General features: G+C 33.1%; 5 protein-coding genes across 9 annotated transcripts; 3 read left to right on the top strand and 2 right to left on the bottom strand.

Annotated features, from left to right (window-relative positions):
- Positions 1 to 8,155: 8,155 nt before the first annotated feature.
- Positions 8,156 to 19,719, bottom strand: LOC125051269. Its single transcript, XM_047651481.1, has 8 exons — positions 19,582 to 19,719; positions 18,866 to 18,993; positions 18,247 to 18,374; positions 14,350 to 14,447; positions 13,746 to 13,809; positions 10,892 to 11,028; positions 8,647 to 8,736; positions 8,156 to 8,308 (listed from the first exon to the last, which is right to left on the bottom strand). The coding sequence occupies exons 1-8, from the start codon at positions 19,717 to 19,719 to the stop codon at positions 8,156 to 8,158; spliced, it is 936 nt and encodes a 311-aa protein (XP_047507437.1).
- Positions 19,720 to 33,388: 13,669 nt separating this feature from the next.
- Positions 33,389 to 54,426, top strand: LOC125051414 (inactive ubiquitin carboxyl-terminal hydrolase MINDY-4B). 5 transcript variants are annotated; one of them, XM_047651706.1, is made up of 13 exons: positions 33,389 to 33,408; positions 36,004 to 36,101; positions 39,981 to 40,069; positions 41,077 to 41,173; positions 41,704 to 41,836; positions 44,085 to 44,265; positions 44,741 to 44,806; positions 49,934 to 50,004; positions 50,590 to 50,737; positions 51,244 to 51,381; positions 51,741 to 51,820; positions 52,156 to 52,290; positions 54,310 to 54,426. In XM_047651706.1, exons 2-13 carry the CDS (start codon positions 36,005 to 36,007, stop codon positions 54,371 to 54,373), a joined length of 1,299 nt encoding a protein of 432 aa, XP_047507662.1. In that variant the 5' UTR covers positions 33,389 to 33,408; position 36,004; the 3' UTR covers positions 54,374 to 54,426. The 5 variants fall into 5 exon arrangements, with proteins under 5 accessions (XP_047507662.1, XP_047507661.1, XP_047507664.1 ...); XM_047651705.1 differs by lacking the exon at positions 33,389 to 33,408 and having other exon boundaries at positions 35,937 to 36,101; XM_047651709.1 differs by lacking the exons at positions 33,389 to 33,408; positions 36,004 to 36,101 and adding an exon at positions 37,941 to 38,009.
- A 20,878-nt stretch (positions 54,427 to 75,304) lies between these two features.
- Positions 75,305 to 77,287, top strand: LOC125051420. Its single transcript, XM_047651716.1, has 3 exons — positions 75,305 to 76,101; positions 76,215 to 76,400; positions 76,679 to 77,287. Exons 1-3 carry the CDS (start codon positions 76,027 to 76,029, stop codon positions 77,267 to 77,269), a joined length of 852 nt encoding a protein of 283 aa, XP_047507672.1. The 5' UTR covers positions 75,305 to 76,026; the 3' UTR covers positions 77,270 to 77,287.
- Positions 77,288 to 77,353: 66 nt separating this feature from the next.
- LOC125051094 (putative nuclease HARBI1) lies at positions 77,354 to 79,419 on the bottom strand. The gene is made up of 6 exons (XM_047651246.1): positions 79,101 to 79,419; positions 78,797 to 79,033; positions 78,533 to 78,729; positions 78,175 to 78,307; positions 77,964 to 78,096; positions 77,354 to 77,841 (listed from the first exon to the last, which is right to left on the bottom strand). The coding sequence occupies exons 2-6, from the start codon at positions 79,031 to 79,033 to the stop codon at positions 77,432 to 77,434; spliced, it is 1,110 nt and encodes a 369-aa protein (XP_047507202.1). The 5' UTR covers positions 79,101 to 79,419; the 3' UTR covers positions 77,354 to 77,431.
- Positions 79,420 to 82,188: 2,769 nt separating this feature from the next.
- LOC125051191 (neuroligin-4, Y-linked-like) lies at positions 82,189 to 136,454 on the top strand. Its single transcript, XM_047651395.1, has 11 exons — positions 82,189 to 82,377; positions 116,466 to 117,034; positions 117,626 to 117,843; positions 119,707 to 119,856; positions 121,084 to 121,284; positions 121,641 to 122,130; positions 122,548 to 122,638; positions 126,877 to 127,071; positions 133,862 to 134,013; positions 134,338 to 134,456; positions 135,504 to 136,454. Exons 2-11 carry the CDS (start codon positions 116,538 to 116,540, stop codon positions 136,382 to 136,384), a joined length of 2,994 nt encoding a protein of 997 aa, XP_047507351.1. The 5' UTR covers positions 82,189 to 82,377; positions 116,466 to 116,537; the 3' UTR covers positions 136,385 to 136,454.
- Positions 136,455 to 144,179: the final 7,725 nt, after the last annotated feature.

Below are 144,179 nucleotides of genomic sequence, written 5' to 3'. Positions count from 1 at the left end.
ATTTATGAACTTTGTGATATATAATTACACTAGTGGACCCGACAGACGTTGTCCTGCATGATATTTCAAGCAATTAGTAAAGCAAAGTATGAAAGTACCGACTGCAGAGCCATCTGGCGAGCTGATTTGTGAATCTAGACCATTCCCAGATCCCCTTGAACACACACAAAAAATTTCATCAAAATCGGTCCAGTCGTTTGAGAGAAGTTCAGTGACATACACACTCACAGAAGAATTATATATATATAAAGATTGGCAACTGACAGTATTGCCATTGGCCCAACATACAACGTACCATTTCTGAATTCCAATCAAAACGGTTACGTAGACATGAAAAAACAGCAGAACGGAAAACATGGTACAGCAGGTAAAATGTTAGTGTTAAATTGTGAATTATTTCAGATCGCACATTTTCATTTCGAAGTGCAGATAAATCGGTTGCATATTTTAGTATCAGAAAAAGATTTTTCCATTTTGTACGTAACCTGAGTACCGTGAAAAGATTACATTTTGGAGGAAGTCCAAAGTTTCCTCTATTTTATTACGGACTTAGGGATTCGCAATGAAATAGAAAAGTGACTTTTTTTATGTTTAAACTAACAATGCCTAGCGCTTTTACATGCGGTGATAATATTATTTAGTAAAACTACATCAGTCCATTTACACTGCTATAGAAAAAGTAATTGATGTATTATTTTTTCAATAATATTTTTATTATGTACTTATTATGAACAGTGAATTTATGTTAACAATAAAAAACTTGATAAACCTTTAAAGCTAAACAGTATGTTTATTCATTTGAAACTGTTAATCGTAGGAACTGCTGAATAAATTGAAAAAAAAAAATGGTTTTTGTTGGACAAACAATTTACTGAGGAAGGTTTTATGCTATCCGACACACAAAAATAGACACAAGTGCTAATCGGAGCCAAGAATGAATTAAAAATGTAGCATAACCGGGAAAATTATTCCTTTTTGAGAGCCTTCCAGTTACGTTTCGGAAACGTTGATGCTTTTTAAACTTTATAAAACATCTGCGACAGTATATTTATTTTTAATTAATAAATAATTTAGTATTAAATTAATGTTATCCTCAAAATAAAAGATAAGAATATGAAACCGGAGACCAGACACCGACAGGAAATTTGATAATATTGCAGCGATCAAAAGAAAATTTAACTCTCAACTTCTTATCGTGAAATTAAACTCTACCTCAAGGCCCCTCGAGGTTGATTAACTCCTTTTATAATTATTAACTTTTTCAGCTTTCATTATAATTACTTGTACTACGAGCCTACGAGTTTCTGTTTACAGCTGAAATATTTCTTACACATTTTTTCAACAAAGGGAAACACGCAAAAGTCTTAACTAATGTTAAGCCATACCGAGGCTCATGGACACTCTCAATTCTAGAGCGAGTACGTTGCCAGCCTATTAAGAATTGGTAAGCTCTTTTCTTGAAGGACTCTAAGTCGAATTGGTTCGGAAATACTTCAGTGGGCAGCTGGTTGCACAAACGCTTAGTTATGGAACGATAGACGGCGAGGTGATACGGGTGGAATTTCATATTCTGCCTCGACGTCCGATGATGAAACTCAGCTGCTGGTATTAATTCGAACTCCGCCTATTAACAATATAATATTTATCTTACTCCTTGTGTTCTGACTGTTGTGGTTTTATGTAATGCAAAAATATCCCTCTTACATCATCAACCAAACACGGTGCAACCACACGAGGAAGCACTTTGGGTGCAAAAGGAAAATCATAATTCAACGCGTTCAAGCTAAGTTATTTTGTTAATAGATATTATGACTTATTCTTTTACACTTAGTTTCTATAAATAAAGTAATAATTGTAGTTAAAATAAAATCAGTAGCACTACAACCTCTTTAGGTCTTGGCCTCAGATTTCTGAATCTGTTGTATGATCATATTTAAATCTAATAGGCACGTAGGTGATCAGCCTCCAGTTCCTGACACACGCCGTCGACTTTTTGGGTCTAACACATGTCGGTTTCCCCACGATGTTTTCCTTCACCGTTCGAGTAAATGTTAAATGCGCACATAGAAAGAACGTCCCTTCCATTGGTGCACAGCCGGGGATCGAACCTTCGACCTCAGGTCTGAGAGTCGCACGCTGAAGCCACTAGGCCAACACTGCTTGAATAATTGTAGCTGACAATAGTTTTTTCTTTACGCGAGTCTATTTTATGTTAATAATATATGTCGGAGAAATATATCGTCACTCCATCGATATGGACATCGTCATTAGCGGGCTTAGTGGGCGTCGTGTGGGTACAGTGCGAGCACAAAAGACAGGAATAATTATCACATAGCAAATAAATTTAGATTGATTACTTTTAACATACAAATAACACTTTTAGCTTACATTATAACGAGCAACGGGTTCAAGGCACCGTTCTCACTGAATCACAATCACTCAACCACAAATTACCTAGACCCAACTCGGTCCAACGTCTCATCACCACAGTTTTCCACTGAATACTTAATCAGTACCCTGCGTTCCCTGGACGCACTGTCCAGTGTCCATAGTCAAGATGGCGCCTCGACCTCGCTCGAGGCATTTGCTTGGCTCTGATTTGTCGTAACAATATTCGTACTTCTATTCGTTAAGTAATTTAAATTATGAAACAATTAAATAATAACAAAACAAATCGAATCAAAAGAAATTATGATTCTTAAAAGAAATAGAAGGAATCTCAAGCAACAATTAAAATCAACAGTCAATATTGACTCGATCAGAACATTTCCCGATAATCGGAGCATTACCTGACCCATATATATATATATATATATATATATTACACGTAATCTGTGTCACATAGTATGAAAAATAAGAGTTAATAATAGAAACCTATTTATTTTATAACTTATGTGGTTATTAGGTAACGTATTTTTTATATTAATTGTCTAATATACCGGATAATAATTGATGTGACTTCTTATTTATAACGCAGAGTTTTGATGAGGTTTGAGCAAATTGGAATTTCTCGGTGTGTGGTAGAACAATAGTTTGAAGCTATGAAAATAACTTTATCAGGAAAAAACACAAAGGAGAAAGTAATCAGAGGAAGCGCCTTCATAAAAGATCGCATACTTAGTTTGAAAATAAGGCAGCCGTCGGAAATTAAAAAACTTATTTACGACCAAACCACTTTAGCGGAGAGTATAAATTTAGCCGACTGTGTGAAGTTCCTTTTTACACGCTTTATATTAGCTTCACCTGTATGTATGTATGTATGTATGTATGCATGTAACCGACTCCTTCGGACTCGATTTTGACCCACTTTAAACAGACAGATTTTATTCAAATTTTGCGCACCTGTCAAAGATGACAATGCAATAATCCGAAAAAAATATAAAAATTAAATAATAGTTTAAAAAAACTAAAAAACACGCTTTTAAAGCACATCAAACTAAAAAGAACAAAAAATACTGGTTTTATTGTGAAAAAGCGTGGGTTGCTCGATAGACGAAAAATATGGCACAGAGCGCCCCACGCTTTTTCACAATAATACCAGTATTTTTTGTTCATTACCATTTTCAGCCTAAATTAGGAATTATTTTTCACTTTTTAGTTTGATGTTCTTTAAGAGCGTGTTTTTTAGTTTATATAAACTATTATTTATTTTTTTATAGGTTAACTATTAAATTTTTCATTTGACTGGAGATGATAGGGTTTTCGGATTAAATATCGAGTAAAGCCGCAGAAAAATAAAATACTTTTGCTAATTTTCAAACAAAATGTATAATAGTACCAGTAGCCACTAATAAGTACGCAAAGCTCTAGGTTTTGCACCTGATCTCCCTATACTTCGGTCCCTTCGTGCATTAGCACCATTGGAGGATTATAGTTAAGGATGGTATACTTGTTTCTTCGGACACGCTGTTTCCTGCGTAAACGCCGGTGAAAAAAAAATAGTTTAGCAATCCACAACCTTGTAACAATGTGAAATTTTGTGGTTTTTCTCTGAGTGAATGAGTCTAGATATCAAAACCTGCACAGTTGAGTGAGTTCTTTTGAAAAAAAAATTGGCGATGAAAATATAAGAATTATAAAAAAAAAATTTTTTTTATCTTATATTTCATTCAAATCTGTTATTCAAAATTCAAAAATATTGCATACGTGGCCACAAACAAAAAATATTATGTATTTTTTCGTTATACTATCAATTTTTTTCAGTAATAAACTAATAGACAAATCTTAAAACAGATGATATAAACTTCCATCGTTAAACCGCTTCTCCCTAAGGACGTTTCGCCTGACTTGTTACAACGCCTCAGTGGACTTCTTATGATAGACAATTTCACAGTAGCTGCTATTTTTAATTGCTATTTTTAACTGCCCGAGAAATTATAAATTTATTGCTCCGATTATTTCTAAAGAATTTGAGGATTCAATGGTATTTATTACAATAGTTAATACATAAACATTTATACACAATGAGTATTCCTTTTTTCATTAGCTATACGCGACGCCTTTCGAAGTTATTACATTTATTTATTTATTCCCTCAAACTTAATAACAAACAAAATATGGAAGTGATTATTCAAACCTTGAAAACACGTTCATTGTGGCTTGCAGTTCTTACATTTTTCATTCAGGTTACATTAAATTAAATGCAGCTCCTTACAAACGTTATTTAAAAAAAAACATGACGATTAAAAAGGGTGGCGGAGAGTTTATTGCCAGTTCTTCTCTTCCGTTGATCTTACGCCCTTGATTTGAAAACTGGCACTAAGTGTGAAGTTAGAAGCATTTCATATACTTTTATTGTTTTTGACGATCATAAGTGTACATTGTGTTACCTATATGATTAAATGATTTTTGAATTTGAATTTAATAGTTTGGCCGCCTGTCGTACTAACTTACATCTTTGAAAATTATGTATTAATCGGTTCTAACTAATATAAATGCATAATTTGTTTATTTGCTTAGCTGATTGCGCTAAATTCAGGAGCGACTAGTTTGAATTGATAAACTTGTCTTGTAATGTTTCCTTAAATCAATTATCGTTCGTAAAATTGTATTGTAACTCTTCTATCTTAAAAATACCTACCATACAATCATTTATTTTACTCGTATTTAGTAATGAAATAAAATTCCATATATATATTTATTATAAGTAATATTTAGATATAACCACATGTAAAGCATATAAAACGATAGAAGTAAAGGAATACAACACACGAGGTAAGCTCCTCAATCTTGCCGGAACATAATCCCATCGTTCCCATTAGTTCTGCTTAGAACTAACTAGTATAAATTCGAATTACGCGACCGCGGCGCCTTAGTATAAACACTGGTGATTTTTTACACGTTTCCAGCATTTACTGAGTAACTTTGTTATTGTGGTATATTTATTTTATGGGCGATACAACGTATAAACAGGATGTATGGTAACTACACGTGAACGTAGCATGACGGAACTTTTAACTACACTTAGCGACGTTTCAGTACGTACTAAGCTTTAATTGGTTTCAAATCGTTCTCTTATTTTCAACGTGCCATAAGGGTGATAAAGATAATCATTCAGTAGGTATTTAAGGCTAGTACTAACAAAAATGGAGGTATGGATTTTAGGATATTATTTACAAGTAAAATCGTAGAACGATTGTCAGTATATAATAAAAATAAAAAGTTGTATTCGTATAACCCAAAGACACAAGTACTATATTTAGACGTTAGTACGTATTAGTGATTATAACTAATAATACGAATCCAATGGCGCTATAACACAATAGAGTTTTGGCCACAGATTGTATATGATTGTTTCTATAAAAAAATTGTATGAGCAGCCTGTGTCTGAATCATTTGAATATTGTCTTAATACCGGTAACCTCACGATATTTGCCTTCACAGTATGCTAGTGTTAAAATGTATGTGTAAGTCTAGAATTTATGTTCTCAGGGTTGCATAGGCTAACACTGCTGGGTGTGTTGGCATACTATGCTTTTCTTTTTCTTTTTTTTATGATTGGACAATTCACACCAAAAGAACTAGTCCTATGCTAAGCTGGTGAAGCTTGTATTATGGGTACTAGGCAACGGATATACATACATACTATAGATAGATAGACATATAAATACATATTTAAACACCCAAGACCGAAGCAAAACACCAAATGCTCATAACATCGATGTTAGTCTCAGCCGGGGATCGAACCCGGGACTCATGGATTTGCAGTCAGGGGTACTAACCACTAGACCAATGAGCCGTCTTGCTTAAAACCAATTTTTAAACAAAGTGCACAGTGTAGTTCAATAACGCGAAATATATTTTTCTTATAGATCTACTAGGCCAATCAATTTTGACCATATGTATTATTCTGAAAGCATTGTTCCACCATATAAAATCTGTTCATCTCATTCCTTGATTACATCGTTTACTCTGCTGTGAATTTTTAAAACACAATTTTCTCAGTGCTCAAGTTTATGATCTGTGCTATAGGGAATTCTGAAAGTAGTGAATGGATTTTACATGAAGATACGCGCATTATATGGCAAATAATACGATAAAGATTAGTTTAATTCAAATGGTAAAATTCACTAGGAGCAGTGTTGGCCTAGTGGCTTCAGCGACTCTCATCCCTGATGTCGTAGGTTCGATCCACGGCTGTGCACCAATCTACTTTCTTGTGCGCATTTAACATTGAAACATCGTGAGGAAACCGGCATGCCTTAGTCCCAAAAAGTCGGTATTAGATTAACAAATGATCATGAAACACAACAACAAACATACAAAAATTTGAGGCCAAGACCTAAAAAGGTTATAGCGCTACTGATTTATTTTATTTTTAAATATATATTCAAATTCTAAGTTTAATTTAACGGTACAAAAACAAGACTATCATATTATTTATATTATAATCGTAGAAAGGTTGTCTACGATTATATAAATAATATAATACAGTCAATATTGTATTTAGTTTATGCGAGTACTTTACAGATAGAAGCACATTTATTGTTATTTGCACCATTGGCGTTTTAGCTCCACATCAGCAATGGTGGCTAGCGAGAAGAATTTTATTTGTGTAGTTGTTTTGAAGGACTGCTAATATTTTGGATTTTTTGACTTCCAAAGATATTCGCGTTCGATATTCGCAAGAAAAGTGCGTACGAATTCTTAAAAAGCCGACAACGTACTATCGAGACCTTTTCATAATTGGCATTGAGAGTGTCCATGGGCGGCGAAATCGCTTAACATCTGTTCTATAGAACAAAAAATTCCCATAATCATCCATAATAATTTTCAAATTTAGTTTCTATACTTGCATTCACGTCTAATATAACATTAAAGTTATACAAAACCACACAAATCCGAAATATAGGGTGTAGTCACGTGCAAAAATATCACCTCCGGCGAAATTCTAGTAATTTTCAGCTCTGTATTTGCAGAGAAGTAATATTAGTTCGCGCGTTTATTTACACGCGTGGATATGCACTCGGTTCTACTTTTGATGAAGATTTTGGGTATTACTTTGAAGTTGTACGAAAATAGTAATTATTACTATGTAAACGTTAACATGGTGTATATGATGGCGATATTAACAACCCTTATATACTGGTTTTCAAAAAATTTAATCAAGTGAAGTTTTCTGCTCAATTGTCTCTTTCTGACATTTTATATTTGGATAAATATTCTAAGGACAGGCTTAGGCTTTAGTTATAATAATGTTACGGCTGCAATTCGTACCTGGACTCTATGATACTTTTGTATTATCTATAAATATAACAATGAATTGCTGCTCGTTAGTCTCGCTAAAACTCGAAAACGGCTGGACCGATTTGGCTAATTTTGGTCTTGAATTATTTGTGGAAGTCCAGAGAAGGTTTAAACAGTGGAAAATATAAATAATAAGTATAGAAAAATACTAAAAACGACAATTAAATTTTCCAATAAAATCATGTCTATCCTATGTCTTTTCAGAAATAAAGAAGTATCTCTTGGATGTCATATATAGGTGTAGTGTGGTTGTCTTTGGTCTGTTTTAAAAATGTTTTATTAATTTTGACACAAATATATGTAGGTGGTACGAAGTTCACGAGTTCATCTAGTCTAAAATAAAACCTTAGCCAAATTCGAACTTTAACATATATTAGAAATATTTATTTATATTAAAGATAAGTTTAAATTATTTATTTTTCTCAACCTCTAAGTTAATTGCAGGTTTCAGACTTGGTCGTCGTGAAAGACTCTCATATTGGACATCCAACTTGTACTCGTTTAGTTCCGATTTCTCTATCAGGTAACGGCTTAGCTCTCTTGACGTTTGCGATGTTATAAACTATGATAGAGTCACATAAAATAGTTAAAATATTTGTAAATAACGTATTAATAAAAGCTACAAAAATCACTATGATATCGATAGACCTAAAAGACTTTGTAAGCGATCCCAAGCAGCGCTACGGATATTGCAACAACATTGGGTGCAAAAACTCAATATTGAAACTTGAATAATTATATATATGAAATGAAAAACTACCGCGAAGATATGCCTTTATTAGACTAAAACTTCTTTAAAATGACGCTAAACCAAAAAGATATGGTAACTTTTCGAAATATATATGCAAAGTATAAATAGTATTTTAATAAAAAAAATATATACTATCAAATCGTACTTACAAAACGCGAGTCGTATCTCTTTCTCAATTGCCTTAGTGTATAATCTTTTGGCCCCCAATTTGGTAGTGGTTTAAACAATTGTATCCAACCCTGAAATTGCGTTTAACAGCGTTTGCCATACACGTTCATTGAACCAAAAACAGCAAATTGTGTCAATTTAGCTAAGGTCTGGTTTGAAAAATGTATCTCAAGTCAGTAGAGCAAATATAAATTTGATTAACATATCCTGAAACTAGATTTAAGTGGAGGAGTGGCGGCTCGCGCTTATTAATTTTTTCATTTAACATTTTGCCCAAAGTAACACTTTCTTTTTTCTTTGTATCATACATGGACTGGATTAGATCTGTCTCCTTCAATATCAAGTCTCCTGAGAAAACTTGACGTTGGACATTTTTGTATATGGGGAACCATTTAATAGAAAATAATGAAGTTTAAGTGATGGTCTAAAATATTCTAATATATAGGCCTAAGGGTATGCTTCTGTGCCAGATACAGCTCAGAATTTCAATAATGTGCTCAGTTAATACATGAGCAAGTACAGTTATGAAAAGCATCGTGAGGAAACATGAGACCTAAAGAGATTGAACCGGTTTCGATATTTCCTCCAGTTACGCATTGCTAAGGACGTGTTTTCTATAATCTATATATTTATTTATTTCTTTACAGTCAAGGCCAAACAATAATTACAAACATATTACTTCCTCATTTAATTTGACGATTGATTTGATTCAAAATGTAGGCTTGTATATAAAACTATATTTAAAGAGAACAAGTATGAATTTCCCATAAAGGTGATGATCTACGTGGAGATAAATTTAATGCTTTGTCTCGTAAAGTCTTTTCAGTCTAAAAAGGCTTCCATTAGCGTTCTTTCTCTAAAATGACTCATCATCAAATTCTCACTTTGATATAGCGACTGGGAAAGTAAGTTTGTTAGACTTACAACCCGAAACTGCAGTAGTTTTTTTTTAAGATCGATTCTAATGATGTTTCTAGCTAAAAATTGCCCTTTATTTTACATTTTTTTTATCAAATATTCAATAATTGCAGTCTCAGTACCAGTTGTAATTGAAATATCTACGAGTCCCGTTTGTCGAAAATGTATTTAATACGAGTATATTGGAGTCATAGTTCGCGCTGTATCTTTTCTGAGTCTTACCCTAAGATAACTTATACAACGGTAATAAAACTTAAATCTAGTTTCATGAGAAAAAATAACGACGGGTTGCACTCCGGGAGTGCCGGCAGAAGTGAAAACTTGAATATTAACGATGTGCATTTTTGATATTTTGGAATGGTTAGGGAATAATTTTGCACGAATTAGTTTAATTATAATTATTTATTGCGCTATGGTACACAAACATGACAATTTATATTACATTAAATACGCCGCGCCAGCTGACTACTCTCCATCCGTCTTACGAATTTTCGATCAGGTCACGTGTCCTGACGCGAGTTTAAAAATTTTTACCCATTCCAAAAAAAGTGTACAACGCCGCTAAAGAAGTTTTCACTTCAAAAACTTATACACCGAGTTGTACATATTCGACAGTGTTACTAGATGAGATATTGCATGAGATACAAATAAGAGCACGGGCCATGCAAGACGTTCAAGAACACCCGCAAATCCCAAACATATGGCTATACTGAAAATTTAAATAGATTCATATTTTGATGATTATTATTTACCATTTTCTTTACTATGACGTATTTAAAAAAAGCAAACAGAGCCCCGAAAAACATCGGTACAGCCGGTATGTAGATATATTGGTACAAGTATTTTTTAGGTAAAGTCGTCAATGCCACTATTTTGAAAAGTCCAGTTATCATATAATAGATCTTTAGCTGAAAATAAAATTATTAGTATAATAAAGTTGTTAATAGTATTGCATTTCGTTTTCCATAAAGATTATATTTAAATAATAAATCAGTGGCGCTACAACCTCTTTAGGTCTTGGCCTCAGATTTCTGAATCTGTTTCATGATCATATTTAAATCAAATAGGCAAGTAGGTGATCAGCCTCCAGTTCCTGACACACGCCGTCGACTTTTTGGGTCTAAGACATGTTGGTTTCCTCACGATGTTTTCCTTCACCGTTTGAGAAAATGTTAAATGTGCACATAGAAAGAAAGTCCATTGGTGCACAGCCGGGGATCGAACCTACGACCTCAGGTATGAGAGTAGCACGCTGAAGCCACTAGGCCAACACTGCTCTATTATATTTCGAAAGATTATTATATTTACCATATAAAAAACAGGTGCCGCCCAAAAAGTGAAAATCCTTAACTTCGTAGGACGAACTCCGTTGAAAAATGTCATGTCATCGACTAAACGACCCAAAGGATACAAGTAGAATATTATTATAAGTTCCATAAGAGTCATCAATGCTGTACATAATATGTACATTATTTCAATAAGCTAAAAATTATAATTGGATAAGTATTACGTAAAATTTTACGCTTAATTCTACAGCAGAAGTCTAAAGTGATTACCAGAGAATAATATTATACTGAAATGATTGTACTATATTTGAAAAAAATTATCTAGGAGCAGATAAATGGAGCAAAATAATTGTAACACTATGGCAACCAAAAGGCTATAAAACAAACAGAGGTATTCAATCTAAAAGGTGGGCCGATGAAATCATGGAAATGGCTGGAAAGACTAAGACCTGGACGAGATTGGTATGCAATAAGGAAAAATGGAGGACAATGGGGAGGCCTATACCCGTAGGCACACAGAATCGGTTATCATAGATTAAGAAAAACAATAGTTATAATGTATATATTTTGTATTTCTGAGGCTATAAATAAATCAATTATCTAGCACAAGCCTCCACCGCAAATTAATGGATTTCTAGTCAACACGACGCCCTATACGACAAACTAGGAAGAGTTTCATTAATAATTAAACAGAGTTGTTGAGCAGAGCAGGTCTTTAAGAAAATATTTAAGAAGAATGTTTAATAGGCGGGTGCCACCTAACAGACAAGGATGCTCTTGTTTCAACTTCCCGATTAATGTAATCAAATGATTAATATTTTTAATAAAATAAATGTACACAAACACCGCTACCACTGCCGATGTATGATATATTTTGATCCCACGTAGTACGTTGTACCCACTTAGCAGAGTTGTAAAATTATAATGAATACACTATAATGAGATTTTTATCTACCTCTGTAGGAATAAAGTGGAAAGTCGCCACTCCAAGAACACTTAAACTGACAATAAGAATCCAGGTGTTTAACCAACGCCACTCACACAGAATAGCTTCTATCAAACAATGGACCGTTATCACCTGAAAAGATAAGTGTAAAGGATTTTTCATTGTGTAGAACTTAATTTCTATCACTGTAAAGTAAAGTAAAGAAAAAAATCATTTAATCATATAGGTAACATAATGTACACTTATGACTTGTCAGTAAATAAATACATATTCATGCTTCTAATTTTACATTTACTGCCAGTTCTCAAATCAAGGGCATAGGACGGAAGAGAAGAACTGGCAATAAACGTTCGACACTCTTTTTAATCGCCATTTTTTTTTACACAACGTTTGTAAGGAGCTGCAACCATTACACCATGTTCCACATGACATATCAAGTAATTAATAATAATAACATAAATTAAAAAAAAGGGTGCGTGTACTTATGTACGCGCGTAAGAAGTTATACTTCTTTGGCATTATTAAAAATAGTTTTTGATTGCATGCGAATAATTAATTACAATTAAATAATCAAAGACTGGAAAAGGAGTCATTATAGTCAATAAAGTTCAGTTTACATTTGAAAAATTAAATAAATATTTATTTATTATTATTCTCTTATATTAAGTGTAACATAAATTATATTATTATTAGAATGTTGTTTTTAAATTATGTCCAATGCCGTAGCATCTTCCGTGGGCAAATTCATTCTGTTAATTTTGGGTCACGGTGTGTGCGCATCGTTAAATTTCACTCTCATCAATTTTTCATAACGCGCCTAAAGAAGTATAACTTCAAAAACAAAGACTTGTCCTCTATCAGCAGGAGGCATGGTGACTGTATACATATGAAAGGAGAATTAAATAAAAAGTATAAATAGTCCATCGGTGCTACAACTTCTTATAGGTCTAAGATTTCGACGTTAATTTATTTATTTTCTATCACTTTTCAATCGTGATTTTAGATCTAAGCGAGTCGGAGTCTCCCTTACGATGTCTTATAGCTGCACGAACGTTATCAGCCTATGAAAATGTAAAATGAAAGGACGGCACATCATCTCTATTCAATATTGACACTCAACATGATGGATTTTAAATATTAAGCCTTGTTCAATCACAATCAGACGCGCTGTTTTGACCTTCATATGTTGTTTTACTTTCTCATCCTCTTGTTCTTATCATCCACCACAGTCAAACTCACTAATATATTGTTCGAATAAGATTTTTTCACACAACCTTGCTTAGTAATATAAAAAAATAAAGACATTATGTGTTGCAGTGTTGGCCTAGTGGCTTCAGCGTGCGACTCTCATACCTGAGGTCGTAGGTTCGATCCCCGGCTGTGCACCAATGGACTTTCTTTCTATGTGCGCATTTAACATTTGCTCGAACGGTGAAGGAAAAAGGTGATCATGAAACAGCAGAAATCTGAGGCCTAGACCTAAAGAGGTTGTAGCGCCACTGGTTTATTATTTATTTTATAGACATTATGTACTTACTATAACTAAATATTCGTTTACAAGATTCAATAAAAAGAAAACAATTGTAAACAAATTTCCCATATAGAACTGTGAAAAATATATCGGCCACAAGTAAAATAATGATTCGGAACCTGAAAATAATGTTTGAATAGCTTTAATTGATCAATTAAAATAACTATGTGCTGATAATTATAGCCCTTACACTAATTATAAAACTGAGGCCCGTAATTCAATATGTTACAGTACTTTGTCTTCACTCACTCATATCACTTTTGGATTGAATATACAATCTCATATAGATATAATGTTTTAGTTATAAATAATTATAAATGTATATACTAAAATATATTGCTTGCAGCGATGTATTTGCCAAATTGTCACAGTAAAGTTTCAGTAAATAAGTGACAAATCCACGAAATGTGTAATATACAGCATTTGACGTCACTATGAGAGCGCTGTCTTGTATCGGCTTCTTCTATGGAAAGAAATTAAGTCTTAATTAGAAATGACGTTAGATATAGTTTCACGATAGCTTTACGGCAGAGTTTTTAAGACACTTTCCGTGCACCACCACATTATGGAACCAGCTACTATTTCAGGTATTTCCGAGAGTATTTTCAAGAGAAGAGCGTACCACTATCTTAAAGGAATCAATCATTATCGCGAGGAAACTGGCTTGCCTTAGACTCAAAATGTCGACGGCCTACTTGCCTATTAGATTAACAAATGATCATGAAACAGACACAGAAATCTGAGGCCCAGACCTAAAAAGGTTGTGGCGCCATTGATTTATTTTATTTTTTTATAAGGTACCATACGATACCATATTGTAAAGCAAATTTGACTATAAAGTTATTAGGCAAGTTCAGATAAGGCTGTTTCAAATGTTTGATGACCATGACATCATGATGATTGTTAATGCCATTTATTTATGTTTCAATTTGTAAACTTCAGATACATTATGCAATTGAAAGGTTTTATTTTTATAAAGGAAATTAGGTAATAAAATTCATACATCAATATTACTTCTTGATGACAAAATATGAACAATAGGTGGCGTGGTCATCGATTCTGATAATAAGTCGAAATCGGAACTCTGCAAAACGATAAAGGCTGTATCAGAGAATATTATATATATATATAACTGATGTTCATATTAAAATGGGAGTTGGTGGTAGAAAAGTCAAAATTAAGGGTTTACTTTTTAAGCAAATCCGTAAAACAATACCAACTATCACTTAGTGGCATAAAATCAATTTTATGTGACACGAAAATTTTGTATATATATATATTAATTATATATTAATTTTGACTTTTCTACCACCAACTCCCATTTTAATATGAACATCAGTTCTATAATTTCCTTCAACTCTCACTGGAAATCATTATTTGGCAAAAAAATTATGTCCAGCTACCTAGTAATTCTAATAAAAAAAAAATATTTTTTAGGTTTATGAAGTATTAAAATATATACTATCTATGAACACTATTCATTATACCACTACTAAAGTATTTGCTTGAATAATGTAAGATAACCAACGATAACTAAGATGTTATGAAGTCATTATTTTTCTATTTATGAAATATTGGTTTCCTCAGTATATTATCATAGAGTACACACCTGCCTTGCGATTCTGAAAACTCACTTTATGAACTCTCACAGCACAACTCTCACAGTGGTTTTCGCAGCGGCCGCGGCGGTTGCGCTCAAATCGTATAGCAGTCATTTTACGATTTGGCATTCTGATAAACAATAAACTACAAGCTCCCTCCTTATCAGGATGCCAAATCGTAAAATGACTGCTTCACGACTGATTTGAGCGCGACCGCCGCTGCGAAAACCACTGTGAGAGTTCGAAAAGTGATTTACAGAATCACAAGGCTGGATTCGAACCGGATCTCAGTCAGGACTCAGAGTAAAACCTGAACTTACCCACCTTTTTAACATTGGCAATTTTTTACTAGTGTATATTATACTTACTTGCAATATATCCAACAATTCCTTACGGTGCACTGGGTACTTTTTATAACCCCTTTCAAAATTAATTATTGTCAAATGAACGAATACAATTATTAAAAACATATTGAGTCCCATCTGAGCAATATGTAGCGTCTAAAATATTGTACATTACACTGTGAATTAATTCATACCTGTTTGTTTTTGTTAAAAGAACAAACAACAACAAACAACAGAGCGTTGTCTAAGGCAGTTTTTGCCGCGCACCACCACTATGTGGAACCAGCTGCCCACAGAAGTATTTCCGAACCAATTCGACTTAGGGTCCTTCAAGAAAAGAGCGTACCAATTCTTAAAAGGCCGGCAACGCACTTGCGAGCCTTCTGGCATTGTGAGTGTCCATGGGCAGCGGTATAACTTAACATCAGGTGAGCCTCCTGCCCGTTTGCCTCCTATTACATAAAAAAAAAAATAACTTAACTAAAATTTATTGGCTATTCAAATAAGAAATAAAGTTTATACAGCCATTGAATATCCAATAAAAGCAGCGGTAATAAGTATCTTAAGATAACACGGATCCAAAATCTTTACAGTCAATGATAATAATTCTAAAGAAAACATATCATATTGTTACCTCATACCTTCCAAATAAATCTTTTGAAAAACATAGTGTATGTTATTGTAGCTCCAAGCCAAAGTATGACAAAATAAGAACAAGTCAGTACAACATTACAATTCTGAAAATATTTCATGCGGGACCTAAAACATAAAAACGATTGACTTGAAACGCTGACACAGCTTTGTGCATTAGATATATCGTTAACCTATATATTAATCTAATATATAAAATTCTCGTGTCGCGGTGTTTGTGGTTAAACTCCTCCGAAACGGCTTGACCGATTCTCATGAAATTTTGTGTGCATATTGGGTATGTCTGAGAATCGGATATCATCTATTTTTCATCCCCCTAAATGTCAAGGGTAGTCCACCCCTAAATTATTATTTTTTTAATTTTTAGATAAAAAAAATTAATGATACAGCATTCAAAAATACATACAACCCTAATTTTCACCCCTCTACGATCAACCCCTATTTTTTATTATAAATGATATACATGGCAGAACGACGTTTGCCGGATCAGCTAGTATTTATATACAAGCCTACAGTGGTGAAAACAGTTAAGGTAATACGATTTCCAAATAGTTTCTAGTCATTCTCTTTTGCGCTATCTCAAATAAAAGAGTGAGTGAGAGTTGGCCTAGTGGCTTTAGCAGGGTGAGAGCCCTGAGTTCGTATGTTCGAACCCCAGCTGCACATCTATGAACTTTCTGCAATTAACGTTTGCTCGTACTGTGCAGGGAAATATCGTGAGGAAATCGGCAGACCCAAAATTTCTGTAAAAGGCTGGTCATCAACTTGTCTATAAGAAAAAACAAATGATCACGAAACAGATATAATATTCTATAGCCCAGAGTAGACCAAAAAGCGGCACTGGTGTTTTATTTAAGTATAGGTTATAAATATACATGTAATAAAAATTTAAAAAGCTTTTGATATGGTTAATTGGTTAGTTGTATGACTTACAAGTAAAACAGCAATTGCGGTAGTTGAAAATGTTCGTTTGCTTCAGAAATGTAAACTATGTCGTCAAATATCACTGATTTATTTATAAACTGCTTGGCAAAATCTCGAATTTCATAGCACTTTAATGTGGTATTTTTATACGTTATATTCAAACTCTCCGAACATCTGATAAAGTATGAGGGATAAAATATTAAATATTTACAAATAATCACATTTCACAGGATACCATTTCAAAGAGTTTATTTTCTGATGTCCTAACTTCGATTTGTGGCAAAGCCGTACTAGGGATATTTTTGCTATTTATATTCAATTTGTTTTCGTCATGAATTCTATTAAAACGATTTATTTACTGCAAAGAAATGTCAAACAATAATTTTATTCGTACAATAAGTTTAAGAAATAACTCTCGCTCGTGCTTCTGATTACTTCCAAAAACACTCACCAGCATTCAGGTTTTCTATACAAACAATTGTTAATCAATTACGGAAAGGTATTTTACGTTTTTATACAATACAAAATATTACTGAAAGCTACTTTATATTACAGTTCTACTTGTCAAGTAATCAGTGAAAAGTTGCAGAAGCTTTGAATTTTCATAAACTATTATTTGCTGCATATTTAAGGATAATTTACTACGTACTAATAATTAATCACATTGTTCTTGCGTTGACAGTGAAAGCCGATAATGAATGAACTGAAATTTTTCTCATAAAAGGATTTAGTATTATTTTTAAGACTAACCTATTCCATGGGCTTTGATAACGAAATCCGAGGACCAGATAATCCAAGTACTTTGTGGTACTATAGGTTACCATAGTTAAATCTATAAACGCTGTTATTATGAAGGCTAAAGTTGAACCTAAAATGAAAATATATATGTATAACTCAGGTTAAGATCAAATATTACTCGTCTTATATAACTTTGGGTTTCTGTTTATTTAATAATAATACTAACTAATAAAGAATCTTCCAACACAACCGCTAATTGTAAATTAATTTTGATTATTTCACATAAAACAGTATATTAATTTAACTTTTTATTAACTTTAAAAGACCTTTTTATATCATTTTTAAGCTAGAATATGTCGATAGAGGGAAACATGGAAAGGATTTGCAACAAGATGAGCCGATTGCATTTTGTCTCTATAAGTTGTAAGTTGTTTTTACATAATATGTGTTAGGTCTTTTGTTTGTAAGGTGTGTTATATGGCAAATATGTCATGTAAAAACAGCTATTTTTTCTAATCTGTATTTATTTTTTAGGTTGCAATTGGAGTTTGGTGCTAATATTTATAAACTTTACTGATACTACTGAAGTGTAAAATGGTAGTCGATTGAGTAGACAAATGCAGTAGAAAGAACTGAACATACCATGAGCGATGGGGAATATCTTCGCAACAAAAAAATGTGTGTCCGGTACGTATGCACTTAAAAATGCGTACACATAAGTGGTCGGTAGGCTCTTGAAGAAAACATTTATAAGGTAATTCCAGAGATATCTGTAAGATTTCAATAGTTTACACACCCTGATTTATACCTGCAGCTGAGTTTCATCATCGGACGTCGAGGCAGAATACGAAATTCCACCCGTATTACCTCGACGTCCGCCGTTCCACAACTGAGCGTTTTTCAAGGCAATTTTTGCCGTGCACCACCACTATGTGGAACCAGCTGCCCACTGAAGTATTTCCGAACCAATTCGACTTCAAGAAAAGAGCGTACCAATTCTTAAAAGGCCGGCAACGCACTCGCGAGCCCTCTGGCATTGAGAGTGTCCATGGGCGGGCGGTATCACTTAACATCAGGTGAGTCTCCTGCCCGTTTGCCCCCCGTTATATAAAAAAAAAACCCGTTCATTTCATAAAGCCTTGGGGTAGATCTGTTTTATTTTTTAACTTAGGGAATTCGAAACAATTATAGTTATTGTTGATTAAAATCGTCCTTGCGATATCGTCACAATAGTTTTTTTAAGTACATATAAAATTCTAACACTCTAAAGTCTTCTTCTTGTACACAAAGAAACATAGTTCTAGTCTGACTCGTTGCATAACTCCTGAGGAAAGATAATCTTTCCCAATACGTTGCTGGTATTTGTGGTCTGTCCAGGAAAAAATCTTTCTGTAAATTAATACCAACAATGATGCATTATTAAATTTAAGACTGAATTATCGTTCTTTTTCTGAATACATGTTATTTATTTTTTTGTCATAATCAGAATTATTTATCAACGCAGAGTCAGTAAAAAGACAATTTTTAAATTTAATTTTCTATAAGAGTCGATTCATATTCAAGGTCATATTTTTTATAACGTAATAATAATCTAAAGGTGTGTACAGACTATATAACATAACATGTTATACAACATTGCTATACAACATGTTTCAGATAATGTGGACACTGAATGTTATAAAACATGTTATAATAACATGTTATTGATATGTATGCTAGGACGAACCAAGCATTTACGTTTTTTTGTTTTTCTTTTGTTATTTAAAATGGTTATATGACATTGTTATATTGCATTGCTATTCTAATGTGTACAGTATTGTTTTATGATATAATGTTTAATAACAAGGTTACATAATGTGGACGTGTTATAAAACACAAGTTATATAATATGTTACATAGTCTGTAAGCACCCTAAGATGTGGATTTTTGCATTTGTTGAAAGAGTGATATATGTAGATCTATATTATTTAAAAATACCTTTTCAAGTACTTGCAGGTCCTGATAATGAGGACAAATCTTTGATGTTACAGAGGAAACACTTTCCTCCGTGTCACCAAGATGCCAGTCATCTGACGGCTTCTTCTCTTGCTCACTAAACCCGAGAGTATCATCCATTTGTTGCTATTATAAAAATGTATGAACAGTTGTTGTATGACCTTTCAATAACTGAAGAATAATGCAATATAAACTTTAGAACCCTTCTTTCTAGTTTATTTAAGTTCGAATATGCTTTCTTCAAACAACACAATAATGAAAACAATACAATTACTTTTACCAATGTTTTTCTGTCATTATGATAATCTTGTCAAAAAGTGACATTGGATTGACAGAGCCTGAGAAATAAGAATAATTATAGAATAAAGATACAAGCTATGGTAAACATTTACGGAACGAAAAGTTTCCCTACTAAATGAGTACCCTTCTTAAAACACTGACCATTTTCATTACAGCGTAAATATAACTTAACAGAAATAAAGAGTACTTTACAAAACGGTGTTAAATGGGCACCGCTATATATGTAGGTAGGAACGGTTTTATCCAAAAGCCTACCCTCACTTTCATGCAATGCAATAGCTATCGACGCAATGGCTTGCCGCGTCTCGTGGTAAGGTCAACATGAGACAGGCCTTTATTATCGTCCGTGGCAGTTGCGGAGCCGTAGACCAGACATGGGAATCAAGAACAGTGTTTTTTTTCTTAACGGTGCCTTTCAGTATTTGTTATTTTTCTATTAATATTATCGATGATTATAAGAAGAATAAGAACTTTATTTTATAAATGTTCAAATTATCGACAGTGTAAGGTGACTTAGGTTTTTAAGAATACCGGTAATATGCTGGAATGGAGAAATAACGTAGTCCGCCAAAAACACATTTTTTTAATCAAAATCCCGTAGACGGACTATGGTATAGACCAGGCATCAGCGTACAGCGTGTGAGATAGCGAATGATTGACATTTGTCGTATGTACAGTTTTAATTCATTGAAGATTGCTTATTATTGACCAAAATACACATTTCGAATGAATAATTCTTGAACAAAGTTACTGAGTCGTGACAAAATAAGCTACTGACCGATGAAAGGTTATGTTTGGTTATTTACGTTCACTATAGCTTTTACAGCCAATTATGCAACAATTCACCATGACTGACACTTTAAATACATATCTTGTAAGGATAAAGTCTTAAAATATGGGTTTGACTTGGGTTTCACAGATTTATCAGTAAGAGGTGAATACTTGTTTACCACCAAGGGCTCGGTGGTAAACAAATAAAACCCGATACGCAAATAGAGACAGAAAAACTGATACTTTGTTTCGCTCGCACTTAAGTATATCACGTTAATGCCTTCTCTCTTTAGTTATTATTGTTATTTTAGAAGCTCATCTATTTCTATACTCTATCTACGCAAAATCCTAATAATAACATGACACTGTCAATATTTAATAGGCATATATTTTTAATACTTTTTACGACAGCGGTAGTCATAAAATAATTTTCTCGCATAATAAGATAAACCTTGTTCATGTATGTGGAAAAATCACTTTTCCCTCAGCTTTTCCTAATGAAATTATGTAAATGTTTATGTGCACACTGGCATTAGAGATGCCTCGGGGCTATGTGGAAATATATATAGTGCAGCTAACTAACAGTTGGATAGTTGGAATAATGAGCATTCCAAAATATGTATTAGTTGAAGCGTATTTGTCGGTCCGAATAAAACGTAGAAATGGTTTTAAGACATAATTGTTCATAGTTGTAGATATAAAAAAAAATAGAACTAGATGACCCGCCGAACTTCGTTCCGCCTAACAGTCTAATAATATAGTCTTAACTTTAGTTAAACTTAATTTGGAACTTTATTAAGGTAAATGACATTAATACAACTTTTTTTGCAAAAACAGAAATGTTTTATTGCTTGCCATTGCGAAAGAAGAATGGAAGTTTTTCACATTAGGTCTCTTCTCTCTAGCGCCAATATTGCGATACTGCATGTTATAGCACTTTCTGATATGGTAACACATGTCTTCGATCAAGATCAAAGCCTGCTTATGCCTCATTTGCCTCAAGATCGGAATTTCTTGAACTGACAGTAATTCGATGTAAAATGTTGCGTAGTTTTGTCAACAGATGGCACCACATGCTGTTTGCATTCGTAAAAATAATTTATTTATTGTTATTCGATAACTTATCCGATATTTTATTACTTATTATGTTAGAGCGGAGAAGAATCCACCAAAGAGATAACTAACATTGGTCCAGCCAATCGTGAGTGTATAAAAGTCGTCAAAAAGTAAGCGTAGTACGTTATATATATAACATGGGTAATTTTTCACATTAATATTTCGTAAATTCTACTTGTAGGTACATAAATTTATTTCAACGGTACATAAAGACATTCCACTTCACAAATCTTTTAAAAAGCATTTATAAAATCAGTAAAGTACAACAGGAACCTAAACAAAAATTAAATTACGCAGCAATCTCGTCGAAATTTGTAATAAAATTAAAATTTCACTTTCCTTGTAACGATTTTAATTCCCCCTTCAATAGGGGCTCGATCAATCATTACGAGTTGTCGAATTAAATTTGTATTTAACAGCTGTTTGGTTACAGCTTTACCGCCTCGGTTCATTTTATGGACGTTTATAGATTGAAAACAGGTTTTATTAATTCGTTGAATTAACATTGGATTCGCACCAGTACCCTATGTATAACTGTTACTCTATGGCGTGTGACATGTGAACGTACAGACTTTGGATAGTATCGTCAAGTATCCTATAAGTACTCGTAATAGTTTTTGGCTGCACCAAAACATGGTTATATATATATATATATATATGGATAGTGGATACCATTTAATTGTAAATGCATTTATAATATGCTTTCTATTCGACATAGAACGTCATAAATCATACTTCCTTTTACTTCTAAATACGCATACAACACAATACTTTAAGTTAATAATAAAATATTGCTATAACTTAAACCTGCTACGATATAGATAATACTTAAAAGTAATTGATAAATAATAATCCAGAGGGACTACAACCCTAAATAGATCTTAGCTTCTCCTAGATCTTTGCAGAATCGATGTCCTCGACGATTTTTTGTTTGAGACATGCCATCACCGTAGTAGCCAATTTTAAATGTGCATATTGAAAGAAAATTTCATTGGTACACACTGCGATACGAACACTACCTCAGGGATGAGGTTCGCTAGACGAGGTCGCTTAGTGCCCGAACCCAATAACCTATCTCAACCCATAATCCACCATCTGAGAATCTTAATCCAAATGTTGTAACAAATGTGCCAATAACCAATCGACGGATTTTAATAGCCATCTGTCGATACAAGCTATCCATGGGAGGTCGTATCGGTGTCTGTGGATAGACCTTTGTATGAAAATGACAGTTGACGAAAGCTCGATTTCAACAGTTAATTAGTTTAACAGATTAGAGAGTTAATTATTATTTTAACAGATTTTAACTTACACCAGTTTTTATATAATTAAAAAAACTGTTTGTTGTATTTTAAACATACAGATGTATATTTTAATGTTATTGGTACGGTTTTATTTACTATATTTTTCTATTATTCTATTGGTTTTATTTATTACATTGATTATCAAATTTGTGTGAAAACTCTTAAAATGGAACGACAAAGAGCATTTTATCCGTCGCCAAAAATGGTCTTCGTAGGGTTTGGTTACTGGGATGCAGATAGGATCGATCGACTGTCACGGTCTGATCTCAGATTGAAAACATTTTATTTATTAAAATACATAATAGATTTTACTAAACATTATTTTTATAGTTCACCATTCTATGTGGTCAGGATGATATGGATGATATCATTATTCATATAATAAGAGACTTAAATATTTATTAAAATGACTTAATCTCCAAAACTATGTATTCTCAAGGAGTTAAATCAAACTATATAATCCGTAACCTTCGCGTATGCGGAGCAAAAGTGCTCTCTGGGCGCCCACAACGAATCCAGGTGAAATATTATCTAGATTCTACAGGCGACAATTTAATATCTACTAAAAAAAATATTTAATTTTGCACTTGTCTCAGAGGAGTTATATTTCTCGACTGCGTTTACCTGAAGCATCTCTTATATAATATGGTTTGTGTAATTTGTGTAATATTATTTAATGCGTAGTAGCCTAAATAGAGAACAGTTGTATTTCAAAAAAAAATTTTTTAATAAAACTTGATCGATATAAAACGCGAATTTATTGCAGAGGTCATGTTGTTAAATGTATAGTAATCGTCTAAAGTAAAGAAAGTGCTTAGGTATAAACTTATTCAATTAGTACACTGGTTTTTTCAACTTGCCAGTCTACCTACCGCTGATTCGTGAATTCTACTGGTACTACTACTTTCTATCAAATTTTATTTACGCTATTATAAAAATAGACAGGTGAGTTCGCTAGTTAATACGGTATTTTCTATTCTTACAGTAACTTAATACTAATATAATAGAAAACTTAATAATACAAAATTTAAACCAAGAACTTATGTTCTTGGTTTATTATTATTACATATAAGCAAAACAATAAAACATAAAAGTAAACCTTTTTATAACAAATTATGAATAATGCAATCCTAGTGAATGCAGCAAGTGTGCAACTAAATATATCAATCTCACATGCAGTATTAATGGTGGGCAAGACGCGCGTAAATGGTGTTTCTCTAAGTAAATATGTTCGCGCTCGCGGCACTGCTACCAATTGCGACCGCTTACCACGCCGAGTGTGATTATTTGGCACTCGCAGCTTCAGTCTCTCCAGCTTTTCCTCATTATATACCCTCAGGGCCGAATTTAGAGGTCTGGAGGCCTCGAAACAACAAAGGAGTGTTGGGGCCAAGCCCAAATTATTTTCCAAACTAAATGAATTAAAATTCAGTCGAGTTTTCCAATCAATAATTTATTGTGAAACCAAGAAGATTATTTTAGTATTTAACAAACATAAAAATATTTATAACATTTTCTAATGTGCGCCTCTTTTGTGGGGGCCCCAGGCTGTGGCCCAGGTTGCCCCCCATTAGATACGGCCCTGTAGGGTTTATACCTCTGATATTTATACCTCTGATATTTATTTGTGTTTTGTTTCTTTATGTCTTTCTTACTTCAAATACTGTAAAAAAAATTATACTACTTGAAAAGATTTATTTTAAATAAATAACTAATATCATAATATATTATCTAAAAATATATTTTCACACGCTCCTTTGAACTAAAACCAATTTTCTCAACACCATAATACACAATATGTAATGAAGACATCTTACGTGTCCTTCAAAGTTGCCCCCCATTAGATACGGCCCTGTAGGGTGTATACCTCTGATATTTATTTGTGTTTTATTTCTTTGTCTCTTTCTTACTTCAAATACTGTAAATAAAATAATATACTACTTGAAAAGATTTATGTTAAATAAATATCTGAATATCATTGTTTATTATCCAATCATATTACCACACCTTCCTTTGAACTAAAACCAATTTTCTCAACACCATAATACACAATATGTAATGAAGACATCTTACGTGTCCTTCAAAGTTGCCCCCCATTAGATACGGCCCTGTAGGGTTTATACCTCTAAGATTTATTTATGTTTTGTTTCTTTATCTCTTTCTTACTTTAAATACTGTAAATAAAATAATATACTCCTTGAAAAGATTTATGTTAAATAAATATACGAATATCATTGTTTATTATCCAATCATATTATATTTCCACACCTTCCTTTGAACTAAAACCAATTTTCTCAACACCATAATACACAATATGTAATGAAGACATCTTACGTGTCCTTCAAATAAATAGCGGCGTATCGCGACCCTGCCAGTCAGTTATTGTCATGGGAATCGAAGCCTGGGTTATTAATGAGATCCCTTCATCAACTCGGTATAGTATTATGAGCTGACATCTAGTGGTCATAAGGGAGAAATTACGGTACATATTTTTGCTCTATTTCGTAGAGAATGTGACAAAATGTCAAGCTATAAATATTAATATACTTTGAAATTAAGTTATTATTTCGTAGTTTTGGTAAGTCTTTAATTATTGCGTTTAAATATTAGAGTGTGGCAAAAGCAGACGTAACGTTTAGATAAACGCCATTGCTACGTGGTCAGGAGTATAGTTTGCTTTTATATCTATTTTTTTTTTATAGAGCAAACGGGCAGGAGGCTCACCTGATGTTAAGTGATACCGCCGCCCATGGACACTCTCAATGCCAGAGGGCTAGTGCGTTGCCGGCCTTTTAATTAAAAAAAAATGATGTCCGATAGAAAATAAATGATTCTTCTAAAAAATAAATAGTAGGTAGCATATATTTAGACGTAATATTCTATTTTTTGTCCGTTCGTTGGCTTATCTTTAAAGCACACAAGATGTTTCGCAAAAAAATAAAATTTAGATAATGTATCTCTATTCATTATATCAATACTGTACTGAGTCCTACTCAGAATTTAAAGGTTTAGTTCTATCCTATTTATCTCCTACTACACAGTTTACATATTTTGTTTTTCTACACCGTACTAGGTATTCAACCTGTAATGTATTAAAGACAATTAATAACTCTGAATATTCTCTTGTTAAAACAATATGACAGCAATAGGCGTTTAGAGGCCCAGTTTGCACCCCACAGTAGGGGCGATAAAACAAAAACTCGGCTATGAAAACACACAAATTCCGGGGTGAGTCGTAAAGCAGTCAAAATTTGCAGCGATGTCACCTTAATTGTGCCATTAGGTAGACCTCGGTATCTCCGGTTACATTATACTAAGGTGTGCGCTGTATAAATAAATATCAGTGCTATAAAATATTAGTGACAATCATCAATAAAATGATGATGATAAATGATTTCAAGTAGTCGAAACAAAGTGCGACCATAAAAGAATCTACGCCTTGTATGAATGCAAAATTTGCAAAACATACATTCTTATACGAGTACATACTATAAAATGATGACCATCGATCGGCTGCCTGTGTGTACGAGATAACTTTGTTGTCCATCTTTGTTCTTCTTTCCATATATTGGATTCTGCGGTTTCTGAGGAAGGTGTTTAATTCATTATTGTTGAAGAGATCGCAAAAGTTCTTGCTAAAATACAGAGTTCTTGCTACAAATAACTAAGACAGCATTGAATTTTATATATTTATAAGGGAGTTAAACAAACAAAACTAAATGAACATTTATAAAAACGAAATAGATAATGTATAATCAAATTTAAGAAATATAATTATTTCTTTACATATTTACTAGCGGACCCCAGTCGTTGTCCTGCACGATATTTCAAGCGATTAGGATATTAAACCAAGTATGAAAGCACCGACTGCTGCGCCATCTGGCGGGCTTCAGTGTGAATCTCAACCATCAAGGGCAAAAATCATTCAAATCGGTCCAGCCGTTTAATAAGAGTTCAGTGACATATACACGTACAGTAGAATTATATATATTTGTAAGCTATCCTATCTTTTAAGTTAGACCAAACTGCACACGGTGTGCAAATTTTATTAAAATTGGTGTAGTAGTTTAGGAGTCCATAGCGAACAAACGTGACGCGTGTTATATATATATTAAGATTATCTTCAGTGTAATATCGCTTGCTATTATACATAGGTCTTAACTCGTAAAATGTATCATTTGTGAATGCTTTCCCGCTTTATTTGGAGTGTGAGTTTAAGACTTTGTGTTGTTATATGAATGTTGCGTAATTCTTTTGATGTAGTGTCTCTTTTAAGAATAACTGGCGAGATGAATCTCACTGGAGACAGCCATTTTTAACTGTGATATCTTCTGTGGCCTCGTGATTTAATGGGATTGTTGTATCAAATTATTTTTTAAGCAAAACAAAGAAACAGTACTAAACATATACATTCCATATTTGTCGAAGTATTTACGTGGTCCGTGTATTGAAATAAATATTTCCCAACCAATTTGGGCTCTTCAAGAAAAGTGCGTACTCATTTTAAAAAGGCCGGCAACGCTCTCGCGAGCCAGAGTTGGTGTCCATAGGCGTCGGTGTCACTTGACATTAGTATTTTATTAAAAAAAAAACAAGTTGTGAGATCCGTGTTATGTCTATCTATTAAATTAGATGGTTTAGTACGATTGCCAAGTCAATCTATATATATTTAAAACGATTTGTAACATTGATATGGTCAGTTTATAAGATGTTGTTAGGTTAGCTAAATATGTAATATCTTAAGACAGAAGGTTCCATAAGTAGGGACTGAATAAATTAACAGACTTGGTAGTACATGTATCAGAACTCTTTACGGTAGAAGAACTGAGTTGCGAGATATGGTTGTTCAGTCTTCTAATTTTATCCACAACGAAGTTATAAGCCGGTCGAAAATAGCCTGAACTGCTTTGAGAGAAGGATATTTTGGCCGTGCTCCCTGATAATATATATAAGCGCAACCAACATAAAATTCTCCTAAATTAAAAAAAAAAACATTTTGTTTGAATTCGTCTAGTATTAAATATTAGATAAAACACTGAACTTATGCACTGCCCTATCACGCTTAAATATTCATAAACTTCTTATACCAAAAAACTTATTTTATCTAAGTAAATAGTTATTTGAATTAAAATTATTGAGTAGTCTTAGAATGGTCTGTTTTACTAATGCCCGTCCATTGGCGTTGTGAAGTGGATTGGCACAATTTCCGAGTGTTTATAGATCGTAAAGCTTCCCGCTTGGTATTCTGAAAGCTTTATTAAGTTTAAGCTTCAAATAGTAATTTTGGTATGGGTATAGTAGTTTTAGATTAAAGTGAATTCTGATCGGATGAATAGAATATTTTTTGTTTACTTAGAAAATAAACATTGTTGGATTTTTGTCTTTAATAAGCGTAATAGTGCAAAACAAAAAGTCCGGCAACGCACTCGCTAGCCCTCTGATATTGAGAGGGTCCTTGGAGGGTCACTTAACGCCAGATGAGCCTCCTGCCCATTTATTCCAGTTCTATAAAAAAAACAGATAAATATCTGCATAATTTATTTATTTATAGATATAGATATAGAGGAAAGCCATTGACCGAAAATCCATAAAAAATAAATCAGTATTATTAAATATTTCTTGCTATCTCTTTTCATAACAGCGTAAATAGAAATAGACAGAAGGAGACAAATGTAAATAGAAACCACTATACTCTATGCGGAAATAGCAACATGCCAATTACGCAAACTATTATAATTATCATTTGGTAATTTGATATATTCACAATTATCTCTGAGTTACACGAAATAACCGAGTATGTATGTATTTTAAACATATAGAAATTGTCCGGATCATTAAAAAGGATTTTCGGAAGCGAAAAGTATAGTAAAAATTAAGTTAATTAACAGTTTCACAACTTCAAGTGGCTCTCTGAATAAAAGCCTCCCCAGATAATAACGATAAACACTTAGCGGGAATTGCTTAATAAATTAATAATTTAAATATAATGGGTCAAAATTTTATAGGCTTTTACGTTTTTATGATCAACATATTCTTTAGACGTCGTTCAAACTTTTGTACGAATAAAACGATTAATGGCTACGCGTGTGTGAACCAATTTGTAAAAAATAGACATAGAGATTACATTTATTACTAACGAATTCACCCACAGAAACACACAAAATAATAATAATAATCAAAAGAAAAATAACAAAAATTATGGAAAGAATAAAAGGAATAATACATTTTTAGTGTGTGCTGTGTGTGTGTTGTGGTTGTAACTGTCCCTGGCTCAGCATTATGCTGTGAAGGAGAAGTGTTCCACAGCGCTGGTAATTCTGCCAGAGACAACAGTTACTTTGCGCCTCAGACGCAAAAAAATAAAAATAATTTAATAATAATATTTAAAAAAAAGGAAAATTTAACAGTGTATCTTAAATACGAATTGCACTGCCGTAAATCAAACCTGAAACGTTCGATAAACGTATTAAATAGTTGAGCGACTTAGTTTATACTTTTTACATTATTTTAAGCCATTTTCCGCCAATTCCGATTCTTAGAGTACAGGTGTTTGCCGTGCCCGGTACTGTTCAGATATCCCAATATATATAATAATGGGTAATGGTTTTTAAACGTAATATAATTTTATATAGCAATTGAAGGAAAAATATTTACTTCGAGCGATGTTAAAAAAGGAAGTACGATTTTAAACTTTATAAAATGCTATGTATAAGACTTTACCAAGCATGTTTACAAAGCAGTTTTAAGGTTGTCAAACTTAACAATATAGTATTTTGTCTTTGGTTTGCGAGCACTACACGTTCAAATAAAACTTTCTTAGCAACTAAAGTCTTCAGCCGTTGGGATCCGATTCTTAAAAATTATAACCCCTCTTAAATTAAAACACAAGACATACCGAAACAAAAAACAGGAAGCTGTAAAATTCCACCAAATATCAAATACCAGCCAATAGTTTGCGTTTATATGGCAACCTTTAATTGGAATCTAACAATAGTATATAATTGTTATCTATCAGATTGACGTGTTGGCCTAGTGGCTTTAGAGTGCGACTCACATCTCGGCAGTGCACCAATGGACTTACTGTCTATGTATTCAACACTAGTAAATGAAAACGTCGTGAGCAAACCGGCATGCCTTACACCCAAAAGTTGACGGCGTGTGTCAGGCACTGACAGCTGATCTACGTGCCAATTAAACAAAAACTTATGATCACGAAACAGAGAAATCTTGAGTTCGTGTATGCGGCGATGTAAGTTATTTCGACTTGGTATTTGCGTGTTGTTCGAATGTAAGTGCGTGCTACTATTTCACCATACCAACTGCTGATAGAGGACAAATCCTTTTTATTAATTTATTTTATTATTATTAATTAACTATTAATTACTTAAAATGTCATGTGGAACATGATGTAATGATTGCAGCTCCTTAAAACCATTGTGTAAACCAAAAAACTTGGCGATTAAAACAGTGGCGGAGAGTTTATGGCCAGTTCTTCCCTTCCGTTCTATACCCTTGATTTGGGAACTGGCAGTAAATGTAAAATTAGAAGCATTTAATACTCGTATGTATTTCTTTTAGACGTTCATAAGTGTACATTGTGTTACCAAAATGGATAAATGATTTTGTGCCTATTTGAAATTGAAATTTGATGCCCAGACCTAAATGATTGCAGTGTCATTGGTTTTTTATCTGTAGTTATCTATAAGTAGTTGATTTAGCAGTCTCTAGCTGCCTGTGATTTCTGTAAGGCGTCGAGTTATGTAAATAATGTAATCAATTCGCATTTGTCTCTCAATTTAAAAATTACATAATTACTTTAGAACTATTCTAAGACTAAATGTAGTCGACTGATATTGTTTCATAAAATATCATTTTTACATTAATCTACAAATCTTTATAGGCCAACTTTATAGTCGCCGATTGTCGCTTGGTCGGTGTCGTTTTTGATGAATTTCATGAACAGTACGAGCTAGTGTTTATTGCACATATAGATAGAATAATTCATTAGTATACAGCGGGGATTGAACGTGAGGCGAAAAGGTGGAGATCGCAGGCTTAATGTCTAGGCTATCACTGTTCTTCATTTCATTTTAGGCGTATACATAGAAATATCACTTATATGTTATATTGAAATATCGACAGTGAAGCAGATCATTTTATCGACTTTATTAATATATCTAATATATAAAATTCTCGTATCGCGCGGTGTTTGTGGTTAAACTCCTCCGAAACGGCTCGACCGATTCTCATGAAATTTTGTGTGCATATTGGGTATGTCTGAGAATCGGACAACATCTATTTTTCATCCCCCTAAATGTTAAGGGTAGTCCACCCCTATTTTTTTTTTTAATTTTTAGATAATATTTTTAATTTTAATTTTTTTATGATACAGCATTAAAAAATACAAACAACCCCTAATTTTCACCCCTCTACGATCAACCCCTATTTTGTATTATAAATGATAAACTAGCTAGTTTTTTTATAAAATAACAAAGTAGTGACGTGACAACCCTGATTTCAAAGGCCGCTAATAAACAGCGACAGTGATCGAGCCGTCTCATTTATATACCTCGCTTGTATTCGGCACACGGAGTCTTTATTAGTTACCTGAAGAATTACACCTATTAAGTACTGTAGCGGCATTTCTTACATCTTCGATTCGGCTTATTTTCCTGTCTGCAATTCGGGTTTTATAAGGCATGTATAGGTTATTTTTCTTATAGTGGGAAGTAATGTTTAAATAAAATTATTACTAATCATACTTTTTTCTTATTTAATTGAAAGACTACTGTTTTTTTCCTGTTGTCCAAAGGCCGCTGCTTTAGGCGCTTTACATGTTTTATTTCCACCCCTTAGTTTAATCGCCGCTTATAAAAATTAATTGATATGTAAAGTAATTTTTGTTTTATAATATTTGATGTTGCGAACATCTATTTTATTTCTTATAATATAAGCAATATTTCGTCAGTACGACAATGGAGTAAATTTTGTATTTATTCGGTTGCATAAGATTTACTGTTGCACGTTCGTTCGCGTGAAATGTGTCCCTCTGGAATATTAAATATAATAGAGGTATAACAAATACGGTAGAACCTATTTTAAGCATTTTATTTTAAACCCAGACATGGCAAGTGTTATTACTATCGATATATCATGCATTAGTTTTTCTTCGAACAAATTTATTCAGGTCTATCTAATGATAGATATGTACATACGAGTTATTAAAATTAACAACGTATTTTATTTTTATTTATTACTGCATGAAGTTTATATGAGGTTATCTATATATAGCTAGTATCGTTTTACATAAAGGTAGAATTTCCTTTCTTTTTATTTAAGAATTTCGTTTATATAAATTGACTGTTTGATGAGCATTACAAAGATATTTATTCTTCCAAATCCTGAAATGTACTCTTAAAATGTACTTTTACCCAAACAATTATGTACATACATTATGAAACGAAAATATATATGTTAATCTTAAAATATAAGGCTTTCTTACTATTACTGGTATTCTTACTATAAATTCGTCCTACTCTAAAGTCAGTTCAAAATATACTTTATAGAAGAAATTAATAAAGTATACCTATATATAGCCTTTTCTTAGTATTCACCGCATAGAAAATCCAATTATAAAGCACTTGATGAGTCTTGATACTTTATGCCGAGGGTTTCATCCATCACCAAAACCTCAAAGCATTTGATTGAAGGTGACTAATGACTAGACACAATTCGGTCGTGATAATGGGAATTTGACCTTCAAGTGATCATAAACCGCTTATACGACACCTGGATCGATATTGGATTGTGTAGTTTTGATCATTGTACGAAATTTATAATAGTCTTTAGTTTAATAAATTTTATATGTCAATATATATATTGAAATAAAACTTTATATTTTTTGTAAATAAATAAATGTATCAAAAATATTAACTTGTTTGATAAAATTAGAAAAAATAATACTGTAAGAAACAATGATAAATAACCTCCAAAATTACTTTAATTACCTACAATTAACATGAATTTTACTTTATTTTTAGGAGTTAGTAGTTTAAATTTAAACAATTAAAAAACTTAATTAAATTTGTTTTTTTTTCATTATAGAAATAATAGAAAATTTATAACTCACCATCACGCATTCTTAAACTTGTCTATAGCACGTACATATATCACAGTACATAATTTATACATAGTATCACAACTAACCGGTCACAGTATTATAAAAAGAAAAGAAATTTTACACAGTGTAAAACTACATATAACAAGAACACTTTGCGATGTTCTCAGTTCGGCGTATTCACCTCAAACAGATACAACAGTACGTCAAAATGCTTTCACGCTTACTATGAGTAATCTGTGGAAAATTGTGGCGCAGAATGTTAATGATATACAGATAAATTCACTGGGTGATACCGTTATCAAAAAATCTACGGGTGAGTACACTATATCTGCACAAAAGTCGGTTTAGCTGTAAACATTGTCTATTATTTAGAGATGTCAAGTTAAACATTATTAAAAATATATTTGTGCCATGCTTTCTAAGCTCAGTCGGTAAATTGACGATTTTTTGTGTTCTAACTGTTCTTTAGGTGTACAATTATTAACTTACCAAAGGAAATAGTTAAATCGAACTATTCAAACTCAAAATACTTTTTTTAAAGAAAATATTTACTGTTGAGTAAAATTTAATGGACACTTTGGTGTCGCATTAATTTTTACTTCCATATTTAAAATTAATTTAATATCTGGTATTCAGATGTGTGTGCTTCCGTGGCTGTATAATTTGAGATAGTTCAGATCGTAACGGTAAAAATAACTTTATTATTAGTTTCAAGAGATTTCAGTACAATAAAAATATCAGAGCTTTCAATAACTTTATTTTAGCTTATGTAACATGGTGTAAGAATGTTTTGCGAAAATGACTTTTACAACAACTTTATTGTTGTACTATAAATAAACTTTACTTTATTGATACCTTAGTAAATTCTAAAGTAAACGACTTTCAGTCGCTCGATCATTTGATTTTGAAAATCAACAATGAACCTGATTCAATAGTGAATTTTCAGCAACCATTTTCTCCTTAATTTGGATATAATTAGGCATAACTAAATCAGTAAAAATTTTGAATTATCCTTTGCTTAAATGTCCTTTATATTACACAATTAATCTTTACTCTTTGCTTAAATAAGGTACTTGGCAAAATGGCCGTGATATATTTTTAAAATGCAAAATAAAAATCTTTTCTTAAAAAATTGACCATTGTTCTTTTTCTGAATTGAATCAAAGAATATAATGTGAAAACCGTTGATTTACATAACATTGTTGCAAAGAACAAAATGAAATATAATATTTTTCCCGAGCTAAAAGGCAGAAGGGTCGAAATAGACGCGATTATGGGGAATCCTTGTATTATCCTATGGTGAAATAAATAACTTGCGAACGGAGTATTTTTTGGAAGGAAAAGATTTCTTTCAGCGATAATTCCGTTGGCTTACTTTTATTAATAGAGTGGCAACATTCTTGTTATATTAAATTAGGAGCCCGTGGGCTTTGGCACGGTATCTAAGGTTGGGCTAAATTAACTTTATATCTTGGTATTCATAATCATCATCGTAAAAGTAAATAAAGGGAACAAACGTTTTTTTTGTTCATTACAAAAATTATTGCTTGACAGTCACAGAAGACTAATCACTTCCTCGTAAATAGTATTAGTTATGAATGTATACATTATAAATTAAAAACCAAATATTTTACGCAAAAAGGTTCTTTTTAGACTAAGTCAGACATTTATTGACGATTTTTTCTAAATTCCAATCAAGCATAAACGTGTTTTTAATATGCTTTATATCGATAACATAACATTCAAAAATAATTTATGCAAAGTTTTTCATAGCAAAGCTTTAAATGTTTCAAGGTTAATTTCGAATTGGTTTTTTTTAAAAACCTAAACTAAATTCTATTTATTCTGCGCCACAATAGTCACAGTCATACAGTTTAACATATATGTTATACGGTCATTATAAATAACATAAACATTGTATAAACAGACATTTTGTAATTTTGTTGTAGCAATGTGCGTTCACATGACTGCGTAGATGGGTCTACGTAACGTAGCAGAACTAGTGTACTCGTAGTATGTGCTACGAAACCATTTATTTGCTTGCTGCTTTTTCGAAAAGAGATCTTAAGATCTAAATATAACACTAGTATTCAATAGTAGTACTAGTAACCTACAAAAACAAAGGAGGAGGTTTATTATGTGTATGTTTTATTCGCTTAGTTTCTTCGGATACAATACTAAACAAGTCATAATTGCTATGAATCATAGACTGTAGATAAATTTAAATTAAATGTCAACATATGTGCATGTAACTTAAAAAAGTGTTAACATTAAGTGTTGTATAAATAGGATTTTATAAAAGAGATATCGAAAGAGACGTAGAAATATCTTGTGATACTATATTATGTTAAATGGCAAACCTCCTTCTTTGGCAGTTTTGAACCTAGTTAAAAATAGTTTCCAACTGTATTGGCGATATATACTACGACTCGTAGTACCGCGTATCTTGTATATAGAAACTCCACTCCACGTAATATATTTTTTATAATTACAAAATTATTAATACAATTAATCTTATTAAGAAGATCCCCTTAGTATTAGAATCAAACGATTGTATTAAATATACAATCGTTTGATTCTGGTAATGCAATGTTTTGAAACGCTTGTCATAATCACAGCATCTATTGTTTAAAGGATAACTAAATTTGATTAGACACTTATAATTAGCCACTCTCTGTATTTCAAATCAATATTCAATCACACTTGTAAATACATCATTTATAGATTTAGCTTTAAAATGGATCAAATAACAAACTTTCTTGTGTACAATAAAACACCAACTTCACGAAATAGTATGAAATATGAAGCATTAAGAACTAAACGAGGAAAGAGCTTGCAAGGGGATAAACAAGATCTTCTATTGTCACCACTTTTGGACAGGATGGCTGATGGTAAGTGATGGGTTTGATAAGAAATATTATTTTCTAATGTTTTCATTAATAATGTAATTTATGAGCAGATAGTTTTGTTGTGTAGAATGTTACTTAATTTTTTTAAACAGGTTTATTTGTTCATATTAATTTTAATTGATTTTTCCGAGTTGAATCAATTTTTAATTTTAATTCATATTATATATCTACTAATTAAGAATACAATAAGTTTGTTTAATTTCTTCAAATCCTTCTCCTATAATATCAACTAATATTATAGGAGATTATTCATAACAGTACATTAGAATGGACTTAGTTTTGCTAACAATATGTTGTGCTGTGAAACAATCCAAATGGACTTATAATAAACTAACTACATATTTCAGTCTATCTAAACATCCTAAAGGTATATTGAGTTCTCACGTGCATACCGGATGTAAGATCCAAACCACCTGTCGTCATGTGATCCCCACTGACCACTGCTGAGAGGCTGGCATTGTGCCAAACGGTACAATAGCGTTTGAATGGTTTAAAACCTTTGAGATGACCGTACTGTATACACTAACGGGTGAAACTATTCTAAATTGCCCAATAATTTATTTAACATTTTTATATCACATTTTTATTATTAACTATTTTTAATTTATTATTATGATAAAACATTTTTTTTATATTTTTTATATAGCTGCCAGTATCGGCTATGCAATGCAGGATTTATTTTTAAAAAATATTTTCTTAAAGTTTAAAGTATCAAAGTGAAAATTCCTATCCAATATCAGCGGGTTCCAACATATGACGCTATTACAAGAATCCAATTTGACTAGAAAATTGTTACATCGACTTCATCGTATCAACACCTTTATAGGAAATTATTCTTTTATTTATAGACACCCGCATTCGTGAGTACTTGCAATATAAACCGCAGACATATTTCAAAATGGCGGTATTCGATTTTTAAAAATGACGTTAGTTTTGGCGCGTGATTTATAGACGCAATGTCTGTGATTTGTATGGTTTCGTTTGTGATAACTGGTGATGAAATTTAGGCAGGTTTATTTAATACTAGCCCTATCTATTTTGCAATATCTATTCAAAATGGCTTTACGAAAAATATTACAACTATGACATAAGAAAATGTATGAAATAATATTATTAATATACTAGCTGACCCGGAAAACGTTTGTTTTGCCACGTATATTATTTTTTGTAAAAAAAAATTGTAGTTCAATAAAAATAACTATCTATAATAGTAAAAAAACGGTTGATCGTAGAAGAGTGAAAATAAGGGGTTGTGTGTATTTTTGTATGTTGTGTTTATTTTTTTATAAAAAAATAAAACCAAAAAAACATTCTAAAAAATTAAATTTGTGGTGGACACCCCTTATCACTTAGGGGTTTGAAACATAGATATTAGCAAATTTTCAGACTAACTGAATACGAATATAAAATTTCATGAGAATCGGTTGAGCCATTTCGGAGGAGTAAAAAAAACGAACATTGTGACACGAGAATTTTATATATTAGATGTTTTGGCAGTTGTGTGTATATATTAATATCCATTAACATAATTTATTTGTAGCATGTTAGTGTTATCCTTATGCCAGATATTGACTAATATTGATAATTAATATTAAAAAAACAGGTAAAGTTATTTCTATTTCTTATTATCTAGTTAAAATATCGCAATAAACTGTACTTAATTAAATAACCACAAAACTAAATTTCCAGGTGTTTATCAAAAATGTTCATTGCTATTCGGTGTTACCTATTTTCACCTCATAAATTAGCCCTAATCACGTTGCATTTCGCCCTTGAAACTGATTGCATACATGGAATCCCTCACTTGCCTCCAACGTAGTATAGTGTTCTGACGTTTTAAGTGCTGTGATTTCTTGGTAATTGCTAATCGTTTTCAAGGTCGAAGAATGGGTACGTGTTTTAATTAGTATCGTTTATGCTACTTAATTGGATGTTTGTTAAAAGAAGTCTTAAAAAATAATAAAATATAAAGCATTTTATATTTGGCTTGGCTTTTATTTTAGGTTTGGCTCCAGAATAATATTAATTTATGCAAATTTTTTTTAGATGTAATTGTGAGGTCCAGCTCTGAGTTTTTTTACTTTGAAAGCTATTTTCCATAGAAATATGTATGTATACCACTGAGCTATCTGTAGCATCCAGATCTCGACACAGAATGATTTATCAGAAAAATATGTAGAATTGGATGAACGCATTTTATTGTATTTGATTTGAAGTTATATCAATTTTTAGTTAGATAAAAATTCAAAGGCTAAACCAAGTGTTACAGTTAATAATCTTGTCTCTACAATACTTAAATATAGAGTGATATATTTCAACTAAAATGTATAAACTCCAATACTTAATAATAAATTTAAATGTACAATAATACAAAATTAAATCACCAGGTTTATTCGTGTAGAACTATTGTAAATTTTGTCGTTGTAATCCTAAAAATAAATTTATTTTAAACCATCCATAAATGACACCTAAAGGTTATTGCAGTACAATACATGGTGTTAAGAAAAACTGAGAATATTTCAATGTTAATCGTTTTATTTAAATTAAAAAAAAATCAGTGGCGCTACAACTTCTTTAGGTCTGGGCCTCAGATTTCTGAATCTGTTTCAAGATCTATTTTTTTCTATCTAATAGGCAAGCAGATAACAGCCTCCTGTGCCTGACGCACGCCGTCGACTTTTTGGGTCTAAGACATGTCGGTTTCCTCACGATGTTTTCTTTCACCGCTCGAGCGAATGTTAAATGGGCACATAGAAAGAAAGTCCATTGGTGCACAGCCGGGGATCGAACCTACGACCTCAGGGATGAGAGTCGCACGCTGAAGCCACTAGACCAACACTGCTCAGTATTATTTAAATAAAACAAATCGTTATTTATATATGGACTAGGGATAGTGAAAGAAACATAGTATCTTAATTAAGGTTGCCTGGAAAAGTTTTCTTCTTAGCGACAGTAAGGCTACTCTTCTAATTTATTAAGTCTCCGATGTGAATGTAAAACAAAGGACAAAACGATGGGTTCGATTGTGAGTAGTTTCTCAATTGCAATTATTGTCCAATAACAGATACGCGACATGATCCGTTTTCCGCGAAACGCGCCATAGTTTCGACTTTTTTTTAATTCTATTCCCTAGCGATATATATGCAATGTACAATAAACTGAACTAGGTGAGAAAACACGCCCTGTGTGGTGTTCAGATATCACCATCGCTTAAAATAAATCACTTACATGCAACTTGCACGAAAGCGTCAATTGGTTCTATTTCAAATCAATGTATCGTTCCAATTTCAATTGTTTCCTTGCAGTGAGTGGAGGGATTCTGAACTAGCCACAACACAGTTTTGTGATTCAAATTTAAACTTTATTTAATTTTAAAATATATTTCCTGATTCATAAAACTAAATCGATCTTATTATCGTATTAATTAAACTACATATCCCTACTATATATCCATATTCAGTAAAATAAAAATAATATTTTAATTGAAATTAAATATTTGGATATTGATGTTACGGTGATATGCTGATATTTTAAATTAAAAAATATTTGTTTTGTAATTGATAGCAATGCTTATGAACGTGTATACGGAGTATGTTATTCACGATACTCCAAAGAGAATGCTAAGAAAGTATATGTTGGGCACGCCTCAAGAAGAATTTTATGGTGTGTCTTATGTGGACTTTTTTTTTACATTTTTCTAATAGGCTTGCAAAATTATATTTTTTTTTAACTATTTAAAAAAAATGCGTTTGCAATTGAAATAATTAGATTTTAAATCCGGACGCAATGATAAATAATATAGTTCTTAGGTTTTTGGTGGTAATTACATTGTAACAAATAATTTTCTGGATATTCTTCTAGAACGTGTGTTATATGCTCGAAACCGGGTGCTGGTGGGAGCGAGGCCTGCTGTAGTAGGTGGTACTCCAATCACGGAAGCAATGGCTATGGTAAGCTATTTCTGTTACAATTTATGCAATAGACATCTTATAGATAATTTAAAAATCTCAATTTTTTAAATATATTTTGGATTTAAAAAATAAGTACTTTGAATGACAAATTTAAATAATTTTTATTTAAAAAAATATAATATTATTTATAAAATTTTACAGATGACTATGAATAATGAAACACTCACAACTTAATTAAGATTCTTGCTATTTTGAAGAAATTAGTTTCAATAGCTTTTTGCAAAATGAAGATTTTGTATTGTCAGGCTTTACCTAAGTTGCTGTAACAAAATTATATCAATGAATTAACTTCCTCTACCAAAAGTGAACTGGCAGCGTTGCAAGGTATTACTGCTACAACTGCAGGGGAATGACCGTGAGGGTTTATTGTGGCACTGTCTTGGTTTAAATTTAAGAATCAATAAAAGATTTAAGAAACGAACAAATAACTGAACTTTTTAAAATTTAATTTAATCTATTATTTTCCTTTTAATTTTTATCATAATAAAATTCATAAGGTTACGTTCGTACACTTCGGACCCAAACCACTCCCAACTTTTATTCAAAGGTTAAATAATTGCATACTGATAAAATCGTATTGCCTCAGTTTTTTGGCCATAATAACAGCCCAGTAACTCACTTTTCGAACTCACACAGCGGTTTTCGCATCGGCGGTCGCTCTCAAATCAGTCGTGAAGCAGTCATTTTATGATTTGGTATTCTGAAAAGGTGGGAGCTTGTAGTTTATTGTTTATTATGTCTGTGTAAGTTCGAAAAGTGAGTTACAGAATCGCAGGGATGTCCCAGACTGCTAACATCCATTCATTAAACCACATCCATTTAACAATGAAAGCAACCTTCATTAAACGAATAATACTTTAAACGGTTACAGTGGCTTGAATTCTGTTTATCTATGAAATAAATATTTAAATTAAGAAGTTAATTTTAGGTTAATAGGAAGAGGAACTTATTCTTACCAAAGTTATCTTTAAAACATTTATGTTCAGGAATTGCGGATTACAGCATTTGGCACTGCAGCATGTCCACCCCGTGGGGAGTGGATTCATACTCCGCTTGTAATGCGTCCGGCGGAGAATTGTTTAGGTATTTGACACTAAAAGTTAAGAATGAAATTAGTATAAGATAGTTTTAATAATGATAGAACTAATCTAATTCCGTGATAATTATCATACCAGGATAACAAAATAAGTAAAAAACTTTTTTCTTGGGTTGCCTTAATAAAGTGTTTGAACCATGAATAATTGTATTACAATTATTTACAATAAAAGAAAGCATAAAACTTTGTGGGAAATTATTATTTAGGTTTTTATTTGATAGCAGCTCTGCGATTCTGTAACTCACTTTTCGAACTCGCACAGCGGTTTTCGCAGCGGCTGTCGCGTTCAAATCAGTCGTGAAGCAGTAATTTTACGATTTGGCATTCTGATAAACAATAAACTACAAGCTTCCTCCTTATGTAAAAGTGAGTTACAGAATCGTAAGGATATTTATTGCTTACAAGTAAATAAAGATGTGTGTGTCATAAGGGGTGGTATTACTTAATTTTAATGAAGTGATCCTCTTGCGTGTTCTTTTTATGTAGAACACTTGTTCATAATTTAATTTGTCAATAGGTTATGGCCTGTCAGCGCAGCGAAATGGGACCAGATCTTTGCTCTCCGGTCTTCAAGCCCACATCATCAAATGGCTACTATTCGATTCCCGTCCCGTAACTAAAGACAACAAATCGACTGAGCATCCAGATAGGTAAAAATTTCAATCAGAACAAATCACTAACCAATGATTGTTTAAGATAATTAAATTTATTTTAATTGGTAGGACTTTAAAAGCACGAGTTATATCCATAAAAAGACAAATGCTAGTTACAGATAATAAGTATTTTTTGTTATTACAAAAAACTGTATTTTCTATTTAAAAGTCAATCGTGTTTTATTTTCTTTGATTAGTCAACAACATATTTATCTAGTTCAATTACATACACCCGACACGATACCTTTTCTCGGTTAGAGCAAATGGAAACAAATGAAACGCGCTACTGTTTCGTCTTTTGTTTCACGTTAAGTTTTAAAAACGCAGAGAAATTATTACACAAAACATTGACAACTAACGAGCAACATAAAACACCCCCGTTTATAAAAACTGTATGCTAAAACAAAAGTCTGAAGCGTCATTTACATTGACACCTACTAGCACATAAAAACCACAGTTTTTTTCCGAACAAAATCCACAAACTAGTATCAACATGCTAAAACATTTGCCCAAACAGAAAAGTGAATAACTTTTATTCGCACGTTTTAACGATGTTGCCAATATTTTACCGCGAGTGGCTGTAGCGATAGCCTGAGTGTTGTGACGGAATAAGCAGAAGCATTTGAAAATGTATTACGTCAAAATATAAAAAGCGGTAGAAATATGGTTGGAGTTTAAAAAATGGGTCGATTGATGTAAAGTTTTTTCGAATATATTTACTATAAAGATTATCTGTTAACTATCTTAAGGGTTAGATATTGGTTTTTAATGATACAGCGTACAAATAACCAAATAGAAAACTATAGAACAGTAATTGATATCCATTAATTTAAATATTATTTATATAAACCGTGTACTAGGATACCTGAATTTAATTGATCATATAGCTTATCACAGCTTTATTCAATGCAGCTAATAATATGAATCGTTGCATAGCAAAAATATATATGAAGAAGAGAGTAGAATAAGAGATTAAGGACTGACAAAGATAATCTACGAAAAAAATTTGGAAACTGATTTGACTTTGATGTTGTTAATTTTTTGCTCTGTAGTATATGTTCGTAGAAATTATGTCGTAATTTATGTACGTTGTTACCAAAAAGTAGAGACCTTAGATTGTAAAGTATAAACATTATATATATAAAATGTATATAATAGTTTCGTTTATATTTTTTGTACATTGTGTAGCTTTCGGGTTATCATTGCTCCACCATTCGTTTACCGTACACCATAATATTCACTGTACGAACGCCCTAATGCCTGTCATATTTCTCGTACATGCGGTGTTTCGGGGCATAAATCTACGGCGATACTACGTCTAGTCATTTTCATGCGTTCTATCTATCACGAGCTCTCTTGTACGAGATAACGATATTAACCATAGTTTGATCTAAGATATCAGATTGTTCCGAGACTTACCTTCTCCAAGGATTTTAATTTTAGTTTTTCATCTGTTCTATATAAATTCTTCCATATTAAATTAAGCATATTTGATAGACTTATGTCATGTAATCAGTTCAACATGAGATTGAGAGATTTACGAAATGATTTTTTGATAGTCAATTAACATATAAACTTTATTAAAGCAAGCATTACATGGCAAGGCAAATAATTTTTACATTAAATAATTACCGAGAACAAATTTTTTGCGTTTACTGAGGAGTCAGCTGTGAATTAATTAATTTATTTTGTTGATTTATATTAAATTTTTGCAAATTATATTATTTATTTTATCATTTGAAATACATTAAGTTTTAGATTTCCTAAACTGCAAAATTGCTTGTGATTGTGAAATATTGCTCTATCATTCTACTAACACGAACTACAATACAACTAAATTGTATTGGCTACTTGTCGTATTGGTTTGTCTTAATTTATAAAAATTAGTAGTGCAACAACCTTTTAGGTCTGGGCCTCAGATTTCTGTATCTATTTCATGATCATTTGTTAATCTAATAGGCAAGAAGTTGATCAGCCTCCTGTGCCTGACGCACGACGTCGAGTTTAGGGACTGAGGCAAGCCGGTTTCCCCACGATATTTTCCTTCACCGTACGAGCGAATGTTAAATGAGCACATAGAAAAAAGTCCATTGGTGCACAGCCGAGGATCGAACCTACGACCTCAGGGATGCGACTCGCACGCTGAAGCCATTATGCCAACACTGCTAAATTTATAGTAATATTAAAATGGAACTTATATGACAAAATATCCAAAGCAAAACTAACTAACAAAGCCTATTTTCAGCTATTTACGTCCCTCTGAAGAGAAGCAAGAAGAGGCCCTCTGGCGGGCGTGCAGTGAAGTTATATGGCGTTGTGCAGCTGGCGCCGGTGCTTCAGACCCCCAGGCCGTGGTTGCCTTGCCAACTGATAACACTTATGTCCAGCACAGCTCGAGTTATTATCAAGATGGCATCACTGAGAAGGTACTTTTAGGACAGAGCGGTAACTTGTCCCCGTATTAGAATTTATTTATTTCCTAATTTACTCTTCTAGATACGTAAACAATATACAATAAGAATAATTGTTGCATTAAAAATGAGAAAATTAAAAAAGCAATAAACAGAATACATACATTTTTCATGGTTTCGTTTTAATTAAGGTTTAATATTGTCAATCATTTAACATTTCTACAGATATTGTGTTAACGCAGATGGGTTATATGTACATCTAAGTCTGATTATTTGGGAGTTTTTTTGTTCCTATTAGTCCAAATCAAATATTCTCCTATCGAGGATCGAACCCATCATAAGCTAACCATTGAACCGTTGTTATATATTTAACACTAAATAACATTAAAAAAAAATCTTTTTGAGTAATTAGTTATATTATAATCATTTGGTTTATTATTAATTTTCAGTTATACATTTGAATTGAAAATATTTTTCTGATGATTTTAAGCTGCATATGTTCGAGTTGAAGAGTCTGGAGGATCTACAAATATTTATAAAGCGCTATCTTTATTTAGTAAGTAAAAAACATAAAAAAATATTTATTTATTTAATTTCACGACACAAAAAATACAATACAGGGATGTGCATCAATGAAAAGTGTGCAAAACATTTAAATGGAAATATAACAATGATAAAAGAGAATATAAATTATACAATAAAAAAAGACAATAAACTAGATTAAGAAATACAAATATGCAATTTAAAAATGAATATTACTTTACTTTGTAATTGTTATTATTGGTGACGGAACAGTGGCTGCAGCATCTTACGCCTGAAGAAATGGAGACTGTCAAGAAATCAATGTGCCTAAACTTTACTTTATAATTAATTAACATTCAATATAATTGATTATAGAGTAAAGAAAATATAATTCAGAATATCAATTTGAGATAATATCCAATTATAACTAGAACATCTTAGTGCAATTCTGAGCATAAAGTCAATGTGGCTAGCCATTTCGTTTAGGCATTAGAATAATAAAAATACTAATTATGTAACCAACATACCGGATCTAGCGTTCGCGGGGGACTTGGGTTGTAACCCGAACGTGTGTGCTTATTATATATTAATACTAGCTAACCCGGCAAACGTTTGTTTTGCCATGTATATTATTTCTAGGAAACGATTTTTAGTTCAATAAAAATATAAATTACTATCTACAATAATAAAAAATAGGGGTTGATCGTAGAGGGGTAAAATTAGTTGTTGAATATATATTATGTATGCTGTATTATAAAAAAAAATCTAAAAATAAAATAATAATTTGGTCTGGACTTATTACTAAGGGGGTTGAAAGATAGATAGTAGCCGATTCTCAGACTTACAGAATATGCATAAATAATTTTGTGAGAATCGGCCGAGCCGTTTCGAAGGAGTATGGTAACGAACATTGTGACACGAGAATTTTATATATTAGATTAACTTAATTAATACCTATTTTGCGTCACTAAGGTTCTAAGATTGTGAAATTTGGGATTAAGGTTTAATATAAAGTTTTTACTGGGCATGTAATGCCACCATTAAGCCCGTTGTCAGCATCAAAATTAGTTCAATGACGACTCATTGGTCTAGTGGTTAGTACCCCTGACTGCGAATCCATGGGTCCCGGGTTCGATCCCCGGCTGAGGCGAACATCGATGTGATGAGCATTTGGTGTTCTTCTTAGGTCTTGGGTGTTTAAATATGTATTTATATGTACATCTATCTATAATATGTATGTATATCCGTTGCCTAGTACCCATAACACAAGCTTCACCAGCTTAGCATGGGACTAGGTCAATTGGTGTGAATTGTCTTAAAAAAAAAAAAAAAAAAAAATTGCGATAGCGATACCGATTTTGACGGTGTTTGCAAGTTTGGTGTACATCTCTTTTATAATGTCATTGCATTAGCCTCAGTCTCAGCCTCATTCATTTGAAGTACTTTGTTTATATGTAATAGGAGGCAAACGGCCAGGAGCCTCACCTGATGTTAAGTGATATCGCCGCCCACGGACACTCATTGCCAAAAGGATCGCATACGATAGGACTACTTCAAAATAATCATCAACCTAGCTTATGTTTAATCACTAACACTTCTACTAGGAAATACTATACATTGTTCATTCAGGCTTTCTGACTTTGTAATAAGTTGTTAATAACTATGTACATGTGTATATGAAAATACGATTAGTTACTAAAAGATTTATGACGTTAAATTAGGTTCAATTCCTCTCGTCAGTCAAGTTGTCGTCCTGTCAACAGCTACGTAAACTTTTGCCGAGCTCAATCCCAAAGTTATATTTTACGATGCTTTTAGTTTATGTAGACGTAATTTGGGCGAATTTCATGAAAGTGTACTGAATATTCTCTATTAGGGATGAGAAAATATTTTTCGTTAAAACGTCTATGGGAAAGGATAGAACTAATAATTATATCAAAGACAATTACTATTTAAGTCTACTGGTGTTACTAAATAAAAAATGGGTGGGACTAAATAGTAAAATATCTATGTAATGGTATTTAAACGCTACCACATTCCCACATACCACAATACAATAAAACATATATACCTATATATAGGCTGAAACAATATCTTTTCTGTCAGCTGCCATTGTCATTGCATGTATCACAAATTTTAAAAAAACATAGTCAGAGTGAAATCAGTTTAAAACCTTTAATACTAGTATTTTATTTGATTTGCCAATATTACTAGATCTATATATTAATGACTCCTGAATAATTTGACGTTATTTAGAAGCTCTGTAATATATAATGAATCTTGGAACGATTATTGAACAGGCGATTGGTTGATTTCCTCGACAAACACAATATTATTTCAGACTCCCAATATGGTTTTCGTTTCGGTAGGTCTACTGATGACGCAGTTCATAGCGTGACAGATTTTATTGTTAGGAATATGGACAGGAGGGAAAAAGTGATTGGTGTGTTCATTGACTTGTGCAAGGTGTTTGACACTGTTTCGGCAGAAATCCTCTTGCACAGAATGGAGAGGTTGGGCATCAGGGGTATGCCTCACCAACTCTTTACGAGTTACATGTCTGAACGCACGCAAGTTGTCAGGGTGGGAGAGTGGACTAGCACCGAGTTACCAGTCACCTTTGGTGTGCCGCAGGGCAGCGTTCTTGGGCCCACATTGTTCCTCATTTACATTAATGAATTATGTGGGATGAACCTAAGAAATGGAAAAATTGTTGCCTTTGCTGATGACGCAGCCTTAGTGTTCCATGGTCAAGATTGGTTTCAGGCCTTTCGACATGCTCAGCGGGGTCTGAATTTGGTATCGGATTGGCTACATCGCAGTTCTCTGGCCCTTAATACCGAAAAGACCAAATTCATGACCTTCGCAATGTCCAGGCGCGACATTCCTTCTGGTCTGGTACTTGTGTCACATGCTGGTTCATGTCTGACCGGGGAGCACTGCGGGTGTCCAAAGCTCAACTCCGCAGGCACAGTGAAGTACTTGGGAGTCATACTAGATACCTATCTAAATTTCCAGGCTCATATTGACCTACTGGCAGGTAGAATTAGAAAACTGATATATGTATTCAAAATTTTGAGGCACATTGCTAATAACACAATTATAAAAACTGTCTACCTGTCGCTAGGTCAATCCATTCTGAGCTATTGCATCTCCACTTGGGGTGGCTCAGCAAAAACCCACCTTCTGAAAGTGGAGAGAGCTCAGAGGGCAATACTCAAGGTTAGTGCCTCCCTTCCCTTCATTTGTCCCACCACTGAGGTATACAGACATTGGAAGGTACTCTCTGTGCGTCAAATGTTCATTCTTGCCACAATTTTACGCAAGCACTCACTTATCAATTATGACCAACACCTTAAAGATAACAAGCGTAGAAAAGGCATAGTGATCACTTCGAAGCCCTTTCGCACAAGTTTTGCCCAGAAATTCTTCTGTTTTTTGGGGGATTACTTGTATAATAAGGTCAACTCATGCGTTTCCACATATCCCCTAACTAAACACGAGTGCAAGAAGACGGTTGCACTGTGGCTACTGGACCTCAACTATGAGGAAACAGAAAAAATGCTGACAATAATTAAATAGTTGAGTTTAAAGTTGATTCTAATCTTTGTTAATAATAGGGAATAAATTTTTAGTATAATAGTTTTAGCTTTAATAGACTAACACTTAAGCAATAAAACATAAAACATACACAGACTCACACCCACACACATACACATAATTTACACCTACACACATACCCTATGTGGTTTCCTCTATATATTGTAATGTAATGTATTGTAATGTAATGTATTGTATTGTATTGTATTGTTTTGTATCTTCTGTCGATCCGAAGTGGTGGAGGCCTGATGACCTGTAACACAGGTACTATTACCTTTAGCAGGCATCAGTCTCACACAGACTTGCTTTTTTCATAAACAGAAGTATAATATAACTGTCACTTCCTTATGTCCTAAGTTTAAGTTTTTGTGAGAAAATAAATAAATAAATAAATAAATAAATAAATAAATAAATAAAAATGACAGTAACAACATTTCTAATACATAAAAAAATTAATGTATTTACTATAATTAAATATATCTTGCGCAAATAGACAGAATCTCAAAAGAAAGAAATCGCTCCAGCTTTGGATCTTTATTTGAAGATGTACTTTGATATTATTAATTTGGATATTGAATTCATAGAAAACCTTTTTGCCTAACTTATGTAGTCTTGGTATTCCACTTAATTCGTTTGTAATACGGCTAGACCTAAATCCTTAACCGTATTCAGTGTCACACCCGAATGCCGGAGCATATAGGATTAAGTTTCTAAGTCGACCAACTTACGTCGTGAATATTTACGAGAATTGCTTTCTTTTAGTAATATACATAAACTATTTCATTAAGAATTGAAAATATAAAATTACATTTCTCCTTATATACTATTCTCACAAAATCAGGAGCCCAGGATAAATGTTTAATAAATGTTATTTGCAGCTAATATATTAACTTGTTAAAAGCAGTGTTGTCCTAGTTAGTGGCTTCAGCGGGCTACTCTCATTTCTGAGGTCGTAGGTTCGATCCCCGGCTGTGCATAATTGAAGTTTCTGTCTATCCGCGCATCTAAAAATCGTTCGTACAATGAGGGAAAACATTGTATGGAAATCAGTATGTCTCGAATTAGATTTGTATCACCATGGAGTATTATTTGTTATATATGTCTCGATTAGACCCGGATTTAAAGTAACTAGGATACAAACCTAAGTTACATAACCTGTATTGTTTGATAATTTTCTTATAATTATTATAAATTCTATTACAACTATACATCGATTCAGATATAATGACTAGAAATTTAATAAATAATAATCAAATAATAATCTAGTTATCATGTTACAAAATTAAATTGCCCTGGGAAGAATTACTCGTAACAATAATAAAAACGAAATTAGCGGTTCGATTTAGATATATACAAAATTTATTTATCACTGATTTGCACTGACTTTGTCTTTAATATGCAATCTTTTCTCCATTTTTTTGTGAAAGAAGATCGAAATATATAAAGCATTTTAAATTGTTAAACAAATCTATAAAATACAGAGATATCATTATGTATATTCTTATCATAATTTCTAAATATAACATATTATATTTCAATGCATAATAAATAAATCAATTAGTTTCAGTCGGAAGATGGCTCAGGTGCTTTGCTCCTTTTGTACTCAGCTATTCTCTCGAGAGGATGCGAAAAGTAAGTGAAAATGAATGAAAAACTTATAATTAACGGTCAGAAAACGCTTGATTTATTAACGAGTTTTTAAGCCATTGATCAATAAAGATTACGAAATGTATTTACATTATATAAATTAGCAAAAGTGGCGCTTACTTAATAGCTAAATAACCAAGAAAAGTATATTAAATTATTAATGAAAAACATAGTTTCGTATGCACGAAGTGTAAGCTGAGGCTGTATATATATCATACAAGGTTTTTTTTTGGATTTTAGACTTCTTGACTAATTTACTAATATTACTATTGTAAATTACTAATACTACTAATATACATTAAAAGCTTATTATATGTACTACTTATATAATAAGCTTTTAATGTTAGGTACTTTATTGATAATTTATTATATTTTACATATAAATTCTATAATTTAAAGGAGTGAATGAGTACAGTGCAGAGATTAAATATAATTTGTTTTTAATTTGCTGTTCACGTCAATCAGACCAACAAAATAACATTGATTGTTTTATTGCTTGAAATTGAAGATGAAATTAATATTAATTGGTATAATAATTCATTTGTGAATATATTATTTCTCGGTTTTCAGTATAAAGAAGGATTTGGATGGAAAATTGAACTACCTTGTATCCACTCAAGTGGAGGGGTCTCTAAATGTTACCACTCTGTTGCTGACCGGACGTGCGACCCCATATCTTCATAATGGAGTGCAGTATGTAGGGGATGAAGACCATTATGTACGTCCTTTTAATTGACATCAACTCTCGTATAAAAACATTAAATGCAAAAACGATTGTCGCTCAGTACTCAGTTATAACATGTGGAATCTGGATATGACATATTTTGGTGCCTCTCTTTAAAGTTTCTCCTTCCTAATATTGTCTTTGATTGACATAACCTTTACACATTTAATGAAAAAAACTGTTTTTAACGGATTAAAGCGAAACGTCGGATAAATTTAAAATTATGTTAAATAATTGTAAATTTATAATAATACATAACTTTAATCCGTTAAAAACAGTTTTTTCATTTCTCCTTCCTCTTTTAATTTTTTACTACGACTGAAATCTACGTTTACTTTTTTGACTAAATAATGATAATCAACATACAAAAAAACCCCCATAGTGTAATTGGGTGTATCTATTATCTGTGTTCACTGTTTTTCACCCAAAAATAAGACCCTTTAGTTTATTTAATCCAACTTAAAGTAATTTGACTAATGATAATCTATTTGTGATTTCAGGCAATGCCACAATTTGGGGTTTTATCTCGCAGCCCAGTTGGACTACTTGTATGGTATGGCGGAGAAGAAAATACCACCGGTCATGTATCGAAGCAGTATCCTGGATCCAGACTGAAGACACCAGCTTTACCAATTTGGGTTACTATTTAAAAAAAATATACAAAAGCGTTTTTTAGCCAAAGCTACTATTTGATTCATTGTTGTATCGAAAACATTGTAACATGTTAATGAATTGTTAACCTTTGCCACCTATTATTAAAGTTTTAATGTATTTCAAGGTACAATAAAGGCGTAAAAATTTAAAATTGGACCTTAAATCAAATATCTGATTTAATTTTGTTTTAAACTGTATGTACTCAACCACAGTCACCGGAGTGTATTGACGCCTAAAATGCGCCTTAACACCACATACAAAAACAAGCAATTTTAGACCTTGGCGTAGTAAAATTGATACACATTTTTGAATACCTATGTATTTTACATGTATAATTTTTTAGGTAACTAGCTGTTCTGGACATTTTGGGGTACTTTTCAATACAAACCGGGAGTTGTTGCGAAATTATCACGCCGAACGAAGGTATTTATAATTTTATGTTAGACTTTAGTATCGCTTATTTAAAATATATAAACGATTAGAATTATTTTCTTATTCAATGCGTGTTACGCTACTCCACTAGGTAATTTAAAAGTATGTATTTTCTTTAATATTTAAAATGTATACTAGAATTATATAATCATTGTTATACATCTATGTTAATCAGCTTAGCAAATTTTATAAATTTTGGTTTATACTATGGATGTGTGTTAACATTTGACAACAAACAAGTTCGGTTATTTATTTATATCCAAACCAGAATTAATGTTACAATTATTAATAAACTAATTAATTTTATCGTAAAACATTTTTCATAGATTTGACATTCATTACTACACTTGTGGGGGATGTCATGTGCTACTCAATGTTGATACACGCGCTCACGAAGAGGCCGGTACTTTAAGAAATGACGACATCAGCGCCACTCCCCTTGAAAAACTTATTCACACCAAGTAAGCTCTTTATTAACTTTATATCATTGATTTATTTGATTATTGATTTATCTTCTACCGCATTTACCATGAAGAGTGTTCAGAGGAGTTGTTCGGTCTAATACCAGCAGCTGACTTTCATCATCGGACGTCAAGGCAAAATATAAAATACCATCCGTATCACCTCGACGTCCGTCGTTCCACAACTGAGCGTTTTTCAAGGCAGTTTTTGCCGCGCACCACCACTTGTGGAACCAGCTGCCCACTGAAGTATTTCCGAAGCAATTGGACTTAGGGTCCTTCAAGAAATGAGCGTACCAATTCTTGAAAGGCCGGCAACGCACTTGTGAGCCTTCTGGCATTGTGAGTGTCCATGGGCGGCGGTATCACTTAACATCAGGTGAGCCTCCTGCCCGTTTGCCTCCTATTACACAAAAAAAAAAGAATTTTACATATTATGGAACCGTTTCTGGAATAGATACGGAATGACTTCCCGAAAGACATGTAGTAATTTAAAATAATATACGCGTCGGGTACCTGTTCTTTCCGGTATTTCGAAGTTGGTTAAAATAAATCATAGATACTCAGTCCAAATAGATGGGGTATTGGTAAAAAGTAATCTATAATGTATTTATAATATTCACTAATTATCGCAAATTGGAATTCATTTTGGTGAATGAGTCAAATGAATGTTGAGCAATAACCAAAAACCTTTTTCAACATAATGAAGGTAAATTGATTCTTCGCCTTAAAATACAGTCTACTACAAGAACTACAAATTTTAATAAAGCCGATATTCCAGTTTTATTGAACACAGATATACTGCTCTCATCACCACCAAATAACCTTCCAAAACATAGCAATAGTGCAGTGTATTCCCATTACAATTCTGCTATAATTGGTAGCTGCAAACATTTGGCAACTGCGTCGCAGCAAATCCCCAGACGAAATGCTACATTAAGGTGTCTACGGGCTGTCCTCACTAACCAAACTGATTTTGAAAGCAGAATGAGTGTTGAAATTATTATATTTTTGCTCAACCGTTAACCATACAAACCCAACTGACATAAGAATATAAAAATGTATTACAAATAAAACAATTATTACTTATATTTTAAGGACCGACATTTATTTAAATAGCTTTTTTATCGAACATGAATAAGAAAAGGCTTCCGGAAAGTGGAATTGTGTGCACCTTTGAACTCTTTTAAAAATAGGTTCGACAATTCCTCTATATCCTTAGCTACGTCTGCATCAGCTTATTAAGCTGCTAGATTGTTTATCTACATAATAATAATAACAGAGCAGTGTGATCTTAAGGCTTCGGGAACTGCAATCTCTGTGGTCGTACGTTCGATACCCAGCGGTGCACCAAGTGACGTTCTGTCTATGTGCACATTTAGCACTAGCTCGAACGGTGAAGGAAAACATAGTGAGGAAACGGTATGCCTTAGATCCAAATAGCTGACGGCGAGGGTCAGGCACAGAAGGCTGACCACCTGCCTGAACTTGCCAGAACGAAACAGATACAGAAATCTGAAGCCCAGACCTAAAAGGTTGAAGCGCCACTGGATTTTTTTACTATCGAATAATGTTTTTCACAATGAATATTAAAGACCGATCTGATATATTATCGAAAATAACGAACGAACAATGCTTAAATTTGTTTCAAAATTTGTTTTTATTGAATGTTTGGTTTAACCAATTGTTTTTAATAGGAAAATAGCGGGTATTTAGTTTTAAAGTAAGACGAGTAATAAAGAAGAAATGGCGTAAACTTTAAATCATTTAAGGATTTTTTTTTCAATAAATTATCAATAGTTATATGTTCAAACGAAATGTTTATTAACGTTAGTAAACTGTACTACTTTATTGAGTCAAAACCTTCTAAATATTAAAAACCTTCACGCGGTTTTTATCAAAAGATGAAGTAGAAGGCTTACGCACTCGTAACCATAACCAATGCAGGCTACTAGTTACGGGCTACTGGTTTTTTTAAATAAGTACAAGCGATTAATAAAAAAAAACTCTATTTTACAGATGGCAAGATGCGAAAATCACTTGGTCAGGAACCACACCATACACAGCCGATTCTCCTATTTAAGATATACTAATTCGGTATTTATTAAGTCAACAACGTATTGTATTGGTGCGTAATTAATCGAAAGAAAAACTGTTGTTTTTGTTAATAATTGTAGTAATTGTAAAAGTCATTATGCTTACCAATAGATCCATCTTTCAAACGGCTTGCTTAATATAATTTAAATAATATAGAGTATAAAGAATGTTTGATACATCCTCAATTTAAAAACTTTGGGTATTTATTTTAAGCGCTAGTCTGTAGTTATTACTCAGAATTACAAATAAAATAAGTAGTATACGCAGTATTTTAACTTAAGTCAAATCTTTACACAAGACCGGTCAGTGTTTTAATGAAACAATGTAATTTCTATACATTTCTAATAGTAATGTTTTTAAATTAATAAGGGGTCGAACAAAGTCTTAAAATGTGTTAAAACTTGAAATATTCATAGTACTGTCCTGTATATAACTCAAACTTAAATCTTGTTTCAAGAGCGGTTTTTCTATTTTAAGTTTAACATATCTTTCAAGCGGAGACTGTGACTTAAATTGTCCCTAGTAGACAGACCTCAGTGCTTTATCTATATATCAAAGTCTAGTCTAGAATATATATAGAAGTCTAGAATAGATCTAGTTTATAAAATCTAATAATCTGTAATAAATATTTTGTAAGTCTTAAGTTTTGTAGTGCACATTTTATTTTATTAAATCCCATGTCACAGTGTTTATGACTAAAATTCCTTACCATTTAATGACGTTGTTGTGATCAGTTCATTCTATTATATAAAGATTGTATTGAGTAATTTGCCAAGTATCGAATACGACTTCCGTGTTATGACCAATGTGATACTAGTGGGAGGTAAAGTTCGCTAATGTCTTCTAAGAAAGTACTACCTGAAAGGGATTTTTATGAAAGAAATAATCATAAAAGAAAGCATAATATCAATCTAATTATGATGAATGGTCCGCGTCTAATAAAATGTAATTCATCATACTCCTGTCAAATTTCCTTCATTTTCCTGTTACCTAGCTATGTTTAATAAATACTTCATACAAGAAAATGTATGTAATACAATAAATGTTACAAGAAAATACCTAAGTGTACTTTTTCTTAACTGAAAAATGTATATTATAGAAATATTTATAACAAATGGTAAAATACGATTACATACGACAAATGACACGTCACTAACTGTAGATCTTTTAAAGATGGCATTCAAGTTGCAAAGAGTATTCTATTAGATTTTTTTGAAGACATAAATTCCCTTATTAATGCTCTAAGGTAATATAATTATTGGAATACATTTGAGACAAATAAAAACCTTTGGTGACAGCTTTTCAACATTCACAACAGTCATAAAATAATCGCAAGCAATATTAATTAGAACTGCGTCAGTACCCTGTAACTTCCAAAAGCTCTACCTATCCCGATATTTTGGTGTGCGGTTCGATGATGTCGGTACAAAAAGATAACATTGCAGCTCACAGCAGCTATTGATTTATATAGTAGCTATTCTATGTATTTGAACAAACAAGCTATATATGTGTACAACATCCCGGATCATATTTTATCTTGAAAACTGAATTTCAAGTTCAGACCAGGGACAAGCCACTCATTTTACATAAATATAGTATCAAAGACTAAGCCAAACAATTTATCTTTATAACCGTAATTATTCTCCGTATAAATTAAACCAGCTTAATTGTCCTGTAAAATTTTATAAGCACCGATCTTGTCTGTTATGAGCAGTGGCAATTAGCCAGTGTGGCACTGACACAGAGTTATGACTGTTAGAGGTTGATTGGTGAACGAATGAACGAATGAATGAGTAATTTCGTGACTAAACTAGTTCTTTTTTTTTTTTTTTTTTTTATGTAATAGGAGGCAAACGGGCAGGAGGCTCACCTGATGTTAAGTGATACCTCCGCCCATGGACACTCACAATGCCAGAAGGCTCGCAAGTGCGTTGCCGGCCTTTCAAGAATTGGTACGCTCTTTTCTTGAAGGACCCTAAGTCGAATTGGTTCGGAAATACTTCTGTGGGCAGCTGGTTCCACATAGTGGTGGTGCGCGGCAAAAACTGCCTTAGAAAACGCTCTGTTGTGGAACGACGGACGTCGAGGTGATACGGATGGTATTTTGTATTTTGCCTTGACGTCCGATGATGAAACTCAGCTGCAGGTATTAGACCGAACAACTCCTCTGAACACTCTCCATGGTAAATGCGGTAGAAGATGCAGAGAGATCCTACATCTCTACGCAACGCCAAGGGATCAAGCCGCACGGAAAGTGACTGGTCGTCGACGATTCGAACCGCTCTTCGTTGAATACGGTCAAGTGGAAGGAGCTGGTACTGGGGAGCTCCCGCCCAGAGGTGAGAGCAGTACTCCATATGGGGCCGAATTTGCGCTTTATATAGTTGCAAGCGGTGGCCCGGAGTGAAGTACCGTCTCGCCTTGCTGAGCACACCAAGCTTTTTGGAGGCTAATTTAGCCTTTCCTTCCAGATGACCGCAAAACTGAACGTTATTCGATATGTCAACGCCCAGTATCCCGATGCTAGCTGAGGCTTTAAGGAGAGTGTCTTCAAAGAGGGGAGTAGCGACAAAGGGAGTTTTTTTAGCGGAAAACGCGCATACTTGTGTCTTCTTGGGGTTAAATTGGACTAGATTTAGTCTACCCCAGTCCGAGACTCCACGTAGAAGAGTTTCGACTTCAGACACAAGTTTGTTCCGGTACTCATCGACAACAGCCTGAGAAATACCTGCCCGGCCAGTGTAAAAAGTATCCCCAGTGCTGTCGTCTGCATAGCAATGAATGTTGCTAAGCTGCAACATATCATTGATATGCAGAATAAACAGGGTCGGGGATAGGACACAGCCTTGTGGGACACCAGCATTCACAGGTTTCAGGTCGGAGCATGCTCCGTCGATGACGACTTTGATGCTCCGATCAGCGAGAAAGCTGGAAATCCAGTTGCATAATTTCTCAGGGAGCCCATAGGCTGGAAGCTTCGAGAGCAGTGCTCTGTGCCACACCCGATCGAAGGCTTTCGCTATGTCCAAACTTACCGCCAGCGCCTCCCCCTTGGACTCAATTGCCTCCGCCCACCTATGTGTAAGGTATACAAGGAGGTCACCAGCTGAGCGACCACGACGAAAGCCGTACTGAGAATCGCTAATCAGCTGGTGGCCCTCTAGATACCTCAGGAGCTGGCTGTTAATAATGGTTTCCATTATTTTGGAGAACAAGGAGGTTATAGCTATTGGGCGATAGTTGGACGGATCAGAGCGATCGCCTTTTTTAGGGATCGGATGTATCGAAGCGATCTTCCAGCACTTCGGAACAGTGCCGAGCGTGTAAAGGTACCGGAAAAGGCGCGTTAGGACCGGAGCCAACTCAGGAGCACAAGTACGCAGCACAATTGGAGGGATGCCATCGGGCCCGCTCGACCTATGGATGTCCAAGGAAGACAAAGCTTTACGGATAGCACGTTGCCGGAATATAACTTCGGGCATCGTAGTATCACACCGCAATAATGTCGGTGGTTCCTTCCCTTGATCATCCAAAGTGGAGTTCGACGCAAAGAGACAGCCTAGAAGATCGGCCTTCTCTTTCGCGGTATGGGCCAGTGAGTCATCCTCCCTATGCAGTGGTGGAATTGAGGGCTGACAGAAATTCCCTTGGACAGCTTTGGCAAGAGACCAGAAGGCTCGGGTTCCCGAAGGGAGGTGGGCCAATTTCTCACCAAATCTGGCAATGTGCTCTGACTTTGCTTTAGCAATTTCTCGCTTGAAGGACCTGGAGGCTGAATTGTATGCTTTTTTACGTTCGCCGATAGTCACATCACAGGATGTCACCGCTTCTGCCCAGGCTTTAAAGCATTCACGCTTACGGCGCAAAGCCGCTTTGCAAGAACGCCTAAACCAAGGCTGGGACTTGCCACCGACCGGCACCGCAGAGAATGGAATAAAGAGTTCCATACCCTGCAGGACCACCTCGGCGACAGAGTCAGCGTCGGCATCTGGAGTACTCGACGAAAAGCAAATGGGCCCCCAAGGGTAGGACGCAAAAAAAGACCGCATCCCATCCCAATCTGCTGACTTATAGTGCCACACGCGGCGACAGCCCGTGAAGCTAGGCCGAAGAGGGCGCGTGAGCGGCACAATGCTCCGGACCACACAATGATCTGATGAACCCAATGGCGATTCAACAGAGACTTGGTAGTTCTCCGGATGTGAAGTCAGCAGAAGGTCCAACAAAGAGGGTTTATGACCATCCACATCTGGTATTCGCGTAATCGCAGGGACCATTTGTGTCAGGTCGTAGGCTAAAGCAAAGTCGTGAAAGGATCTTCCCGCGTGATCGGTAGTTTCAGAGCCGAGCCAATCGGCATGGTGGGCGTTAAAATCGCCAAGTATCACGATTTCAGCGGTAGGAACCCTTTCGAGCAGGGAATCTGTAGCCATTTGGATGTGCTCAATGAGTCGGTCAGTTTCGGTATTTCCGCTATGGGACCTATACAGGCATGCGTAGAATCGCGGATGGTCATCGCAGTCTACGCGCAGCCAGAGGTTAGATAGGTCCCTTCCTTCAAGCGTCCCGAGGCGACGAGAACAGATATCCTCTCTGACGTACACGCAAACTCCCGCCCGCGGCACAAATGAGTGTTCCAATTTGTACCCCGGGTAGGAGAGGTAGGAAGTATCAGCCGGGGGGGATATCTGAGTCTCGGTAAGAAAGAGCAAGGCCGGCTTCGCAGTCTCTAAGTGGTAGTGGACAGCGTTGATGTTGGAATTGAGCCCCCTAACATTTGTGAAGTCCACGGCGAGTGTGGACGGGGGTGCCTTTGTTAAATTGCTCCGTTTGCCCCGAGAACGACTAATGTTTTTACCGAGCGCAGAATTGCCCCCCCCAGAATACGAAGGGCAGCCTGTGCGTCCACCACCGGGCGCAGAGTGTCCCGGTGTTGGACGCCCAGAGGGGGATTCTCCACCGCGAGCGCGTGTGGTACCCCCCTGGGGTAGATTCTCTTTTTTCTGCACCTTCATATTTTATATGGGGGGGGGGGGATGGGCTCCGGGAGTCTCTCTCACCGCACGAAACGCGAGTACAATAAGGCGAACCTATTGCATCACTTCACGCCGGTTTTCTAAGAGACAGTGGTACTGCCCCGGTCGTGCCTGCCCATTTGGCTGAAGCCCGAAGGCAACAGCATGGCACTCCCACTAGGAAGGGGTTGACTGATTGCGCTGATGAAATAACCTCTGTCACAGGTTATTTCACCAGTGGGCGATGGGGTCGTCACGTCCCGACGCCTATAAAAGTTCATGTGTGCGGCTTGCTATATGTAGGCTTTAACTTCAAAATGTTTGTATAGTGTAACATAGCTAAGGTCTATGAGTAAATAAAATCAGCTTCATTAGTGACCATATAAAACCTCATTCTTCGTTTTATATATTATAACCAAAATAAATGAAATATAAAAAATAAAAAACAAATTAATAAAATGTCAGGGTATTTCATGTATTGAACGAATGAACGAATATCAGTAATAACAACCCTAATGTTGAAGATACTGGGCATAAATTGGTCAACAAAAACTGAGATTTAATCGCTGTAATGACCTATTGTGACCCAAAACTACTTAACCGCACACTTTTGACGCATTAGTAGCTAAGTGTGTGTGATTTATATGTGTAATTATTAATTTCTTTGTGTTTGGAATATGGAGCAGTGTAAACGGCAACGCACTCGCGAGCCTTCTGGCATTGAGAGTGTCCATGGGCGGCAGTATCACTTACTATCAGGTGAGCCTCCTGCCCGTTTGCACCCTGTTCTATAAAAAAAATGGAGTACAGAAGACAATCAGGTTTACGTTATGTTAAATATCATAATATGTTTGACACATTAGCACAGGGCAGTGTAGTCTATTGCATTATACTGTTACATTTGTAAAATAAAGAATTTTAAACAAACATAACATGACAATTAAGCTTAATTCAAACTTATTTAATCTTTAGCATTTTATGCAGCCCCTTATTATAATTTATGCTTAGTGATACAATCTCAGATTCGATTGCCTTCTAAACAACCACATGCGTTTTGACATAATATCATTGATAATAAACGATTCTTTATTTGTTAAATTCATTTAGAACAGAGATTCATATACGAGTATGGTGCCAAATAATTTGTAAAATGTATGTGATTTGTGACAGCTTAAATCAATGATCGCTATCTGTTTGTGACATATTGTTAGCTAAACTTTACGCGCATTGGAATTCAGATTATGCAGACACAGCCGTTTCACATATGATGAATATGGAATAAAAAATGTCTCGTAATAACAAAAGAAATAAGACCAATATTGTCCGAAATTTGAAGCAATAAAGGAAAAACTATGTTCGCCCGGAGCTAAATACACACAAGGGACGATAAAAAATATGATGCTACAAAACCCTGCGGCTTTGGGAATTCAATCGGCACATACCTACTCTCATAGTAAATTAGACAATGGATTGTACAAATAAGTGATAAATAGTATTTATATAACAGCAAGGTTTAGGTCGCATTTTTATATTGATTTTGTCCTAGAAGACGAACATTATTTTTGCAACGGCCTCAAGCTATGCGCTGGTAAGTTACTTAATTTTTTAGAAAAAAAAAATTGCAAATTTTTACCAAATAAAACAAACGTATTATTGAATTCCGTATAAATTTTAGCGGTCGTAATTCTGAAAAATAAAAGAAGGCGCCGTTGTCTGAAGGAAACAGGACAATAAACTGAAGAAGTATAAGTTTTGTCGGATCATCCTCACTATTAATTTGATTAAATTTTATTTTAATCTAATAACTGATGAAATGAATTTCCTTAACACAACTATTATAATCACGTTGATATAATGAGCTTGAGTCTAACATATATTTAACTTATTTTTTTAGGAGGAACGGTAAGCTTTAATTGAAAACCCTAAACAATTACAATTTTTTAATGTAATAGGAGGCAAACGGGCAGGAGGCTCTCCTGATGTTAAGTGATACCGCCGCCCATGGACACCAGAAGGCTCGCAAGAGCGTTACCGGCCTTTTTAGAAATGGTACGCTCTTTTCTTCAAGGATCCTAATTCGAATTGGTTCGGAAATACTTCAGTGGGCAGCTAGTTCCACAAAGCGGTGGTGCGCGGCAAAAACTGACTTAGAAAACCCTCAGTTCAAATACAAATACAAATACAAAATACAAAATACAAATACAAATACAAATGTAAAAAAAAAGGTTACTACTTGGCTGAAGACGTTGAGTTATGATGAAACAGAGGATCTAATAACTGTCATTCTGTAACTCACCCACTTCCCCACACATATACACACACCCACGCATGCATACACACACTTAGAGAGAGAGAGACACACACACTTACACACACACATACACACACACAAACACACACATACACACACATACACACACACATATACACACACACAAACACACACCAAATTTATTTTTAAAACTCCGTTGCACAATGTTTTCTTTAGCACTTAATACTTATTTTCTTCTATTGTAACCTTCGACAATGACATGATTGTACGCGTTCCGGTCCGGTGGTGGAGAGGCTGGTTATCTGTCACTCAGGTCTCCTGTTACAGAGACCAGTCTCTCACATACACTTCCTAATGTTATAATCTTAGTTTAATCATAAAAACCTTATGTATGTGAGAGAAGAAAATAAAGATTACTATTATTATTATTATTATTAATGGAAATTAGTGACTTTATTGAGACTGCAACACGGTGCAGTAAAATTGTTAAACAGTAAGTATCATTTAAGTATTGCTAACAATCAGCGGTGCGGTTACTATACTTCTAGTTTTTCCAGAGGCGAGACGCGCGTGGCAATTTGTAAAAATCGACTGCGCTTCGCAGTGCCGGGTCGGGCGAATAAATAAAATCGATCACATAACCGTTGAATGAATGTGACGTTCACTGAACTTTAATGATTGAATAGGCCACTTCAAAAGGCTAAATTGCTTTTGAAAATGTTAAAATAGTGTTTTGTAAGTATTTTTACGCTTATAACCACGATTCACCCAGTTGAATCTGGCTTGGTTAAGCCATTAGTGGGTGTTGAAACCGCTGCATAATCTATAGTTTTTTTTATTAGACAAAAACATCGTTACCATCTTAATAAGCATGATAAAAAGCACATTACAATCCATCTTTTAAAAAGGTAGAGTCCATTCATACATTCATAATATGTCTTTGTATTTTCTTAGTTTAATTTGTATATCAATCAGTCACTGCTTCACATAATATCCTTTTTCTCCGAATTAAAGTATTTTTTTGTGGTGTTAGGGTTTACTCTGTAACTTTTTTAATATCCGTAGCGCTGATGTCGCGATCGCGAAGACCAAAAGGTCGGTTGGACCGAGTGGGATCGGGATCGCTGTTGCTATGGTTATGGAAGTTTACTGGGTTATCCAGAAGCACAGTAGTCTACTGGGCACTACGCAGGCTTTACGGAGCGATCTCACTGTTCCGAGGATTTCTACACGTTGATCGCTGTTGGTATTGGAAGTTACAGAGTATGGGTGCAGGATTTAACAAAAAAATATATCTACATTGTAACTCGAGGTAGAAAAAAAGGGGTAGTTCTCATGTATCCAGATTCCATTTTCAACAAGAAAGCTAAATCACCTAAGGCAAACGAACTCGTACAATATAATCTTATTTAAGTTAGCCGTACATCAATTACAATTGGACATCCAGCGTGAATACTGTTCTAACTTCGGTAATTACTGTACGGGTTAAAGTTCGAACTGAATGGATGACGCCGCGCTTGTTTATTGTTCAGGTGATGCTCCGAAAAGTTTCATTGCTTAAATGCAACAGTTGTATGTTTAAATGTCTAAGTCAAAATCTGTGCTCCTATTGTCGCTTGAGTAATTACCAACTGCTCATCGGATTATGGGGAAAACGCATTTCTGTATCAGGTTTATTGGTATTACATTTTAAAAATGGGGTTTTCACGTTGTACTGATTTCCAAAAAAAAAAACGTAATTCACTGAACCTTCGTCGCGTTGAAGTTCCAACCTTGGGATCACTGGTCTAAAAGGTGTTTAATTTTCTTTTTGACGTGACGACGTCTAAAAATCGATGAACACCGGTAGCACGCACGAAAAACATGACTCATTGTACCGTTACGCTTATTGTTCCGTTACGCTCACTGTCTCGTTACGCTAATTCTAAGCTCGCACGCAACTATCTCTCTTCTACTCTAAGTATGCAATCATTTCAACAATATTTTGTTATGACGTTGACACGTTAAACTATCGTCCCTAAACCGACTTTACAGACAACCATTTTTTTTTTTCGAAATGAGTACCTTGTCATTAAATTGTACATTTATGACCTGGTACTCATTTCTGGTAATTTTTCAGATTTCCTATTTGCAGACGATATATTATTGGCCTTCTGTGTCCTTTTCGTACTTACCAAATCAAAACAATTATAACCTATTATTTTGGCTTTAAGTTAACATATAACTAATAAAACAAAATATTAATAATATAATATCTAATATATAAAATTCTCGTGTCACAGTTTTCGTTGCCATACTCCTCCGAAACGGCTTGACCGATTTTGATGAAATTTTTTGTGCTTATCCGGTATCTATGAGAATCAGCCAACATCTATTTTTCATCCCCCTAAATGTTAGGGGTAGTCCACCCCTAAATTTTTTATTTTTATTTTTTAGACAAAATTTTTAATTTCTATTTTTTTATGATACAGCATTAAAAAATACATACAACCCCTAATTTTCACCCCTCTACGATCAACCCCTATTTTTTTATTGTAAATGATATACATGGCAAAACGACGTTTGCCAGGTCAGCTAGTAAAAATAATAAATATTATTGGTATTCATTTCATAATAACTTAATTCCATATTCATTACAACGAGAAAAACAGTAGAATTTCCAATTTTCTAATTAATTAAAATGCTCTTTGCTCTTACATTGTGCAGCGCAATCTATTTCTTGGAAACGCTTTCTGCGACACTGTTTCTTTTAACAATCTTAGTTAAGTAGGGCTCTTGTACTTTTTACGTATTTTATTATAAACATTTTCTTGAAACACTAGCGATGCAATTATTATTAAGTACTTTTGTTTTAGATTTCATAATAATAGGTTAGGGAAAAAGTCTTTTCGCATTATAGTATGTATGAATTTGTAATGAAATCTCTTTGGCTATACTATTTGTATCTGGCTGGTTTTGGTATCATTAAAATATGTTTAAATTTTAAAGAAGATAATTCCAAATTCAAATTAGGAAAATGTGTGATTTTCATTTATTTTTCGTACCGTCAAGATGAGTGAATCTAATGAATAAATTCGATACATTTTAGAATTTTTCTACAGAAAAGGTAAAAATGCAAGAACGTGCGAAAAAGGTCTTGGTCAAAGGCCGGTCAGGCTTCACAGACTGTGGCAAAACCCGGGTTAACTCGCAACAAGGTGATGCTGTGTGTGTGGTGGGATTATTAATTATCAGCTGTTAACACCAGGCAGGCACCATCGATTCTGATCCCTACTGCGAACAACTGATGAGATTAAGGCAAGAAGTTGAGAGAAAGCGGCCGGAATTAATCAACCGAAGGGGTGTTGTTTTTCATCATGATAACTCTAGATCTCACACATCTTTGGTCACTCAGCAAAAATTAAGCGAGCTTGGCTGGGAGGTGTTAATGCATCTGCCGTATAGTCCTGACCTTGCACTTTCAGATTTCCACCTGTTTCGATCTCTTCAGAATTCTTTAGGCAGTGTCAGATTAACATCACGAGAGGACTGCCAAAACCAAATGTCGCGGTATTTTGATCAGAACCCCCAATATTTCTATAGCAATGGGATTATGTCTCTACCTACAAGATAGCAAAAAGCTATCGAGCAAAATGGTACATACATACTTTAGTTAAATGTAAATAAACTATATTAAAAAATGTTGTGAATTTTCTTAAAAAATGCGAAGAACCTTTATCCCCAACCTATTATGTAAGATATATATTATATAAGATACTTAGTTATAATATACAATAATATTGTTTTATGATAAATTGCGTAACTACGATATTCGGCTACAAATCATTGCGATCAGGTTATATCCTGAAACGCGCTAACAAAGTTATTCATTTCATTTATAAGATGTATAGAACTTCACTACCTCTGCCAATGGGGCCAGTCAGTGGTTGGACTGGTTGAGGATACTTTTTGGTTGGAGGAACACTTCAATTTATAAACACTTCCTTCTCAATTTTCTTTGAGCTCTATTAGCTCAAAGAGAAACGCTTGGTTATGGAAATACAGGAAAATCTTATACATTATATCGACCGCTACTAAATAAATTCCACGAACGCGAATGTGATTTTAAAGGTAATTTATATTTACATAGTTGTTATTTTATAAAGCTAAATAAAAAAGTAAGTTACTTGGGTGCGTTACAACCACTCATTACCGCGTTGTAACGCACGTGTCTACGATAAACACGTGTGGACTTATGGATTTAAAAATTAATAATTAATAGTAATTGTAGTGTTAAGTATTATTATTCAATAGAGATTTTTTCAATTATTTAAACAAACTAAATCAGTCTAATCAAATGTACATAAACATAACACAAATCATAACTAACATACGAGGAAAGAGTCTTATATTTGAGCCGTTTATTATTTTCTGCCTGCTTAGCTGCCGCGCCAGTTTTTTTGCGTGTTTGTGAAAGGTGAAACGGGGCTAACGTGTTCAAACAAGTAACATCCCATACCAAAGCCGTTGAGGGCGGCGTGACGAAAAAAACGACCTGCCCTGCGATTCTGTAACTCACTTTTCGAACTCACACAGCGGTTTTCGCATCGGCGGTCGCTCTCAAATCAGTCGTGAAGCAGTCATTTTATGATTTGGCATTCTGAAAAGGTGGGAGCTTGTAGTTTATTGTTTATCAGAATGCCAAATCATAAAAATACTGCTTCACGACTGATTTGAGAGCGACCGCCGATGCGAAAACCGCTGTGTGAGTTCGAAAAGTGAGTTACAAAATCGCAGGGCTGCACTCTTTTGGCAATGGCGGCTATGGTGACATCTTACTTCGAAGCCACAGGGACACTTATGGGGAGTACCTATGGGCACTTCGAATTGACTCAGGGTCCAAAAGTGTGCCAGTGTTTGTTTGTTTTATGTTTGCTTATGGTTTTTGTTAACGTATTAATAATTAATTTATTGCTTAAAATGCTTTGTATTTTACCGCCATCTGTTCATTATCATTTGAACTTTGAGAACATTTTAATTTCAGATCTTTTTTTATTTACCTGCCATCTGTTGAATATTATTTGAACTGCAAAAGATGATTTTTATAAAATACTGAAATATGTATTTACTTAGAAAATAGAGGGCAATGAAATGAAACTTGCATTTCATTTAATTGGTACAGAACAACGCTTACTCTAGTTCTTTATCATTAAATAACAGATTGGATGAGTTTATTACTTCAATTATATCTATAATTGAAGTAATAAACTCACTAATCTCTCTTTCTACACAATATATACCTTAATTATTTTGCAAAATCTTTATTTCTACCTATGGATTTCAGACATGATCTGAGTTCGACTCATGAGAAACAATTGTCTTAGGAAAGTCTAAAAAGTCTATATGAAGAAAAGATAAAGCAAAAATAAGTCCGTCACTTTCCATATTTTACACACAATATTGAATTTAATAAAATGCCTAATCCGCTTAACTCGTGTATCAAAGTGGCGTAAAATCTGTCCAATGTACAAAAGTGTCCATTTTCAATACTTTTTTACATTTTTAGCAAAAATTGTTAACCGAATAAAATGAAATAAAACAGCGACGGATAAATGGACAGGCGTCGAACAGTGTCTAAATGAATTGAAAAGTTTGAATTGATTGGATACTACAAAGTAGAATCGTTAATGGTCTGCCTAAAATACTTCATTGTTTTTTAAGATAAATGATATGTTTTACTTTTATCCAAACACAGAAGGGAACTAATGTATATCTGTAGACCTATCTGCTATCTCCATTTATACATAGTTTCGGTAGATTTTTGTTAAGAGAAGAAGGGGCAAACAACCAGCATGCTGTTGGGTAGAGGTCTCGCGAGTGCGTTGCTGGTATTTTAGGAATTGGTACGCTCTTTTCTTAAAAGACCCTAGGTCGAATTGGTCCGAAAATACGTTCCACGTAGTAGTGATGCGTGTCAAAAACGGCCAGTCGTAGAACGATGGAGGTCGAGGTGATACGGGTGGAATTTCGTATTCTGCCTCGACGTCCGATGATAATACTCAGTTGTAAGTAAATCCAAAGTATTAAACCGAACAACTTCACTGGACACTATCTGTGGTAAATGTGGTAGAAGTTGTTGGATAAGATAAGTAAAAGTATAGTAAAAATATGTTTAGTTATAATAACCACGTGAATAACGTTTTTACAAGCTCAATTAAAGCAGATCACAGAAACGGTGCCAACTGCCGCAAAGACCAATAAATAGTTACTACAGGATTATAATTATTATATAAATTAGTTTGCATAAGATGGGTTGGTCATGGCGTTAGCCGTTGTTAGCCGTTACTAGACATCTGTGAAAAGTCATTCTAGGAGTATCACAGACATTTTTAACAGGCACTTAGTGCAGGCTCAGTAAGGTCCTCATTTAAGTTGACATGTGATCATTTTCTATCTTTTTTGAAGTTATTGAAGTTATATTTCTTTAGGCGCGTTATTAAAAATTGATGAGAGTGAAATTTTACGATGCGCGCGCACCGTGACACAAAATTAACAGAATGAACTTGCCCACGGAAGATGCTACGGCATTGGACATAATTTAAAAATAACATTCGAATAATAATAGAATTTATGTTACACTTAATGTAAGAGAATAATAATAAATATTTATTTATTAAATTTTTCAAATGTAAACTGAACTTTATTGACTATAATGACTCCTTTTCCAGTCTTTGATTATTTACTTGTAATTAATTATTTGTATGCAATCAAAAACTATTTTTAATAATGCCAAAGAGTATAACTTCTTACTTAACTTTATTTTTTATCCACCCCTTAATTTTTATATCTGTATTTTGTAGTATTTTACTGCTTCTTTATTGGTGATTACAAGTTCAAACAGTATTTAGAAATTTTCGTGAATGTCGTTGGGTTGTATGCATTTTTTTATACATCGTCCGATTTACAGATAAATATTTGTTTTTACAAACACATTCGGATCTAATTCATCAGAATACCATACATTGTTCTACTATGCGGCCGTAGCTTTGGAATGATTGCGCTAAGAATCGTTTGTGGCTGAGAGCTTATATGAAATCCAGATGGAAAGAATATTATTTATGGTTCATGGATAAGGCTTTATTTGAAATTATTTAAGTGGCCTACATAATTTATAACGAAGACACACAAATAATATAGAAAACATGTATCGATAAGTAAATAATCTTATAAATATTTTTTTAAAATTATTATCCTAAATACACACACAACAATTGCAGTAAATGTGTTTCATTAATAATATAACTTAACTTGTAATTAAAAATACGTCTTTTTTTATATTCTACTTACCTACTAAAGCTACGGTTTCCTAGAAAAGCGGTGCCGTTATCTAACGGCCGTTATGTAACGTTGGGTGACGTCACCCATACGTTGTATATAAATAACATCGGAGTAGGTTTTCTAAAGAACGTTGAGTGTCACCGTAAAATAGGTGCTGTCATATGCATAACGGCCGTCATAGCGGTGATAAGTAGTAGTTCAACGTTTTCCGCGTGTAGTTGTAGTTTAATTAATACTACTATTTGGATGAGCGAAAATGTTGAACAATTAATTGATTTTGTTAAAAATCATGAAGCTTTGTACAAAATGAAATCCAAAGAGTATCTACAGACAAGTTCAGATGAAAAAAAATTGTGGAACGAAATTGGAATAACACTTCAAAAATACGGTCGCACTACTTTCTAGGAAACCACAGCTTGGCCACCGTAAAGACGGCCCTTATTAACAACCGTAAAATGACGACCGTTAGTTAACGGCACTGCTTTTCTAGGAAACCGTAGTTTTATTCTACATACAGCTGCCGCTTTAAAACAAGGCCTTATTTACTTAAATGTTTCATGTTATATCAAAAAGTTATGTAATATTAATTTAGCTAATATAAGTACAAACTAAAGCCTCTAAAATCTAAAAAAAATCCCCGTAAATTCGCTTGATTACGTCATTCTAATATATCCAAAGTTCAAATTCTGGTTGACCAGAAAATATTTATTTCATAGTGTATATGGTTGAGCAGTGTTGGCTTCAGTATGCGACTCTTTAATCCTTATAGGTAGTAGCTTCGATTCCCGGCTGTGCACCAATGGACTTTCTATTTATGTGTCCATTCGACACTCGCTCGTACGGTGAAGGAAAACGTGAGGAAACCGGCATGCCTTAGACCCAAAAAGTCGACGTCGTAATTTTTTACGACTAGAATCAGGTATGTGCTCAGAAAACTTTTCGTTTTTAAAATCTTACTTCGGAAATTTATATAGTCATTTATAAATCGCATTGAGAAGACCAACTTGGTAAAATCACTCGTATTTCAAATCAAGTGGATGCCACGTTGTATGTCAATTTTCTGTCAAATATTCATTGCAGAGACATTTTATCGAAATTTTCTAGAAATTTTATTTAAATAATACAATATGAAAAATTAGAAAGAGTTTAAAACGACAATATTTAGAACTTGGCTTCGATTTTAAAACTTATTACGATTTTGAAATATTGTTGTGAATACTTTTTAATCATAAAAATCTAGAATTATGAAAATTATGAGAACGATTTCGAAATCACGTAGGCTTATCTGAACATAACAGTTTTAAACTATTATTCTTAATACGAAAACAATACCTTTAACAATAGCGCTGTAGACCAGAAGACAAATTTGATGCAATTTGTAGTAAGCGAACTGTAATCTAGTCTAACTTGTAGTTACTCGGTTGAGTCGCAAATCATCTGTTCGACTCCTCCAATTTGAAAGTTTGTCTCTTGACTTACAACTTGGCAACTGACGAAAAACGGTTTCTAGGGAATTGATCGTAAGAATTTATTAAGAATAGAATATCGTAAATAAAATTTCGTTTTGAAGTAGTTATATTTTTACTGAAGTGAAACTTCTTTAGGCGCATGAGGGTAATTTTTTTACGGATGAAACGCAATAATAATAATATTAGCGTCACGAAGATGTGCAGCGTTTTTGTTGAAGAAAAAGGAGAGAGTGATTGAGACCGATTGAGAGAGAGTGAGAAAGGGCGAACGTAGCATGAAGCAAATAGCCATGGAGCGAGAATAGGGGGCAAGCAAGTGAGAAAGATCGAGAGAGAGAGTGAGATAGAGCGAACGTCGCTTCACGCACAGTGCGCGAGGAATGGGAGAGAGCTATAGTCAGAAAGATTGAGTGAGAGAGTAGGGGAGATCGAGAAAAATACACGCTTTTGGTTAATTTTTAGTAGTTACACATTAGAACTTTAGATGGCAATTCTGTCGCATAACGTCTTGTGCAGTAAACGCAGATTTTTTTATTTATTTATATTATCATTAGCACGTATAAAGCGTGTGAACAGTGTGAATATAGAAATACAAACATATGGAGTGATAATATACTACCATGATCATCTATTGGGGCTTTCACCTTAGTAATAATTAATTCACAAAGTTTCACTTCTGACATGTGTACTTTGTACGCACGCACTTTTTATTTATTAATCAGCTTAAGCTGGCTACTTATTTTTGGTGGTCCCATAACCATCTAGTGGGCATTGCAAACACATATATGTAGTACATGTAGGATTTTTACTTTGCCAGGAATAGAATGCAATAATATAGGTATTTTATTTCGCAGTCTAACCCGGGGAGACAGCTGATATTTTATTAGTAAATTAAACATTTCATTAATTAATCATATTACATTAGGACAACGAAGATTTAAGTTACTAAACTGCTAAATTATATTTGCATATTAATATTGGTATAAGGACTATAGGCATAAATATAAAACATACTTTCATTAATAATTTGACTTAATTGTGCATTCGATATATTAAATAGGAAGACGTTAATGTTGTTTAGAATTCAATTAGGTTCGTCTTCTACAAATTTGTTTCCAAAACCAAACAATTTAGTCACATAAAGGCAAACTGAAGTGCGAAATCTAAAATAGACGTTAATGGTCTGATCACATCTTAATCTATGCCAATTAACCCAGAAAACAAATTAGTACAATCTAAATATAACCTTATTGCCAATACAAAAGGCTTATATCTGCATCATGTGCAGAATTGTTGCATTGCATGAGTAATGTTTATTTAAAATCATACGCTTTGCTATTCAGCTAAAGTTTAAAATCGTTTGTCTTGTCGATGTGGATTAAATATCGAAGTTTATGCTATATTTTGCTCATACATCGGTGTAAAGTTCTAGATAATTTAAGTAATACAAAATATTTGAATAGTTAGAGCAGTGTTGGCCTAGTGGCTTCAGCGTGCGACTCTCATACCTAAGGTTGATCCCCGGCTGTGCACCAATGGACTTTCTTTCTATGTGCGCATTTAACATTTGCTCGAATGGTGAAGGAATACATCGTGAGGAAACCGACATGACTTAGACCCAATAAGTCGACGGCGTGTGTTAGGCACTGGAGGCTGATCACCTACTTGCCTATTAGTTTTAAAATTGATCATGAAACAGATTCAGAAATCTGAGGCCAAGACCTAAAGAGGTTGTAGCGCCACTGATTTATGAATTTTATTTATTTTATGTAAATAGTCATAAAACTAAAAAAAAAAGTAAGAAAAGTTTGCCTCGTTAAGTTTATTAGCGCCTCAATGCATCTTACATTCTCTCGTCGTCGACATGATAATTATTTCGGGTGGTACATATAGATCGTCTTGCCATCAAAAAGCTCCATGAAACAAAAGAAATAGGTTTATGGAGCAAAGTCCAGGGTAGTTATAATGTAAAGCGAAGACGACACGTTGTGTTAAATGCTAAGGACTAAGGTGATTGGTCCCGTCTTAACTGGCTAGTGGACTAACAAAATGCCAATTGCATTAATTAAGGTTAAGATAAGACTAAGAACTTTCATACAATAAATACTTGTTCCGATTTTGAGAGAATATTTATGAAAACGTTACGATAATGTAATTTCCATACAAAGCTTAATTGCGACATCAGATCACGGAAAAGATTATCGTTTTTGGCCCCAAGATTGATACATGACAGCGAGGTCGAGATAATACGGAGCTTCAATAAGCTTACGGAATTGGCAACTTCGTATTCAAAATCAAGTTACACTAAATTTTAAGAACAGATATTTATTTATTTATTATTTATTATTTAGCCGCTTATATTGTCATCCAAAATTAAGCCATGGCCTTTTTTGCTATTGCTTTTATAATAACTTAAAATCTCTTATTTTATTTTATTTTATTTTATTTTATTTTATTTTATTTTATTTTATTTTATTTTATCTTATTTAACTTAACACTCAATGCCAGGGGGCTACGCGCGCGCACAACGCGAGAGCACATTTTTCATTCATAAAAACGCTTAGTTTATTTAAAACGAATAGGTCGGTTATGAACTCAGGCGTCAAAAGTGTGTTACATAATATATCAATACAGGAATCTTAAATCTTAAGACTTGATGACTTATTGATATTATGATGCAATTTACACCCACACAATTTTTTTAAATTACTAAAACCGATGCTTAACGTAATTTAGAACTTTTTAATAAAAAAATCTTTGTACCTAAGATTGTTCCTTCTTAAAGCTCTAAGATACATCTCTTAATATCGTTGTATCGACTAACTTACGACATAATATGATGAAGGCGTGTATCGCCCACAGAAGGCTGTTTAAAGAAAAATTTTCCACCAAACAGTTACGAAGGCAAACCGGTACTAATTGTTATTTAATATTTAAAGAACGTTTCCATATAATTTCTACATCGTTGTTAGATTAGGAAATAGTATCGAGCTATAGTTTGAATACAGATAAGCTGCGTGACAGACGGATTCAGAGCTCAGCTTGAAGCGATGATAGCAAATATTGTGCATTGTATTATATTGCTAATTTATGAATATAGGTGGAATTTAGGAAATGGTTTTAAATAATAATAAAACCAACTCATTTATAAGTGTCTTATATAAGAGTTGTTGAAAAGTTTGTTTGGTTGAATTCGCTAATCTAGGAACTGCTAATTTAAAAAAAAACTGTTAGTTCATCGCGATATTCGCAATCATGGTTAATGAAGCATAAAAGAATTAGTGACGCTACAATAGTTGGTTCTCAAATTTGTGTATCTGCTAGATATTTTTCATAGGCTAGTGATCAGTCTTCTATGTCTGACACAAGTAGTCCATGGAAGTATATTTCTTCACGATAAGTTCCGTCAAACAAACAAACAAAAATCATTTATTAATGTAGGTAATTGTGTTACCTACACACACACACACTTATGAACCTCAAAAAAGAAGAAATATACATTAAATGCTTCTAATTTTACATTTACTGCCAAATCTAAAATAAACTCTCCGCCACTTTTTTTAATCGCCAAGTTTTTGTTATACACAACAAGTTTGTAAGGAGCTGCAACCATCAATATACGATACTGTTAAATGTGCATGGGTTCGAACCTACGACCTCTGGGATACCACACGCTCTAATCACTTGGTCAACACTACAAAACGAGGCAATAATAAATTAAATGAATACTAGATTTTTTTATGAGGTAGAAGACTAACTGATCACGTCTCTTCCGCTTGGATATAATAAACAAAATTAAAATCTACTGTATAATTACCTATTAGATAGGAAACCTATTAAAATCACTGTTTTACAACGTCGTAAAAGTAATTACAATTTTATATAATTTTATGTTTTAAGTATACTATATAAACTTAAATGGAAGAAATTCAAAGCCGGAGCGTAAAAGGGACTGCTCATAAATTCTACTGAAATCCACACATTCACCATACATAAAAGGCTCGCGAAAATAGTCTAGATTTATGTACTGACTACGCGAAAATATTTCATAATATATTTAACTTAGAAATTCATTTTGAATAATTTAATTTTGAGAGTAGTTTTACTTTGAAATGCATAATTAAATTTAGTTTAGAGTTCACGGAGAGTTCTTATATAAGTATTCAAATTTAAAATTCATTCTTGTTCGAAATTCAAATTTAAAAAAATATTTTCACAAATACTTGGCACGTCACGGTGGTTCTATTATTGATGCATAGAGTATTTATTGAAAAAAATATATTTAACATCTGTCTTTAACACCAGAGACTTAGATACTGATTAGGTATTTCCATCATTATCATGACTTTAAAAAACATAACAGTGTTTTGATTACATTGATTAGTTTTTAGAATGCACTATCTTTTGTTGGCCTAGTAGCATCAGCGCACAAACATCTTATCCCTGAGGTTGTAGGTTCGAGTCCCGGCTGAGCACCAATAGATTTTCCTGCTATATGCACATTTAGCACTGGCTCATACGGTGAAAGAAAACACCGTGAGGAAACCGTGCCTTAGACACAAAAAGCCAACGCGGCGTGTCAGGCCTACTGGCTACTAGAAAAAAATGAATGTTCATTAACCAGATACAGAATATAAACGTAAGCTATGTAAACAAAAAAAGGAATCTGTAAACAAAATAATTCTACGTTTCCACTATTCATATACCTAATACCTGACAAGGAATGCCTGCGATGTCGAGGAAGGATTATTCTTGCTTGTATATTTTAGTCCTTATTATAGAGACATAAGATTCAATTTCGAAAAGATTTCTTTGGTTTGTAAGGCATAAGTCGTGATCTGAGACCTGGGGGCCTACCATGAACTTTCTTAAAACAATCCAGTTGAGATGCAGTTGAGTTTAGGTACCTAAAGTCAATCGCATTTTTTCGTACCATGACCGCCTATAAGCTGAACCGTATTAGCATCGCAAGACCGAATGAAAGAACGATAATTTTGTTTGTGGTTTCTATGTAAGTTTAGAAATTAAACTGTCAAACTTACTTCGACAGATGTTTCTATAAAAATAAATTAAATATAACATTATTTTAAATAATCTATCAATCACACTAAGCTATTAAGATTTAGAAAATTATAATTATTTATATAAAAATATTCTAATAAAATATTTTAAGCATAAAGTTTTCCGGTGATTTGATATTTGACACTTACATTTTTGAACGTTTTTCGGCCCGCGCCAAAGTTTAACAACTTTGCCGCGGTTGTTTCAAAAGTATTAACTGTTATAAGTTTAAAAATTGCTATATGTTATATATTAAATTATATATCTAAAAATGAGGTAAGTATTTTACATACATAATTTATACATATGCAAAAGAGATTCCTTTATTTTTTTGTTCAAAATTTAGGCAAAACTAGATAAGGTTGTTTGTTAATGTTTCAGTGAATCCACGAACCGTAGAGTCACTTATAGACAGCTTGAGCATTTGTGGGAATTTTTGAATAAAAATAGAGAAATATTATCCGGATACAATAAAACAGCTCGAGCGAGAGAATTTTCACGGAGGATGTGGGAAGAGATTGCGATAGGTTTAAATGCACACGGGGATGGCGCAGTTAAAGATTGTAAAGCATGGAATAAGGTATATATTTATCCAAACGTTTAATTGATCAGCGATTTTCAGGATAAATGGTTTTATATCAATTTTTGTACAATAACACCACCATGATTTTAAAAAAAATTGAATGATTTTAGTATTGGAATGATTATAAGTCAAAATTGAAAAAGTTGGCCCACCTAAACAGATTATCAAGAGACAAAACTGGTGGAGGAAAACCAGTAACAAAAGAAATAAGTGATCTAGAACAAAAGTTTTTAAGTATTCTTGGAGAAGACTTTGGTTCTGGGTTACCCCAAATTAGAGTTGAACCATTTATAGCAGTAAGTTTATATGTATACATAAAATTTAAATAATAACTAACAACTAACAGTGGAACTTCACCCTGACTGCCCTTTGGGCTTCAGCATCTCTGTCTCTCTTACATCTGTTTCTTTGATAATTTTTAACAATTTAAAAACCCAAAGAGGGAGATTTAACATTATAGGTACACCTTCACCTTACATGCAAATGTTAAGAATAAATAGATAAGTAAATAACAATAATATATATCAATATCAGATGTTTACATTTATTTTAAATATTTTTTTCCAACTTGCAGACACAAAGCCTGCCTGACACAAATACAGACTTTACAGACAGTATTTTAGCTGTGTCTGACTGGGTAATTTCACATACCAATTGTATAGAACCCCAGCCTTCAGAGATAACTAACCATCCACCACCATTAACTTCCACACTACTACCAGTACCATCAACATCCACACTATTACCACAACCATCAACGTCCACACTACTGCCACAACCATCAACATCCACACTACTGCCACAACCATCAACATCCACACTACTGCCACAACCATCAACGTCCACACTAACACAACCTGTCAGCTCACACCAAAGGCAACAGTCAACAACAGGATCCCAAAGACCACCTCGCGCTGAAACCAGCCATCGTCGTCGAGCTACACGAAATAGGCAGATATCTGCTCAAGCGGCTCGTCAAGCTCTAATTGAAGAAGCTCAAAAACAAACTAAGTTAAAAGAAGAAAAATTAGAGCTGTGGAGAAGGCTTGTTAAAGATATTAATGAAATTAAAGACATACTCAAAGCAGGTAATTTTAAATTGAAAATGTTAATACACAAAAAACCATTGTTTAATCAGAAATATATATTTATTTTCTCACAATAATGAACACAAAATAAAAAAAAACAGTTTAAAAGTCCTTATATTACTTTAAAAAGCTTAACTAAAATAGAATATATTTATTGCTCTTTGCTTATTATTAAATGAAAATTTTAAAATAATTTATTTCGTTTGAATGTTAATGTATCTATTTTTATTATATTAATTTTACAATTGATTTTCAGGTGATTGCCACAATCGCTGAACGAGGTTGTTTCTTATAAGCATACCTTGGTGAAGAGGCTCATTATTTAAGTATTCATTATTGTAGAAGACATTAACCGAGGACTCATCCATTTGGCCCACTTGGCCTTCATCAAGCACAGGAATTTGCGCTTCATTACACATGTTATGTAAGATTACGCAAGCATTAACAATTGATGCTGCTTTCTCTGGTGTATAATGTAACACGCGGTGAACTAATAGACACCGAAAACGTGCTTTAAGAAGTCCAATTGTCCTTTCGATTAGGTTTCTTGTGCGAGCATGGACGTCAGTGTAATGACTCTCGGGTGTGCCAGTAACAGTATTTAAAATTGGTGTCATCATATATTTTCGCAATGGATAAGCAGAATCACCTGAAATGTTAAACAGTATAGTAGAATATTCATGCATACATTTACAAACAAATATTAAAATATATCCTACTCAACACAGCAAAAGTTTTAAGCAGAATTCACTCAATAGAAATAAATATAACCTAGTAGCCATGTTGATTCATTGAGGTTTTCCAAGAAGGTTTTTATGGGATGTGTATTCCATATAAAAGAGTCATGTGTTGCACCTCCATAACTAGAATCTACACTTAATATTTGCATTTCTGCATCACAAATCTAAAAAAAATTAAAGAATAATTAATATTTTTCAAATATTTCTTGGATTAAATTTCATAGTTTTAAACAACATCATACCAACTGAACATTTAATGAATGATAGTGTTTTCTACAAAAGTATCTTTCTTCATGTATGGCTGGTCTGATAATAGCAATTTGAGTGCAGTCTATACATCCCAATACACCAGGCATACAAAATTTTTGGTAGAATCTGAAATATTATTTTGTTAATTTTCAAAGTAATGAATAATGTGTAATTTATAGTATGATGATGATAGTTACTTTAATTTGATTATTTCAAGAAAAAGAAGTGTTTTGTATAAGTTCTAATATTTTTTTGAATTCTTTATAGTAGTTACATAAATAATAATTTGCATATTGTTAAATGTTTAATTTCAATGTGTTTCTTTCATGTAAATAAATAATATAAACATACTTTGTTCTAATTGTATTTCTTTCTGCAAAATTTTGAGGGAAACGGATATATTTCATTCTCAATTGTGGAGAATCAATGCAAGCTGTGACCTCATTTATGACTTTGGACACAGTTTGCTGAGCAAGTGAGTGCGCACTAATGTCTCCAATTGGTCTTTGGTAAGAACCGGTTCCATAAAAGGATAAAGTTGTCAAAACCTACAAAAATACACTTTAATTATTTTTTCATAATGTACTAAATAATCATGAGGAATTATTATGTTACCTTTTGCTCAGCCGACAAATCTGTAGACTTTTTTGGTTGTCTTAAAAGGGGTCTTATTTCATCACACAAAGCTTGAGCTAATTCCTTTGAAAGCCGATATCGTTTTATAAATTCGGAATCATCTAGGTCTAAAAAAGGATCGGTTTGTCGTCGCAATTCCTGTCTTCGTAGTTGTTTATTCTGAATTTCCTCATTTTCCAATTCAATAAACTCGAAAGAAAGCATGATACCTGACATCTAAGAAATTATAATAGAAATTAATATTTTTTTACCCTAAGGAAATAGTTTAAATTGTTGTACTTACTCTAACAAACTTATTTAACTTCGAAAATAAATATTAAATTATTAATTGGATACTATCGACACAAAAAAGTTGATCAAAAAGTAACTTTTTTAGAATCGCTTATTCTGTCATAGTTGGAAGGCGCAACTGTCAAATTTCGGTTCAGCCGAGCGGTCATGGTACGGATTTTCATACAAATTGAACGAACGAAATCTGATAACCGCTAAGGTCACGTGGGAACCTAAACTGTCTCGTTTTTTCGATGTCATGGTACGAATTAGCGATGCAACTCAGTTGTAGGTTGTCAATAGGCTCGCAATAAGAGTTCATGGTAGGCCCCCTGATAGAACTAAAACATCTGAGCCTCGCGGTTCATGTGAATCCAAATAGTATTGTTGGAAGCTTGTTTTGTTAAGTTAAAAATAAACGTAGGTTATATTTCACAGCGTTATGTCGTACGGTATTCTACTGTGGGGTGCTGCTGCAGAGGTTCAATCCATATTTGTGCTGCAGAAGCGGGCTGTTCAGGGAATTTGTTGTGTTTCTCAGAGGGAGTCAGTACGGAATAAGTTTAAGGAATTAAATATTATGATAATATCTGGGCAATATATTCTTGAAGCCTTGTTGTATGTACAAAAAAATATAAACGATTTTAAAACAAATGGTGATTTTCACCAGTATAATACTAATTTGAGTGTACGTCCAACCAGGCTTCAAAAGATAAAGCACTCCTTATATGGAAATTGTATTCTTAAATTAAATTAGTTACATTTACATAGTAACATTTTTAACCGCCGTCGCGTGCGCACTGAATATAAACCGCAAACCGTACTGCATTTACTTTTATTCATCATTTTAAGGATCCAGTGCTTATAGTGGGACACACCACCGTTGATGGTAAGTGATAGTCTTAGTCTGATCGATCGAACACGTGACAGCCGAACCAGCGCATATTATTTTATCGAGGGAAGGGAGCATCCGGATATAGCTTTCGGATACCCATGCCCACACAACATATATAGGGAGCTCAATACTAATAATACTGCTTGGTAGGGCTACGATAGGCTTGAGATGATGAAGCTTTTGATAGGCTGAAGGTGGCTTAACCGTGGCAGACCTGAACTTCAGTAACTATCCTATCGACAAGAACTGCCAAGCCTTAAAAACTACGACGTGAAAGTAAAGAGCAGCGCAGCAGACCAGCAGCACGCTTGTGAGCCTTTTGGCAGTGCGAGTGTCCATGGGCGGCGGTATCACTTAACATCAGATGAGCCTCCTGCCCATCTGCCTCCTGTAACATGAAAAAAGAGCTCAAAATAGGAACTGATGCATAGTGTTAATGCGCCATACTGGTGGATATTAACATTTTTTTCTACAGGTATAAGTGATGTGAGTGTGATTAGCATTAAGCTTATCAATGCATTATGGGCTCTGACACAATCGAACACTATGACCACTCATCAATCAAAGCCAGTACTCAAATGCGCGCTCATTTTTGACGATCAGTGGTGAGTAGTACTCAAAGTGCAAATAACTTCACATTTCAAAGTATTTCCGGCGCTTTAAAAGGCTGTCTGTGTTCGTAGCTTCGTCACTTTATCTCTACTATTTTCTCGCTATTTTTCAGGACGGGATCTTTATAAATTGCACGATTTCGAGGCGCTGTAAATAAGGGATTTTTTTTTGTATTATTCAATAAATGTATTATATCTATGCTTAATAATGTAAACCTGAATTTGTTTAACGCGCTTATCTTAAAACTAATCATTAAAATCGAATCAAATAACAAATTACCTATGTTAGGAAGTCAGTCTATCTGTCGAGAAAGGCTTATATTAAACATTGTGCTACGAATTTTACGCAAGGGAAAACACAACTTGTTATAACTATACATATATTACTTAGTGATAGCCTTAATTATGATATTATGATAACAAATCTCCGTAAATATTTAAATTAGAATATGTTTGCATTATATAGAAACGTTTAAACTAAAATCAGTTTCGCATTATAATTTAAGATATTGTTAAAATTTAAAAATCAGTGGCGTTATAACCTCTTTAGGTCTGGGTCTCAGATTTCTGAATCTGTTTCGTGATCATTTTTCAATCTAATAAGCAAGTAGGTAGGACATCTAAGACATGTCGGTTTCCTCACGATGTTATGATTCACCGTTCGAGCAAATGTTAAATGCGCACATTTAACATTTAGACAGAAAGAAAGCCCATTGGTACACAGCCGGGGTTTAAACCTACGACCTTAGGGATGGGTCGCACGCTGAAGCCACTTGGCCAACACTGCTCTATATTTTTAAAATTTACGATCTAAAAAAAACGCCAGAATTAAGATATTGTGTGTATTAAATATTGTATGTATTGTTTATTAAAGTTTATACAGTGATTAATACACTCTGAATTAACTCATTTCCCTTTAATATTTTCACCAAAGGAAATGTTTTAATTTAGTTTATAATAAGGTTTTCTTTCATTCAAAGTGTACGGGGGCTCGGAATCAAAAGTCATTAAATACTACCAAAGAGAACAATTTTCAAACAAAACGTGAAAAACGATCTCAATTTGCATTCCAAAGGGCACCCGTAACAACAAAAGGTGTCTAATTCTTAATTATTGCTGAAGGTGTTGCCATAAAAATAATGAGTTAATTTTTTTTAAATGTTTTTATTCGTATCTTAAATTTGAATGTCAATCAGTGTTCTGTAGTTCATATCATTAAAATAGTTTGTAAAAATATCTTTCTCTTTTTAAATTAAAATATTATTTTGATAAATCTATTGTTTAGCTACTATACATTAATCGTCGCGCGTTAAGTAAGTAACAGCAAAGATATAAGAGCTTAATAAAGCTTATTAAGCTCTTTTAAGACAAAGCTTTGTAAATTTTATCTAACCTTACATTAACCGTAACAAAATCAAATTTATTTGTTAAAATATAAATGTGCAAAGCGCCATCTTCCACATAGGAAAGGTATTATCATCTAAGGGCGAAATCCAGCCACCGATATTAAACCCCTACAGTGAAATTAGGTTCATGTTACGTATCGCGTAACGGCGTACGTACGTAACGCGTTTATGACTTCAGTCGCGCCTTAGCTACGGTTGGGGGTAGTTCTTTCAGCTCCTAAGTACGATCAATTGCGAAATTCCAACCCACGCTCGAAAATTTGAAAATCGAAAGACAATTATTCCTCTGACAGTAAAAGTGAAATTGTGACCTTGTGTGACTTTAATTTGTGAAAATGTTAGGTGTCGGATGTTGCCGTATTACAAAATGTTTGCAAGGTAATTATGTATTGCGAGAAGAAAAGGTCGCTTAGAGTAAATTGCAGCTGTATTCACAGTTGCCCTTTGTAATTGCTTGTTGACTTTTGCGAAGCTCTTTTGATCCTATCTAGACCCCTTTGAAAAAAAATTAATTAGAAAGTTTGCGGACTTAGCCTAGCAATTGTGTAGGGAGTTCGTGTTTTAATTGAGAAATGGGTAACGCAATCTTCAAAGGGAAATGAAGCAGGGTTTCACGTTCTTGATTCTTTTTTAGTGATTTCAACCATATTTTTTCAATGCTTTTTTGCTATATGCAATAATTTAATTAAAATATGTGTTGATATATCTTATTTATATTAAAAGGGAACTGGGACGTAAAATTTATAGGCACTGAAAATGCCTCGAATTTTCCTTTCTAGAGACAGATTGACAAAGTGACGTCGTTTCCGTGTTACATTTCGCTAACCCTCTCATTGAATTTCACCCCTTATGGAATTCACACACGACATCGTCTTTTCTTACGCTTTACTACAAATTTCGTTTTGTATAATCATCCACATTATGTTACCGTTTGTAATTTTAGTCGTAAAATTATATCATTCTTTACATAATCAAATTATGAATACCTGTACTTTTTTAATGTGTGTGAATATTACTAAAACTAATTAAAAAAATAGCAATACGATTCTGGGGTGATAAGATTTTCATTCCGAAATATCAGCAGCTTACTTGGGAAATAATTTAATTGTTATAATTTATATGAATTGGCTTTAGGGAAAGTTCGCGTATTAAATAATGTTGATTAGAATTAAATACTCATGTAAGAAGTATTAAAAAACAAATCTTCGTTAAAACCTTAATAGTACTGAATGGTTATATATACATATAACAGTTGTAAATCCCTAGAATACACTATATGAGCAACCAGAATCTGAATGAAATCCAAACAGTAATAAATCGAGGACCCACATAACATAGTCAATTCCGAAATGAAATGAGGGTAGTTGGATTATATTTCCGCGTTATTCGTCATAAGAAAGGGGTCAAACGCGCGCTAATGGCGCAAACCATGAAAACGTCAGATTATTTCAATCCTTCGTGAGTTATGCCTCCGCTATGTGAGCTTTTATAGAAATTATTCTAAATTTGAATTTTTTGAATTTGGAACAAATTATAATTGTATCGACATATCGTCGCTGTAGAATGATAACCTCGTATGTCCAGAGAACTGAATATTACAGGATACGGAAAATTGTTTCATTTCGTCAATGTTCGTTAAAATATTATAATAGTTTTTGTCCATAGGACAAGGACTTATATATTAATAACATAAATCAGTCCTTACTTCATGATTATACCAGTTAAATGACATAAGAATAAAAAATAAATAGTTTTATGACATACGAGGTTATTATTCAACAGTGACGATATTCAGTTTAATACTGATATAATTCAAAATGTTGATGTGAAAAATGGAAGATTATTTTTTATATTCTATCAAATTAGTGTTAAGTAGCTGTAATGACAGAAAATAATAAATAAATTTAGCAACGCAAAAATAAAATAGAGAATTCAGAGAAACATTCATATTGTTCTCTGAATTCTCTATTTAATAATTATTCTTTATATATAAGCAGTCCAATCCAAAGGTTAAATATTAAACTACATTCTATAGGCGACACATTAAGAAGTTTTTATTTACGTACTTATATAATAACTAATGAATGGTGAATATATTTTTAGAGCACTATTATAAAGTTCTCAGGGTTTTATCATGTCTTGCACGTCTGATACACGAGTTTATTTTTGGGTCTTAACCTCACACTCAAAGTCGAGACTAAACGCTATGTCAAACTCGTATTATTATTATATATATATATATATATATAAATTTATTATTATTAAAGCATTTATTATAATAAATTTATCTACTTTTCTTCAAGATCTGCATAAACTAACAATTAATTGTAAAACTCATATTATTTCTAGTTACTATTTCTAGCACATTAAACAGTTTTTAATGTTAAAATCTGCAAAACAATAGCAAAATACGACTAACGGAAAAGTTTTGCCATAAATGTCGCGAGTCATTCTTAAATGCTTTATCGCATTCAGGGTGTCGGATGTAAACAGGATAGTCACCCCCTCGTAATAGATTGTAACGTGACAAATTCAAATTACGCTTACATAACTGATAATAAATCTACCATACATGCACGACGTGCCCCAGGAAAGTTTCCTAATAAATATGAAGATGAAAGTCACTTAAGTTGATAATTGTATGAATATTGTCTGAATTTTATAATAAAACTAGTGGACCCGACAGACGTTGTCCTGCATGATATTTCAAGCGATTAGTAAAGCAAAGTATGAAAGTACCTACTGCAGCGCCATCTGGCGGGCTGATTTGTGAATCTAAACCATTCCCAGATCCCCTTGAACACACACAAAAAATTTCATCAAAATCGGTCCAGTCGTTTGAGAGAAGTTCAGTGACATACACACTCACAGAAGAATTATATATATAAGGGAGATGATGATAAAGCAAAAGGTGGAAAGGTAGGTTGGAAAAAACTGAAAATACGGCCTGGACCCTCCAAGAAATGGTTCATGCGAGGAAAACATTACAATCAAAGGTTGACGTGACATGACGAAATAATCTTAAATTTGGACATTATTCGTAAAAATACAAGAGTTATAAATTACCTAATAATAATTGTTATCAATTTATTTTATAATGTATGAATTAAAAGGCTTTTTAAAGTTATACTTCTTTTGGTGCGTTAGAGAAAAATGATGACAGTAAACTTTTACGATGCGCGCGCATTGCGTCACAAAAAAACCGACACCCTGAAGTTAGCTATATTATGTCGTTTTTTCTAAAATGTTTGAAAAGATTTTTATCTTGTTGCGCTTTCGAAGTATAACTTCTAACGCGTGTACATAAGTACACACACGTTGTTTTTTTTATTTGTCTTTTATTTAGTTAAAAACTAATTATAGTTTTAGAATTATTCTTGACCACGAGGTCCTCTGTTTGACCCCCAATATTTTTCTTCTATTTGCGAAATCAACACTGGTTTTTACGGTAAAAAAAACCTTATATCAAGTTCGTATAACAGAAGAAAAATATCAATGATACAGATACCGATATCTGATGCCTTATAAGGATTGTAGCGCCATTATTATTGATTATTTCAAATTCACAAATACGGCGTTTTTGGTTTAAACATTAAAAAATCAACACGTTCATACCTACGAGGGGCGGTCAGAAAGTTCGACTATTTCTGGCGTGGTCTCAATAGGCTGTCCAGGTCATCTTCGATGGAGTCCCTTCCTTGTTTGAAAAGGGTGTGCCATTTATAAATCATGATTTTACCAGGACTGGAATCCCAAACAGCTAACATCTCTTGTAAGATGGTTTGAGGTGTCTTCCCTTGTTTGGTTAGAAACTTTTTTACGGCGCGATGTTCAATTTTTTCCATAGTGGCTAGTCTCTTCCTCGTTGATGAATCAAAAGATATTGACCAGATTAGGCTGAAAATTGGTATATATACTAACAATGAGTCACTCAATTAGCGCCTACCTTGAAGAGTAAACTCACCCCCGCCAACCCCGCCATTCCGCGAACATTTTACCGCCCCTCGTACTTCTACTATTCTTAAACATAACGGCCACCTGCCGTATACTTCTTTTAAATTTGAACCATATTCTTAATTTAAATTTCACTTGAAGTGATTCGATATTCCAAATTTGAATTTGTATTCCAATACTTCCTAGTTTATAGATGCCGATATATTCGGCAGCTGTTTTACTGTATTTTAAATATTGAAAAACTCATAAAGTGAATTCCTAGACCGGAATGAAACGCACAATCAACACTTTACGGCTTTTTCATCAAGAATTTAAAACCGAACGGAAACTAGATGTTGTTCCCACTACGCTGACCACTTTGATAGCATGTTTGGGTACGCACTGATTTATTCAATGCGATTTATTTTCCCTTTTCCTGTTATTTTTCTTTTTAATTTGTTAGGAAGATGGTTGCTATCCTTTCATAAATTTATGTACGTCAGTCTGAGAAAAAACTTATTAGGGTATGACCGATTTAAAATAAACCAGACCATCGATAAATATGATGATGACACATAAAACTAGCCTATATTAATTCATAGAGCAGTGTTGGCCTAGTGGCTTCAGCGTGCGACTCTCACACCTGAGGTCGTAGGTTCGATCCCCAGCTGTGCACCAATGGACTTTCTCTCTATGTGAGCATTTAACATTTGCTCGAACGGCGAAGGAAAACATCGTGAGGAAACCGACATTTCTTAGACCCAAGTCGACGGCGTGTGTCAGTCACTGGAGGCTGATAACCTACTTGCCTATTAGATTTAACAATGATCATGAAACAGATTCAGAAATCTGAGGCCAAGACCTAATGAGGTGTTAGCGCCACTGATTTATTTTTATCATTGAAATGAAAGTACACCGTTTAGTAAAAAAACGTTTGCTTATAATAATTTTATAGGAGCTGTTTTATAATTTATATTTTAATCCGATATTTACGAGACTATAAACGCGTTTCTATCCTACTAGCTTTTAAGCTTGTTTCATTATTATTGAGAAATAAAATGGCCGTAATAATTATCTAGCTAGAAAATAAATAAAATGTGTTACTGTTTATTATCAAGCCCTCTTGTCTAACCAACAATAAGTCTGCTGATTATATAAAGTCAAAACCAATTCAAGTTTTCTTAACCCCGAACAATACCAGGCTAAGAATATATAACAACTACATTATGCTATTTAAAATTTCTCTCGCTATTGTTGACATTTCGCTCGCGGCAATTTTCCACTCGACTCAGTTCAGAACAAGCCATCAAAACTGATTCTAGACCCGGGTCGTTGACACAAAGAAAATTCACAGTACTCTGGAATATATTTGGAAATTCAGTGCTGTATTAAGATGGGCCACTTAGACTTTTCATTTTTCTCAATGGAAAAATCTTGCTTTTTCCAAGGTGTGTGCATCAAAGGGATTTTGACGGATCGTTTGAGTAAAGCTTCGTCTAGCTATGAATTTTTTAAACAAAGCAGTTTTCTAAACAAATACAGCATTTACATATTTAAACTCTTTGGAATATTGCGTTTGCTTGAAAAGTGAAGTAGGTACATGACGTGAAGTTTGTTCCAATGGAAAATTAAGGGCGTTATAAAATGGTATTTATTCTAATGGCTGGATTGAATATTACAATATTAAGCAATATCATGTTCACAGATTCTTGAACTATCTTTACTTATTGAATATTGAAATACCGTATAAAACTAGGACCTAGTCACACACAAGATTTATGATTTTAATGTTAAGTCAAAGTATACCTTACTATATTACTAGCTGTGCTTTGTAGTTGCACCAGCGTTATTCGGTCGTAGGATAATATAAGCTGTATTATAACTCAACAGTTCAGTAGTTTTTGAATTCGTTCGTAATGAAAATAAATTAGTGTAGATTATAGCGACCCTTATTTTAATGGTATATAACTTACAAATGTTTTATTTCATGGCTTTTGTTTAACTTACCTTATTTTTTTTTTCATGGTTATTTTGCACTTAGTTTTTATAAAATACTAGCTGACCCGGCAAACTTTGTTTTGCCATGTTTAATATCTAGGAAACATTTTTTTTAGTTCAATAAAAATAACTATCAAATACATTAAAAAATAGGGATTGATTGAGAGGGTTGAAAATTAAGGGTTGTATTTTTTATGCTGTATCAAAATAAAAACATAAAAAATTGTCCAAAAAATAAAATAAAAATTTGGGGTAGACGCACTTTACTACTGAGGGGTTTGAAAGATATATAGAAGCCGATTCTCAGACTTACTGATTATGCATAAAAATTTTCATAAGAATCGGTCGAGCCATTTCGGAAGAGTATGGGAACGAACATTGTGACACGAGAATTTTATATATATAGAGATTAGCTTACATTTTCCTATTTATGTTATCTTTGGTATGTAGCTGAACTCGTAAAACATAGTATTTTCATTTTAAATATTTTATTAATTATATAATAATTTCATTAATATTTTTATTAAAGTGATTCACTCTTGCAAATTTTGCAAAAAACAATCGAATAACGTAGTCCTATTTGTATGTGTAATTTTAAGTCAATAAAAAAGAACAATACATCAAACATGCATAAAAATGTCTTTGCCTCTTGCTCCATTTCGGTATTAAGGATACATAAGAATTATATTTTTTCCTAAAAACAAGAAACACAGAAACCAGGCCGTTACCCATAACTATAATACACTAGTATTTAATTTATGAAATGTTTGGTTTGGCTTGGCCATTTCTTGCACTAAATAATAATATGCTTACTATATCATTGAGGAATCTCACTATACATTCCCGGAAGATGGCTAAGACGTCTTACGAGGCAGCATAACTCTTCATTGTTTCGAAACAATTTCTAATTCAAACGTATTCAAAGACATTTCTATCTAGTAGGATAGACCTTTTCATCAGGTTCCTAACAAAGTTGTATTATGTTTCATTACATTCGCTTCTTGCTTAGTTTGCTCGCAATCTCCGTATTGTGCAAGTTTTCAACTCTATTATGAACTTTAACAGAATAAATGTGAATAGATAAGATATAGGGCAACGCGTTCAGTGAAATTGTTTTTATAAAATTAAGGTTCTACTACTACCGTCTTCTACGAGTATTTACGCGAGATTACATTTTTTTACATTAACCAGACGGTATTAAAACGCAATAAATTATTTCTGTTAATTTAAATTCAGGCGTTTACCAAAAGTGTGATTCACAAAGGGAAGGTGTTAAGCCTTTAAGCTAATAGGCTAATATTGGAGACCCCGCGTTATCATAGAGTCTCCCACTATCTTCAACGCCTTGTGGCAACCTATCATGAAAAGTTATAATTGAAAGGTGCGGCGGCTGATGAAATGTGGCGTTAGTTCTAAAATAAAATATTAAGGTTCTACACTGGATGGATGCTGGAATTTTAAAGAATAATTCGAATGTCTCAGCTCGAGATTGGTAGGTGCTGCGGGTGCTATAGGACAGGAAGGGTATGACGGTATGTCGACGTATGGAAGGGTACTACGACGTAGGATAAGGGATGCACATTTCCTACCAGCTCCATATAGCATGCAAAAGCAAAAGGTCCATTAAGTGTTTTAGTTTATTTATAAAGGTTATTGCCCCCGGCCCGGAGTAACAGACCGGATGCCTGGTGAGAGTCGATTCCCACATATCCCCGTAGCTTGGGAATGCAAAAAGCATTACCACCTCGGTTATGTTAAAAAATTAATGTAACTTCCTATAAGATAAGAAATATATAGAACACAACTCATTCAATGTAACTAAAATAATATTTCCACGTAACGAAAATCAATTCGGAAAATATTGCGAAACAGAAACTAATTAATTATGTAAACGGAGTAAGTTCCGAATCGGAAGTTCTGTTGGCTCTGATATTAATATATATTTAATAATGCTTGTTTGTATGCTATAAGATATGGTAAACCCGATAGTAACAACAAAAAAATATACACTTCAAATAAAACTTATTATTTGAACGGTTTAATAAAGCTGATGTTTGACTGAATTAATAATGCAGACCCTTAGGTTAGTTTATGTTATAATGAAACTTCATGTAAAATAGAAAACAAATAATAATAGTAACTTACAATTATATACCTGGTAGTTTAGGATACCTACTTCTTAATATTAAGATTTTTACAATAACGTCAAGACGTTTTTCAAGAAGGCATAAGGCAAAAACTATTAGGTTTTTGATACTATTTATTGTTATTTCGTTCGTATATCTAGGAATTTGTGCAGGATAATGCACGAGTAATGCCATAAGCTGACAAAAGCGGTCGCTATATTTTTTTCATGGGACATGAGGCAAACCTCGCAACGCCAGGAAATAACCAGGTAAGTTGCCAACTCATCAGGGAATAGTACGCACTTTTCTTGAAGACTCTAAGTTGTATCGCTTCGGAATTACTTCTGGCAGCTTGAGACGTACTGGCTAGACTATGGGGTGATCGGCCTTAAAATGCGCGGTGTTGAGGAACGCCAGGCGTCGAGGTGGACAGGACGAAATTTCGCATTCTGTTTCGACATCCATTGATGGAATTCAGCCGGATGTATTAGTCTGACCAATTCTACAGTCTCCATGATAAACACGGTAGAACGTGCCGAGGGACCAACATCTCTCAACTAAGCCAAAGGATCAAGCTGATCAGAAAGATCTGGGTTGGCGACAATACGAGCTCTTCTGCATTGGATGCGAGAAAATGAGCTGGTACGGGGGAGCCGACCGCCTAAACGTGAGAACAGTACTGCATGTGGGGCCAAATTTGCAATTGTACAGTTGCAAGTAACCCGGAGTGAAGACTTACTGAGCTCACCAAGCTTTTTGGAGTCTAATAAGGCCATACCAAAACAAACTGGAGTCTTCATTGGGTTAAATTGGACTAGATTTAGTCGACCCTAGTCCGAGACTCTACGTAGCAGATTTTCGACTTCAGACTCCAGTTTTTTCTAGTACTGACAGCTGCCCGAGAAATATTAGCACAACCGGTATAAGGATGTCCATTGTCCATTACTTGACTGCAACATATCATTGACGTAAAGAAGGAACAGAGCTAATTGACTTTTTATTTTTTAAAACTTTAAAATAGTTTGGCTCATATACTCGTATGTACTTTTTTGTTATGACTCAGAATGAGTTTGCTGTTGAATGGGAGCCTGGTAATCCATATCACAGATCCTTACCTAGCTTGGAAACCACTCTCCCAATACCTTCTTAACTGTAATCGTATTGTTTGGTACAAATTTCAAAGATCAAGAATTTATTATTACTATTTACTAAAACTATAGTTTTTGCGATGACTTAGTTTTTCACGAATGAGGGAGATTTTTAAAGGGATGATCAAAGAACAAAGCGCGGGCGCGTCTTGATAATCAAATTACATATACATCGTAATATTTTAATGATAAATAGTTATTCCAAGGATTAAATTACATAACGTTATAACGGAACTAACGTCGTTATAGTAATTACTATAGCCGTATTTACATTATATAACTACGTTATGTAACTTGTTAACTGAATCAACAAGCTGCCATATTACTCAGCGAAGTCGGAATTGTTTGAATAGTCTTGTGTAATTTGACGTTCGGCCTAAAGTTTTCAATTTAAATAGAGTGTGGGGAGTGATGCTCGTTTCACATAAGAATTGTACAAAGGTAGTTAAGCATTCAGATATTATCGCCGGAATTAAACATATTTTGACGTGACAACGTCTTATAATTCGAAGGAGTCGGCTGCACGCACGAAAAAACATGACGCATGCGGCGTTACCTCGCTCCTGACATATGCGGCGTTACCTCGCTCTGAGGCGTTCCATTTAAGGCTTGAAGTGCAAGCGAGACCGCGGAACGAGCGAAAAAGAGGCACAATTGGCCTACGCGTTCGGCAGCGTTCGTTCGTTAATAAATTGACATAATTGTATTTATGCGTACAAATAAGTGTAACTTGATCAATTCAATTGTGATTTCCATTTACGTCCTTCTCTATATCCTTACAAAATATATATCAAACAAATAAAATTGAAATTTTCTTTTGAAACATGCAACCGTTCCATCAGTATTTTCTTATGACGTTGTCACGTTCAACTATCGTCAGTAAACCGACTTTACAGACAACCGATTTTTTTATTGGAAAATATTGGTAAAGTTACAAAGCCATGTCCTCGTGCCTAATGTAATACCCCAAAAGTGGCAACACTTAAGTGGAATAAATAATTGCTTTAATACCACGGAGTGAACGCGAAAATGGCTTCATTGCGTCAGCAGTTTTGGGTATTAATTAGAATTAAGCTACAATTTTCGCTTCTCGATTGTTTTCCATTAAAAATAATGCAAATTGCGTATAATGAGATAATTCTGAGTATAAACATTTATTGTAACCGTCATAATAATGTTTGAAAGTCCACACACGGCAAGCAATAAGTAAATTTACATCGAAAACATCTTAATATTGTACATGAAAGGTACATGTCAATATTAAGATGTTAATATAATATGTAATGAATTAAACAATATTTTATTTTTTAAAATACATTTACACTTTCTTGTCTGTTAAATTTAAAAAAAGAATTAATGAGCAATTCTTTAAGAAAACAAAGTATATGACCAACAAATATGTATTTATTTTGTATTTACGATTAGCTACAATACCTATTTAAATCTACTACATGCAGTTATATTAAGGGCGCGGCTATTAACTCTAAAGTGGTGCGTTCTTGCCCCGGCTATGCACTTACTTATACAGTTAAAACTTCGCGAGAAAACTAACACGTTTTACATCCAAAAATACGACAGGGTGTGTCATCCACAGAATCACAGAATTTTCTGTTAAGACCTAAATTCAAAGTGAGGACAAAACAACGATCAAAGTATACAAATCTGACATCAAGACAAGGAGTTGTACAGTCCCTGTTTTTTTTAATTACTCGTCTAGTCACACACGACAAGAGATAAAACTAGATAACACTTGAACACGCTTTAAGAATACGTTTTCTAAACAACAAAACAACAAGCCTAGCCAAGTGTCCAATCTTGATATCTTTTCCTTGTCAGGAAAACAGAAAACAAAAGCTGGTCTATTGTCTCGCGACCCAACGTTTTTAATTAAGAGGAACAAAGACAACAACATATTTTTTTTAAATATCGACGCATATAACTTACAGGAAATCGAAAAGCTGGGGATTAATTCCTGTCATCGGTGCGGTGACGCTGGTACAAGGTATGCATTAATAATTATTGAATGCAAATACATTTACATTACACGTTGTTGAATGAAAGCGCACAGTCTAGGTTATGGTATTAATAGTATTATTAACTCAAAATAATTTTATAGTACTTAATACGTAACCAAGTACACTTATGAACGTGAACAGAAAAGATGTTAAATTGATTCTAAATTTACATTTACTACCAGTTCGCAAGTCAAGGGCGTAGAGCGGGCGAGAACCTATTTCGGTTTTTATGTCGCTTCTTAAAAGCATCTCATCCCGCTACCGGAAGGTGAGTGAATGAATCATGAGATTCAGCGCTATCTTTAAAAACTGTTACCCCTCGGCCACAGTCACCTGCGGCGCGGTTTGCGGCGCGATTTGCGGCGCGCAAAGCGGCGAGCGGCAAAAACAAATTGAGCAAATTGTATGAAGTATGCCACAGCTATCGGCGACGCGTATTGCGGTGCGACCTGCGGCCTGGTGGCTACCCGCGCGTCGGCGGCGGCGACGGCCTGCGCGGCGTGCGAGTGAAACAAATGCACTCGGGAGTATCGAGGCGGCCACAGCTCAGAGCGGCGCGCGCAGCGGCAGAGGTGGACGCATTTAGCATCGCGCGACCAAAACAAATAATTTTGTTTTTATCGCGCATTGAGCTCATATAAAATAATGGATACAGAACAATTTATTAGTGAAATACTGAGTAGACCAGCAATATGGATGTCAAACATCCACATCATAAATATAGGCATGTTATAAAAAAATTGTGGGACGAAATAAAACTAACTAATATACTCTAAATACGTCCACCGCTGATGCCGCCGCGGTCGCAGCTGGTCGAGCTGTGGCATATCACCGCAAACCGCGCCTCTCACAGACCCTCTCGCCGCGCCGCGCTCCACACCGCCAGAAACTGTGGCCAAGCTCTTACCAGTATCTTAAAGCCGCTAAGCTTTTTATGAACAATCTATAGTCCCACTGGTAAAAACCTCATTTGTCTATTCAAATCTAGTCAAAAGTCAAAAGTATGTCACAATATGGAATTGGACCTTTTGTCGCCACCCAAAACAATATTCTAATTTGAGGTTAGTTCAAATCCAATTTAACGCCTATCAAATGCGATGTAATATTTTTCATTAAATTAATATAAGATACCGATGTATTTTACAATAGTGTAAAGTTCATTATCGAACGTTAAATTCATTCAATATCGTAATGATGTATCGCTTATATGGGGCGTTCTATTGCATCTACACTTATATTATAAAGAGGAAAGATCTGTATTTGATACGGATACGTCAAAAACTAAAACCTAACCCTACGTAATGGCTATAATATTTATTTTTAAAATATTATAAGCTAAGCCAAGATCGAGGCTGCTTGCAATATAAAACTACACATGTAACAATGTTAAATACAATAGTTATTAAAATATCACGGGTTTGAAGTTCGCCTTAACATTATTGGTGATAAATGGTACGTGAAACAGTATACAAACTAAACAAAGGACTATAAAGCAACTATAAATACAAACTAGTGACATCGAGCGATAATTTATCGAAACATATAGCTAATGGCAGACTTTTGTTTAAACAAACAATAAAAGCCTAAAGCAAATAAACAATACCCCAAATCACGAAAGGGCTTCGTGCCAAGTTATAAGGTACTGTTTAATTAATACAGAACAATGTTTTCGATACAATTATTATAATAAGAGTTTTCTGTTTTTATAACATAGAAACTTTTTACAAAGATAACAAAAAATACTTGCGGCAGTGGTACGTAACATTGTATATTTTTAATCATTGTATATCTTTCAATAGATTCAACTATATATTTTAATATTGTGGTATTTTTGAATTTATGTAACATATAAGCTCCATATAGAATCTAATTGCCATTACTATTTTTTATCGTAATACAATACAAAAAAATGTACAGAAAAAATATATTTTAATATACACAACTAACACTCGTAGTGTTTCCAAGGCTCAAACTAAGTAAAGACAGCTTATCGTTTTCCGCGTTGAATAAAAAATATAGTCTTCTACGACTAGTGAATAAGTTCGTTTAAATATCAAAAATTGAAAATTAAAATATCATTATAAAGAAATATACCGTAGTGGATATGTTCATCTCCGCACTTTACTTAGATGTCCAAAGGCAAACTAAGAAACCAAGATATATTGTATTTATAAAGTATCTCTACTTATTCAGCTAACGCTTCGAATTTCAGAGTAATAGCTTTTGTGACAAAGACATTGTCTCGGGGATTTCGCCCCGGAATTATTATAATTGACAATTTTCTTCGCCTGCTTAAGATACGTCCTATTTTTAAACTCAATAAAGTTAATAAACTGAAAATGGGGAAAGAATTGTTAAAACATTTTCTTTGGCAGAAAATATTTATTGATTGTCCCAATATGCCGTCAACTGATTTTAATGCGATATCGCGGTGATTTTATGTAGCCTAAAACTTTTCTGAATGCGATTTCATTATTTTTGGACCGTTGAACACAAAATATATTTTTTATTCGAGCGCATTCAATCAAGTAATTTCTTAGATTTATAACATTTGTATAGATTGTAGTTGGCAAAAACTGCCTTGAAAAACGCTCAGTTGTGGAACGGCGGACGTCGTGGTGATACGGGTGGAATTTCGTAATCTGCCTCGAACAACATAGAAGTAAATAATAAAATAGTTAATCTACGCTTTCTTAAGTCCAGTAATTAACTAATCAGGCTTTCAATTTCGTAAGTAACAGTTTAACTAAATAAATATATGTTTTAAAGAGAGATATTTTAACGGATTATATGACTAAAAGTAAATATATGATTTTAATCTTATTGTAACTCAAGGCCTGTCAAATGTTCCTGTCAGGTAATAAATCCCCCAAGGGCTCCTCTGAAAACCCTGAAAATAATGAAATCGAATGCCGAACTCTTGTGTCACAAACACCTGCGAACCGAAAAATATTCAATCCAAATACCTTTTTAAGCCTCTAAAATTGGAAAAGGGCAGAGGTGCTTATTTCATTGTTAGGTTTAATTTGTCAAAATATATTGTTATAAAATCGTTTGTATTTATTGATTAAATTACTATATTACATATATTCTTATAAAACATTATATTATAAACTATGCTAAACAGAATGCGAAAAAAATATATGCCACGATAAGATGAATGTAAACAACAAAATAATGACAACACAATACACAGATATTTTGAAAGGTTACTTTAAGAAATAGGTACTTCTAAATTTAACAAAATAACTCATTTAAGAAGTTATAACTTAAAACCTCAGCTCAGACTCCATAAAATGAGATTTAACGGTATGCCCTGGCCCTGATCTGGTCACGGAAAAGCATCAATCAAGTTCACACGACACATTTGGAGCCCATCTACCACAGGATACCAGAAACAGTAATCAGAACCCGAACGAAAGGAACTGCAATTTTCCGATTATCACATAATGTTGTATGTTGTAATTTTGTGGTTGAGTTGGTTAAAACATGGTAGTGTAGTTTAGTTTTTTTTTCATAAATATATTAATTAAAAATATATTATTATAGATATAAATATATGAAGGGGATGCTGATTAAAAATTAAATAAAAATGATTTGTAGAAAAAATATATTTACATCTGTTATCAGACAATGCTATGAATATTTAATTGCTAGACAAAATTATTAAAGTAATAAAATGTCGCGTTTACATCCGTCAATGTAGTTTTATTTGAATGAAATCATTATTACTATTGGCAATTTTAAAAATTATTTAAAAGAGATAATGAATATTGATGAAGCTTTCTAAGGCATTTTTAAAGGCAGGTTTAAAATCGGATTTATAGGAACATTTCTAGACTGAACTGGATAATATTATTGTTTTTCCACATTCTTTACCTGATTTTTTGAACATTATTTTGTTCTACGTTTAAACTCGCAACTGTTCCCAATACTCTGGCATTGTTTACGATAAAATCCTGTGCCGTGTTGTCGTAAAACCGCCGGTGTTTTATATGTGTCACGGATTTGCCATAAATCTCTGTTTTTATACCTAAAGCCGACTTGGTATTAAAAAAACTTCAGAGTTCAATGCAATTTCATTTTTTTTATGTTAGGGTTATAATGTCCTATCACGGTAAAATGTAGTTTTATTTACCAAGAATTCTTTTCTTGGTAAAATAAATTAATTATTTCTTTCAAACTACCATTTAAAACATAAAAGTAGAAGTCATACAATTTGGTTATGAAATGCCTGTATTCGAAATTTAAATGGCTACATAAGAGAGTTTTAGTTTAACTTTCCAATAATAATAAATAAATATTAGTTTAATTTTATACAGTACGTTTATGAATTTGTCGTTGATTATTGTGTCGTAAACCTTTGCAGTACATAATTATGAGTATTTCGTCTACTAATTAAGAATCACTGCAAATGCTGCCAGCATTAAAGATACGCTACAGGTTTTAAATTCATTTCAGTTTCCTATTATTCCATTTTAAATTTATGATTATAATAACTATGTAGGTAAATTTACTTAGATACATTCGAGTATTTTGTTGTTTAGTATGGTGATTTGTATACCTAATAATATGAAAATATGTTCAATATAATATTATGGATTTATTATAGGACAATTATCATATGACCAAGTCGAAAGCTCAATTCAATGATAAAATGTTTTCAGGGCATTCACCCATGAGGTTAATAAAATAACATTTCATAAAATTGTGTTTTTATTCAGTATATTATTTCCGTTGAGCGAGCCAGGAAACCATAAAACATTACGTATAGGATATATTTTTCTGCGCTGTTACATTTTAATATTATCTGAATATAGCAAGTGTTTTATTTCCCTCTAAATGGAATAAAAAATATGATTAATCTAACTCGTCTAAAATTATTCGAATCAATATGTTTGTTGAATTGTTATATTAAAATATCAATTAGATTATAGCTCATTCGGTTCATTGGTCATTGGATTTAATATCCGTAATTAATTAATTAATTTTGTTCTAAAGCAGCCATCTTCGTCAATATTAATGGTTCCTTTTCTGCTACCGGGAGTTTAATAAACAGTTTGTTCTTTTCATCTGCTACTAATTTTATAAGGAAGAAATATCAATAAATAACTGACACTCAAGACCAGAGATTTCCACCACTACCCGGCCGTTTTAGTCCCCACAAGCATGGGGCAAGCTGGCTTTTAGTTGCTGCAGGGCATTCTACGTCGATCCAGTATTACCTGGGCAGGCCTACTGGCCACTTAAGCTTTCAATTTCAGTAATATGGGGAGTATATTCATTCTATGACCATACCTCAAACATTGTATTTTTTATTACACTTGTAAAACATTGGAAATATATAAATACTAGCTGACCCGGCGAACTTACGAACCCTTACAGTCTAATAATATTATCGTGCTATATTCAGTTGATGATTTGATGGACTTTGACTTTCTTATTTCGTCAACAGATGGCACCACATGCTGTTTGCATTCGTAAAATTTATAAATTAATTTATTCCATAATTTATCCGATATTTAATTACTTATTCTGCTATTCGGAGTGGAGAAGAATCCACCAAAAAAGAGATAACTGACATCAGTCCAGCCGATCTTGAGTTATTAGTGGTGTTACAACAATTTACGTTTACACGACTTTGTTTTATATATTTGATGACAGAGTTATTATTATTATGAAAAGAAAAACACTAATAACCAGCTTAGTATAATACGTAAGTACTTACAGAATATCTGATATAGTGTAGTATGTATAGTGCATAACATTACGTATTACATTAACTTGAAAACGAATTAAGCGATCCCGGCCGTAGTACTCCCCTGAGGCACTCCTGAAAATTGCCCATCGTCCGAGGGGTTTGACGGCGCCCTTTAATTATATAATCGTACATCTTCGTTACCTTTTTTATTGTTTCATCTTCATTTACCCTTTGTCCTCTAGGGCATTATTGGCAAAAACCTCAATTCAAATTGGAATAATGTTCGGTTAAAACACCCTGTATTTAAATGTAATGAAACGATAATAATTACATTTTACCATATCCATCCACTTTATTTAGAGGAAGTTAATAATAAAATACCTATTTTAAAATATATCATGATTAATTATCGTGGAAAACCCGTGGTATTTAAAAAATGTTTGCGACATTTGAATAATTAAAACATAAAATATTAATGAAAAGTACACGCCATTGTAACTTCATTGCTGCGTCAGTAAATGATGGAAATCAATGGTCCTCTGATACATAAAGTATTTTATACACTAAAAATCACATTTTAAGGCTTTATATTTATACAAAAGTGATGATTTATACCTTCGTTCTGATAGTAATAATTTATAAACATAAATACATTGTTTTCAACTAGCACAATCTAGTCTAGCTGCACAATCTTATTAGTATAGATGAATATTTATTTATTTAATATACCTACCTAAGCACCTAAGCCTACGAACTACTGCTTTGAATTATATATTTTTTTCATGTTAAATAGTACGTTTATTGAGTGAGACTACAGTGTTTGGTACATCTATATATAATATATCTTTTATATTTTTGATAACAACAACCTAAATTATAAACTATTATAGGACGAATACGGAAAAATGGGCCAAAAAGTTATGGAATTGTGCCCTAGACATAAAACGAGAAGTAAAGGTAGACAACATCGTATATGGGAAGGTGATATTAAAAAGGTGGCAGGACATGGATGAGAAAAGCAAGAGATAGATCTTTGTGGAGAACACTTGGAGAGGCCTATGCTGAAAAGCAATACGATCAAGAAACCGATGTGTAATAGGAAGTAATATGATAATATTTACATTTACTTTAACTAAATTTCATAAATAACTTAGTAGAAATAAGATAAAATGGAACTTACAAGATTGTCAATACATTTATTTATTTATGTGTTGATTTAGTATAGGACGAACAAATAAACTTGTCTGCTTGCCGTACATTGAATTGAAAAGAAAAGAAATTTAAGACTGTCATATAATGTCTTTTAAAATATACTAAAATTTTACAATAAAATATTGTTCAATTTCAATTTATCAGCGTTCTCTATTGGTACCTCATATCTCTTTGTTACGAGTTACCAATAAAAACTCTTAATACGTCGCACTATTGCGACATCATTTGCGCTCATCCAATGACCCATACAACGATTGGGGGACCTCTGGGAGGTTAACTGTGAATAAATTCCCACTTCCCATTCACCCCATTACCCTTTTTCAGTTTCACTTAACCGCTTGAAAACGTTTTTTCTCCGCAATTTTGGGCCACTTTCAATTTCGACGATGATTTGGCGGTTTCGTGACAGTTTTCTTCGGAACTTGGTGGAAATGTAATCATATTATGCTAAAAATTTCTAAATATAGAGTATATTATCACAGCGAAGTAAATTTAACATGCCCTAATCATTCTAACTGAGATAGACTGGTTTGTAACTTATTCACGTGGTTGAAATCTTAAGGAAATTCTCTCATAATAATGTACCAAACAAGTTGAAGTGACGTTGCCATGAAGATGATGTGGCTGTTATGATTTTTTAATCGCAGGGAAATTACGCATAGCCCGTCGTGCGACCTCTTGTGGTGGAGGGTTATGTGGATCTCGGGATCTGTGGTAGGTACCACATCCACGGCACCACCAACACTCAAAATCTCTAATTGTCTATAATATTGCTTATAGAAGATATTGTTTACAAATGATGACGTGATTTTAGGATTGGATGTAAAACGTTCTAAACCTATGTATCACTCTTATATAAATGCTGTTCCTAAAAATACATATTAAAAATAGATAATGCATAAAGTTATTCCCGCAAGCATTTTACCAGCGACAATATTTGTTCAATGTCAAAGTAAAGCGAAAATAAAACTCGTTCAAATTCCCTCGGTTAGCCTCAAATTGTTTAGTTTTTTGCTGAAATTTTAATTCGGCACTGAGTGGAGAACTTTACGTCCAACTTTTACGAACTTTAGTTTTCTTCTGAATTTTTTAACGTTATATTTTTTTATTCTTTATACGGTTTACAAAACTGGATAAATTGTACGTATTTTGAAGTTTGTACTGTTATGAAATAAGTTTCTTGTTTTTGCTAAGTGTTCTTGAAGTTTTATAGCCTCGAACATATATAGTAAGCTAACGACCGAACACAACTTTTTATTTATACTTGGAATATGCCAAGTATCTTTGTATAATATACATAAGTTTTCTTGTATTTTTCTTAATTATGTGGTAAAAGCTCTCTTATGCTAACTATTGTTAACCATGTATATCATCTAAAATCAAAACTCATACTAAGTGATAAAAAAAGATAATTTTAGATGAATGAATATTTTTCATAACAATAATGTAATAAGCAACAATAATGTCGCTTATTTAAAAAAATATTTACTATATTATTTATAAAGAAAAATATCACGCACACAGAGAGTAGCAGTAAAATAAACCAGCACACGCACACAGAGAGTAGCAGTAAAAAACCAGCACACGCACACAGAGAGTAGCAGTAAAATAAACCAGCTTAAGCTATTTATTATCAATCACTTTGAAATAGCATTGGAACCGTAAAAACGTATTCGTACTGATTTGACTGTAGCACCCTTCCTCGCAAAACTTATACGCAATAACTACTTATTTTATATTTATTTTCTTTAGAAAAAAAAATATAAATTTCAAATCATACCGTATATTATAGCTATTATATTTATTTTTCCAAACCTTGGTAACAAAATCTATAAAAATTTAATCAAGAGGAAAACGAACAACTACGTTCCTAAAGTTTCCTGGAGTTCAACTCAGGTGCTCATTAGTCAAGGGAGAAGTTGAAAATATTGCAAGAATCGATTCATATTGGAAATGCAGTTGGTCCCAATGGCATCGAAGCCGGGGTATTTGCATACAAATACAATTTTTGCTACCGCTCCGCGTATATTCTTTTACATTTTCGTAACAACGGTCTGATTTCGCTATTGATTTATAAGGGTTTTAATATTGTATTTGTTTTATTCAAATGGGTTTTCTTAAATATCTATTTATGTAGCCTACTATTGTTGGTGGGTCTAGTAGTGCTAAGATCATCCAAATTGTGCGAAAAACTTACATCTTCAGGAATGATGATCGCGACTGAACAAATTGAGACCCGCGACTTCAAACCTACCTTAATTCGGTAGTAGCGTGTCGTTGCCGATAAATTTACCAACGGACACAAAAATATATTTTCCATTTGGACAAGCCGGTTAGTACGTTTTAACAAACAAACTGCTCCTTTTTATAAATATGTAGTATTAGATCAGGACATAATTATAATTGAAGTATAAGTTTTTATTTTTTTTTTAATTAGACGTTTCCATATTAAATGTAATACTTTCTTCGGAATAACGCTTTTAAAAACATACTTATGAACATAAACAAAATACATTGATTATAGACTTTCGTACTGATCACCAGGGATGGTGAAGCCTTATCTCTCCCTTTTCAAAATACAGCTTAATTTATAATACAAAACTTATCCACCCAATCATATTCAAAGTTGGTATTGAATAAACCCATACAAATAATAAATTAATTAATTTAATAATAATATTAATCCCATACATTTCAAGCAATAATTTGACTTCGAAATATGATGTTATTAGCGCAAAAAAAGTTATGACACAAACTTCAATTTTCTCATCGCATTTAAAATTCTTTTAAAGTGCATTAGATTATGCACATTGCTCGCATAAAACAAATTTAACCGCGCACTATCAATTAAAGCAGCCATTACTTGAATGCATTCATAACTCCGACTTCGGAATATAAAATTAAAATCTTTCCTATTAGTATTCAAACGCTGCGCATAAATGATAATTTTCTATGGAAAATCGTAGATTTTCTTCCAATTGAATTTATTAGTTGCTGCGTGGAAATAGTAGAGAGTAGTATTTTTTCTTGCAATATTAGGTAGAAAATTGGATATGTTTCATATTTATATTTATTACTGCCTGCATTAGAGGTACACTTCTCCAAGGACCAAACTTTAAAATTGATTTTAGAATTCTATACACATATCTATTATTATTTAGGAATACGATTGAGTTTTAAAATATATTAAGTCTTATTAAAATTGTATGAATTCATTAATGAATGTCATCATGAATCATGGCCTCGATTTATACGCCACGAGTACCAAGTTAGCCACATATAAATTTAAACTAAATAATATTATAGTTCTTTCAATATACGTCGATCTGATTTCGGCAACTTGGAGAGACGTGGTACGTAAACTTGATATAACATACGTTCTTAAGTTACGCGGAATCTTTATTATATGATGGTGGTATAACAGCTTATTTGCGTCTTATTAAGCTGAATAATGCTAAGATGAGACATTATTAAGCCTATAAACATTATCATAATAAGCCATTTTACTAAAGTAGCGCCTGTTTTCAAAAGATAGCAACTTAAAATTTGAGTTTAGACTTTACAGATAAGCATAATCATTTATTGTCTATTACGACGTACATTTATAACGAAGCTCCTTGAAATTCAACTTTATCTTTTATGTGGTCGTTTAAAGGTTAATTTAGATTATTTCTTTTGACGTCACTTCTAAGTAATCAGGAAAATATTATTAAATAAACAACTTATTGAAGTGTGTATATTATACTATAAACCTATTTTAAGACTTAGATAACAATTCGGTTCAAAGTTACTTTATTTCTCAAATAATTACATTCACTTAGTGAGAAAATGTAGAGTAGGTTAGTTATGTACATTGTTTTATAAAATTATTTGAAAATATCCTATATAAAATAAAAATATTAGTTGCTAACAATATGTCCAATATTTTTATTAAAGTGACGGTAGGTCGCATCGATGTTACAACAGGCTATATGACTAGTAATAATTTCTTAAATGCTCGTTTACAGATATAAATAAATGATAGAAGAATATCTTGCTTATTGTTAAAAATTCTACTGATTTAAGTTAACGAATGCCATATATTTTTGATAGTAATAAAATGTAAGACAAACTATATGTTTTAGTTTCGTTGGTTAGCACATATTTTTTCGTCCATATTATCTCTGGTATAAAAAAAACAAATTAAAAAACAGACTAAAAACTACAGATTTTTCATAGATAAAGTTGCAGACGTGTACTACTAATGTCAAATGACATTGCTATAGTATGATATATTATTCCTTTGTACCAATATAAGGCATCTCAATTAATCAGAAGCTTAACCCGTATAAGCCTGTTACTAAATAATATTAATTGCCGTCTTAGTACATAATAGATCTTTATTGGGAACAAATAGAGCCTTTGATTTAAATTCGGCATCTAAGCGCTGACTTCTTAGAACTGTGATTTGAGAATGAGACCTATACAGAGATTTTATCATATTGAAACATTCTCTTTTGTCGGTTATATATAGCTGGCATACATCTATATATCTATATCTAGCTGGCATGGCGAACTGAAAACAAAAAAAAAATCACCATAAAAAGATTATTAATGTATTAAATATTAATATCGCTATAAAAATGAAGTAGGTATGTTGATAAAAGGGTGAAAATGAAAATCAAAGTCAAATTAAATCATTTATTTCAATTAGGCCTATTTAGGTACTTTTGAAAGTGAAAATTAAAAATGACTCTAGTTGTAAAAGGTAGTTTCATATCGAGAAAAATGGGCAAGAAACTCCATACTTACTATTTTAAAATAGTTTTTAAATATTTTGTATACTTTGATTTGATAATTATATGTGAAGACCGTGACGTCTAATATCGCAATATCAGTCTTGTAAATACAAAAAACATTATATAACGGCCAACATTACATAGATGGGGTCTTAGGATTGTGTCAGGGAATTAATCGCAAACACGATCCATTGTTTACTGAGTTAATACGATGTATGGGATACGTGTTCCCTTATATTGAGATATTCGTAAGTGAAGCTTTACAGTAATGATGGAGTGTAGCGTTACGGAGATCAATCAGTCTTTAATAAATTAGTGTTAAGATCTTCTACAGTATCATTGGCTTTCATTAATGGTTATAAAAGTATTTTTATTATAATTGTGATAAATAACATAATACACCCAATCTCATGCATTTATTTTTCAAAATAAAGCTGGCTGATATGCATTAAACCCAAAGCCAAAGTGGTATTAACATTTCAATTTAGATTTTGATTTAAAGTTTCATGGTTTTTAAGTGTAAATTAAGTGTTAGATGTAAAGTTGCTCTTTTCACATTAATATACTCGTAAGTTTCCTTTTTTACTGTAAATTTTTAAAAGGTATGGACATACGTTTTCTAATTATAAATTATTCAATTTTACTTTTTGTTATATAATAGGCAAACGAGCCTACGGAACAGCCATAAAAAGCAGCTTGCCGATGGACAGTTCCGTTAGTGGGTGCGTTACCGGCTTTTGAGGGAGGAGTAGTTTTGTTCACTATGAATATAATATGAGAGCGTATCACCCAGCCATGGAGGTGATAAAACCTTGAATATGTCGGATTTTAATTTAAATATTAATTATTATTACCGCAATAAACAACAATACATTCTTTATTCATTTTTAAACATTACAAGACGAGAATCTAGGACGAAATTATTTGGTACGAAACGAGTTAAATTATGTGATAAATTAACCTTATTTTCTGTAACCCTAATTAATGTAAAATAGAAGAATTAATAACAGTAGTTAGCATCAGCAGTTTTAGCGTCTGGCTCAACACCAAATACCATTGGAGACCTTCCAAGGGTTCTTGTAATTAAGTTAATTTCATTTGAAAATTATGTTTTCTTTGTAGCTTGGAAATTGCTTTCTATTGAGAAGATTGCTTTAATAATGAAGCTAGTTCAAAACAATTTGACTCTGGAACTATAAAGATTTTTTATAGTTAATTTTTTTTGTCAAGTAGTAAATGTAAATTTAGAATTAACATCTTTTCTGTTGACGTTCATAAGTGTATTTGAACCCTTTAATCCTTTCTACGCGTAATCCAAGTTCGCAGTTATTTAATCACATGTACGAATTATTCAATACATAAAAAATATTGTATTGGCTGTTTGGCCAAGAAAGAAAAGCGTTCTTCTAGATATGGGTTTTAATGTAATATAATTTAATTATATACAAGAGTAGTTTCGACTAGTTAGCTAACGTAAAGGCTGTATGCTTGTGCCCTTCATATGTGAGAAAATCGTTAAAAATCAGCATTTCCACAAAAATCAAAGACTAAAAATGTCACAAACAAAAACATAATTCGCTAATTTATAATCTAGGCCCAACTTTTAGAGGTTGTAGCTCCTTATTAGTTTCACTTACTTATATATATATATATAATATATAGTCATCGTTTTTAAAATAAACTTCCTTTAATGTGAGATAAAAATAGAAACTCGGACATTTTGATTTATGATCCACGCAAAGTGCATGGTAACATGTTTAAAACTAACTTTTACTTACCAACTTGTAACGTAAATTTCCCCGTAGCAACGTGCTACGAATAAATGCGTTTCAAAAAGTTTTGGAATATTTGAAGTTGTTTTAGCGGTCGCAAGTTTTTTTGTACATTTTATATATGAGCCTACCTCGAACTAATATTTATTATAGAAAAAATGAAATAGTTTTAGTGTTTAATTTTATTACTAACTAGTAGACTCGGCCAAGCGTTGCTGTGGCTAAGATTTTTGTTAAATTACATAGTAGTTAAAACTATTCAAGAGAAACGGCAGGAGAACACCAATCCACCATGCTTTTTTGGTGGATATGCCATTAAATTGTAGCTTATGTGAAACGGTGGTATTTATTTCTATAAAGAGCCTTTTCTAGCGGTGGTATTTTAATAAAATAATAATAATAAAAGGACGCTTATTGTGACGTAACTATAAAAGGTAGAGACATGCTGTCGCCACATTTTTTATAGATAGTGATGTGTCCTGAAAAGTTGTAATACATCATTTTGTTCTATCATTAATAGTTTTCGCAGCGCACGCGATTGAAGGAAGTTTTTGTTTATTTTTTTACACCTTTGGTTAGATTATTCAAGTTTTAGTAAGCATTGCTAATTTTTTTGAAAATGAAACAGCCTATGTCACTCGGGAATAGTGTTGCTTGACAACGGCGAAAGAATTTTTGAAATCGGTCCAGTAGTTTCGGAGCCTATTCATTTCAAACAAACAAAAAATCAAACTTTTCCTCTTTATAATATTAGTATAGATCAAAAAGTACAATGCTTCAATGTATGAACACTGCCTCCACCTCCTCCGAACGCTTTCTGATTGCTCTGTACCTCGTAGCAGATTACACCCCTGCTGCTCTAGCGATCTGCTGCTTGGTGAATATCGTCAGAGACTTTAGTACCTAGGCTTTGTGATACTTGTCGTATTAGGCTGCGTCACCCTGGTGTTTTACCGTTTATTTTCCCGGAAATTTATTTAAAGTTATCAGGGTTCCGGGCTATGTGGCCAATATGTACTGCCTATTACCGGTAAAATTAATTTAAAATTAACACAGTGCATCCAAATGCTTACTTTTGTATCAGATGCGAGTTAAGTACTTTATATAAATTCTTATACGTCACAGACTTAATAATATATATTATATATATATATATAGGTGCGTTTTAATTCGTGTTAAGAGGGTCTAGTAATAAATGATCAAAGTAACGCTTAAAATTATGGTTATTAGTTGAATACATATTCTTGATATGATTGTGCAAACTCGACAAAATTATACGCTTCCACGTTTCACAAATTGTACAATGACGGTATAATATCCGGGACTTGGCCAGTACGGGCTCCGAATACTAACGCAAATATACTCATATTTGAGTGCTATTTCCTAAGCATACTTTATATTGTCAGTACCAATGCCTTACCAACTATAATTATTGTCACTACCTATATAAATAATTATAGACTTGCTTTGTTTTATAAGAATTTCTTGCTTATAAGAATACATACATACATTAATCATAAGTCTAATTTTATTTATAACGAATATAATTTTTACATACTTTAATGAATACACATTTACAAATTGGCAAGATATCTATGATCTCTGATCTATCTATCTGATATTAGATTATTATCTGATATTTGATTTTATTAAACTTAAATACATTTATTTTATAGGTTGGCTTTGGGTCCTAATGTAAATGTATAATATATATATGGCTAGAACATTTTCCAAATGTCAGTATCATAAAAAAATCTCGATAATATGAAAATTGTGATCCCGTCTATTATCATATCTAAATAATTTCATAGTAATTTTGTAGCCTTTCCTCACCGGGTGCTACGCATTTAAATAAGAATTATTTTTAACTTTTGCGCATTAAGACACAGTCTTCCGGAATTTATATTTTTCTTTTGATTCTCAGACTGTCATTTGCATTGCAAATTACAAACAAAAGTTTGTGATATTGAAAATACATTTGAGACTATTAAATTGTAATCTTACGTACCTTATTCCATCTCTTATGAGTATAATAATTTACACTTTATTATACTCATTAGAGATTAAATATAATAAATAAACGACAGTCAGCGAACGTCTTCTACAATAATTTTTAATAAGCTGGCTTTTAGACATTTGTTTAAGGCTCTATAAAACCGAAGTTTATTATTGAAGTTATACTTCTTTAGGCGCGTTATGAAAAATTTATGAGATTGAAATTTTACAATGCGCGCGCACCTGTGACACAAAATTAGGAGTGTGATTATAGCGTGCGCGAGCGAGATAGGAATAAGACAATCTACAAGTAAAAAGAAATAGAATATGCGTGAAGTTCGTATGCCAAGAATTTTGAATGACCATAATGACATTTGTCATTATGGTCATTATATACACCTTTTAAACAAATAAAGGAGTTTTAATTATTTTGTAATTGCAGGCAACTTCATAAAAGATCACGTCTTCAAACACGTTAGTGACTGTGTCATTGACCTTTTAGTAATTGATACGCTCCTTTTTGTAATGATCCGTGTTCAGAACACACGTAGCTAGGGTTCGTAGAGAAACGATTGACTATCTCTATAATGTAGTATAGTATAGTGTATGTAGAATAGTGACGGCGCATAAAAATGATTCACATCATATCGTTCGTATTGAAAAACGTAGCTCAATTCACTACGTTATCTTGAGCTGTATATTAAATATAATTTTTGTATCGCTTGAAGTATGAAAGGAGGTTCATTCCCCTCTTTTTGAATTTGCAATAATTATAAGGTATAATTGTATGGTATACCACACAGGTTGTATGGAAATTTAGAAGCGAAATAATGTCTTTTATCTGATTAGATATTAGAAATGGTTTTCCACCTGCTATCGGCATCGCGAATAGTTCCTTAAACAATTTTTCCGATTCCGCGTCAAAACAAGACATATTTTTGATAGAATTGGCGGCTGAAAACTGCCTGATGTCAGCAAGGTTTAAATTTTTGGTCCTTAAAATCATAGAATTTAGTTCAAGATAGTTTAGTAGATAACATTTCTTAGGTTATGATATGATTTTAGATCCTAGATTTGAGGCCGATTCATAATTAGTTGAAGAGTTATATATCTATACCGTATCATCTATCTGACAGCTAATAATTATCAAAGAATTAAATATTCAACAGTCAAATAATCGTTGTACATTTCAATAAATTGAAATACTTAGAATTATTTATGGTATTACTTAGCTATGTAGATTCTGTCAAGATATTACGCTGTATTATGCATACAAATGAAGGGAAAATCGTGATAACGCTTACATAATAGATGATGTGACGTCAGTTCCGAATACGTCCTGAAATTGAAAAGATTGTGATGTCATTTGAGATTTATTGTATAAAAACGAATCTTTGATACACGTTAAGTTTTAAATCAGTGTCGTATATACTAACACGTATAAGCGATGTAAAAATGAGCAATAGGTTGGCTGTTGCTGTATTTTTTCTATGATAATTCACTTTTTAATGTTTATTAAACTAAGTCTTGCGTGACTTAAAGTACAAAAATATAATTTTTAACAGACAATTAAAGGGCATAAGAGGCCTCTCTAAATATATAAAAAAGGCCAGCAACGGTTACAAGATCTCCTTTATAGCCTATCCGTAAGCTCATTTCCCCCCCTCCATCATATAAAAAGATTATTAGATTAGTTTTACAAATGATTAATTAATTATGTTTTTATTGAAATTAGAAATGTATGTGATGGTTGAAGTAAGTATTGCTAGCGCCACATTTTTTCTTTGAGGTGTCTGTTATCGTAAGTTATGGAGAAATGCAGATAGTCGTGTTTTATTCGATTGTATTTTCTTTTAAACGTGTAAGCAATATAGGTTACATTGGTATTTTTCTTATAAAAGATATCTGGATACTCGAGTAGGGTATACTAAAAACACTTCGTGTTTTTCGAATACGACTGTAGTACTCATCTCCTTGCGATACTTTTAAATTTTCTAGTGTTAACTTACACATGACGTAACATAGTCTCGCAATATTGGAAAAATAAAATCTACTGGTTTATATTAAATCACCATCTACGTGCGAATGCACGGGCAATATATTACGTTCTAAGATTAGTTTTCGATTGGTCCAGTCTTGTACAGACATAGCTTATACATACTGTTTTTCGTATTAAGAAATTACTAACAAATTCTTGGTATAAAAATCTTTATTAGTATAGTCAATCCTAGTTATTCTCAATGTTATGTTATATTACACAATGTTGCCAAGTGATATAAAAGATGGCGTATAATCCAAATTCCAAAGCGTTATAACACAATTGTTTTTGTAAGTACAGATAAAAAAAGATTTTATAACTTTCTGGGGTTTACCACTACCTGCCGTATCTCCCGACTTACTTTGATTTTTAGTACATATATATATGTACATATATTTTATATATACACACATACTCATTATTTGTAAAAATGTACTTATTAATTATTGTTTGCCAATAATACATTTTGCAAAAATTTACTACATACGATAAGCGATAATACTTCGGGTTTCTTAATGTTTACTCCAATAAAAAGCAGATAATATAGATTAATGGTGTACTAAATGTTTTCACCGTACTATAACCAATGTCATTATCTTAAAAGAAGTTTTGATAGCTAGATAAAATGTTTGCTAACGCCGCCCAATGACAGCTTTATGAATACCTATATATTTTTATAATGAATATGACGTAGGTAGATATTTTCCTTCAAATAGGGATACCAAGACTCTGCGACTTGTCTTCTAGATTAAATTATTCTTATTGGCACACATCCATAAGTCTACCGGCGTTGCTGGTGTCCGTGGGCCTAACCTTGCGTCCTGTTACATAAAAAGTAATGGGTTATAGATGTTACAAGAAACAAGAATTGTATTGTGTAATGTTCCTTACCTATTTTGCATAGCTTTTTCTTAAGCACAACCAATAAAAAAAACCTGAAGACGCTAAATAGACTATGATTATAGCAACACGGCCTACAACGCACTAGCGGCTGGCCGCAATGCGGTGTGCCGCTGCGGCAGGCCGCGGTATATACGGTCCGCCGTAGCGGCATGCCGTATTCCGGCTAACCGTCCCTATTGCGGTCCTATTGCGGTCTGCCGCAATCGTCACTCGTCAGTGCTTCTTGAAATATTACAAATTCAAATTTAATGACGTGGAATAAGTGATACTTGTATCTTATGTTCCTTAATAAACATATTTTTTTATTTTTTTTTTACTCTTTTAAAATAGGTTTACAATATTTTGTTTACATTTGTTAAATAATTATATGTGATGACGTAGGTAGGACGGCTAACCGCGCCGAGTGCGTGGAGGGGACGCGGCGCGCCGCATCATTCAACCGGTGCGGCTCGCCGCAGCTCCAGATCAACCGGAGCGGTTGACGGTTGACCGCAAGTCAGTGCGTTGTTATCGTGCGGTTTCATGTAATAATCGATGTGCGGCCCGCCGCAGCGGCACACCGCATTGCGGCCAGCCGCTAGTGCGTTGTAGGTCTAAGAATACACACAAATTGGCATATCATATCAACAAGGTCCGTGATTTTATTTAGAGGGATATTATAATTTCGGACTTTCGTTTAGACACGTACTTCTTTATATTGTAAAAAAACTTTTCCTGATTGGCTTTTAATAGTTTTCGGGATCTTAACGCATGTATAACTGGCAATATCCAAAAATACGCCCACGCACTGTCGAGTCATTTGAAGAAATCGGTTCCGATATTTTTCTGCAATATGCACCTCGCCATATTGCAGAAAAATATCGATATAATATAATATATTTATTTTATTCAGGATATACAAATATCGCATTTTTAAACACACACGATCTTTTTTATTCAGATAAAATCTATCACCTAGTACAAGTTAATGCAACATTATTCATACAATTTCGAAATACAATTAGCGAAATTACTGCATTTCCGTTTATAATGAAAATTATTATATTAGTGGTTTGATGGGCAATGAATGGGCCATTAAATTCTGAGTATTAAATTTAATATTCTATATACGATATTATAAAAAGCTGAACATTTAATTTCATATTTATTACGTAGAGCTTGCCGCTATTGTTTAATAGGCAAGTGCTAAGACTTAGATAAACCACCGCATTTATGACTCGACGAGCTTATTCAGTCATAGCCTAGACTAGGAAAATATCTTTAAAAGCTCTTATCTTAATACTATGATACTTTTAAAGAAACTTATGCAATATATATGTTAACGTAAAATTGTAAAAACCGTTAGATTGTAATCTATCGGTTATCGGTTATCGGTATTCGGTAGATTGTACTACACTAACTTAGTTATCATTCAAACTTCTTTGGTCAATTACAGATTAATTTTACTTCCCAACAATTTCATATAACAACCGAATAATAATACGTTAAATTGCAAGCAGTATGTTGAGTTGACAATCTTTCGACAGTTTACAATCTCGCGAGATAGATTACAATCTAACGGTTTTTACAATTTTACGGTGACATATATACATATCAGTAATACAGGCATGAAAGACAAGAAACTACAGGAAAAGAAATGAGAGAAGTACCTAAATGATGACGGAGTAGGAAATCTAAGGCAGAACTTTATTATGAATGATATACATATTGACGTCTAAAGACAGAAAGGCTCAGGCAAGAACCGATTATTGACTAAATGGCAAACGAGAACCTGAACAATGACTAGAAAGCACGACCTGAATATTATTAAAACTGGTGATCATAAATAGGTCAGACATTTAATTTCGATTTTAGTGTCTATTTTGTAAAGCCTTTTGCTTGTTCGGTCGAACGGTCGAAAGTTTAATCGAACTGAAGACCGTACCAACCCGTGTATGTATAGCCGAATTTGTGATTAACAAGTTACGTGACACTTCTTGTATTCGTTCCCCGAACGAACCCAAGCCGACTACATAGCCGAAAGTATTCAATGTTGATTGATGGTCTTTGAGTTAAAAAGGTTTTAAGTACAAGTAAATTATTTTTAATAATATTAATTGATATGGAATCTTTCAATTTTACCACAAATACAAGGGTCTCTACTGGCTAATGGGACGAAATTCAAAACTATCCATTGACAATAAGTTGCTTTTGTACAAAACCATTCTCAAACCCATATGGACATATGGAATACAGCTTTGGGGATCTGCTAGTGCCTCAAATATAATAATAATACAAAGAGCTCAAAATAACAGAAGTCCATGAATTTCTTATTATGCCCATGGTAAAAGAGGAAATAATCACACATGGGTATAACTGCAAGCTAAGACTTCAAAAGCACCCCAATCAGCTAGCAGGACAGCTAACTATACCAGAGATCACTCAACGACTTAAAAAAGCGGCGAGACATTTTTGACCAGGACAACCCAACAGACTGAGTTTATATAAGAATAGGCATTAGGCAGGCTCCGCTGGGAGTAGCGCCTAACACGTCAAGAAGCACTCAATGTATCTACTTATAGTCGCAAAGACTGATTGTATGATTAATATTAAAAAAATTGAATATGGAATCACTATTTACTATCGTACATAGAACAGTCGTTAATTAATAAATCTAGCAATATTGGCAAATCAAACACTATGAAATATTTTGAACCAATTTGACTTCGACGTTGTTAATTTATAAGCCCTGTGACATATAATGACAATGACAGCTGACAGTATCGCCTTGGCTCCAAATTCAAATATTATTTGGTGAGTGCACGCCAGCTACTCTTCTTTTTCTATTGTTTCACTGAACAATTTATTAGTTGTAAAGCGTAACCATTAAACCTTATAAGGGGTGTCTCAGTAAGAGTGCACTTTTTCATTTTCAAATAAAGACAAGTATTTTATGACAGAGTTTTGATATTTTTATTGTATTGTAAAGAAGACATGTTCCGATTAAGTATGGAATAAAATATCCGGCAAATGACCTCCACGGCTCCAATGGCAGGCCATTACACTTTTCATGAAATTTTCCATGACTTTTTCACAGAGATGTGGCTTTATCTTACTGATGACGCGTTGGATTTTCGATTTGAGCTCAGGAATGGTTTCGGGTTTATTCGCATAAACTCGAGATTTCACAAAACCCCAAAGAAAAAATCGCACGGCGTTAAATCGCACGATCTTGGTGGCCAGTTGACATCAGGATTTCGTGAGATAATTTGTTCTGTTCATCGGAGAAAATGACTTTTTTCGAAAAATTGGCATCGACTTCCCTTTGCTGCATTACTCATTGAGCAAATTGCCGGGGCCTTCCTTGGTCTGCTGGTTTGAGCTCCTGAGTTAACTGAATCTTGTACGCATGAAGGCTTTAGTCAAAATTTGCTAAGTCGAATTGATGTTATCGGGTATTCGGCGACACTCTCGTTTACAGCAGCAATGTTTTCAAGGGACCGACCAGTACGTTGACGCAAAGGATTCTTATTATCCATACCTAATTGACCCAGTTTCTTCAAATTTTTTGACCACTCTTCGAATGGTTGACACATTAGGTGCACTTTCTCGGCTGAAAATTTGGTGAAGTTTGCGAGCGTTTTCAGCGTTACTTTTGTAATGAGTTTTCACAACTATAACGAGTTGTTCTTTCGAAAAGCGCTCCATTTTTAATAATCGGAATAAACAGAGGTGACACCTGTCAAATTTCAGAGTTGCCACTTGCAGGAAAACCAAAAATATTACAATTTTAAAAAGTGCACTCTTACTGAGACACCCTATATAAGCTATCGACATATAAAGATATATAAACCTAATCCAATTATCATAAATAAGTCAGAAATATAAATATGTGTCCCGTGCCCCATTCGAAGTTCGAAACACTCGTTTTATTAAAGATCAAAGTGAAATATTTACAGGAACGTACGAGTATATAAAGATATTATAAAAATGACAAGAATTTTACGACAACATTCTAGTGTTGAAATTGTTTCCAAGAAAATGTTCAACAAATTGACTTCTTTCCATTTAAATTTTCTTGTAAAGTGATATAATAAGAAAGCTGGAAGAGTGATTGTCCAACTTGTTCTTGTATTCCTTAAATGAATTGCTCGATTAAGAAATGGTACCTTATTGATAGTGGTAAAATAGTGTATTTGAACAGGTACCGTTTTGTCACCAATCTTTCGTTTAGTTGGATAATATACGAGTTCGATTACTGAATAAACAGGAAAATGCGGGTCATTATCATATGCTAGGCGAGAAACTATGTTACCGGCTTATCAATACGTTGTTTATTACTTAGTCTATCTGCCGTAATAGTGGAAAAATAAGAAAAAGCAGTTATTACAATCTATATTATGTTACGTAACAAGTACCTACATATTATAACCCTATCTAACGATTCTCGGACCAGAAGTGGAATCACGTTACACAGTTGAAGATTGAAACTGAAACTGAAACATTTGATCCAAGATCTCGACTAAGAATTACTGAAGGATTTGCGTAATGAGACACTTTTCCTTTTGTTTTAAAGTAACATTTGTTTCATATGATTATTCTATGTTAAGTAACTAACCTAAATTGTTGTTATTATTATGCGCGTTAGAGTTTTTACAAATATGCTTGAATGTTATTCTATTATATTTTCAACGACTATTATTTCAACCAAACAATATATTTGAAGATACCAAAAATTTAAACCTCATTATTTTCATTTAACGAAACGAATACTTGATCCAAAAATATAATAGCTTTTCATACAATTTTGTTCACAATTTTATTAATTAAGCCCGAACAAAATCATTGAAAACATTCATTTGTTTCAGATGACGGCGGAAGCTGAATCGATCGCAATTCTAGTGGCAAATAAAATACAAAAAATGAAAATATGACAAAATATGTTCCCGCCAGGACCATTTCACAGGGCGCGGACTAAATTAAGTGAAATGTGTAGTGATAAAAAACAAACTAAGTCAAAAACAGAACTCTCCAATGCCTATTACCTCATTATCATATTTCTAATACAATCAGTTAATTCAAACACAACAAATATGAACGGTCAAGGTGAACAAAACGACGCACCCAGTGACTACGATGAAACAATGTATAAAGTCAATTTTGATAATCCATATTACAATAGTGAAGACTTCCTAGATAAATTTTATGGCCACGAAAATTCGTATAGCAACTATGGTGATTATAAACGGTATTACTTGAATGCATCAAACCCGATTCCTAAAACGAAAGTTAAGTTTAAAATTAGCAGTAGAATAGTTCAGACTAAATACGGAAAGTTACAGGGCATAGTTCTTGCAATGGATGAACATAGATATTTGAGTCCACTTGAAGTTTTCTTAGGTGTTCCGTACGCTACTCCGCCTGTAGGTTCGAATCGGTAAGTAATTTAAACTATTAACTATCAGCTAGATAAACTGTTAGCAAGTATATACTACAGTTATGAAGATATAACTATAGCGCAATGAAAAACTCTCTCCTATATACGATGACTTATTACTCATAACAAAAATCAAACAAGTTCCACCTTTTGAACTAAAGTACTAGTTTATCTCTTATCATCACAACGTAAATGCAATTTGACAGAAAGAGACGAAAGTAGATTTCATCGAACTACTAAATCATCAACGCGGAACGAGCGTCGAGCATATCACACAAACTTATCACTATAGCGCAATGTAAAATCTCTCTCCAATATACGATGACTTATTACTAATCTCTTCATAACAAAAATCAAACAAGTTTCACCTTTTAAACTAAAGTACTAGTTTATCTCTTACCATCACTGCGTAAATGCAATTTGACAGAAAGAGATGAAAGTAGATTTCATCGTACTACTAAATCATGAACGCGGAACGAGCATATCACACAAACTTGGCTCTTACAACTTAGATATTTATCGAAGGCTTAACGGTTAACGGTGGTCCGAGTTAAGCCTTCTTAATACTTAAAACCCATTAATGTTTACCAGGTTTAGTCCAACAAGAACTCCGTCTCCCTGGGAGGGTGTCCGTGTCTCCGACAGGCCCGGGGCGGCTTGCCCACAGAAGTTGCCCGACTTCGAAGATGAAAGAATTCTCTTAGAGAAGATGCCAAAGGGGAGACTAGAATATATAAAAAGACTGATGCCGTATCTTAAGAACCAAAGTGAAGATTGTCTGTATTTAAATATATTTGCCCCATTACAAAGTAAGTACTCAACCCACGTTACACTCTCATTTGAGAGAAGAATTTATATAACTTATATGTAAGAATTGGGTTTCCAAGGCAAGGCAATGAAAGCGCAATTTGAGTTAAGAGTGTGATTTAGGAAGGAGTCTTAGCTGGAGATATGACCCTAATGTCAAATCCAATTCACTTTTGATGTACTTGAATCAAACTAAGCGCTAAATATCGCTAAGCGTACTGTCTGGGCGGTGATACACTTTGTAAAGATTACGTATAAAACTTCCCCTTTCAAACACTCTGTTGATGAAATTTAAATCCTTTGCGTGGTTTTATAGATCTAAGTCTACAGATAAGGGATTAAAATAAACAGATTCAAAGTCAAAATCAAATCATTTGTTTCAATTAGACCACCTAAAAGGGCACTTTTGAACGTCAAACAAAATACAAAGAAGATTCTAGTTGCCCCTTCCAAAAGGTAGTTCCATGTGGAGAAGAATGGGCAAGAAACTCCACACTTACTCTTTTAAAATAGATTTACAATATTTTGTTTACATTAGTTAAATAATTATATGTAAAGACAATGTACTCTTAGAATAAAACTATGTACTATACAAAAAAAGTTAGTATACATGTTCCTCACATATTTACAAATATCGAAACCGTAGTATACATTAAAGAGTAATAAAAATAATATAAAAAACACAATAAAACAGTGTGTGAGATAAAATAAAATAATTACATTTTGTAGTATTATAAATTTAAAAATAATAACAAAAATATGTTAAAGCAAACAATCAGCAACCAATTTAAATTGGTCCAGGCTCTATGATTGTCCTATGGAGCAGGACCAAAACTGCGTAACAAAAAAAAAGTGTAACAATGTAATAAAATTTTCATATAATATGTATATTTAACGTTAACATCAATTTATTTGGATAAATCTAATGAACCTTTTTACTCATTCGCTAGATTGAGTAAAAAATTCCGTTTCAAACTAACAATGAAAAATTTTAAACATAAAATATTTTATACAAACATGTTGAAGGTAATACAATTTTTCAAATAACACGTACGTTCAGATTAATTAAAATTTTACAGTATTTTTCATATCATATAATATTTTTTTAATTAAAGTGACCTAACCTGTTTTAATTTCAATCATAATTTGTAGACTTTCTTCATGTATTTAATAAAAATGAAAACACATAATCATTTCTATCATGTAAGTTCAACAAATTAAATATCCCGTAGTTACTTAGAATTACATTTTAAAGTATAACTTTGTGGGCTTTATACTATGTTAAAAAAAAAATTATCCTTATAGTACTATATTAAAAGATACATTAAATTAACTAGTTTTCGAAAAGTTTCTTAAATCGATAGCTTTAAAATTGACAGTAGGATAGATTGAATATATTGTTTGTCAGTAATCATAACAATCAAATATACAGTATTTAAAATTTGATTAACCTACATAGTAATAATAAAAATAGTTAAAAAATAATAAAATGAAAATTAAAACAAACTTGAGTTTGGTCCCTGTGGCAGAATAGATTATGTAATTTTCTAAATAATAGTAAATATTAGCTGTATTATATTTTATATAGTACATGAAATATAGCAAATATATATGGCAAGCACACTTCACACAAAATTTATGTATTTATCATCGACTTATCTATGAGCTTTCAGCGTTTTATATCTGACACACATAGTAGATTTTTGCGTCTAAAACATACTGCTTGCTTGTCGTAACCAAATGGTTATTTCATATAACATTCATTATATCACACTAGCCAAACTATATACAGTGTTGTTGCAAAGTATATTCTTTAAATACTAACTCCTATAATATTTATTTAACAATGTTGTTTATTGTTTTAGTGGACGAAACAAAATTAGCACTGCCAGTTCTAGTGTATATACATGGAGAGAGTTATTCTTGGAGCTCAAGTAATCCCTATGATGGCGCAGTCTTGGCCAGTTACACCGATCTAGTTGTTGTTACACTCAACTATAGACTCGGAGTTCTTGGTAAGTTGGTCAATGTAAGCTTAAATTTTGATTCAACAATCAACTCACTGACATGTTAAATATGGCCTCCTCAACGACAATTAATTTTATAGCCTATTTATATTTGCTTTTGGTAGCTAGCCAGATGAAAAAACAGTTTATTTAGTAAAACTACACTAAATTACCTTTATTTATTAGCTTGTTGTGCATTTTTACCACATACTCGTAATACATCAATGAAGTGGTAGGCGTTGTAAGTGTGCTACGTAAATAAATTATCATCAGGGACGCTGATTCTGGTACAATTTTTTTTAAATCTATTACAATAACTACCGCCTTATAATGGAGGAAGCCTGGTATAAAACTATATCAGCTACAGCCATCTCCATACTTATCTAATGTTAATTAAATGTGAAATTCTACCTAATAACTTTACATAGAATACCTACCTAGTTATATGCCATTAAGTGGGTCATATCAATTGCCCTATAAAATTCCCCACAATACTATAGACAAGCGTCAAAAGCACAAATATATATAGATAACTAAATACAAACAAGTTCACGTAATACCGTAAAAACATCATTGATTCTGTCACCGGCGATACCACCAGCAATTTAACCCAATAAAGCTTATCTCAAGATCAAGAGACGGTAGGAAAAAAACAAAACTGTGAAACGCGTTAACTATCACAAGATTGTCCGAACTATTTACCATTACTTACGTCCTTTCAGTGAGATTTATCTTCGTCTAAGTAAGGTTTCGTTATAATACGCGATTTGCGGGATCAGTTAAGTTGGCAGGATTCCCAATACCCCAGAAAGTATTACGTTAGGTATCGATCGATCGAAGCGTATAGGCGACTCTTAAGTGATTTTCGTTCAATATGAGAGAAATGTTTATGCGGGTACCACCGAATTTAAATATTATTCATGCATTATTGCTTGAATTAAATATATGAATTACTGTCTATATGTTTTCTGTATGAGTTTGGAGACTATGGTATGAGATAACATGGTTAGAATGTGAATTAACACGATAAAGATTAGTAAATGTGTTAGCCGAGGCGTGGGTGAATTACACTCATTTTTTTTATTTATTTACACTTCGTTACCTATACCTTTAATATACAAAATCATACATATAAAAAAACAAAAAGTTTGTTAAGCTAATAAAAATAAAATCTATTTGGAATTTCACTAAAATAGAATGTGAAACTACCTTTTGTAATGCAAGAACACATTACAGGTTTCCTAAATGCAAACCCAGCTCCACACCTGAAGGCGCGGGTCGCCAACTACGGCCTAATGGACCAAATAGCAGCGTTGCACTGGGTCCAACAAAACATCGCATTGTTTGGCGGTGACCCGACCAACATTACACTAATGGGTCACGGGTCAGGCGCAGCTTGTATTAACTTTCTGATGATTTCACCAACTGTGATGCCAGGTTTGTCGTTTTATTCAAATCTTTGTTGCTTTTGCTATGTAATAACAGTCTCGTTGCGACCTAATTGTAATGTTTTGGTAGACAAATAAACCTCTAACCTAGCAATCTGAAAGTAATAAAACATTTGTAAAATATTTTTTTCTTGTAATAATTCAAAGAAGGTTTTTTCATAGATCTCATTATAATAGGAAAGTGCGAAATAATATTTAATTAATAGTTTATAAATACTTTTAAATAACATCAATCTATTACACAGCGCCCAATGACTTAAGTAGTCACGAGACTGAAGTATACTATAATATATAATCAAATTTCATAGCAACAGCTGATGAATGTATCATTTTTTTTACCGACAGGTTTATTTCACCGTGCAATACTTCTCTCTGGTTCGGCACTAAGCTCTTGGGCAATCGTCGATGATCCAGTCTACTATTCCCTAAAACTAGCGAAATACATGAATTGTTCCATACCAGAAGATCTTGCAAGAGATCACGAAATCATCGTAGATTGCTTACGTGAAGCGCCAATAGAAGAACTCTTATCAATAGACATATCAGCACCAAATTTCCTCACGGCGTTCGGACCATCGGTAGATGGCGTTGTGATAAAGACAGATTTTTCGAAAGATTTTCTAACTGTGCATGGCTCAGGTGATTTCCCTAGTTTTGGGCCACTCAATAACATGTTTCCTAACGTGCATAGTAAGAGAAGTGATAGTGGAAGAAGGCTCTTTCAAAACAAATATGATTTGATGTTTGGAGTGGTCACTTGTGAAGCGTTATGGAAGTTTTCAGCGAATGATATTCAGAACGGTATTGAACCGGAAAAAAGGGATCGAATGCTGAGGTAAATATTTAATTTTATTACGGTGTTCCCACAGTATTCTCTGTATTTGTGCCCAATTTTAGATTCACGAGACATCTCGGATAATATAAGATTTTCCTCCTTGGATCCCGTCCAAGATATCACTCCATAATTTTATTAAAATCAAAAGTGCAGTTTACCTACTTTCGTATGCTGCTATAAATCTACTGTCGATTTCGAGAAAATAATGCCTTTGTTTTTGCTACGTGTTATAATCAGTTAAAAGTAGGATGGACTAAAAAACACAAGCCTATATTTTGTTTATTATGTTGTGTATTCTTTTGTGTGAATCGATGTAAAGCCGGCCTCACGTTGGCTGTGTCTTTGAGGATATTCCCAGTAAAAGCTTGAATAGTAAAATAGTACCATCAATATAATCACTTCCTCATTTCTTTACAGGACATACGTGAGAAACTCCTACACATATCATTTGAGCGAGATCTTCTATACAATAGTGAACGAGTACACGGACTGGGAACAAACGGTAGAGGTTTGTTTATTTACTGACGCAAAGTGTATAGTGCATTAGGAATACGTAATCACTTTGCAATCGAATTGGTACTGATTGGTTCGAACTCTGAAGACCTCAAATAGAAACAAGAATCAATTACCTGTCTGTGACTACTTAAAACCAATCAACGGGTGCACAAGGGCTTCGTTGTTTTATTTGTCAAAGTGCTTTCTATGATCTTATTGATAAAGGATGAGGACTGAATAGATTTTTTCATGTTTATTTTCTTTACTGCCCTGCGATTCTGTAACTCACTTCACGAACTCACACAGCTGAAAAGGTGGGAGCTTGTAGTTTATTGTTTATCAGAATGCCAAATCATAAAATGACTGCTTCACGACTGATTTGAGAGCGACCGCCGATGCGAAAACCGCTGTGTGAGTTCGTGAAGTGAGTTACAGAATCGCAGGGCTGACGCCAGAGTGATATAAATACAATACCCATTTGCGGCTTATTTACTATACTATATTTTTCTTCTTCTTATATAGCTAAGTAATAAAACTGATTGTATAGAAACTTATACATATTCAAACATACAATATGAGAATTTTGTGGTAAATAGAAGGAATTGTGAAAGATTTATGTTAATCCTATAGGTGATATTATTTATTAAGCACTTTATAATGTATACCCCGAAAAGTATCTTGACTTCTCGAACATTAAGGAGCCAAAACTAACGAGATTAGAAATTTGAATATTTGAATAGTTAATCACCAATAGTGGTTGCGAATGTAATTGTGGGTTTGGGATTTGATAAAGCCTCAAGAAAAATATTATTTACATCGGTACATACGCAATAACTAAATAGATTTACGTGCAACTCCAGTACCGTACAAAACCTGTTTTTATTAAAACCGTGATAGTTATTTAATAATAACACCAACATCTGAAACTTCAGCAAGCGAAAAAGTGTTCTAAATTCTGTACAATATAAAATGACAGATTTAAGTAAACCTTAATTACAATCTGTATTAATATTCACAGCCGTGAAATGCCATCAATATCTATGAAGCTGTTATGAACAGGTCGGAGACGTTTATAAGAGATGAATGATTATTATCCCGTAACATAGTCTTGTTTTGATAAATTTTCAAGCATTTCTGTATTTCCCTCCGTAATATTTTAAATTACCTCATTAAGAGAGTCTACAGTTGTTTACAAGAAAATTGAGACTTTCGGTTAATTAAGAGTAATTAGTCAGTGATCTCGAGCTGTTAGCCATAATATTATTACAAGAAATTAATAATTTCCGCGTAGAAATGCGGTTAAAAACTTCGCTATTTCTTCGTAACTGAAGCTTAATTTTGCGTGAAATATAGGTCAAACTTATTTCATGTCGAACTTAACAAATATACTTAAAAGCTCGCTTGTATTGAACTTTCAAATATTTCAGCTTTTAGTTTCGGTAACTTGTTGTATATAGAATTTAATGAAATGGGGATTGCTGGGACTTTTTAAATACTAAATAATCAACATAGTACTTAATGAAGTGATCTATAAAGTACCCAACTGAAATAGTTTTAAAATTTATTAAAGTAGAATATTTAATATTTATCTACGATACATCTCGTATCATATTCAAGTAGATATCCTGTTTTGACATGAAGTATACTTCTAACACTATCTCAGGTTACGGCATGACCTAAAGCCATTATTGTATTGATTTTAGTTGCCAAATTTGTGTATCATAAGAATAAACATAACATAAGGTGAGAAACGTAAACTAAGGTCTGATTTCTTTAATTGCGATTGGTATAACAGAAAAATGGTTTCTGTCTACGAATGCATCAATCACAGTCAAACAAAATGTTTCTTATTTTGTTTTATTAGTGAAGAATATTCCATAATTATATCTATATCTTTATATATATAATTCTTCTGTGAGTGTGTATGTCACTGAACTTCTCTCAAACGACTGGACCGATTTTGATGAAATTTTTTGTGTGTGTTCAAGGGGATCTGGGAATGGTTTAGATTCACAAATCAGCCCGCCAGATGGCACTGCAGTCGGTACTTTCATACTTTGCTTTACTAATTGCTTGAAATATCATGCAGGACAACGTCTGTCGGGGCCACGAGTATGTATATAAAAATGAAACCCGTTTTCCGTTGTCACGACATAACATGAAAACGGCTTGACCGATTTGTCTGATTCTTTTTTTATAATATTCCTTGAAGTACGAGGATGGTTCTTACGGAGAGAAAAATTAAAAAAAAATGAGTGAAAAAGTCTAAAAACAACACTTTTCTATATTCCAATACAAAATATTCGTAATAATATTAAAAGGCAATTTGAACTTTAATACCATATCATAAAGTTCAAGTGTTAGTGGAGGGGTTCCGGGAAGGTAAATTTTTATTTTTTGACATAATGTATTTGTTGTATTATTAACTTTCTTTTTTTTTATCTTACTAGCAAGACCGGTGTCCCGAATAGCAGAATAAGTATTAAAAAAAAATAAAGAATCGACTGTTAGGCGGTACGATGTTCGCCAGGCCAGCTAGTTCTTTATAAAAATACGACGAACATCGTCTTATATACGTATAGTAGTTTGCGAAGGTAGAAAAACATAAACAATTTACGTAGCACAGATGACACATTCATTCTCATCTATCGCCGCTCATACGGCCACCATTAATATCCGAGCCTTAATACCTGCTGAAGCCCAGTCCAATTTTCTCCCACATTCACCGTAAAAAATAAACGTGATTTTCCTTGATCAAATATAATCTGTGGCAATAACAGAATGTTTACAAGATTATTTCAGTAAATAGATGTTGTGGTTAGACCGTTTTCCATGGAATTTAAAACTTAAATATACTTATTAGATGTAAGTTAAAAATCTGTTTAAAGTTGAATTCAGCGAGTTTTATCTAATAACTTATTAGGCCCAGTTTTCACGAATTATAATAATAAATAATATATTTCTTAAATTTATTAATGTATATTTTGTGGTCGAATCGTAGAATTGGTCATTTCATGAAATTATCAGGCCAGATCAATGAATGATCAGCGTTAACGATATAAACAGATAAACGCCTGGCCACTTGTAATGTAAAGGTTACTGATCAAATCGCAAAATAGATATTTGCCGTTAGGCGCGCTAGTTTAGGTTGTTTCTTTTAATCTTATAAAATCTTTGACCTGGCATTTTAATAGCAATATTTTTTTATTTAAAATATGAGGCATTTCATTTTATCAAACTTTTATATGACTTTAATATGTTTTAACTAAAGTACTCTCTTTTCATCGAAGAAAAAAATTGACAGAAAAAGACTCAAATAATATGTTTTTTTTAATATGATGGTAAGATATTCTTCTAGACATTTATTTATTTCCACTCTAGTATATAAAAAGTTCTATACAAACATAAATAATCACATGCAAGTATATTTTTTATAGATAAGTCCGAAACTATATTATTTGTTGCAAAGTATGTTTGCAGCGTTTAAATGTCATATCATTCCTACAACATCATATTATTTCTTTGACATTTCTATTTTGTCTTACTTGCTGATACTATTTTTTGTAGTAAAACATATTATAAATTCCATCATACTTTTGTAAAATTATGCGCTACAAAAAACATAGTTTCACTTCATGATAGTGTAATTTAAGTGGATTCCAAGTAGCCATCGTTAGTCATCGTTTTTCTAAACTTATTTGTTTATATACTAATTTGCTGTTAAAACAAAGTAAAGTAAACTAACTTACTATATTAGTTACAAAATATTACAGCCGCTTTTCAACGACCAGCTGAAACGCTTTCTAATTTTCTTTCACATTCAGTTAAGCCATAAAAAATAAACACGCTTTTTCTTGAACAAATATTCTTTGAGAATATCAAAGTGCTTACGGGAATTCTCTATTTTGTAAATAGGACTCTTTGTAGTAATTTTTTCGGTGTTTTATAGTTTACGATGTGATAGTTATGTTTATTGAGGATATTGGAAGCTAAATTACTGTGATTTTTTATAATTTAACAAAACCTTAAAAATATACGATATCATTTCACTATTACTATGCAAAGGTAGATTAAAATTGAATAAAATGATTAAATGCAGCCGGCCTACTGTGCTAAATAAGAAATCTAGTGCCGATTTAATATCCCGATTAGAGAAAATACTCTCTTTCTTACACTTTTCTATGCGAGTAGAAAAAAGATAATTTATTAAGTTGTGATAAATTTACATTTAAATTCGCGTCATTTTTACAGAATCCAATAAACACTCGCGATGCCACCGTATCAGCGTTATCTGATGCACAGTACGTGGCTCCACTTGTGCAGAGCGGAGACCTGCTCAGCGGAGGTCCCAAGCCTTCACCAAGCGATGAAGACGGCCCTCGAAGACCTACGAAAACATACTTCTACGTGTTCGACTATCAGACGAAGGATGGCTACTATCCCCAAGTAAGGATTGTCATGAAAAAGTATTCCAATTTTAAAAACAACATCATCCATCAAATACAACAACAAAACATCTCTTCGCTTACTAAGAAAATAATTTCTCTGTAATCGCAAAAAAATATTGTGTATCGCTCAATTTCAGGCTAAGTGGAAGAAAAAATATTTAATAAGCTTACAAGCTGTAAAAATAAATTAATTCGTAAGAGGCTAATGAAAATTCAACCAGCTCTGAAACAACTGATATTAAACTCTTATTTTGCAATTCGCTTTTACGGTTCATTACGTTTTGATATTACAGTAATTTATCCTTTAATTCTGTACTATTATAAATATTATATTATTTTTTATAAATAAACCTAATTTTTTATACTGCTTATTGTTGATCTATTATCCGAGACACGTAACTTCAAGTGAAAGTTACAATTATTTAAAAGAAAATTAACTATAATGCATATAGTTGTGTATTATTCCAAACCTCTTAATACAATGACATTTTCAAAGTGTAAATATACAATTTACTATTTTGTAAATAAACCATATCCTGTTATGTAAATGAATTCTTGAATAGAACTTCGTTTTAAAAACACACATGCGCTGCAATGCAGAATAAAAAATGTTTTTTTAATTTATCGCAAGGTTAAGCCGTTCATGAGAGTCTCTTTTCTTACTTAAGAGACTATTGTTTTTATATCACCTGTATTTTTACTAGCTGCTAAATAGAATAATCCAATTCATATATATGAGACCAAGATGACAAATAATAATTATTATAAATTACGATGTTTGTTCTTCAAATCATTAATTATTCATGTAAATTATTATACGTTCATGAACGTCCATATTTTTTAATCAAATGACTCTAAATTTACATTTACTGCCAGCTAGTATAGCCCAAGGGTATTGAATGAACAAGAACAAACGATGCAAGAGGCTCTTCGACACTCTTTTTAATCGCTATTTTATTTTACTAGATACTGTGAGGGGCTGAAACTCAAAAAAACTCAAAATATATTTATTCAAGTGGGTAACCAAGTACACTTTTGAATTGTCAAGTTAAATTAATTGTAAATTTACATATACTACCAGTTCGCAAGTCAAGGGCGTAGAGCGGGTAAGAAGAACTGGCAAGAAACTTTCCGCCACTCTTTTTAATCGCCAAGTATTGTCATACAAATTGTTTGAACTGGAGCAAATCAATCCCAAGGATTAGGATCATTTTAGTATTCCTCAAATTTATAAAACGCTTTATTGATTAATTTCCGTTTAACGAGGGCTTTGAATTTATTTAGTGATAATACTGAAATCATGACACCCTGCTTCACAAGTCATGAAGTGAAATAATATGTTTACACACACATTTATAAATTGATTAACATCATATACTTAATGCCTGGAACATACAAAATTGCGTAATTGGTTGTAAAGTTGGACAAAACTTGCATTTCGTTGTACAGTGGTTGTTGAAACTAATTTAAAAGCGGTAACGGCGTTCGGATTAATTTTAATGTCTGGCTTTGCTTTGCATTTTAATTGTCTCATTTCGAAATTGAACGAAATAGTTAACACGTGTTTTCGTGTTTAATAGAATTTGAATGTAGTGTAATTTCATGATTATTTAATTGTAGGTAAATTATTGAAAGTTTTCATTCACATTCAATCATATCTATAATTTTGCCTTTGGTTGAATGTATTTTGCGTTTCATATCCCTATTTATACAATATGTTTCATTTTGTGTATTTTATTATTTTGTTGCTCAGACCGGTTATTTATACAGTTATTCCAAAATATAACTAAAAATATGTATGTTATACATTTTGCCATGCTAACTATAAAACAACGATATACAAACGACGTATGCATCACATGTTATGACAATAATTATAAGGAAAAAACATTGAATACCAACTAAAATAAACTTAAATAAGACTTCATTATTAAAAATACTCGCAATTTCTAATTAGAAACCAACTTGGAAAGCCTTTTAAACAGTAGTTTTTAAAACTCCTCGCAATATGTTTTTTAATATCTTTTTTTATTTTTTTTATTGAGGGGAATGCATTTCCGCACAGACTGTGGGACTCGCTCTAAAAGCCCTACCCCCTAAACCCCGTCACTTTTGGGGTAACTTGGGGTCGCGTAAGCATTCTACCAATAGACCCCGTGACTGGCTGCTACAGCAACCATCTTCCATTACATTGACATCGCCTTACAAGTCTTTACAGCAGGTTTGCAATTTCTTGCACTCAAGAGCAATGAAGATCTGCTTTTGCTTACTACGTACAAAAAAGGGTGCGTGTACTTATGTACGCGCGTAAGAAGTTATACTTCTTTGGCATTATTAAACATAGTTCTTGAAAAGGAGTCATAGTCAATAAAGTTCAGTTTACATTTGAAAAATTAAATAAATAAATATTTATTAATATTATATTTATATTTATTATTATTTTCTAATATTAATTACTATTGATTTAAATATTCAATTTAAATCACTTCTGATTATAATTCAGACGCACATATAAAAGTCGCACTTGTATAATAAAAACAAAATGAAAACGCGTGTTTTAAATGTAGAAACTCAAAACATGTGGATAAATATTATAAATATAAATACACAGTGAACAGAGGCGGGGTGCGTGCCAACATGCGCCACTAACTTCATTCTGTAAATTTTGTGTCATGGTGCGCGCGCATCATAAAATATCACTCTCATCAATTTTTCATAACGCGCCTAAAGAAGTATAACTTCAAAAATTGTATTTGTACAAATAACTTTAATATAATATAAAGTTAAAACGTTACTGAAAATTTCCTGCAAAATGTCACCTTAATTACTTTGAGTTTCGTAAAATGTAGGTCTTGTAATGCGTTAAGTTGAAATCTGTGTAATTAAAAGTAGAGTATTTGAATTTCTTGTAATCAAAGGTAGAAAGTAAAAATGGCTGATACACTGTTATTGACATAACTTTTACACATTTAAAGAAAACACTTTTTTTCCGGATTGAAGTTATGTATTAACTATTGTTAATTTATAGAGAAAAGCTCTTGGATAGAACCTGCTACATCACAAGAAAGTAATTTGCATACACAATGTATTATACAAGTATGTGTATTACACATACTTTACAGAAATGTATTTGTAACATTATTAATACCTTTTTTAGTGTCAGGTATTGCGTACATATGTCTTACATTACGTTGAGGTCATGTGTCAGAAATTCCATTATCAATCAAGTACAAAAAACATAAGAGCATACATGTTACAACTACCTAACAGTTTTCTAATAAATTCAAAAATTAAACAAAAAATTGTTTTCGTATTGAATAGAATTAAATGGTACATATATTATTTTATTTATTTATTTTGTAATCTTACAGCTAACATAAATGATAATATATAATAACAAACAGTTACACTGAAAATATAGCCAGAGATGGAATACCTACATAAAACACTTAACTATAAAAAGGTTCAAAAATTTACAAAAGGAAACAAAAAAAAAATTCAATACATTTAAATAAGTGGCACCTAATTTGGCTGTGTTGTGTGATGGTGTAAAAAAGAGGGTAAGGAGATGATTTTGCTCTATGGATATTTTTAATACTCCTTTAAATCATATTCCGCGATAGCTTAAAGAATTCAAGGCTTAGATATTGGTCGTTATATTTCCGGGCTGCGCGATACAAAACTGAGTTTTTTACATAGTTAGTGTTGATGTGAGGAACATGAAACAAAGCACGATTACGAGTCTGGAAGGCAGGAACAAGGAAGGGCGATTAGGGTTATTATTTATTACCAACCACTACATAAGTAATGTTTAATCTAGGTTAGGAATTTTAAATTATCTATAAGTTTAGTTTAAAAATTATAAATTTATTTTAGTTTTGTTCCATTTTTAAATTATTATTTTTACTATGTAGGTTGAGTACGTATATATTCGTAATAATAAGTTTCTTTTCTTTTTAAATTATCACGGCATTTCAGGCCAGCGTTGTTAGGTGGTTTCACTAGGTGTAATATAATACGAGGAAAACGATTCCACTTGACTGCGTATATTTTTATGCATGATGACCGCACATAACGGTCCAATTTTGATGAATCTATATTTGAAGGGATTTTTCGGATACCTCTATATTCAACCGTACAGCTAGATATATAGCGTTTTGTAACACTATTATGTCGACTGTATTAGTATGATATGTTTTTTTTTAAGCTATTGCATAGTTTTTATCTCGGGCTTTGAGCTCGGCGACCGAATCAATAAATTCCGTAACGAAAAAACCTAACACACGATGACGTAATATATGTGCCGCCATACGCGATAGAGAGGGACAGAACGCATACTGTATTCACATCTCCTGACAAGATCGCTGACGTAGCGTAAGCGCGGCCGGTGCAGCCGGTACGCGTTAGAGTGAGACAGACTATATAGGCGTGTTAGTCTGAGTCTGGTAGAGTGGTAGATTGAATTAATATCAAAGAAAATACAATAAAAAATACATAAATAATTATAATTGCATAAGTTAATACAAAATTCTATGCAATAGCTTTATCGCGGCAGTCCCCGAGTACTACATGTTTTATTTATTTATTTGGTAATACTCTCGGCAACTCACCATTAGACAGTATGTGAGTCGACTAAAACGTCACCATATTCTAGGGCTAGAAGACCAGCAGTAGCTCTAGACAGAAGATGAGTAGATGCTTTCAATGGGAAGTCACTCCACATGACAGCACCACAGAACAAATTCACTCATAGCCTTAGGGCTGATTGCAAATACCCGCAGAAACAAAAAATTAGGAATGCTGACCGTAGTCTTTATACCTAATGAGTATTGTCTTATAAGTTAATTTATATAAACTTACTAGCTGATCCGGCAAACGTCGTTTTGCCATGTATATCATTTATAATAAAAAATAGGGGTTGATCGTTGAGGGGTGAAAATTAGGGGTTGTATGTATTTTTTAAAGCTGTATCATAAAAAAATAAAAACAGCAAAAAAATATATAAAAATAAATTTAAAAAATTTAGGGGTGGACTACCCTTAAACTTTAGGGGGATGAAAAATAGATGTTGTCCGATTCTCAGACATACCCAATATGCACACAAAATTTCATGAGAATCGGTCGAGCCGTTTCGGAGGAGTTTAACCACAAACACCGCGACACGAGAATTTTATATATTAGATATATGTAATTCCTTTAAACGTCTCTCATTTCCCAAGAAAAATATTTCAGAGAATCTCTCACTCATGTGTTCATAAACCAAACTTCACGTTTACAATATTATCTAAAGCCAGCGTCTCCGCCTCGAGGCGAAGGCTAAGAAAGTGGGAAATGTATGTAAACATGCCGTCAAAGCTGTTATGGAATGTTTTATGCCATAATTTACTGAGTATGATACTGAAAACATGTCACTGAGGCTAAATTGTTTTGCAAGAGAGATAATATTGTTAAAACCATTTAAAATAGTATAATTAATATTTAAATAAATATTGGTAGATACGTAATGCCTGTAGCTTTGTCTATATAAGAAGGACTTTTCTTAGGCTTAAAAAAAGGGTGCGTGTACTTATGTACGTGCATAAGAAGTTATACTTCTTTGGCATTATTAAAAATAGTTTTTGATTGCATGCAAATAATTAATTACAATTAAATAATCAAAGACTGGAAAAGGAGTCATTATAGTCCATAAAGTTCAGTTTACATTTGAAAAATTAAATAAATAAATATTTATTATTATTCTCTTACATTAAGTGTAACATAAATTCTATTATTATTCGAATGTTGTTTTTAAATTATGTCCAATGCCGTAGCATCTTCCGTGGGCGGTGGGCATCTTCATTCTGTTAATTTTGTGTAACGGTGCGCGCGCATCTTAAAATTTCACTCACATCAATTTTTCATAACGCGCCTAAGATGTATAACTTCAAAATAACAAAAAAATGACTGGCGAAGATTTTATTGCCAGTTCTTCTCTTCCTTTCTACGCTCTTAATTTGAGAACTGGCAGTAAATGTAAAATTAGAAGCATTTAATGTATATTTCTTTTTTGACGTTTATAAGTGTACATTTTGTTACCTATATGAATAAATGATTTTACTTTTGACTTTTTCCTTATAAATATATCTTTGTAAAGAAAGCAATTACAATCGTACAATCTAACTGTTTAATTCTTTTGGATCGCCTCTCGGAACATAGATAAGATTGATAAAATTTACTCTAAAGAAATACGCTGTTAAGTAATCGGATTTAAAAGGTGCTTTGAATTTGTATGATAAAAATAAGTAAAGGTCGTAACATAATGATATTGACTACTTAGAATATTGATAATTATATGATATTGATTAATTAATATTTATTTAAAATTAGGCGGAGAAAAATACATTTGATGCATATAATATTAAGACAATATAAAATTATCTTATATATCTTCTTAGATTCTTGAATTAACTAATTATTAAAATCAGATTAAATAATTGTAACACTTAATAGGTTGTATGCCGCCTCAGATATAGATTTTAATCACGAAAACAAACATTTTTAAATACTTTTAATGTATGTATTATACTTAGAATAATAATGTATTAAAAATAACATTTGTAGAATAAATAGTTAGTAATTTCCTTCTGAATTCCTACTCTAGCGGTCAGGGAGATATAATATGATAATAAAATATCAATGTTGGTTTTAATCCATCTGTAGACATAACATCGGGACAGCGTTACAACGTTAGAGTTGAAAGAAATTAAAATGTTTTAATATTTATGCCACTATATTATTTTTTTTTGCAGAGAATGGGCGCAGTACACGGTGAGGAGTTGCCATATATCTTCGGTGCTCCCATTGTTCAGGGATTTGGGCATTTTCCGCAAAATTACACCAAGTCTGAAGTAGCTCTGTCTGAGTCTATGATGTTGTGTATCGCCAGCTTCATTAAGAATGGGTAAGTTTGTTTATAGTAAATATATTATTAAGTACTGTAAAAAGCTATTAACGTTAAATTAATATAATAGACTAACAGTCTATATTAATTCGGGATAAAATTAATGTAGAGGAGATATCCATTTCTGCATCTGTGTTCTTTTAAGATTTGTCGGTGTCCAGGCCGAAGCAAATAGTGCAGGCCATCAAATGTAGATCCTATTTTAAAAGACTTATGGCATATAAAGATCGACTAGATTATATACCATAACCCTTAGTTTCAACAGCCTACAGCCCAAAGCATATTAAAACCGATAAATTTATTCAATATTCCATGAAATAATAGGAACCCGAACGACAACACTCGGCAAGAGGCTTTGTTACCGGCCTCCCGAGAGAGGAACAAGTTCCGGGGGATTAATTGGGAGGAATACGATTCCACGCATCAGAAGTACTTAGAAATAGGTCAGTATAACAACAAAACCGATTAAAACGTGTATTGTTTCACTGCTCTATAGTTTTTTAGCCCTCGTTTATTAGACTTTATTATTTACTCCACAAATGATTAGAGACCTGCGACAAGTACCAGGATCAAAGAGAGTGTAGGTGGCAGTATCTTCTCATTCAAATCGCAAAAGGCCTTAATTTTATTTTGAAATTTTATTTTTCGTTGAAGAAAATACATAAACACACTTGCGAGCCTTCTGAGTTCCGAGTGTAGGCATATCACTTAACATCAGGTGAGCCTCCTGCCCGTATGCCTCAAAAAAAATGTATTATATTGTTGACATAAACTTACTTGTATTAATTATTAATCTGAAATTAAAGACTATTTGATCATAAACTTAAAGCTGCTTACTGAACTTTCATTTTGTGCATTTCAATGAAATTGTAAGGGCGCGACTCCAAGAATAAATTAGGAAGCTTGACTCCAAGTATCTAGAAATAGGTCAGCGATTCTAAAAGGCTTTCGGATTGATGCACTCGAATTGAACGTGCTTCCTCATAAATGAAACACCACTTTCTCATCTTTAATGAGTTGAATCTCTGAGAACTAAAGAATTACTAAGGCGCACTTGAATGTCTTACACAAAAATTTTCAAGGAATAAAAATAATATATTTTAGAATTTTTTAATATGCGTTTTATTTATGTATTAAAAGAAAAACATTATTTTAAGAATACGTTATAAAAAAATCTCTAAATAAATTCCCATCTCAATTTTAATGCAATTCAGCATAATTAGAAATATGATTCTTCTCTTAGTTTTGTTTATTTATAGATATTTTATAAATTAAACATTTTACCCTAGTATTTGTATTAAGATGGGTATATATTTTACACAATCAAATGCAAATTATTGGATTTATTTACTATTAAAAGAAATGAAAACAAATCGCATTTGTTACCATTATTCAGTTTTTTTTACTTATTTATTGTCTTTACTAACCGATACAGCATTAAATAGTTTTTGTAAAGTTAAAATTTTTTCAAATATTGTTTTTGTTCTCAGGTGTAAAACCACGTCTTAAAAATCACTACAGAGCACATCAGCTATCTGTCTGGCTTCGTCTTATTCCGGAACTCCATCGTGCGGGAATGGAAGATGTCGCGACTCGTCATAATTTGTTCCGAAATCACAACGATCAAGATTTATATGAAGGCATCGTAAGACCAGACCCCCTAGCTCGTACAGATAATGAAGTCAAACGCAACTCCACATTTCCTGATACAGCTTTAACAACAGCTGATTCGATTATTGCGACGTGTGTCACAATGGCACCAAGCAGAGATCTTCAGCCATTTAATAGCAGTGATAACTCTCTTGCAAGCTTAGAAGCTGCTGGATATGCGGCCTACTCTACAGCACTAAGTGTAACCATAGCAATCGGATGCTCATTGCTAATCCTCAATGTTTTAATATTTGCTGGAGTATATTATCAACGAGATAAGTCGAGATCACGAGGAAAACAACAGCGGTTTAACGAAAAACATTTCGAAACAATATCCGGGAAACATTCTCATTACCATATCGATCCGACCCTTGCACCGAGCCTGGTTGTGGATGTAGAACGTCAAAGTAGAAAGAAAATGGACCAGAGCATGTCCAACTTGAATTTTAAGGGCCCTTTAGATGCAAAGTCTCCCAGCCCAACGTTGAGCATAGATAACATGATGTTGCCCAGTAAATTGGGGAGCAGGGCAAATAGTTTTCGTTTGCCAAATGCGTATCAAGGGTATGCGACTTTGCCAAAAAATATTGGACCAGGCCATTTCGGTAATGGTTCTGGTTCACCGAGAGAAGAAAGAGTTTCTCATGCCACCTTGAGACGGGGCAAGAATATACATCCTCAGAACTTACCACAAGCAGCGATCGATGAAATGAGGGTGTGACAGTGTAAACATTGTAAATAATTAAAGATTTTATTAATCTGTATTACGATTATTAAACGATGAGAGATGAGCACTTGGTTTTATTAATACGTTCGTAAAAAAAGTGCGTGCGTACAATGTACACATGTTAGAACTGAAACTTCTTTGGCAAACTAATTTTTAACTCTTAAATTTATTTTTAAAACTTTATATTTCCGAGACTTAGACGCAGGGAAAAACGAAGATATGTTAGGAATTCAATGAATGTAATTTTCATTAAAATATTAAAAGTGTCGTAAATAACTACAAATTATAAATTTTTTTTGCATAAAATATAAAATACGACTCTACGGAATTTTAATTTTAAACAGAATTTCTATAAAGTAATTCACCCTTCTAACTCTCTCTGTCTCAATCTTTCTCAATGACTCTCTCCCTTTTCTTCGACAAAAACGCTGCACATCTTCGTGATATTCCGTAAAAAATTTACCCTAATGCGCCTAATGAAGTTTCACTTCAAAAGTATTACTTGGCACCTCATGTTAATTTAGTTGAGAATAATTTTATTTCTTTATATTGTTAGTACATCTTGCTATTCGATTATTTAAAAATTAACTTGTATGTATGTACTTACTATGAAAGTATATTTAACGCACAAGTAAATATGTACTTATGTTAGAAAAAAATAAATTCATTGACAAAAAGCTTTAGTATTTCTAGTTTCTCACAATCTGGTACAGATTTCGACACAATCTCTACACAAACTCGGCTTACTGAAATTATCACATTGTACGAGCGGAGGTCACGTAGACAACACTCACACACACATTCAACCTTATTGCAATGAATTTTGTAACCTAAATGGAAATCCGGTAGCATATTCCCCTTACAATACCTTGTGGCCACGGTAAACAACGTAAGCCGCTGTTTAAATCGAAGTATACATGGTGATGTGACAATTCACATGTACTGCTGTAAAATTGTTCATCGTGTGCTTCGTCAAACGGGAAATTATGAATCAAACACGTTTTACACTCACTTTAGTGGAAGAGTATTAATGGGTAACGCTTATAATTTATTAATAGCATGAATATTAATTTTATTATATATAACAAGGGATCGAATAAGTAAACATGTTTTGATATTTACGACGTATATTACTTAAGTTTAAAAAATTTTATGATTGGACAATTCACACCAATTGACCTAGTCCCATGCTAAGTTGGTGAAGCTTGTGTTATGGGTACTAAGCAACGGATATACATACATATTATACATAGATATACCTAACACATATAAATACATATTTAAACACCCAAGACCTAAGCACAACACCAAATGCTCATCACATCGATGTTTGTCTCAGCCGAGGATCGAACCCGGGACCCATGGATTTACAGTCAGGGGTACTAACCACTAGACCAATGAGCCGTCAAACATAATATAAAACATAAACATAATATAAATAAATTATTGGCATAATAACTTTTTTTTTATTATTTAACATCTTCGCTAGTATTTATTTATATTGATTTTAAAACTAGGATACAATAATTAACCTTAATAAATTGGAATAGAATCTAAACTTGCGAGAAGGGCAAAGTAAGGAACAGATACGGGCCAGCCGGCATATTTCCGGAGCCTCTCCTCACAAGCTCGTCGGCAGCATCATTGCCGAGAGATCCACTGTGTCCTTTTATCCACTGTTGGGAAACCCTGTTTGTCAGGGTTATTGCCTCCAGTCCATTGTGACACTCCAGCATCAGTTTGTTGTTCGTCTTTTTATTTCTAGCGCCATCAGCACAGACGCACTGTTGGATACGAACTTAAAACATAAGTTATAAGTTCCTAACCGCTGCACAGCTCTGCCCTGCGATTCTGTAACTCACTTTTCGAACTCACACAGCGGCTTTTGCATCGGCCGTCGCTCTCAAATCAGTCGTGAAGCAGTCATTTTATGATTTGGCATTCTGATAAACAATAAACTACAAGCTCCCACCTTTTCAGAATGTTAAATCATAAAATGACTGGTTCACGACTGATTTGAGAGCGACCACCGATGCGAAAACCGCTGTGTGAGTTCGAAAAGTGAGTTACAGAATCGCAGGGCTGGCTGCTTTGGGTAGAGCGACACATTCACATTGAAAAATCGAGCTGTATGTGCCTAAAGATAACTGTATGTTCATGTTGAGATCAAGAGAGAATTTCCTGTGGAATTATGTTAATTAGCGATCCTATGAGCGCAGCTTTGAGCGGTTGATACTCTATCGCCCTGTTGAGGATAGCTGTGTATAAACTATAGTGGTTTTTACCCCATAAACCCAGGTGCATCAATCTGATAGCAGCTAGTGCTGCCTCCTGCTGTACCTATCCACTGTATTGTATCCACAGGGTTACATATCTCCATCGCTGCTGTTGGCGCTGCTTACGGTGTTACTTGTGGCGTTACTTATACGTTTATTGAAAGAATAATTTCGACTTCTATAAATATTTTTATGTATTCTTCCAAAAGTTTTCCAATAACCGGATCGTTCCCAATACTCATCGCGGCATACGAAGCATTTCTCAAAAACTTCTCAATGTCAAAACATCATATTAAACTTGAGAAAACTTTCATAAATTCAGTACGATTATCGAACTCATAGCTTGGTGTCAACAAAAAATAGTTCCGAGTTATCGATATATGAGACGTCAACAATTTTATGATCCGATAAGAAATTTATGGCGCGCTAAAATGTTTGGCGTATTATGACAGATTTTATAGACAAACAACTTTGTACATTGCCATTTCTTAACGTTTAATGTGGTATTGCAGTTGTGGTACTGTACAACGATAATTACATTTTCAAATATACTAAATTGTATTTATTATATTTTATACTAGATATTAAATTGTACGAAACACGTAATTTTTGTATTCGGCAAATCTGTGATAACGATTTCCTACTAATATTTCTATAAGTGTAAAACACATTTTCTTAAAAATTAGAGATTAAAATATTAATTTCCTCGCAATAATTAAACTTTATAAATTGGAATGGAACATAATCTTGGGAGATCGGCAAGGGAAGGAGCGGCTACGGACCAGCCGGCATCATTCCGGAACCTCTCCTCGCAAGCTCGTCGTCAGCATCAGAGAAATCCAGTGTCCTTTTATCCACTGTAGGGTAACTCAGTTTGTCAGGGTTATTGCTTACCTCTATTTATATATATTAGGTATATTATTCGCAGGTATGAAAGTAAAATTTCACTTAAATCAATCATTTAGTAACATAGTCGTAAATGAAATGATTAAATTTAATCCTAATCACTTTACATGCCCCAACTGTCGACACTATGAAATAATTCCATTGTATTCATGTATCGGTCGTCTTCATATCGCAATCTCTGGCAAGATTAAGTGACACTGAGGATCTCCCTTAATAAATTTAGACATAAGATGAGAGAACAGATTACAATATACAAGAAAGCAATAAAAGCTCCTGTATACGTAACATTATATAGTTCAGATTGTTAGGGTAATGTACATTGTACATTTGACCTAAAGAATGTAATATTAAAATACTGTATGAAACTAACATTTAAGTACTGAGTACGTGTCAAGTCGATATTTCGAAACTGAAGTATTGAAAACCATTAAAATAATGAAACTTCGTGTCATTTCATTATGTGATAATTCGATTATAAAGGACTAAAAAATATTAAACCTCCTGTTACAAAAGAGAATCTTCCTGAATAATTGAATTATAATACTTATTACGTATTCCGCAATATTGGATTTTTGCATAATAATTCAGAAAGAATATTTTATATTTTTGATGACATTTTTACATAGGTACCTTTATTTTAAAAATCGTAATGAAATTACGATTTTGGAAGTAAAATTTTTAAATGATTAATATGGTGTGATAATTTGTTTTTCTTTGGAACAAAAATGAAATACCTACTCAACAATGACTGACAGTATTGGAACAAAGTAATTTTGCATCTAAGTAGAGTTTGCTGTTCTAAGTAGGGTATACTTCTTATCTTTTCCATTAACGTATTAATCATCCTTTAACGCTTTTTAAGCATTATAAGAATAAAACCGCAAATATAGGTATCTCTTTGAATCGAAAACATCCAAGTCAATATAATTAGCTAATAATTGCAGGTCTTCATTGCATCTATAAAGTATTTTTAAATAACCATCAAAACTAATTCGCAATACTATTTACTTTTACGTATATTAGGATAAAAGGCTATTTAATCCCTCAAGGAAAAGAGCAATCCCTGCCCGTACATTTCTACTTTTCTTTATTGCTCCATGAGATGGCCTCAAAGGAACTATCTAAGTGTTTTCTTTGTAGCAATGTTTATTCAGACTTGAGTGGGATGGCCAGAATTTACGAAGTTCTCTAAGTCGAGATAATAAAAGGTATTGATGTATATTGATTTTATATTTATATGATAAAAAACATATGGATTTTTTCTAAAATAACAAATGCAAAACGTGACGATAGAAGAATATAACGATTGTCTAATAATACTATGTCAAAATGTTTTTTACTGTATTATTTATGTTATAAAAGAAATATATAATGACCACGGTTGCTAAAAAGTATGCATATACAAGAGAAGAGAAAGCAAGAATGCATATACATATAGAAAACTAATAATTAAAAATAAGAGTGTTGGCAAGATTGTTCTATAGGATTGTACCTAACATATCAGTGTAATTTTATATATAAATATATTTTACTCTATGGCGTTATAGAATAACATACATCAAATTTATAAGACGCATTCATAATTTTGTATTTAAAAATTACTGGATATAGCATGTAAAAATCTTTCTCACTGTTATACTAAAGCTTGGGATTTTTCCTAAGAACGTGAGTCAGTGCCAACTATAAAAATGAATTGTGAGTACATTTAGATAAGAATAGTTCTGCAAATAATAGAATTTGGAACTAGTATATTACGCCGAAAGAAGAAATATTTTAATAGCGTGTGCCATTAGCTTAATTCAATATACATATTATAATAACGTTTATTGAGCATACATTGACCCTGAGGTCGTGCCTTCGAAGCACGTCTGTGCTCTTATAGACTTTTTGTATGTGCGCAAGTACTTGCTCCGGTGAAGGCAAACATTGTGTGGAAACCGGCATCGCCAAAAATATCTATGTCTATAAAATAAACATAATAATAATATGGGGTTATAAAGGATTATTATTATAAAAATCGTCTATATTGTACTTAAAAAAACTGGATTAAGACTTAAAGGAAGTCGCCGCTATGACTACAATTATATTACTTCTATGTTTTTCATTCATTATGTAATAATCCATCTATTAATTGAGTAAGACTTTTTGTAGATAATTATGTGATGTGACTATGATTTTTTATATATTATTACAAGCTGCCCCAGCGAACTTCGTTTCTCCTTAATGCCTAGAGTACCTTTTTAGTACATACCAACACGGAACATTTTGCTATGCTACCCCAGAGACTGTTCGGGTTCGGAATGAAAACTTTTTAGGTTTTTCTATGATTTTTCTCTATACAAACCTCAGAGTTCAAGTTATAAGTTCTTAACTAACAAATAAAAGGGGGAGTATATTCATACAAAAATACTTTTGTATGCTGTATCTTAAAAAATAAAAATAAATGTCTAAAGAATAAAAAAAACTTTTTCGGGGTGGACACCCCTTATCACTTCAGGGTTTGAAATATAGATAGTAGTCGATTCTGAGACTTACTGATTATGCATAAAAAAATTCATAAGAATCGATCGAGCCGTTTCGGAGGAGTATTAGACATTATAACTCGAGAATTTAATATATAGAGATTATTTGCTGGCCCTTCCCATGACATGAGCTTAACTTTACTGTGATCTTCTATGTTTTTTCAGTATTTCTTTACACCGCTCTTAAAATGCAATCTTAAGGTTGTTTTGTCCCTAATTAATAGGAAATAATATACTTAAACATAAAAGAGGCGTTCTGATTTAATCTTCCATACTACAACTACTACACGACTAAGTAGATAGTCGTTGGTATACCCAAATAATGTCCCATATTAATTATGTATACAATTTTTTATATTAATAACTCATCAAAAGCCTCTAGCACCTGTAAACAATGCGTGATCCAGCATTTCCCCATTATAACCTCGTTATTTTCACCCGGAGTAATCCGTCCAATTTAAAAGATCCCTCGCGAAACATAATTTCGAAAGTAGGTTAAGCAGTACACTGGTTATTACTGAGCATATTGTTAACCATTATTTCGACAATATTCAGCTTGCGGTTTCAATTTACATACAGATATTATAGTTAGCTTTAACAGCTTTATATAAAGTCCAGCTTTTGCATATAGGTACTATCGATACAAAAGACTTCGTAACTGTGTATACATAAACGCGACGATACGCTAAAATATTTTTCTTCAGCGTACAGTGATGGTGTATACAGTAAATAAAAAATAAATAAATCAGTGGCGCTTCAACCTCTTCAGGTCTTGGCCTCAGATTTCTGAATCTGTTTCATGATCATTTTCAAATCTAATAGGCAAGGTGATCAGCCTCCAGTGCCTGACACATGCCGTCGACTTTTTGGGTCTAAGACATGTCGGTTTCCTCACGATGTTTTTTTTCACCGTTTGAGCAAATGTTAAATGTGCACGTAGAAAGAAAGTCCATTGGTGCACAGCCGGAGATCGAACCTACGAACTCTGGTCATACCAGAGGTTGTAGGTTATAGGTTATACGTTTTCATCATAAAATTAATTCAAGGTGTCAAAAATTGGCTAACTTATTTTTGGGTTTTGTTTTCTAGCAAGCGAAGTTATTTAAATCGTGTATCGATCTTTCAAAATAGATACAGAAACTACTCAACTATAGCATAATAAATTTTTTATTCGCTCTACTTTAAGAAACGATGACGAAAAATGGAAAGTAACAATGTACTATTTGGAGTTCGGCGACCAGGTCGGTCTTTAAGTGTAGACGTTCGTTACGTTAATTTACGTTCTAGATTACGGTCGTATGACCCTTTCGGTAACAAGAGATTGCACAATCAAAAAACAGGGCTTAAGACAAAATCACTTTGCGACAGGCGTGATCCACTAACCCCTAACGAGTTTGTATGGAAACAGTCACGTGACAAAGCGTGAAGTAATGTCTAATATAAATTCCTTTGGCGGTAGTTAAGCAGTTAAGTAGGTAAGTTGATTATCTATGACAATCGAAAACATATGACTATTGACTTCGCAAATTTTTATATTAAATTAATTACCGGATTAAATAAATAATAAATACTAATATAATCTGATTGTACAATAAATTATTGTCTATTTTTAAAGCAGTAAAGTAAAGAACCTATCATGGAAAGGGCTGGCAAAGAATAATTAATTTGCACTTCAGAACAAATGCATGACGTCACACTGTTTTGTAGGAAATGTGCGAACGTATGTTCAAAATAAATATACATCAAAGGGAAATTATTAAACGCCCGTGATTATGAATATCATATAAATTAATTAAATTTTGTATAGTGGTGGGTCGTCCAGACATTTTAAATAATCAAAGTAGTATTTTAACAAATACTCCGCTGCATCTGCTAACTTGTATGCGATATAAAACTCTCAATGCACGATGCAGTTTACCATTGAAAACATAAATACTAAAAGGAATTGAAATATATTTTATGAAGCGATCTATGATGGGGATATTTTTTATTCATCAATTCAGGTCAGCTTTATGTTTAGTATATCAATTACACTTTTATTAATCAGGCAAATGCTAATGACGACCATTAGTATGACACTAACAG

This window comes from Pieris napi, chromosome 7 (genome assembly GCF_905475465.1).
Source record: "Pieris napi chromosome 7, ilPieNapi1.2, whole genome shotgun sequence".
Taxonomy (NCBI): domain Eukaryota; kingdom Metazoa; phylum Arthropoda; class Insecta; order Lepidoptera; family Pieridae; genus Pieris; species Pieris napi.
The sequence above is the reverse complement of the archived record's forward strand: the minus strand, read 5'-3'. Positions and strand labels throughout refer to the sequence as shown.

Coding starts and splice junctions, on each gene's coding strand:
- LOC125051191 (XM_047651395.1), top strand. CDS start 116,538: ATGTTCCCGCCAGGACCATTTCACAGGGCGCGGACTAAATTAAGTGAA. Junction 117,844..119,706: donor TATATTTGCCCCATTACAAA/GTAAGTACTCAA, acceptor TTATTGTTTTAG/TGGACGAAACAAAATTAGCA. Junction 122,639..126,876: donor ACTGGGAACAAACGGTAGAG/GTTTGTTTATTT, acceptor TCATTTTTACAG/AATCCAATAAACACTCGCGA.
- LOC125051414 (XM_047651705.1), top strand. CDS start 35,948: ATGGATCAAATAACAAACTTTCTTGTGTACAATAAAACACCAACTTCA. Junction 41,837..44,084: donor TCGACTGAGCATCCAGATAG/GTAAAAATTTCA, acceptor GCCTATTTTCAG/CTATTTACGTCCCTCTGAAG. Junction 44,807..49,933: donor TAAAGCGCTATCTTTATTTA/GTAAGTAAAAAA, acceptor TAAATCAATTAG/TTTCAGTCGGAAGATGGCTC.
- LOC125051094 (XM_047651246.1), bottom strand. CDS start 79,033: ATGTCAGGTATCATGCTTTCTTTCGAGTTTATTGAATTGGAAAATGAG. Junction 78,097..78,174: donor ATTCATTAAATGTTCAGTTG/GTATGATGTTGT, acceptor AATTTTTTTTAG/ATTTGTGATGCAGAAATGCA. Junction 77,842..77,963: donor TGAATCAACATGGCTACTAG/GTTATATTTATT, acceptor TTAACATTTCAG/GTGATTCTGCTTATCCATTG.
- LOC125051269 (XM_047651481.1), bottom strand. CDS start 19,719: ATGGATGATACTCTCGGGTTTAGTGAGCAAGAGAAGAAGCCGTCAGAT. Junction 18,375..18,865: donor CAAGAAGAAGACTTTAGAGT/GTTAGAATTTTA, acceptor GAAATCTTACAG/ATATCTCTGGAATTACCTTA. Junction 8,309..8,646: donor AGAGATACGACTCGCGTTTT/GTAAGTACGATT, acceptor ACTCTATCATAG/TTTATAACATCGCAAACGTC.
- LOC125051420 (XM_047651716.1), top strand. CDS start 76,027: ATGTGGGAAGAGATTGCGATAGGTTTAAATGCACACGGGGATGGCGCA. Junction 76,102..76,214: donor ATTGTAAAGCATGGAATAAG/GTATATATTTAT, acceptor GAATGATTTTAG/TATTGGAATGATTATAAGTC. Junction 76,401..76,678: donor GAGTTGAACCATTTATAGCA/GTAAGTTTATAT, acceptor TCCAACTTGCAG/ACACAAAGCCTGCCTGACAC.